General features: G+C 43.5%; 6 protein-coding genes across 6 annotated transcripts; 4 read left to right on the plus strand and 2 right to left on the minus strand.

The window, feature by feature from the left end:
• The first annotated feature begins 5,493 nt into the window (after nucleotides 1-5,493).
• LOC133918473 (protein PLASTID MOVEMENT IMPAIRED 2-like) lies at nucleotides 5,494-8,013 on the plus strand. Its single transcript, XM_062362367.1, has 2 exons — nucleotides 5,494-5,898; nucleotides 6,087-8,013. Exons 1-2 carry the CDS (start codon nucleotides 5,782-5,784, stop codon nucleotides 7,863-7,865), a joined length of 1,896 nt encoding a protein of 631 aa, XP_062218351.1. The 5' UTR covers nucleotides 5,494-5,781; the 3' UTR covers nucleotides 7,866-8,013.
• A 729-nt stretch (nucleotides 8,014-8,742) lies between these two features.
• Nucleotides 8,743-14,975, plus strand: LOC133918481 (uncharacterized). Its single transcript, XM_062362377.1, has 9 exons — nucleotides 8,743-9,184; nucleotides 9,265-9,342; nucleotides 10,446-11,114; nucleotides 11,204-11,306; nucleotides 12,816-12,916; nucleotides 12,990-13,164; nucleotides 13,667-13,837; nucleotides 14,529-14,629; nucleotides 14,701-14,975. Exons 1-9 carry the CDS (start codon nucleotides 8,843-8,845, stop codon nucleotides 14,764-14,766), a joined length of 1,806 nt encoding a protein of 601 aa, XP_062218361.1. The 5' UTR covers nucleotides 8,743-8,842; the 3' UTR covers nucleotides 14,767-14,975.
• A 6,092-nt stretch (nucleotides 14,976-21,067) lies between these two features.
• On the minus strand, nucleotides 21,068-24,526 carry LOC133918489 (E3 ubiquitin-protein ligase MBR2-like). Its single transcript, XM_062362387.1, has 5 exons — nucleotides 23,887-24,526; nucleotides 23,203-23,373; nucleotides 21,714-21,809; nucleotides 21,482-21,631; nucleotides 21,068-21,377 (listed from the first exon to the last, which is right to left on the minus strand). The coding sequence occupies exons 1-5, from the start codon at nucleotides 24,361-24,363 to the stop codon at nucleotides 21,246-21,248; spliced, it is 1,026 nt and encodes a 341-aa protein (XP_062218371.1). The 5' UTR covers nucleotides 24,364-24,526; the 3' UTR covers nucleotides 21,068-21,245.
• A 3,262-nt stretch (nucleotides 24,527-27,788) lies between these two features.
• Nucleotides 27,789-67,083, plus strand: LOC133884736 (uncharacterized). The gene is made up of 3 exons (XM_062324279.1): nucleotides 27,789-27,845; nucleotides 27,915-28,153; nucleotides 66,462-67,083. Exons 1-3 carry the CDS (start codon nucleotides 27,789-27,791, stop codon nucleotides 67,081-67,083), a joined length of 918 nt encoding a protein of 305 aa, XP_062180263.1.
• A 2,202-nt stretch (nucleotides 67,084-69,285) lies between these two features.
• On the plus strand, nucleotides 69,286-74,620 carry LOC133918495 (lipid phosphate phosphatase 2-like). The gene is made up of 9 exons (XM_062362401.1): nucleotides 69,286-69,546; nucleotides 69,633-69,702; nucleotides 70,698-70,937; nucleotides 71,020-71,107; nucleotides 71,188-71,297; nucleotides 71,404-71,497; nucleotides 72,530-72,718; nucleotides 72,803-72,862; nucleotides 74,170-74,620. The coding sequence occupies exons 3-9, from the start codon at nucleotides 70,704-70,706 to the stop codon at nucleotides 74,352-74,354; spliced, it is 960 nt and encodes a 319-aa protein (XP_062218385.1). The 5' UTR covers nucleotides 69,286-69,546; nucleotides 69,633-69,702; nucleotides 70,698-70,703; the 3' UTR covers nucleotides 74,355-74,620.
• Nucleotides 74,621-87,250: 12,630 nt separating this feature from the next.
• LOC133918503 (AP2/ERF and B3 domain-containing protein Os01g0693400-like) lies at nucleotides 87,251-88,939 on the minus strand. Its single transcript, XM_062362409.1, has one exon. It carries the CDS (start codon nucleotides 88,673-88,675, stop codon nucleotides 87,506-87,508), a length of 1,170 nt encoding a protein of 389 aa, XP_062218393.1. The 5' UTR covers nucleotides 88,676-88,939; the 3' UTR covers nucleotides 87,251-87,505.
• Between the last annotated feature and the right edge of the window lie 55,240 nt (nucleotides 88,940-144,179).

The following is a 144,179-nucleotide window of genomic DNA, read 5'->3' on the forward strand; positions in this document are numbered from 1 at the left end:
GAGCATTCGGCCTCCTCCGCAGTGCACTAACGGGCCACCCTATCGTCCTCCTCCTGGGCACGCTTACAGGATGCTGCTTTTTGCTCCTCTATAGCACACAACTGATGGGACATCCTCTCATCCTCCTCCTCTTAGGTGCACTTGACGGGCCACTACTTCTTGCTCCTCCTTCGCATCATCGTTGGAAGGCCATTCTGTCGGAGAGTCGTTCGACGGTACCAACTTTTAAATACACCTTCATTAATATTAATACATAGTAATTAATGTCCTTCATTAAAATAGTGTCATTTGGTGATATATAAGCTGTCTAACCTTCTGGTAGATTTACTCCTTGTTGCATACTCTATACTAGAAGGTACGGTGTAATCTGAAGGTTTGTCTTGGTGATGAAGATAAAAAGCACGAAGGCATGTTTGAAGCCCTATTTCTATGGGAGGAGGTTAGGTTCCTGCTGGGTGAATTGGAGTTGGAGGAGGTCAGGCCGCTGTGAACGGGAGGAGACTGTGGATCGCCAGCATGTGGTGAGAGCGGTTCCATGACCAGGACCCAGTGCGTGAAGTCACATTCGTTGATGACTAAAGGAGGAGGCATTCTCGTAGCCAAGCGCTTTGAGCGGGAGGTGGTCGTAGGAGGAGGGCGGCGTGGACGAGCGGGACAACAGTGGTGACAGGCCGGCATGGGCGGAGGCACTGTATGTGGGCAGCGTGAGGCCGAGCAGTGATGGCGGCAGATCGGCGCGGGAGGAGGAGGAGTAGCAAGCCCATACGGGTGTTGCTTGATCCGTCGTGGTGGTGACTGAGAAGGTTGTGATGGCCCTGCTTTCATGCCCAGTGGCCGCCATCAAAGGTTCACCGGCCCCCACCATGGAATGTGATCGTGGTTGGCGCAGATTGGATTGGAGAGGGATCATGAGGGGAGAAGGAGTGGGATTGGCTGGTCCGTTGCGCCACTGCAAATCCCTCCTAGAGGCAGGAAAACAACTTGACACTGGATTCGTGGGTGGTCCCAGTGCGAGATTCCTCGGTGGAGGATGGGGGGCATGCGCGGGATTTGTGGGTGGAGTTCTCCTTTTTTCGCGGGAGAAGAGTAATGGTTTTTATCCAGTTTTTTATTAGACTGTAGCGGAAAGGGAACGGGGACAGGGAGAACAATGACGTACGAACCAACTCATGCTTTATGTGGTAGAGATTTTATGGCAGTGTCAATAGGATTGTGCAATGTAATTTCCTTCTAAACATTTTTTTGCCAAATACCAATTGCTACTTACATATTTTGCTATCAGCATGCTTTTAGAAGATAGCTCATAGCTGAATGCTTACCTTCCATTTTTTGTGCATTTCAGATGTCTGAGTCTTATGATATAGCTATCGTTCATCCTGGTATAGGGTCACTAAATGATAAAGTTGTTGGACCCGATGAAGCTGAAGCAAGCCATCGGAAAAAATGGCTACCAAATCACAGTGTGGCAGCACTTCACGCGACTAAAAGATGACCCAGAGAAGGCTAAGTGACACTGTTGGCCTTCCATGCTTTGCTACAAATCAACCCAGAATTGTACCTCCTCTTTGAAGTCTCATATGAAAACTTGCAAGAAATATTTTGATAGAAACAACTCGTTGCAAACACAGTTAAGCTTTCCACGTATTGTATATGATAGTTCTTCTCTAGTTACTTGGCAATGGAATTTTGAAGTAGTTAGGAAAGCTTTTATACCCATGATTATTATAGATGAGCTTCCTTTCATATTTCTAGAAAAAGATGGTTGTAAGGACTTCATGTTCGTAGCTTGTCCTCAATTTGAAGCTCCATCTAGAACAAGAATGTATAGAGATGTTCTACATCTTTATGAAGACGAAAAGGCAAAATTGAAGAAATATTTCAAGGATCACCTCAAACAATTAGCTTTACAACGGACAATTGGACTTCTTCCACCAACCAAAGTTACGTGATTCTCACTACACACTACATTGATAAAGGTTGGCAACTCAACAAGAAAATTCTTAACTTCATTTTAGTATACATCCACAAAGGGGAAGATACTGGAAAAACAATAGAGAAATGTTTGATTGAGTGCCGCGTTGAAAATGTGTGCACTATTATGATAAACAATGGTAACAACAATGATGGTGTTGTAGGCTACATGAGGAGTTCTAATCAACATGGCACTTTTTGTGAAAGGTAAATATCTCCACATGAGATGTGTATCCTATATTTTGAATCTTGTGGTCTAAGATGGGTTGAATACAATGGCCCCTTCTATCGAAGAAGAAGAGAAGAAGAGAAGGAGGAGGGGAAGAAGAAGAGACAAGAGGAGGAAGGGGATGAAGAAGAAGAGGGAGAGCCCCCTAGTTTTTGGCTCTAGATTTGCCACTGCTATCAAGTATGTGAAAAGCTCCCCTTCGTCAATGAATAAGTTCAAGTATTATGTGCAAATTAGCAAGGTCCAAGGACAAGGTTTAAGTTCAAGTATTGTGTGCAAATTAGCAAGGTCCAAGGACAAGGTTTGGTGTGTCTTGATGTGTACACTCTATGGAGCTTGACATATCTTATATTAAAAACTACCACAAAGTTTGAGAGGTCATTTGATAGGCTTCTAATCGAGGACCCCTCCTACAAGGAAGAATTGAATACTCTTACAGGCATCCCAACACATGATGATTGGGTGTTTGTGAATGAGTTCAAGGAGTTCGTCAAACATTTTTATGACCTTACAAAAAAAGTTTGGGGCTCTAAATATGTCACTTCCAATACTTCCTTGGTTCAAGTTGAGTGATTGGTGGGGTTCATAAGATTTAAAAAGAATTAGTGCTTTGAAGAGAAATGCACGACTTAGTGTACCAGATGCACAAAATGGGGGTCACGGTCCACCGCACGTACACAACAATGTCTGGTAACTATGAAGGCTCACCTCTTCAGATATATGTTCATCTTCATTTTGGTGATTATCAAATTATTAATTACTTGCAGGAAGAAAAATATGGGAGGCCTTTTAGCCTAATTGAGTCATTTGCGGTTCATATGGGTGCATCCGAGGACGTTGTGGCACAAGGAGAGGGCAATGAGCTTCCTCCTATTCCTAATGAACGTGCCCAACATCATTTGGTAGAAAATATCTCCAATACATTTTTTTTCTTATGTTAAGTGATGAACTACGAATTTCATATTTTCATTAGGACAACTATCGTGATGGAATGACGAACACTTATGGACCCGGTGTCCAGTGGGTGAGAGGCTCGTTTGATGCACAAGTTATGTATAACAACACTGGAAGAAAGCCTCATGGAAAGTTTACAATTGCTGATGGATCCTTTGATATATCTACAGTGTAATTTTCCACTATTTCTCATCCAACTCAGCCTCAAAATTCTATGCCCCACAGTTCTACGCAGAGAGAGATAGAGCAACAACAGGTGATGTAAGAGCTTAAAAGACAAAAATGCAGGAGGATCATACAGCAACACGTCGAGTAGCTCAATACATTCACCAACTATTTCAGGTTGTTATCATTACATGTGCCAATTCCTGTAGTGTACTTCACACATCTCATAAACTTTTTCTCTACCACGATTTGTAACTATGATTTTTCTTTTTGCAGTACTTAAGTCAGGGACAGACAAGCACACCTCTATCACAATACAGTTTGGCTTCATTGTTCCCTACTCATTCATTAGCAAATGCTCAGGTAATAATCTGAAATAAAACTTACTATTTCTTGTAACTAGTACTTAGTATTCTTGTTTGGCTAATAAATAAATACGCAAAACTTATATACTATTTTGTCCTTTTTCTTTTGCTAAGGATTGTACAGAAAACTTTTCAAATGGAGGAATATCACATCAAGTTGAAAGAAACTTTGGACACGCACAACAGGATATTCCAAACTCTAATGAGCATGGAAGCAACAATGATGAGATGAGTGACCGTGAGCGTAATGAGCACCGAACATGGTTCGAACCAAATATATAGGGATCTTGCCAACACCATTTAATTCAGTTTTTCAAAACAGAACTCCAATGTCTCTGTTTGGTCATGTATATCAAACTTGAGTAAGTTACGTTGCTAGGACACTATTATATTTGAGAGTCCATGTTTTGCTTTAGCACTTAATTTTTCTGGAGAGATGTTTAACTTTGTTGCTACTTGGTACTAATCCTCGCATTTATATATGTTTGTATTCAGATTTCTATCCTGACTTCCTTTGTTATAAAATATTGAATGTAAATTTGTTCATATTTGAATTTGAACTTTCAATACAATCATGTTGGTGCATATTTGAATTTGAACTTCCAACACAATCTGATATAAGATCATGTTGGTTCGTATTTTTGACATTGTTGTTAGTTATTAAAGGACTAACTTGTGGGTATGCGTGTCATATATGTGACATGTTGTATGGCATGGCTGTCATTGATCATAAGAGTGATCGCTGACAGGGCTGACACATATACGATTATATTTACACAACGATACTATCATTAATACTTAAATTAAACTCCAACAAGGATGCAAGTGAAATAGGTGAAGATAGCTGACAATCACGCACTGTCGGTAAGCAAGAATGCCAAGAAGGTTGTCAGATGTCAGACTTAATTACTGACACAACAATACCGACAGGGGATATTTGACAGCTGGATATCATAAAAATACAAAGCCGACAATTTTCATACTTTTGCCAACAGTTTTACACTCTCAAATATACTATGAGTTGTTGTACTTGGTGCTAGTTCCGTGGGTAGCACGATCTGGCGTTTGGTTAGATTGATGCTTTTGACCACCTTCGACCTTGGTGGGTGCGGGTGCATCAAGCGAAAGACCTATTCGACTACCTATGTTCCCTCTCTGAAGGTGGCGCTATGGTGTTCCTTTGCCTATTTCGGGTGAAAACCTATTTTTAGTTGTTAGAATAGGCAATGGCGGTGTCTTAGTGTCATGTCCTCCTTGAGGTATCGACTAAGAGTTGTTTTCCTTGTATTACTGGGTAACTGCTGCCTTGGTTCTGACTCTTTTCTGCTCTATGACATTTTGGACCATCTTCAATCTAGTTTAGATTGGTAGTTGGCTAGGTATTTGGTTTTTATGGTGTAATGTAACTAGTTTAGCTAGTAGTTCGTTTACTATGTTTTGTGATATTTACCCAGTTTTTCTTAATAAATCGATCGAGTCAACCCGTGTACCTTTTCTTCTAATTAATATAGCATACTGTTCTACTCCCGTCTCGTTTCGGAACTCGCAAGATGAGGTCTCATCTCTTCCTGGTTACTGTGACGAATTATCTGAACTGAAGACCCACGTGTCCAAATCTGCTCCAGCCTGAACTGATGACACACAAGTGTGGCTTTCAGACTCCAGCTGCTTCATCGACGTACGTAACTCAACACCAACCGCTCGCAAATTCTGTGGCTCAAAAAGACCACGAAGGCCCCCATTTGTGGTACTACCAAAGCTTGCATCCAACGATCGGAATGAGCTGCTGTTAGCAAAACCTGAAGTTAGTAACCGCCAACTGCCCGAGCAGAGGAACAGCGTGGATAGAATGGGATCACGTATGCTGTGTGGTAGTGAACGCCTCCGAGCCCTGCCAAGTAGGGATAGGCTTGGAGCTGCAAGCAGCACTTGTCCTCGCCTACACAGAAACTCTGCTCTGTTCTGCGTCTTCTCCTTTCAAACAAACAAATATGTCCAAGAAATTTTGCAGTAGCTTTTAATCTTGGTCAATTTCTTTCTTTCCTTGGACCCTTCTTCTTGTTAGGTTGCATCTTCTGGCGCTGATTGGAGGCCGCCATGGATGAGGCCTCGGGTCGAAGTGGCTCAGTGAGGGCTACAAGGAGCATCTTTGGCGAAAGCATCGGTGGGAGGAAGCCGGAGAAGAACAGAGCGCCGAATGTTCTAGCACAAGAGGTACTAACTTCTGGCTCCTGTGAATAGTAGTTAAGCACTGTTCGATTGTATTTCGTATCCAAAAAGGTTTCGGCACGTTGATTCTTGTGAATAGTAGTAGTTAATTAAGCACTGTTCGATTGAAATTCGTACCATTCTTCCCAAAACAAAATTGTGTTTCAAAATTCATACCACCTCTGTGTACGCAGAATTTGTCCTCGGAAATCAAGCAACTAGCAAAATCCGGCATGGATAGGCTGAACGAGCGCAAGGCGGCTGTGGACAAGGAGAGAGCCGGCGCCGAGTCCGAGCTGTCTAGGGCGCGCTCCATGGCGAAGGAGCTGGAGCGCCAAATCGAGCAGACCAAGGCCAAAGCCGCGTCCCGGAGATCAGAGCTCCACGCAATGTGGGCAACCAGCGCAAGCAAGAAGGGCACGGATGCGTCGAACTCGCAGGAGGAGCGCGACGCTGCTGAGTACGCGGAGGTGGTGCGGGAGCTGGACCGTGCCAAGCAGGAGCTGCGCAAGCTGCGGCTGGAGGTGAAGTCCGAGGCGGAGGCGAAGGCCAAGGCCGAGAGCGACATCGTGTCGTCGGCGATCAAGATCCAGTCCAACCTGCGCGCCGCCGACGAGATGAAGCGGCGGGTGGACGAGGCGAACGAGGAGCACGTCCTGGTGGAGCTCGCGCGTATCGAGGCCGAGAGGGAGCGCCGCGAGATCGATGCCCAGCGGAGCGCCGAGGCCGAGCGGTTCGCCAGGGACATGGAGGCCACGAGGGCCAAGATCGAGGCGCTGCAGAAGGAAGTGGCACGCACGAGGGACATGGAGGCGAAGCTCGCCGTGACCAACGCCGACGTGGAGGTCTTGCAGGCCGAGATGGAGCTGGTGCGCGCCATGGAGAGGAGCAGTGTCAAGAAGGACGAGTCAGCGGAGTCTGCGGCGAGGCGGAAGAAAGAAGAGGCGCAGGACAAGGCGCTACTGCAGGCTGCGGAGGCCGAGCTGGACGCGGCAACGGAGGAGCTGGAGAGCATCAAGGCGGGAGGCTTCCAGTTCATGAAGTCCATGGACAGCACGCGCACCGATCTCATGAGAGTCACCGAGGAGGTCAACCGGCTCAAGGAGCAGGAGAAGAAGACGGACGCGCAGGTGCAGCAGCTGAACGCCAAGCTGCTGAAGGCGAGGGCCCGGATGGAGGCCGTCACGGCGGCCGGCGAGCGGTCCAATACGATCGTATCCAACCTGACGTCGGCATTGCAGCAGCTCCAAGCAGAGACCGAGGCGGCGAGGAAGGAGGAGGAGCTGACCGAGCTGGAGCAACGGTGCGTGCGAGCAGAGACCAAGAACGTGAACGCCGAGATCGCCTCAACCGAGGAACGCATCAGGCAGTCGGTGAATGAGCTCGAGGCGGCAAAGACGTCGGAGGCCGCGGTGATGAAGAAGCTGAAGACCGCCGTGGAGAGCACAATGAAGGCGAGGGCGTCGCCGGCATCGCAGGGATCGGGGACCATAACCATCTCGCGGTTCGAGTACGAGTACCTGAGCGGGCGCGCGGCGCTGGTCCAGGTGGTGGCGGACAAGAAGGTGGCCGCGGCGCAGGCGTGGGTGCAGGCACTGAAGGCCGGCAAGAAGGAGTTGGCAGCCCGCGCCGAGGCAGCCGAGCGGGAGACCAGTGAGATGCGTGCCAGGGAGGCGGAGGCGGCGGCGGAGGCGGATAAGACCGCGTCCGAGCAGAAGGCGCTGGAGCAGGAGCTGTACGACCTGAACGCGGCGGCGGAGCGGGACGGGCTGCTGTGCGCGTACCCTCAGCGGCGGTCGAACCGGGTGTCGGCGACGATGAGGCGGGCGAGGGCGCGGCGGTCGTCGGTGTCGTCGGCGGCGGGGATCCGGAACCCGCGGTCGCCGTCGTTCACCATCAAGAGGAAGCGCAAGGTGATGCCCAACCTCCTGAAGCTCATCAGGGCGAGGAGAGACGCCAACGGCACAAACTGAGATGAGTCGTGACCGCGAGCCGCACAGAACTGTGTGCATCATCAGCATTCCGCTTTGCCCGCTGCTGCCTGCCGGGCGATGGCTTATATCTGTTCGCTTCTTATACGTGTTGCTGCAATGCGATTCTTGAGAAGGGATCCTTTTCTTAGTTCGAGAGTCTCCGTCTTTTTTCCACTCCATTCGGAAGACTAACTAAGACAAAAAAAAAAAAAAGAACAGTAACTGATCCTATAAATCTATACAGTTGCTCAAAAATTAACTATTCTTCTTAATCTTAATCTTTCAAGAAAACTTGTATTTTCGGAATTATATGAAGCCAGTAAACATAAAAAAAAATCCATGCAACTGTACAAGAACTGGCGCAGCATGGCCCTCCTATACGCTCGTCTGCATGTATGGCATAGCTCTGTTCTTATTGTGTCGATAAGCATACAGCCATTTCTCCTTTGTAGTAACTTGTGTGTTCGAGCTTGGAGTACATAAAAGGCATGCATGTTTGAGTCCTTTCTGGAATGAAAAGACCATGAGGTAGGTATTCGTGATCGCGTGCAGCACGACAGCATCAACGCCGAAAATTCAGATGGCCCATCTCCTTGTTTCCAACGACCTGATGCAAGGATGCTTCGCTCATGTACGTGCGCACAAGTATAAATATATTAAGATTAGCGGTGGGTGATTTATCTTAGCATCACTGTTGGTACATGAATATTTGCTTTTAGATTGTAATTTTGCTGGAAACTAATAAATAAAGCTCCTTGATTAAAAAAAAGTCTCAAGTAAAGAACACGATCTGTCGTCCCGGTTAGAGTGAGACGGCGACTGCTGTAGAAGTTGGCCCACCAGTCAGCCTTACCACCCCAGCAGGTTTCCCTCGTGGCGGGCAGCTCGGCGCACGAAACCAAACGTGGTAAAGCCGTGTGAAACGAACCGGAGAGGAAAGCAAAGGAAAGCCAGGACAGGACGCCGGAAACGAGACCATGCGGCTCCCCCACGCGTCAGACCTCCGCGCCTTCCTCGCCGCGGCCGCCGTCGCGCACCTCTCATCCTCCCCGGCCTCCCGCGCCTCCCCGTGCGTGCCCCCTCCCCCGCCGCCGCGACTCCGCGCTTTCGCCTCCTCCCGCGCCTCGCCGCCCCCAACGTCCTCTTCGCCCTCGCCCTCGCCCTCGGGGCCCCTCGCCTCGGCGGGTGCTTCCGCCGCCGCCGCCTGCGAGCAGGGGGTGACGAAGGCCGCTATCTGCACGGCCGACGAGCTACACTATGCTCCCGTGCCGGGCACTGAGTGGCGGCTCGCGATGTGGCGGTACCGCCCACCGCCTGAGGTGATTACTGATTCTGCGGTGGAGCTTCGTTATGGTTGCTTGGTTGTTGATTTGGTGCTCGTTTGGTTGGTTTTGCGCAGGCGCCGAAGAGGAACCACCCGCTGATGCTGCTGTCCGGCGTGGCCACCAACGCTATTGGGTTCGACCTGTCCCCGGGGGTGAGCTGCTCATCTATAATGACGCTATTGGTGTGGATAAAGTTCCCTGCAAAGAGTACACGTTGTGCTCTGTGAGCAAAATCCATGTCATGCCTCATTAATTGCTGCAAACTTGCACATTGCTCGATGTGCTCATTGCTCAAACAGAAAAGTGTTTTGCATTGTTTGACAAGTAGATTTGTGTAATCCAATGCAATTGACATTTTTTCCCTGAAGGAGTAGGGAAAATTAAATAAGGAAAGGGCTCCTTGTTGATCGTGGAACCTGTTAGTTCTGAACGCGGAAGTAGCGTTGTACGGAACAAACAAAAATGCTAATGTAAACATGTTGGTGCAGAATGCACAGTTTCTTCTTTGAAAAAATTATGTTTTCTTTACCGACATTTTTAACTCAATTTGCTATTTCTAGGATGTTGTAATAATGATTCTACAAAATATAAATATTTGTTCCAGCAATGTGCATGGTAGCACATGCTATGGGCACAGAGCAGACCATATGACTATGGATTAACCGAATTTCAAAATGAAAACTCATATTAGCAACTATGAAATTTAATGAGAACTAGCATTCTTACCTAGCTGTATTGGTGATAGTTATGAAGTAATATGCCGTTTACTAGAATTTTATGAGGAAAAAAATGAGTGTTTCCTTGTGTAACTGATAGTATTTATTATCAAAGTTAGGATGCTGCTGGATTAAATTTCCCTAGTGAAGTATCAACTTTTGTGCCATATGGCAGTGAAGTGCATTACCTTGCATAAATATCAACCTTAAATGAAAAACAGGTTAATTAGTTTTCAGTTCTCTACTATCTTACTGTCCTAGAATCTGCCCGCCTATGTTGTTGTTGCTTCTCTATAGCAGGAGATAAAATTATTTCTAAGATTCTTATGTTTCCTACTTTAAAATAATAATGGTATTACTTTTACAATTTTTGTGGGGGCTCAGGCTTTCCTTGCTGTCTGGTTACATGTAACACTCAAAACTCAAGATCAAAAATTATGAATTGATTGTCTTCTTTGTTATTGTTCCTGATTATAGGCTTTTCTGTATGTCTTCCCTTTGATCCTTGACTGTAACTGATACATATGAAATGCTATCAGGCTTCATTTGCTCGTCATATGTCTATGCAAGGATTCGATACATGGATTGTTGAAGTGCGTGGTGCGGGCCTGAGCATGCGTGGATCAGAACTAGCTGCAGCTAACACCAAGTCTGACATGCCCCCTTATTCTGGTTTGGATAAAAGTTCTACACTGAAAGCAAATGTTATTGTTCCTTCCAAGGATATGTCCACTTCTCAACCTCAAATTTCTGAAGTTCCAGTAATAGCAGATAAGAACATAGTAGGAAAAAGTACATCGGAAGAACCACAGCTGGTGACGAAGTTATCAAATGCTTTGGCACGATTGGGTGAAACATTCTCAAGTTATGTAAAAGATAGCCGGCTGAGAAACATCGCTGATAGTTTTTTTGATAGAGTGTCAGAACTTGTTCCTGATGCCTCATTAGCTAGTCTTGAGGAGGTTTCAGAAACGATTCTAGGTTTGTTGGAATTGCCCCAGACATCAGTGATATCTGATCAGATTGGCAATTTAAGCCAGCGCCTTGTGAAGATTCTTGGGGAAGACCAACAAAATGTCTCCCCTCGGATATTTGGCTGGCAAGAACGCCTATCTGCAACCATAGAAGACCTCCAGAAACAATTGGAGCTTATTATTAGCTACAATTGGGACTTTGATCATTATTTGGAGGAGGATGTACCTACAGCGGTTTGTAGACATACTCTTTTCTTGTATTTCAGTCAGATGATACATTGGAAACCTCTGTAAGAAGTATGTTATCTTTTTTGTTTGTTCAGATGGATTATATAAGAAAGCATAGCGTCACAAAGGATGGGAAATTGCTTGCCATTGGTCATTCCATGGGAGGAATATTACTGTATGCAATGGTGTCAAAATGTGGTATGTTTTATCAACCTGTCTCTTTTTCTCCTTTTACATTTATCATTTTCATGTATGCAATGGTGACATTTTATTGTAGCAGAGAAGGTATGTCTTATCTTCAGCCAATAGTAAGGCTAGGAAGGCTGTAGTGTAACAAATCAAACATTATCTTATCATTGTTAGTTGTTAGCTTGGGATATTTGCTCAAGCATGCATAAATGACTGCAAACTTTATTTATCTATTTGACATCGAGATCTGGAGCCTCTGACAGACTGTCCCTGGTATCATAGCTTTTGGCCTTTGAGTAATGCATATAAACGATAACTCCAAATTCAAAGTCATTCAATCACACTACAGTACTATACTATTATGATATCCTGCCTGGTCTGCTATATACTTCATGGTATATCAATGCTTCTACTACATGACATAATGAATATTTAAGTGGTACCATTTATTTGCCCCTCATCTATTCATCAAAATGGCTGCACAACTCGCTGTGAACGCAACAAAAGCAGCATTGGTGCTAATCTTTATCCTTCTTTTATACTGATTCCTTTTAAGTTGAACTTCCTGGATTTAGTAAAAATGGAGGACTGTCATCATGCATTTTTCTTTTCTTGTTCAGCTTTTCCATCTGATCGTTGACCTTTGCTTCCCAACATCCATGGGATTAGAAATGTTAGTTATTTAATGTTGACTCTCAACTCTCAAGCAATTCTTGAAACTCCCTGTCTCCCTCTCATCCAACTGTACAGAACTTGCTTCCTCCTATAGATTAATGTCATAAAAAGGCTGAGCACTGATTTGGTGCTTTCTTCTCCGAAACTACATAGCAGATATTAACTATTTGTTGGTACGTTCTTTGAAAGTAGCTGAGACATTACTGGTATTTTGTTGAATGTTGGCATGTTGCCTTTCCAAAGTTTGTCAGGAACCATCCTTTGTTCAAATAACTTTCAAAAGACCGATTGGAGTAACTCAGTTCTCTTGAATTCTCATGGGCTATCAAACTCCTGGCTCCAATTAATTTTGAAGAAATTACATAGCTGAAGAATACCATTTGGATTAAAGAACGATGTCACCCTGATCTGATCTAGAGCCAAGAGTTTCCTTGATCAAGCTTAAGATTAACTGTGGAAAGCAGCTTACGATATCGCAACATGCGTTTGTTTACATATCAATCATCTTATCATATATGAAATGGAAAATTTTGCTCACAAGTCAATTTTCACAACTTTTATCCTTGAAAGAAATGTAGTTATTTGTTTTATTTTCATGATTCCATCTCCATTGCCAACCCTGTAATGGGGCACCTTTTCATGATTTAATTCCAGTCCATGCATATTACTCTGACAAGCTATTCAAGAATGTTTACAGAGTGTTTTTCTATATTCTTTTTACATCACATGTCCTTGTGATTTGTAGCTCCTATTTTTAAGATATTTGTTTTGCTTAGTTTGCTTGTGTCAAAAATCGGATTTTATTACTGATGTATGGTACTAATTCTTGTTCTGCTTCATAAGGATTCAAAGGGGCTGAGCCAGAGCTGGCAGCAATTGTTACTTTGGCTTCATCAGTTGACTACACAACATCCAATTCCTCACTCAAGTTGCTATTGCCTTTTGTAAGCTGACCATTGAGCAGTTTGACCTATTTTTGTACATACATAACCTGATCTTCGTTACATTGTCTATTAGGCAGATCCAGCTGAAATGTTGGGTGTTCCAGCTATCCCACTAGGAACATTACTGTCTACAACCTATCCTATATCATCCCGTGCACCATATATTGTGTCACTGCTGCGTTCTCAAATTTCAGCCGAGGACATGATGGACCCTGAACTGCTTTCAAAGCTCATCTTGAATAACTTTTGTAAGTAAAGGATTATCTTGTCTTTTGTTATGAAATCTGTCGAGTACTAGTTTGTATGTAAGATACTAGTCAAATGATACTTAAACTGAATCATAACCATGAATTGTTTCATATGAAAGGTATGCTGACTCATTTGTTATGTTCATAGAACAACTCAACATGCAAGTGTCGTATGAATATACGATATGGTCAAACTAATACTGTTTTTGCTAAGAAGTTGCATAGTTTACCAATATGAGCTAATGAGGTTCGTTTCCAGCAATATAAGTGTACTGCTTGAAAATGTTCACAGATATCAGATGCTATTTATGTAGTTTGTGCTTATGCTTCAAGTTTGAAGTATCTGTGACCATTTGCATATGAAATCATGCACTAGAATAGTGAAATGTCATTATTGTCATCTAAAATGTTATTTTTCAAAAAAAGACAATTGGATCAGTTGTGTGAGTTGTCATCTTTGGTCTTAACATTTTTTGTGATAACTTGGTGGCATGGCATTCAGGCACAGTACCAGCAAAGGTTCTGTTGCAGCTGAGGACCGCATTCTGTGATGGTGGGCTGCGCAACAGGACTGGCACCTTTTTCTTCAAAGAGCATCTTCACAAAATCAAAGTTCCAGTACTTGCCCTTGCTGGAGATGAGGATCTGATTTGCCCCCCAGAAGCTGTATACGGTTTGGCAACAAGCTCCACTTTTCCTTTGTTATTATGCAATAAGGGAACCTTTTGAATAGTACATAGCATGTTAAAGCTTGAGCGGAAGGTTAAAGTGAATTCTACTAGTGTCTGGCCTAATGCCATGATTACAATCATTGGAGTTCACTGCTTAATTGAGCTTAGGGCAGCTCCAGCAGAGTCCTCATACTACTGTGCCAAGATTTGCCGATCGTCTGGACAGCAAACGGTTCCAGCAGAGCCGGTTTTCTACTGCTACAGTGATGGAGTCAGGAGGGAGGATCGCTATTATTGCGGGAGCTCTCCAAATAGTGGGCTCAAAAGTAGAGAGAGTAATAGAAGTAGGAAATAGAGTAGCTGTTGGAGATAAAAAAAAATAGAAGATACTATAATAGTGTTAATGGATGCTGTAATAGTGTTATAAGGATGAATTTTTAGAGTATCTGTCGGAGATGATCTTAGTAGTTAGTCTACAAGCTAGCAGTCTAGGTCTAGAGCTCCACATTGTTAGCTCGCCGTACCACACAGTTGCATTTTGCATCTATGCTGTGCCCGTTACCTGTAACCGCAGTGGGCAGTTGTTAGATAGTGCACATAGATTCTATTTTCTATCCTTGTTTGACTCTTATTTCTGAGTTTCTTTAGGAAAACTGTTGCTTATACGCTGTTGACTTTTCTTTGTGTTTGCAGAAACCGTGAAATTAATTCCTCAGCATTTGGTCACGTACAAGGTTTTCGGGAACCCCGAAGGCCCTCACTATGCACATTATGACTTAGTTGGAGGGCGGAAGGTACGTTTAGGTGGTAATTGAGGGCTAGGAGTCAGCCTTTGATTCCATGTACTAATATGTGTTATGTGCAGGCTGTCCATGAAGTGTACCCGTGTATAATAGAGTTTCTCTCCCGACATGACGAAGTGTCTTCTTAAGTTCTCAAGATCAGAAAAGTTACAGTACAATGGTCAACCCCTCATTGAGACACACGGTCAAATCTGTTAGATAATTGAATACGAGTAATATCCCGTGTTATAAGTGGTTCTTTGCATATTGCTTACATGTACATGTATATATATTGGTCTATAATCTTTATGGAATACAAGTTATTCGTAATATAATATTAGAGCTAGTTTTTTCTGCAGGATGCAGGAACTCATCCTAAAACCCTAGAATTTCTTTTGTCGGTCTCTCTCCCGCCGGCTCCTCTCTGCTCACGATCCACCTCGGCCGATCCGGCTTCCTCAGCACGTCGGGATATAGCCGTACCTCCAACCGGATTTACTTACTCGTCAATCATTCCCGTCGTGCGTGATCATGCTAAGTGTTGCCGGGATCTAAGGCGTGCGTCACTATCTCCTCTCTCGCCACTGTTTGTCGCAATGTGTTCTTCGCCGTTTTTTTGCCATCACGCATCACCGGCCTGATTTGTGGTGCCACTGTTTGGATCGACCTGTTCTACCACGTCCCTGTCCTCCCATGGCCGTGGCCACCACTGTGTACCCCACCGTCCTGTGACTACACTCATGTGGTCGTCACCGTTGCTGTGCAATCGGGCATCGTCCTAACCGATTCGCTTGGTCACGTGTCGATCTAAATTGCCTTTTGCCTTCGAGAGAAAAAAAACTTACAACAACTACCGCTCTTCTTTGTGCTCTTGCTGTTACTCCTTTGCACTCTTGCCATCGTCACTTCTTCAGGATGCCGTCCTCTTATGTTCTATCGTCATGTACCGTTTCAATTTCTCACTGTTCGGTGATTTTTTATAGTGTCAACTACTGGGATTTTACATAACATATACGTAGGCTTTGTCTTTGAGGTGTTCTCTTTGGCATCATTTTTTATTCGTCTTCCTCTATTCTTCAAACAAAGCCTGTGAAATCATCAAAATGGAATGAAAAAAGGTGAGGTAGAAAAAATATAATTCTTGTTTTGTGCCCTCTTTTATAAAAATACAATTCTTGTTTTGTGCCCTCTTTTATAAACCAGGTCTAGCTTATCTGTTCCAAACCGTCTTGTGCATTAACTACAGGATCCGAAGAGGCTGCACTAAATTTTGCTTTCCACCTCACCGTTACTGGATCTTTAACCAGATGGTGAGTAAAAAGTCCCCTCCACCCCTCCTTTCTGAAACAGATGTCTATAAACGGTCCTATAGTGGTAGAAACAAAACGGTCCTATAGTGGTAGAAACGATGGGAGACGGACACAAGGTTGCTGGCATATTGGGAAAAAAATTCAAAAGTAGACAACACACAATCGTATTTGTCGAAATAGATAATATATTATTGTATTTATAATTTTAGCATACATATTCGGCACCTTATTTACCAAAAACCGATTTTCGGTATACCGTACCCCGAAAACTACACCAACCCACTGTGAACCATATTCGGCACATCATGTACCAAAAATCAAGTGTATTCGGCACATGAGGTGCCGAATATGGTCCACAGTGCCATATTTGGCACCTCATATGCCGAATATGGCCAGAACCGACTGCCATCACGTCACCTTGTTATTGCATCACGTCGCGTCGGTGGGTCACTTTGATGCTGTCGGTGCTTTCGGCGCGGCCGGTTTGGGTGGTGCTGGATTTTGTGCTAATTTTGTCGTGTGCTGCCCGGTATAAAGTGAGGAGTGAAGAGGAGCAGTAGAGGCAAAGAGTTGCAGAGGCAAGCAACGGAGCTCAGGCGAGGAGCAGCATCATAAGGAGAGGAGGAGCAACAGCGTGAGGAGAGGAGGAGCAGCAGCGCAAGATTAGTTATAGTAAATATTTAGATTATTTAGGTAATTAGTGCATAGATTAGTAATAGTAATTAGAGTAAGTAGATTATTTAATCCGTTCAATTATATTTGATAAATTATATCAAGTTGATAAATTATAGTACATAGATTATGTATGTAATTAATACTTAGATTAGTAATAGTAACTAGAGTAAGTAGATTGTTTAATTTGTTCAATTATATTTGATAAATTATATTAAATTGATAAATTAGAGTACTTAGATTATGTATGTAATTAATACTTAGAGTAAGTATAGTAATTAGAGTAAGTAATTGCATATCGTCCATACATATAAGTACTTATTTTATTACATGTATGTTTGTTTAGCAAACATGTTATGACTATCTATATTTATTATAGAAAACGTCCTACTGTTTTGCACGGGAGGCTCGTATCAATTCAGAACTATCAGCACATAAAAAGTGCGGTTGAGCTACCTATTAATCTAGATAGTTTGAAATCACATGTTATGAGTCTTTTACGTGTGAACCAACAGCCCTATAATATTGTCCTAGAGGTGTACGGCCATGGTTTGTTCCAAATAGCTTGGTCGTTGTACATACATTGTTCGAGATGAAAAGGAACAATGCATGAGCTTTGTACTCACGTAAGGCATTTGAGGAGAACTTTGAAATGGGGGTGTACGTAAATATAGTATCACGACTGGTGCAATATGATGCAGTAACTAGCGTAGAAGGATCAGGCCAGCATGTGATACATGAAGAGGAGGGAGGGCATGTCGGGGAGGGCAGTTTTGGTATAGAGGGAGCTAGAGTGGACCCTTCTGAGATAGATGCAAGATATATTGATGATGAAGCCGGTGGTAGCGGGGAGGAAGAAGCTGCTGATAACGATAATCCGATGCTGACGATCTAGTACTTTTGCTGTGCTGGGCTGCTGAATTGTGTCATCGTTGAGTATAACGCCCTATCTAACTGGGAATACCAGAATATCGACATCCAAGTCGGATAATGGTTTTGTAACAAGGATGAGGCCATCCACTTTATTAGCAACTATGCTGTAATCATAAGAAATGATCACAAGTACACCCGGTCTAACCCTACGAAGTATGAGGTCAGGTATATCAAACACCCGAATTGTCCTTACTTCGTACGAGCATATAAGCCAAAATATGAGAACTATTTTGTGCTTAGTAGACACGCCCCACATACATGCAGCGAAGAGGCTATTAGGAATGTAGGCCACGCCGTTGATGCGAGGTTCATAGCGCAACTCCTCATCACCCTTGTTGGCACAGACATATGTTTGTCGCCAAAATCCATTATGGAGGAGGTGCAGACTAAGACGGGTATGATGATCAATTACTACACCATGTGGCGAGCGAAGCAAAAGGCATTAAAAATATTGTTTGGAAGCTTTGAATAGTCTTACAACTATGCTCCGATGCTGCTACAGAAGATTGCCATGACGAATCCAGGGACTTAGTGGGCCATGACAGATGAGCCGATCAAACTGGAGGATAGGTCATACAGCACCACTGACCGATACCTCATTAGGTTTTTCTGGTCCTTTGGACAATGCATCGAAGCTTTCAAACATTGCAAGCTGGTTGTATGCGTGGATGCCACATTTCTTAACGGCAAGTACCATGGTAACCTTATGATAGCAATGGCGGCGGATGCAAACTATCAGATCATTCCTCTCTCGTTTGCAATAGTTGAGAGTGAGAACAATGATAACTGACTATGGTTCCTCATCTTGGTGAGAACACGTGTCGTGGGCAATAGGGAATAAGTTTGCATCATCTCATACCGTAACAAGGGCCTTCTGCATGCGTTAGATGTGCTGCATGACAGCACAAATCTCTCCATTGCATGGCCTGATGTGGAGAGAAAGTGGTGCAAACGAACTAGCCTCTTACTCACTGTATTGTTAATGTAATTACTTTTAATTTATTTAATATTTGTCAAATAATTATGGTACATAACTTTATTTATTACTTATTTATTAAGCATTTTTACATACTAATTATGATATTTATTAATTATTTAATGTTTCTTAAATAATGAGGGAATCGTGCTTTGGTGCAGAGCCAGAACATTGCAGTCAAGGAGCAATAAATCTATAACATGATCTTCTAGTACAGGCTTTCCATGGACACCAACAATGATCGATATAGCATTAAATACCTCATTGCAGGTTGTGCGTGGAGGGAAGGATTATCCCTTCAAGGAGAACAACATAGCCCAAGCTGTGTCCAAATTGCATGCAAGACCCTTCTGTTTCGCGTTAACCGCTCCGCTCCAATATGTAACCACCGACGACCTTAGGGCTCTCTTGCACGAGCGACGTCAAATGTATCTCAGAGTGTGCGAACTAGCCGACCATTCTTTTGCGCTAGGTTTCTCTATGGGGTAAAGAAGGATGACGATATTGCCCGACCAGTATGCATCTCACATTCAAGTTCGTCATTTTCTATTTGGTCACCCTGCTTATCTTTTTTTCATTGATTCAAATGCTCCTCTTTTGCGTTAGGCGTTCCCAAAAGATGCTGAGTTGATTAACAAAGAAATCACAAACTTCTTGGTGATGTATATGCTCTTCGGCGGGAGTGTGATACCTGGTTCGCGTAAAAGACGACGAAGATCAGCGAACCTAAGGGGTATAAGGGGCCCTCTACTATTCAACCAGAAAATAACGAGGCCGATGAGGACGATGATTTCATGCCATCAATGTCTCGATGTTCCAGCAGCAATACAGGAGAATATTCAAGGAACACTGCAAGAGGACGTTCACATACCACATTGACATGGCGTACGACCAACAAGGATATATGATATGCTTATACCATGATAGCTCAAGATGATGACGAGGACAACGATTTCATACCATAACGACCTCTCCCTCCAAGGCCTCCATTTCCGGAGGACACTGATGACCCTGAAGATGATGGTGGATTTGCTTCTACCCATCCTCACAACTTCCAATCACCACCTCGGAGACAACAACCATCTTACCCTGATAGCATGGACTGGCACAACTGGCATTCTTCCGATAGTTTACGTCGCCACTTTCCACCGCCATCTTGAGATGATTTAGGTAATCAACAGCTATGCACTATGCATCTTGAGATCAATGATACAAGGGAAAATATTGCCACTACTATATTTTAAATTGTGCATGTCCAAACATGGCTAAGTGTTAAGGCTGCCCACAGCCTTTGAGACTACATGATAAATTAGGAATTTTGAAATGTAGATTTAAATTAGCAAATAATTTCTAATTTTATCGAAAGTTAGCAATTGCTTACATTAGGCTCAAACCATGACATATGTTCATATCTATGTTTTGACTTAGCCTTTAGACAAGAAGTGACAACGTGACAGAGCTTTAAGTATAAATGACAACACATCTATCCTAACTCCATCTTTAGACACGAAGTGACCACATGACAGAGCTTCAAACATGAAATGACAACACGCCTCTTTCTTTCTCTGTCGATGAACGTTACATGACGCAGCCGGTCCCAGCATAAAATGACAAACACGAAGTGTTACATGACGCGGCCGTTCCCAGCATAAAATGACGGCATCAAAGTGACCGTAGCCGGTCCCAACCATATTCGGCACCTCATATGCCGAATACACTTGATTTTCAGCACATGAGGTGCCGAATGGTCCATGGTGCCATATTTGGCACCTCATGTGCCGAATACACTTGATTTTCAGCGCATGAGGTGCCGAATATAGTCCACAGTGCCATATTCGGTATCTCGTGTGCCAAAAATGGTGGGGCCGGCGTAGTTTTTAGGGTATGGTGTATCAAAAATTGGTTTTTGGTAAATGAGGTGCCAAATACGCATGCTAAAATTGTAAATACGATGATATATTGTCTATTTCGGCAAATACGGCCGTGTATATTGTCTACCTTTGGATTTTTACCGGCATATTGAGTCGGATTGGCGAAACCTATAGAACTGGTGCATATTTTTTTAGCTCTCGAAATCATGTGGGCTTTGAATTCTTGGTTCGAAATGTAAATGTAATTTAAGTTACACCGTTGTTGTTTTGAGAAGTGAGTGGTAATCTTTCGCAGTTACAAAATGAACGCTTGAATATGAAGAATGGGAAAATGCAACTCCTTAATATGTTGCGCACATAATACCTATGCCGTCTACCACAGCTTTGAGATTCGGAAATGACCTATACAACTGTTTCTTCCCTTTCTTGCTTTGCTACAAGATCCATGTGATGAAATGTCCAGACGGCCAAGATAAGCATTGTGTACACACCACGTTGTGAAAATTGGAATAATCTTTTGACGACAGATGAACCGATGGGTTCAGAGTATTGCTGCGGAAAGGCACTACCATGATATTGCATCAACTGTCGACGCTTGTGTTGGCAAGATATAAACAGATCCAGGAAACGAATGGTTTATCCTAATTGCTACTGCAAAACATTTTCCATATCACCTTCAGCAAAAGGGTGTCAGAACCAATAGATTTGATGAAAGATGGCCACAATACGGCATTTCTATCTGCAAATGCAAACGAATGGATGATGCGTTTATACAATAGCATATGTAACGGCCTGTACAAGACAACATAGTTTTTCAATTTCACCAGGTTATACAGATAGCCACAATATGGCTTGGAGTTTGGATTTCATGTCTTGTTGACCGCAGTCTTGCAAACTGGGCAAGTGTTCTTCTGAGAGAGCCACTGTTTGATGCAGTAAACATGATAGCTATGGCCACAGTCAAGCCTTCCCATTTCTTCATTTGCTTCAAATTCTTCCTGCAACAAAATGTGCATTGGATGTTTAAGCGTTGGCCACAGGGTGCTCATGTAAAGAGAAGTCATGGAATCATACAACTAAGGAGAAAGAAAGTAAGGCGTACCTGACAAATACTGCATTTCCTTTCCATTTCTTTTGCGAATCGGAAAGAGCCGAAGGCTGGGTGCTTGACCTTCCTAAGGCTGCGAGTAATCTCATCCTCACGCAACCCTGTGTTAACATATCCAATCCTGTCTTCAAGCTCGAGCAGCTCCTGTAAAGCAAATAGGTTGAAGATGGTCATGATAGCAGTGATAATTTGCAGAAGTGATGCATACAGAGGGAGACAGCTGTACCTCGTATGTCATGTTATCGACATCAAGGCGCCAATCCTGGTATCGATCGTACACACTCATTCCTCCCAGCAATACTCTTGTTTGAAATATCATGATCTGCATCATCACAAACAGCTAAATCAAGTTTTTGAAACTGCTAGAAGAATATGTAGGTTATACCATCTTTGTCTAGCATTTCCAGCACCCACTAAAAAAATTAACACAATTTGCTCCTATTTATCTGTTGATAGGCGCCGGTGCCTTGTATGGACCGGACTAACAATGCTCATGGATCTTGAAGTTCAATGATTAAGTAGGAGCCATCACTAGTCAGGTGCCCACATGAAGTGTTGAAGGAATGTCTACAACTCCAGATCTGATTATAACTGAAGCAACAAGCAAATCATAGGAAGCACTGGTCCCCTGAACACTAAATAATAGTTCAATCCAGAGGAGAAGCTTGGCACTAAATCGTAAATGGTTTGCTTCTAGCACCCACCATCAGCCATGATTCCTACACCAGCATGGCCATTCCTACCTAGCACCCACTGCACGATCCACTAGAAGTCTAGAACAGATGCAAAAGAGTGAGCCAGGTGCTCCACCACTCCTGCCCCCATTCTGGAAGAGCACAGTTAACAAGTGACCGTTTCAGCACCATGGCTGCCCTGCCCAGCTCAACGCTAGTATCCAGCATTTATAATTGTACTTGGTGTTGGAATACACAAGACGGAGGCCAGAGCATAACCATGGTTGAGAGGTCTCTTTCCATGACCACATTGATCTCGGTCTCATTCCCTCCTTCCTCTACTGCAATTATCCTAATCCTTAAATTAACAGGACCCTTATCTACATCGTCATCAGCTGGTCCATAAGGCATGCACAATGCAGAATGCTTGTAAAAGGTGCTTAAATAGAGAGTATAGACGCGTCATCAAGCACCTATATGAAATTTATTTCCTTTGATGAAAGCAACTCTTTGTAGGTGCTTAAATGGTAGGCATAATCAAGCACCTATACTATGTCATTTTATTTTGCATAAGAAACTGTTTGGCATCGATGTCTATCTAATCAAATCAAGCTTCCTAGGTATCAAATCTTGCTGAGCACCCTAGTACATGATCAAATTTTGCTTGGCACCTCCATTGTGCATGCCCTGATACAGGTATACTTATATCAGTAGCATTACCCCCACGGTTGTAACCACCGGTGATCATTGTGCGTGTTAAGGAACCGGTTGGTTAGTAATCTCCACGAAGGCCACGATCTCACGTCACGTTTAGCGCACGAAAGAAGCAAGTCAACCACTTCCAACGCCCGCTCAGGGGCGTCACCGAACAAGGTAGTACCAAGCATGCATCACCGCACGAACATGTCAGATCACGAGGTACGGCACGGGAACCTCCATGCGGCGCGATCGAGCACCAACCGCTCTAGCCGGAAAGGTATGGATGCGGTTGATGTGTGCAAGCAAGCGCGGCAGTCAAAGAGCAGACGTTTGTCGAAGTACCTCTTCCTCGAGGCCTCCGGGGGAGTGGCGGTACCCGCGCATCCGGCGGTGGCGGCCGGAGGGGATGAGTTCGGCGCCGAAGAACGGGGAGTCGATGTGCGGCGGCGGCGAGTCCATGAAGGACGAGGATATCTGCTCCTGCACGGTGACCCTCCGGGACAAGCACGGCCTCTGTTCAGGTGAGAGAGCTCATCAGTACAGCAGAACATGGCAAATATTCCATTTGCATATAGGAGTAAAAGAATCCAGTACGCCCAGAATAGATGTAAAGATGACTAGCGAACAAACAACTAATCACATTGACCTTAAACAATATTGACGACCGTCCGTAATCCTAGTTGTCAAGATTAAGTGGGAATAATGGCATAGATTAAATTTTCAAGGGGACAGGAAATGATGTGAACCTGATACAAAGCATAAACCATCCTTGAGAGCTAACAGCAACCATAGGACCCAAAAAATGAAAACAAAAAATTAATCTTTTTTCACAATCCGTTTCTCAGAACAATCAAATGGGAAAAGAAAATCCTCGCGAAGAAGAAATAAGGGAAAAAATAACCGCTCTCCAGCCACCCAAGAACTAGGAATCCTTCGAAGCGAACAAAATTTGAGCACAAACAGATCAAACATTAACCAAATCAACAAGGAGCAGCAAGGATGGCTAGAAAGAAGCCAACCACGCACCTCTCTGTGGGATCTCTCCCCCTCGCCGCCGCGGCCGCCCCTCCCCACCATCTGGTGCCGCGTCACCACGCAGTCCACCGACGACGCCTCCGCGGTGAAGGGTATCCCGGGAGCGCACCACACGTCGGCGCCGATCCCCCCACTCACAAGGCCTCCCCCTCCCCCGCTGCCCCGCTCCTTCCTCCTCTCCTTCCCCCTCCTCCTCCGTCGCCCGTGCCAGTCCGCCGACGACCGCACGACCTCCGCCGCGGCTGCTCCCGCCCCGGTCCCCGGCGCGTACGCCTGCGAGGCCGCCGCCGACGTGCACCCCAGCCCGCGCAGCGCCGCCGAGGCGAACCCTTTCACCCGCCCCTCCTCCGCCGGCAGCGGCGACGGCGGCGGTGGCGGTGAGTAGGAGGACGCCTCACCCCGCGCCAGCAGTAGGCGCCGGATCCCCCGGCGGCGCTCCGCCGTGGGCGAGCCGCCGCGGCGGTCCATGCAGCGCAAGACCCCCTGGCGTGCTCGTCGGGCCCGGTGGGGCAGGTGGGGACGGGCTGGCAGTAATGGCTGGCAGTGTGGAAGCGACGCCCGTAGGCCACAGGGCTCACAGCGTCTGCGTGTGCGCTTGATGTGTAGTGCGTGGGATGGAAGAGGCCAGAGAAGTAGGGCTGCGGCTTCTCTGTCTCTTAACCCTGTGCCGATCGGTGTCCCTGCACATGTGGAGGCAATCCTTTTGCCCCTTTCAGGAGCTGGGCCCTCTGATTCCTCCGTCCACCGTCGAACGCCAGAACAGAACGGAGCCGTCAGCTTGTTCTGTCACACACTATCATAATTACGGAAATCAGGAGATATTGATGGATCAAAAAAAAACCCGCCAAACTAGAGATATTGATGGAGGAAAAAGGCGCCAAATAGTTAATGTGGCGCCAATCACAATAGATAACTTCCATCTAATTTGCGACCGCACGATAATTCAGATTAACATATTCATCACAACAGCATGGCGTCTCAGCCAACTCTCTCCAGGTCTAACAAGGACAACAACATAGAAGTGACAGCGCCATTACTTCCACAAGTACCAGGAATCATCATGTCACCTGCTGCTCCTGCCACATCTTCACCAAATTTCTCTGGGATCAACAATCTTCCTGGTTACACAGGAACAACAGAGTTAGAAATTGTAAGATTTCTTATTGTATTATCATTGCAAATGCTTTATCATTTCAAACACATCTATACAGATGAATTTTACTTTCCCTTGGAATTTTGTTTGATTGCTAACTTATTCCACATGAAACTTACTACAATTTTTCAGGATTCTGGCAAAATTGAATCTATTCAAGTAAAAAATTGTCTGGAAGGCAAGATTCCAAAGGTTGGAATGAAATTCTACACTGAACAAGAGGCGTATGACTTTTACAACGCCTATGCTCGAGATAAGGGTTTCAGTATTCGAAGGAGCAGTTCCCATAATGTGAAAAATACTTCCACAATAAAGAATAGAATATTTTGTTGTTCTCGTGCAGGTACTGAATTCAATTTATATTTGTATTGGTATGGTCATGGTTTGGGGAAACATAATTTTGATCAGTTTATTTATTTATCAATAGGTGCTCGTGGTCATGATAAACGAGCAGAACCATCCACCAACGGACAGTGCTTCAGCAGGCCTGAGACACGTTGTATGTGTCAAGCATGCATGAAGATTGACAAGCCTGGAAAACCAAGAGGCATCAAGGTTAAGCAGAAGACAGTCCGTGGGTCTGCAAAGCCAATTGGTGGTTTTGAGAAGGCAACACTAGAGAGCAAAAAGACGAAGAAGGACCCCAAGGAACCTGATTCTGCAATAGAAGCGGAGATTATAACACATTCACAGCCACAATACACCATATTGGTATAGCAATCCAACAATACTTTACATTATCAAGACTAGTCATATTTTTCACTACTGATGTTATTATTATTTTTCAATTGGGACAGGATCATTTAGGGACTCCTACAGTCCAAAATCACATGCATACACCGGGCTACTATCCAGTTGGGAATGCTTCACTGCCATCCTTTGGTTCTTGGCTTGGAGTCCCTCAACATGGCCAAGATACGCAACAAGGAAATGCCACCCAGTCATTCAATATAAATCCCTACAACGTGTTCAACCATTTTCATTGAAGTTATCATCTATTTAGAAGAATGCATGTATTTTGTGCACTGGGATGCGAATCATATGCATGCGACTATTTACTTTACCAACTAAATCTCTAAATATTGTTTTAATTATTCTGTAAGTTACCTCTTAACCAGACTTCCAATCTTCAATCGAAGATGTGCGAAATAGCACTTTTTGTGTGGTATAAAATTTGTCCAAATTACGTACACATTCTACAAACGAGTAATCCAACTGGTCTGAAAGCATCAAACAAAGGGGTGAGCACATCCTCTTCAAGAAAAACTGGGAACAGCATAAGACAACTAACCAGACCAAATTTGCTGAGGAAGTGCCTGCTGCCACACACGGCCATACCCTTGCCTTCATGTTCACAGCAGCAACAGCCGCCGGCAAACTCCAGCACCATGAACTCAAAGCCGGCGAGCCAAATATGCCTCTGGGTTGACGCCCAAATCGACGCTTCCCAGCTCTAGGACTCGCCACGGTGACCTCGGACTCGACGAAGCTAAAGAGGAAATGCCGGAATCAAACTCCTCACCGCACAAATCAAACTCCCTGCCACAGGAATTGAGGTCCTAGTCACCCAAATCGAGGTCCTTGCCACCGGAATCATGCTCCCGGCGCCCAAATTTAGCTTCACGCCGCCGAACTAGAGCTTCCCACAACCCAAATCAAGCTTCGCGCCATCAAGCTTGAGCTTCTTATGGCTCAACGAGATCCCTGCAGAGGCGCCGCCGGAGTGAGCCCCTCACGCTGAACTGATGGAGTTGGACACAAGTCAGGCGGCCAGGCCAAGAAAGTGAAGCAGGGATCGGAGTGGTCTGCACGCGTAACAAGAAGAAAGAAAAACTTGGAGTGGTTGACACCCTACACACGAGAGAAAAAAAAAGAGAAAAGTAACGGAAGGGTAACGGGCTGACGGCTCCGTTCTGTTTTGGCGTTCGACGGTGGACGGAGGAATTAGAGGGCCCAGGTCCTGAAGGGGGCAAAAGGATTGCCTCCACATGCGCAGGGACACCGATCGGCACAGGGTTAGGAGACAGAGAAGCCGCGGCCGAGAAGTAGAGGGGTGTGAGGCGACCGCCGAGGGACTAGGGAGTGAGAGGGAGCACGAGGAAACGAGATGGGATGAGAGGTTGTAAATTCTTGTCCCGGATTTGGTGCGGCGCTGGATTTGAGGGGATGGATGGATGTTCGTGTCTTTACCGCCACTTGTGAGTTCCAAGCCTAAAAAATGGTAAGAGTAAGACCGTGCTTGGCAGAGTTCACTTCTGATATTTATATATCGAATTTAAAATTAATAGGATAAAATATATTTAAATATTTGTTTTAAGTTTAAAATCAAAAGAAAATGTCTTAACAGAAGACCTTAAAATATTTAAGGCTTTGGCTCTAAAAATTTATAGAGTTAAGATGGAACTAGAGCCCACCAAATAGACCATAAATATGACACGGTGTAGAGTTTCTTATTAAAAAAATATACCTAGTACTAGAACTAATGTGATAATGTATATGGGATATTTTTCCTTATCACGGAGTAGTATAATACCTGTATTTACAATCAGGACTGAAACTTTTTTTAGTAGTACCAAAATGTCACTACGAAGCTGTGAAAGTAGGATTGGGGCGTTTATCATGCAATATTTTGGTACTAGGAAGTCGAGGAACGGCTCCATCGCTCCACTAGGATTTCTGAAGGACCATGTGCGTGTGTCATATATCGGTCCGTGCTTGGTTGGTGAATCTGGACGAGGCAATGGTACAGCAACTTATTCCAAAAGAAGGGCAAAACCAGTACAAGTTATGGTACAAGGTCTTTCCTTAAAAAATTATGAGAACCCTTGTGCCAGGTTCGACCGTTCGAGGTCTGGATCTGTGGCAGTCAAGTGCTGTTTTGGGCGCGGTGTGGCTCCTCGCGTCCGGCGGGGGCATGGTGAGCGGGTCGCCTTTTGCGCAGTTTGTTGCACTCGCGGCTGCCGGCTCGGCCGGGTTCCAGGCGGCGGTCACCGGGTGCCTCGCCGTCGAGCTCCCCATCGCGTGCGCATTCGAGCGCGCCGAGGAGATCTTGCTCCGGCGTTTCGTCGCGCCGCCCGTAGTCTGGTGGCCTAGCGGCTCCTCAAGGTTGGCTACTAGCGCGCACTCGTGGAGACCACTCGCGCCATGCCGGGGTTTCGTCGGGCAGTCCGTCGTTTGCCGGCGCTCTGAGCTTCGCAGGTTTGGGTCCCCTCCGGCCTTGGTTCTGCGTCGGTGGCTTGTGTCCGCAGTGTCGCCTTGTTTCTGCGCGTGGGGTGGGCGGCCGGATCCGGTGCGGTGGTGGCCGGATCAGGGTCGGTTTTGCTATTTTGGTGGTTCAAGATGAGATTAAAAATAGATTTTTATTAAATATAAATTTTAAAAAAAATTTATATATATAGTGGCTCAAAGTAATAGTGTTATATTTTTTTATATCAAATAAATAGCAGTTGCACGTACCATATAAAAAAATAGTATATCCCAGTACACAATAATATAAACAGAGAAATAAGATACAGACAAGACATATGACTATATGAGAGGGTAAAATAAAGATATATTTCTCAGTTAAGTCTATGTAATTGTCAACACCAAGATTAACAATTACGACTCCATCACCCAACTTGAAAACAAAAGCGAGTTTATCATAAATCTAAAACAAATATAAGAATATGATTATACATGTTAGAGAATATGATTATCACAGACGGACTCACCAATCACCACCACGGTCTGCTGACGGTCCACGGTAGTCGCCAGTCGGCACTCGGCAGTGGCCCGGCCCGTGTGTTGAGTCCAAACTGGAGAATACGTTCTAGAGGAATTATAAAGAATTTAAACTACTTCATTCATATCTCATGTCAAATCATGTGAATCTTTGCACGGCTCGATGATGTGCCGCTCTGCCGCTGCGTTCTTGGGTTGTGAGAGTTACCCACATAAATTAATTTTCCGATACAGTTGGCAGTCGGCAGGCCGTAGACGGCAGCACCGCAGCAGCCAGCAGTAGCAGGCCTGGTCGGCTGGGCAGTCGGCAGATGCCAGACGGTAGCACCGCAGTCCGCAACAGGCCTGGTCGGCTGGGCAGGCGGCAGCACCCGCTGACAGCCTGACGCTAGCGCTCGAGCCTCGGCGCTGAGTCGCCGATTAGGTTGGGCACGCGGCCGGTGAATCCCGTGATTGCGTCGGCGTCGAGGCAGTAGAGGCGTAGAGTAGTCAAAGAGTCACGCCGCAATACATCCACTCGCCCAGACCTAATTTTTTCAGTTTGCTTTTGGGCCGGACAGAACACATACACAATATACATATACATATGGGGGGCCCGGGCGGCCGCCCCGCTCGCCCCCCCCCCCCCCCACTAGGGCCGGCCCTAGGCCGAATCTGCGCGTCCGGTCGGTTCGGTGGCCTCTAGATCTGCGGGCACCGACTGCAGCGCCCAGATCCGCGTGATCCCACGTGCTCCCGCTCGTGACAGCCCATTTTTGTATGTCCCCGCGCCTCCCAAGTTGGCGGTAGCTATGCACCTCCTTTGGCGTGGAAACCCGGGGGCCAGCGGCGTTGTGGTGTGGTGTGGCGGCTATGTTGTGGGTGCTCTGGTTAAAGGCCATCTGCAATAGCCGCCGCTAGCGGTACTGGTGGCGGTGTTACGTTTAGCCAGTTCTAGCGGTGGTGTTTCGTGCGTTAGGCAAGTGTTTGACCGGAGTGTGCTCCGCTCTCAGTGCCTCAGTGGTTCCTCCTTTTGTCAGATTTCCTCTTTCTCCCATCCGGCCTATGGGGTGCCTGGTGGCGTGAGGGGTGAGCTTTTCTGGATGCGTGCTGTGCTTGATGTGGTGCTGGCGGCTTGGCTTCGTCCCACTGCGTCTTCAGTTGCCCTCAACCTCTGTGTCATGGCGGCTCCTCTCTTGCAAGATTCTCTTCTTTCTCTAGTCGGGCCTGCAGGGAGCGTCTTGGCATGGGGGGACTTTGGGGCGACACGTGCTCTTGGTGGCGAGGTCTTCGGGCAGGGGTTAGGTGTCTCGGGCGAAAGCCTTGCTTGGCTTTTGGTTGGGCCGATGGTGGTGGTGTCCTCGGGTGTCGCTTCCTCTTTGAAGGTGTTTGTTGTAGGTGCCCTCCTTTTGCCGTGGGATCTCTCAAGTGAAACATTGCCCGTGTCAGGATGGGCAGCAACGACGGCTGGTGCGTCATGACCTCCCTGGAGGCGTCGTTTGGAGGATCTCACATCATGTTCTAGTGACTGACGGTTGGTTGTGGCAGGTGCCTACTTTAGCGACGGTTGTGACTACACTAGCCCTCTAATGGGGCAAGTTGTTCGGTGGGGTCTCTGCTCTGTTGGTGATGCGCCTTTCTGCCCACGGATGACCTTTGGTGGAGTCAGAGCTGCTGCGTTTGGGCATCCGACAAGCTCGGCAACGACGACATGAGGTTGCCATGGACGGGGGAATAGGGTCATCTACACAGAGGTTGTGGTCTACTGTGGGAAGTTGGAGCGGCTTGGGTGTAGTGTGCGGCGAGCTTGGCAACGATGATACAGACTCCGCGTGTGTTGTTTTTGTGAGGAATCGTCCAAATAGTATTCGAACTAATTATTAGGACGATCATTTTCTATAATGATGTCCACAATGATTAACCGAAATAACATTCTGGTAGTTCCGGTATGTATTTACTTTAAGGATCAGAATACACGTCTTTACAATAAGCACATCATCACAAGACATGATAAAGAGCGAGTAATTAAATTGAGTTCAAATCTTTAAGTACAATTAAATTTACATCAAAATGCATAACTCGAATGTTTGCTAGAGTAGCTATGCAATGGAATAAGTTACATAACGATAAAAGATTTGTAGCGCCATTTGCCCTAAGGTGTCACTCTAAAATAACGTGTTCGTTGCCAACATCGACGGACGTAAAGTAGACAAAAACTATTTTTTCTTACCTGAAAAGCAAACAAAGCACGTGAGTACGAAGATACTCGCAAGACTTAATCAATAATATGCACTTATAAATAGCCTGACTTCAAGGAGAATTTATACGGGTAATTAGCAATGGCTCGATCACAAAGGTTAAGTAACTTCATATGCAAAAACAATTTGGACTCAAGTGTAATCACCTACACCTAACCAAAACATCCTTGTATCCGGAGACCATCAACATAATAAAATTGTAAGTTGTACCATATCAATTCTTCATCAACATTACCAAATATGTCCCAATATTCCCTCACACCCAATAACGAAACTCTACGATCGATGTAAATGGACAGAAGCATGCTCATAACTGAGAGCGTGACAATTCAAATTGTTTTTACACCCCACATAGGTTACATCTTTACCCACACAATACGAGAACCATTCGTCTTGCGTCATCCGCTAAAATGCACACAAGGGGATACCCGTGTTAACCTTTTCCAATTGAGCCCCGACCATTTAAACATATACCTATAGGTGTGGAGGTCCACTAGAGCTACTCCTAGATACCTTTACAAGTTTATTATGTCCACAACATCTTTACCTTTACCCTAGTTACGTCTAGAGGTGTGGAGATAGCTAGAACTATTTCTCGAACAAACTAGATACCTTTACAAGTTTATTATGTCCACAACATCTTTACGATGTTGCCTCTACAAGCCTATTATACCTACGCCACCATAGGCCAGCAAGCCAAAAGGTCGCAGTATTCGGATTATCTTACCATTATATCGATATGTGGTAATTACGGAAAGCGCCAAAGCCAACTACAACAACGGTCGGTCCTTAAACGATTCTAACGGGCCTATAGCATCCGAGACTCCTTTCTCGAGCCATCCCTATTGCCCGTCCGAACCTCGCCCCATCCTTACTAACTTACAAATCCCTCCATTATCATTGTCTTTGTGAATAACAGTAAGCCCTAAGCTCGCAAACGATGGTCAAATATGAATGTATGTGATGTCGTCTAGAGGGTGGTGAATAGGTGTTTCCTGAAATTTAAAACTTCACAGCGGATTACAGAGTCCGAATACTCCGGGTCAATTCGGAGATTCCAGGTTGTATAGGATCTAGATACTCCGGGTGAACCCGGATAGTCTGGAAATAACAAGAAATTTAAAACTATGAATATTTAAGTGAATATAGTTGAGTCTATGAGTTACCATAGTTTCTAATTGATGTATGAACTTCTTTTCAACAACCACTTGCGATCACAAACTCACAAACAAGTAGATTGGGGCAAATCGCCCAAAAGATCAACTAGAACAAGAAAGTATGCGTGAAAATAAAGAAGACAAGTATTTATTTCCCGAAGCTAAATGCTCAACAAGGTCATCCGCCTGTATCAAACTAGATGCCCCAACAACACTACATCCCCCATCTTGAAACATTGACCGGGTGATTCCCCTCATACAAACATCAGCAACCACCTCCGTGCAAGAAACTTGATAACCTTTAACTCATTCCTTGTAAAGCTTCCTATCATCCTCTGATGCCAACTCCATCAGCACATAGTAAGCCCTAGCACCATCGCCATCAAACCTTCCACGAATGCTTACTTCGCCTTCCACCACACCCATATTCAACAATGACATAACTCAAACAACAAGGTCATTAAAGCAAGGTTGGTTCACATTTTGTTGCCACTTCTTCCCTCATCTTATCAAACTCTCCATTTTAATTAACCATGTCATCGGAAAATACATGGACAACATGATCCATCTACAAAACACACTAAACAAACTCATAACTATGCTCAAAATAATTTTAATTGACCTAACTACATCATCATTCGATCTGCAAATATGACCACATAGCCAAAACACTACACAACTCGTGACTTGCACTATATTTCAAACTAATTCATGGACTCCCACAAAAATTTCACATGCATTGCAATCTACACAATAGACAATCCTAAAAATTCATCAATTGAGGATATGTGATGTACGATCCTAACCAATCACGATATTTTCCTCCAAAATCTACACTACAAATCACCCTAAGCACCCTAAACTATTTATTTAACAAGTTCGTTAGATCGGCGGTTCACCAATTTTCGACAGTTGGCGCTGTCCATGGGGCCATGAAAAAAACATTGAAGAATCTACATACAAGATGTCATCGATATTGCCCAAAGCTTCGACGAGAATCACTTTTAGATGAAGGGTTCTACGATAATTTTACCCCTCTCCCTGGCAAGCTGATGATTGATTGGGTGAATTTTGATGCCGAGCTTTCTGGCAACGATGCTAGCGACCATGTAAGTCAATTTATGGATCAATGCGCTAAGGATTATGTTATTGATTTCGAACCACTCGACTGCCAAGACAACTGTGAATGTCCAACTCACAATAAGTTGGGATCAACCCCTGTAACTTTTAACAACATGGATTATCAAGATACCAACCTGGAGTAATCCGATGAAACATCCATGATAGATCTGGACACCTCCTATAGCGAAGATTACCCCTAAGAAGTTTTCTCTATCGAAGACAGGGGTGATGATCTGGGTCATCATGACAACGACCCTACAAATGGACAGGGTCCTTCGACCCCGACGGCAGGCAATGGTCAGCCCTAGGCAGGCACACCACCCTCGGTCCTTTATGGAGCCCTAATCTTACCGTCTCCTGAACATAAGTAGGGGGCTGATATGAGGAACTGTCCAAATAGTATTCTAATTAATCATCAGGAGGATCATTATTCATAATCATAACCTCAGTGATTAACTAGAATACCATTTTGGTAGTCCCAGCACGTGTTTTATGTCTAAGATTGGAACACATGCCTTTCCAACATGTATATCACAACATAGCTTAAGAAAGAGAGAGTAATTAAAGTTATATTACAAGTTCTTAAGCATGCAACTATTTGCAACAGATTACACAAGGAGGAACTACGCAGCGGAAAAACAAAACTTAACAACAACAAAAGGAGAGTGGAACCATATGCCCTTAGGCTCCACCCCAAAAGCTACGCCTCAACAGAGTAGGATGCACAACTCTTGCCCACCACCTGCATCGGCGGGCACGAAGTAGCCAAACAACGCATCACCCTCACCAGCAGAACCTGAAAGCGTAGGCATGAGTATGAAGGTACTCGCAAGACTTAATCCATATAGAACACATATACTTAGCTCGACTCCAAGGATTATGCATTGAGCTGTTAGCAAGAGTAGACCACAAGGTTAAGTAAAACATATACGGTAAGCAACCTAGACACATATGTAGGAGTATCTATACTTAACTCCAAAAATAACTACCTTTCTACCCTATAGACCACAACTTGAACGTGTATGCATAGTAACCAAAGTACCTCAACAACAAACCACCAACCAAAACCTTCATACCATAACCTTATCCCACATTCGTAAACTCTACGACCAATACAAATGAAACAATAGCATGCTCATGACCGATAGCGCGGCAATTCGAATTGTTCTTATACCCTGTAGGGGGTACAACTTTACCCACACGACTTGAGGACCATTCGGCTTGTTCTACTCATGAAAGTACACAAGGGGGTACTCGAGTCAATCTTTCTCATACCCGGAACCACCCACTTGCAATGCCCCTATGACACCGGGGTTACCGTGAGCGTGTCTCGGACACCTCCGGCTCCCCGCCACCTTGCTTCTCCTTTTCTTTTTCTCTTACGCATCATAGAGCCGCAAGGCAAGTGTTGGCATGGCATAAGATAATCGGCTTACCTTACCATTAGATCAGCATGTGGTGAGTACGGAAAGTGCTAGAGCCAACTGTACCGACGGACGGCCTTAAATGATGCAAGCGGTCTATAGCATCCGAGCTCCTCTCCCGAAGATACCCCTAATACCGCCCACATCTCGCCTCAATCTCATATCTCAACCATTAATCTCAACATCATCTTTGTATCTGTAACAGTGATTAAGCCCTAAGCTCGTGAACAACAGTAGCACCGTCGCTCGACTTCTACCGAGGACCTAAGAATTGCTAAGAATTTCGAAAAAACCTTGAAACTAGACAACAACTATATCCTTAAGGCTACACGGATAAGGATTCATCAATAAGTCAAGGTAGAGATAATGCATCAATATAGGTTCTACCCATATCCCCGACACTGGACTCAACACATGCAAACATACATAAAGCATGATTTATCAATTTTAGACTCCATTTAATTTGGACAAAGGGTGCAGTATGCTTAGATGCTTGCATTTCTGCTCTGGGGTTTGCCTGATACTTCCTGAACAGAACTCGCAGAAGTGGTGTGCCTCGGCGTCACCTTCGATCACACTCGCGTCACGCTCCGATTCTTCGTTCGCTACTGAAGAACGCATTCAATGATGAGCACGAATGACATGCAATGACATATGCTCCATAACGCATGACAAGGTGGAGATGCCGTGCATAATGACATGAGTTTTAAAGCCTCAAAATTTTCTTAATTTGGATTTATGTTTCAGCATCTACTCATTTTCCTGGATTAATTAAGCTTAACACAAAGCTTAACCCTAAATAGGAATTTAATAATGTCTAACATGAGGGTGATTATTTTTAATGATCAGGGAAACAATTAACAAGATTTACAAAATTGATTTCATCAATTTTGGAGCTACCAATATTTAACTATGGATTAATAAAGCTCAAACCTATTTTTATTAACCCATGCAATTTAAATACACATTTCATAGCTCCCAGTATTTGTAACATGTAGATACTGATCATATAAACCTAACAAAATTGGTTTCATGATTTTTGGAGCTATGTACAATTTTCTATGTATTTTACAAGTTTCAGCCGAATTGTGTGTTGAGCCAAAATTCAATTTCACATTTTCTCGAATATCCGAATTAAAAACAGCCCGGAAATCTTTTTGTACACCCGGCCGGCTAGCCACAGTCACTGACAGTGGGCCCGGCGGATTTTGACTCGGGTCATAATTGAACGAGCGCGGGGCGACACAGTACCGGCGGCACGGCGAACTCGCCGGCGGCGAACGGCAGCACGACGCGGTTAGCGGAGGGCACCGGTGGCACCAGTGTGACACAGGGGACTCGATTGAGGGACGTGTTGTCACCGGCGACAACCGGAGGGCGGCCATCGACAGCAAACAGCAGCAATCAACGGCGGCGGCTCAGCCAAGCACGCCGGTGGCCAAACGGCGACGTAATCGACCCGGCCGAGTACTCCTACAACATCTACGCAGGCACGTTGACTCAACAGTGCGGCCAGTTTCTGACAGGCCCGACGGTGGCCTGGCCAGCAACATGTGCCGAGGTGGCGGCGGCGAGTGGCTCACGCGAAGAAGCGCACCAGCGATAGGCAAAAGGGAAGACTGCGCGTGCAAAGGGTTCAAGAGATCGCGGGGAAGCTCACCACGGTGTTGGTTGGGCCGGAGAGGCGGTGGCTCGATGGCTCGGCAGTGAGGTGCAGAACTCGGTCGTCGGAGACGAAGAAGAAGGCGTGTGCGCGCGAAATCCAGCCGGGAAGGGTGGGGTCTCGGAGGGGAAATAGCTGGGGGTGTTTCGTAGGCCTTCCTCCTTGCTTCACACGGCTCGGGCTCGAGGGAGCTCATCAGTGGCACTGCAGATTTGGCGGCAGTGTGGTGCTGCACTCTGCTCTGCTCTGTGCGCGCGGCTGAGTGAGAGACGGAGCAGAGAGAGGCCGAGGGGAAGGAGATAAGGGCGACACCAGCACCTCGGGGGAGGGAGCACGGCGCCGTGCTCAACTTGCTGGCGACATGGCTGGCCTCCAAAGTCAGCAAAATTGGTGGCCGCCTAGAGCAGTGCTCGGCGAGAGAGGGGATGTGAGAGGCAGAGAGAGGGATGACAGGTGCGGCTGATGAACAGTGACCGACTAAAGAAAAATATCATTACCACTTCTTTTACTCAAAAGAATATCTTCCCATGGTCCAAAAATCATGGGACAAATTTTGTGTGAAACCATAATTCATATGCAACCCATTTTAACTAGTTTGACCCATAATGCCTGAGCCTATTTCAAACTAAAATCCTCCAAATATGCTAGCTTTTCTAAATTGTGGTAATTTTTATGCCTTCAAAATAATTCCCAAAAATTTGGGAAAATTCACTTATATTCTTCATATTATATGGAATAATTTCTAAAATTGTTTCCAACATAATGTTGTATAGCAATATTGTGAGTTGCTTAACAATGTGTCAATTAACATTGGTTTTCACAATTATGTTTAATTGAAAATGCATGTTCATAATTCACCAAAACAATCAAGCATGATGCCAATGATGTTTATGATGCTTAATGACATGCTTAAGCCATTTGGGCTGTTACAGCTGATCGCTTTAAGTTTGCAACTGCTAAGATAATCCTACTTTTATAAGAAGCCCTTAGGCGCCCTCCGACCACATATCGGGCTACCGCAATCTGTAAGGATTGGATGAACTTGACAGTTGACTTAACACCGGAGATCATCATCCAGGTCAAGAATTCTCATTAGGCCCTAGCCGAAAATAGTGCTAATAGGGGCAGACCAGGCAATCTCACATCGCAAGATGCACCGGACTCGGAGAGGCGTAACCTCAGGAACAAAGCTTCCCGAGATGACAATCAGGCAAACAACCGCCACCAGACCTCGACAGTCAAAGATCATCCGATTAATGACTTGTGTGAGGTCATGAACAACCGACAAAGGCACCCAAGGGCTTCTGAAGAGGTTTCACCTACCCCACATCGATCTAATAGGGAACGCCCCAACATCAATCGAATCGGGACCGATCTCCAATCTCTGTGGGAAAGACTCTCAAGGATGCTGGAACCAGGCAAGGTGCCATCAACAGATGTCTGGCCCTCTTCCCAAACTACAGAACATAAGCTAGCCGGCAAGGTTCCACCCCAGGATGATCGATAAATACAATGGAAGTACAAATTTCATTGAGTTTCTCTAGATCTATACCATGGCCATCCAATCGGTTGGTGGGGATAAGAAGGTAATGGCTAATTACCTCCCTACCACCTTTGAAGGGGAAACCAGGACATGCTTGACCAAAATACCGCCAGCAATAATCTACTTTTGAGAGTAACTTTGTGATGTATTCCGAGCCAACTTTCAAGGTACATACGTTCTTCCTAGCATGGAAAACGATCTCTGTCGTTGCATGTAGAGGTGAGTGAAGCCTTGCATGAGTTTGTATGCCGTTTCAGCGATATTTGGAACAACATCCCTAAGGTCAGCGATTGTGGCGTCATACAAGCATTCACCTAGGGGGTTAGGATCCAGAGATGAGTGGAAGATATCGCCATCCAACATCCCGAGATGGTTAAGGAGCTCATGAAGGTCATCGATGAATCTGCTAAGGTTGAAGACACACTTCTCTTCATCAAGGGGAAGACTCAGGGCATCAAGCGCCCTCAACACAGGCTTGAGGGTGACAAGGCAAAGTCCAAGCACAAGAAGAACACCAAGGGAGGTAAGGGCAAGAAAAATAATTCTGAAGAAGTTTTTGCAAATTTGCCTAGCACCTGTCCTGACGAGCGTCCCTGTTCCCCCCCGGGGCAAGAGCTCTACACCAGGCTCTGGTGAATGTTAAGGTAAGCCCTAGTGCGACCTCCACCAGACCAATAACCACAACCTCCACGAGTGCCACCATTGGAAGAAGATGGTCAAAGCGAATGTTGAGAAAATGTCCAAGAGAAAGAAGATCCAGGTTGCAACCCAAGCAGAGACTCCAACTTGGATGGCAGTGAGGACGATACGGACCTGATGTCTTTCCATCCGGATGAACAGATGATCGACCACATCTTTGGTGGTTCCGTATCCTATGAGTCCAAATGGCAATACAAGACGGTGGCCCAAGAAGTCCCAGCAGCCACCCCCCAAGGGTTGCCAGGCTGTTAAGTGCTCAAATGCTTAAATCTTCTTCGACCAAGTAATAACTGCAGGTTACCTGAGTCCTTATTGATGGAGGGAGTTCCCTGAACATCCTCTTCGCTAACGCACTTGAAGGAATGTATATCTCCTGGTCTTCTATTAAGCTGGTTACTCAAGTTTTCCATGGTATAATACACGGATGTTCGGTCACTTCAATAAGCCAGATATCGTACCTATTACCTTCAGAAAGAAGGACAACTTCTGGACAAAAAAATTATATTCGACGTCATCGACTTCAAGTTGGCACAATGTGCCATCTTGGGAAGACATACGCTCCCCAAATTCATGGTAGCCATGCATTACGCTTATCAGTGCATGAAGATCCCAGGACTCGAGGGAGTTATCATCGTCTGGGGCTACACAAAAATAGCATTGCGCTGTGACAAACGGAGTATAGACATGGCCATGCAGCATCAACCCAATAAGGAGACAAAAAACTTGAGGTATAAGGCCATCGTGAAGTCCCATAGTGAAGTTAAAGTAGTTCCTCTAGACCCGACAGAGCCATCCAAGAGCGTTCGATCGGCTCCAATTTGGATCCCAAATAGGAACTCACGCTTATCATCTTCCTCTAGGCAAACATTGACGTGTTCGCCTGGCAACTGTTAGACATGCCCATGATCCCTAGGGAGGTGATTGAGCACAAATTAGCTATCCAACCAAATGTAGAATTGGTCAAGCAGAAACTCCAACAATTCGCACCCGAATACCCGATCAGAAAGGAGCCATTAAAGAGGAAATCAAAAAGCTAACCATGGTAGGGTTTATTCGACAGGTGGATCACCCCGAGTGGTTCGCAAATCCCATCATGTTGAAAAGTCAAATGGCAAATGACGTATATGTCAAATTCATTGATCTCAACCTAAGGACGTTTTTCCTCTACCATGATTAGATCAGTTAGTCGACTCCACCACTGGCTACGACTATCTAAGCCTTCTCGATGCTTACTCTAGCTATCACTAGATTAGCATGCATTCAGAGGATGAGGACAAGACCTCCTTTATTACTTCGTTTGGAGTTTATTGCTATGTTAAAATGCCCTTCAGATTGAAGAAAGCTGGTGACACATACCAATGAGGATTGCAGATAACACTCCATTATTAGATCAGATGGAATGTCAAGGCCTACATCGATGATCTCGTCATCAAAACCAAAAAGAAGCAAGATCTCATCTCTAACCTACAAGAAACATTTGACAACTTGTGCAAGAATCGAGTCATGCTGAACCCACAAAAGTGTGCATTTGGAGTTACCACGGGGAAACTACTCGGCTACCTGGTGTCCTATCAGGAAATAGAAGTCAATCCTGAGAAGATCAAAGCTATTGAAGAAATGCAACCTCCCAAGTTAGTGCAAGAAGTTCAAAGACTAACCGAATGCATGACAGCCCTCAGCCGGTTTATTTCTCGGCTCGAAGATTGAGTACTTCCTTTCTTCAAGTTACTAAGACAACATGATGAGTTTGAATGGTCAAAGGAAGCAGATGAGACATTCAACAATTTGAAGACGTATATTTCTTCCCCCCTGTGTTAATCTCTCTAAACCCTAATGAAGATTTGCTCTTATACATCATGGCCAGACCACGTGCTGTAAGTGGGGTATTGGTGGCGGAAAGAGAAGCGCAAGACAAAAAAGAGAAAAGCCAGCGACTGGTATACTACATCATTGAAGTGTTCCATAGTCCTAAAGAACGCTATCCGCAAGTGCAAAAGCTACTATATGTTGTATTGATGGCCTCTCATAAGTTACGACATTACTTCTAGGCTCACAAGATTACCATACCATCAATATTCTCATTGGGCGAGATCATGCACAATAGAGATGCAATCGGCCGAATCGCCAAGTGGTCTGTTGTACTCAGAGAATTCGACGTCCATTTTGTACCTCGAACAGCAATCAAGTCACAAGCACTTGTTGACTTCGTGGCTGAATGGACAAAACCAGATCAACCCTAGGATGACCATGAGAACTTATCAGATATATGGACTTTATTCTTCGATGGATCACTCACGCTTCAATGTGCGGGGATTGGGATTATACTAATCTCTCCAATAGGAGAAAGCCTGCAATACGCTTTGCAGACTGATTTTTCGGCCATGAATAACATAATCGAATATGAGGGTCTGCTCGCTTTACTATGAGTAGCTTCTGCTCTTGGCATCCGCCACCTGCTTATGAAAGGAGATTCACAGTTTGTGGTAAAGCAAGTTAGCAAGGAGTATCAAACCTAGGATAAGACCATGTCGGACTACCACGCAGAAGTGAGGAAGCTAGAAAAGAAATTTATCAGACTTGAGGTCAAGTATATCCTAAAGAAGGACAAATGTCTCGCCGATAGTTTTGCCCGCATAGCATCCTCATGGTCTCTAGGACAACCCAGGATTTTCATAGAAAAACTCTCCAAGCTATCTGTGAAATCATCAGAGAATGCAGCTGACCGAATGGTGGTCTATGAGACCTATAACCAACTCGGGGCTCACCAAGGATTGACGCCTCAGAAGGAGTCAGAGGGGGAACTCATGGCTCAGCTTGAAAGCAAAGTTCTGTGAATGACCGCAATCCGTAAGTACCTTCAAGATCGAGTTTGTGCCTAAGGATGATGCACTAACTGAGTAAATTTCCTATCGATCCAAGATGTATACTTTGGTGGACGGCGTTCTTTATCGAAAATGCGATCATGGAGTACTCATGAAATGAATCTCTCAGAAGCAATGTAGAGAACTACTCAAAGAGATCCATGGAGGGGTGGGTGGAGCTCACGCTTCCTTTCGAACCCTGGTCAGAAAGGCATTTAGACAAGGTTTTTATTGACCTACGATTCTCCCTGATATGAGTAAGTTAGTAAAAAAGTGCACGAGCTGTCAATTTCATAGCAGAAGAGTATATCAACCCACTCAATCCCTACATAATCCCCTTGCCATAGCGATTCGCAACTTGGAGAGTGGTTTTGGGGCCCTTCTCGATAGCGCCAGGGGGCTTCAAGTTCCTATTCATCGTAATTGATGCCTTCACCAAGTGGATTGAAGCTAAACCAGTAAAAAAAACACATCAGTGGCAGCCAAGAAGTTCATCATGAAAAGCGTCATGACAAGATTCGGTATCTCGAGTAGGATCATCACCGATAATAGCACTTAGCTCTCTATCGTGGCATTCATCGATTACTGTGAGAAACTCGGTACTACAGTCTGCTTTGCCTCTGTAGCACATCCACAAAGCAATGGACAGATCGAGTGGGTGAACGGCCTAGTACTTCAAGGAATCAAAATCCACGTCTTCAACTGCCTAACACCCTATGCTAAAGTCTAGGCTTTCGAGTTGCCTAATGTACTCTGGGCATTTCAAACGATGTCCAGCAGGGCGACGGGTGACACACCTTCCTTCCTAGTCTATGGGGTCGAAGCAATGCTGCTTTGTGAACTAAAAATCAAATCTTTCCAAGTCAAACTATACGCCAATAAGGATGAAATCCCAAGAAGATAGGATGACCTCAATATTCTTGAGGAAAAAAGAATGCAAGTGTTGATAAGATCACCGTGGTACCAACAAGCTCTTTGATGCTACCAGGACCTGAACATCCGTAAATGATCCTTCGAACCCAGAGATCTGATTCTACGACTCGTACAAAGCCACAAAAAAAAAAGAGCAAGAAGCTATCTCCGAAGTGGAAAGGTCCCTACAGGGTGGTCGAATCCAACTGACTAGAGTCGTATATGTTAGCTATGGAGGATGGTCAAGTCCTTAAAAAATCTTAGAATATCAATCAGCTTCGCAAGTTTTATGTGTAAGTATTTAGCATATATTTTGTAAATATTAGTTGCCATATTATCAATATATGTCTTTTACCAGTTTCGAGACAATGCCTTAAAAAATTGAGATAAGCCGCTATTCGGGAACTTACGCCCATACGTGCACTCGGATTTCTAAGACTACCAGTCCGGGAATCCTTCCCTGATAACTAGTCAGGGGCTTCACGTACACTAGGATTACAAAACTTATCATGCATGCCATACTTCTGACAAGAAAGGGAAAACTGTTTTTAGGAATCACATAAAACCTTATCATGTCCCGGAGGTGCCTGACAGCTAAGACATTCTCCACTCGGAGTCTGACCTAAGGTGATCACGATGAACATTCTGAAAGCTCCCTATTCTACTCGGAAGATACAAAGGCCGAACACTTGTTTAAAAATTTCTTTGTATCCACGAGAAGATTCATAGTCACACACGGGCATTGCAATAGAAATAGAAACTTTTTATTTAACAAGATTTTGAGCTCTTTTTTATAGATAAGCTAAGGGAAAGAGGATTACAAGTCCGAAAGGACCTACTCAACAAAGAGGAAGGAGAGTCTTCGACTAACAAAGCTTCATCGACTCGGCAAGAGGAAGGAGAGACTCCCTTGTCTCTCTCCAATCATTGGTGCCAACGAAGGAGACAAGGTCATCAATGTTTTGGCCCCATGTTGAACTCATCGGAGTCGATGACATAGGGTTTGGTAGAGGCATTGTCTCTCCACACTCATCGTTGGTGTCATTGCTTCGGCTACCCCCTCTGGCCTTCCCTGTTGGAATAACACGAGGAAGGAGATGATGAAGAGGGCGGTGTCTTGTCATATTTATTGGAGATGCTACCGGACGTCTCCCTGTTCTCCGCCTCAATCACTGCTTCTTCCTGCTCTATTTCTGCCTCCAAAAGATCCCAGTCCACCTCATCTTGGACTGGTGACACCAGAGGGCTTGCCATCTTTAGCCTAACACTGTGAGTAGCCGCCCTCTCTTCAGCCTCCTTGTTGGAGGAGAAGTCAATAACCTCCACCACCGAACTACATTCGGTTGGAGATGACGACGAAGCAAGGGGTGAGTACTCAGGGAGAATGGGGAATAGTTAGGAGATAAAGGAGTTTATTCAGGCCAAGGAGGAGGTTCCATGATCGAATTCAAGTTTGATGCAGCCAAGACTTCAGCACCTGAGGGTTTATATAGGCCAACAGGTCGAGAGACGCATCGCTTCATCTCCAAATATTAATTTTGAGCGCGGCCACAATATGAGCCACGGGCGCCCAAGCGACGCGCGGTCATCAAGGCTATGTCTTTTCAGCAAGCCCACACAAACAAAGAGGTGGTCATCGGTGCACTGTTTATCTGCTAGATTTTTTTAGTGCATGGGGTATAATTGAAAAGATGAAACAACAACCCTTCTGTGCTCATGGCAGAGAATCTTTTCACCATTATGCAAAAAATCCGCTACAACAGTTCAAATTCCGAGCCTGGCCAATGATGAGTTCTATCTCCCTCATAACTTTGCAAAAACAGGATGATTCATTACAGACCGAATGGAAAATCTACCCGGATGGAATACCATCTTGAAGACTTTCTTGGAGACTCGGAGGCGTTTGGAATTCTGAGTAGAAGTATCAGAAAATCTACTTTGATAGAACACCTCCTCGAGAACTCTCCTGGGGACTCAGAGACGTTTAGAATCCCGATGAAAAGATCGAATAGCCCAAGAGGGGGTGTGAATTGGGGTTTAATTAAAACTACTCTCTATCGAATTATAAAATAAGTAGCAATTTTATCCTAGATGAAAGATAATGCAAATACATAAACAAGCGAAAGGAAGGTAATTAAACAAGCAAGCTAGAACACAAAGTAAATTGCAGAATTGAAGGCTTGCAAGAATGTAAATGCTTAAAGTAAATACGGGAAAGTAAAGAGATGGCCAAAAAGACACTGATTTTTTCTCAAGGAATCGAGAAGTTAGCACTCCCCCTAGTCCTCGTTGGAGCATCCACTAAGGATATAGCTCTCCTTGAGCCACTAATACTCAAGTACTCCCTCATGATTGTCACTTCTCTATTTCTGAATTAGCGGGCATCAAACCATGTACATTACTCTTCTCGAGGCTCCAACAAGAACTTCAAGAGCTCACCAAGACACCTTCATTCACCAAAGACCGGCTACTTGTTGCCAACCACTAAGAGTAACAAGCCAATAGCTTCACTTGACCAAGATCAAGCCTAGACTACAGCTAGATGCACACTTGCTACTCTCTATGCACTAATGATGTATTTAATCTTCACTTAAGAACTTTGCAAATCACGCTAGTGCATTATCTTGCTAGTTGTTAACACATACAGTGTATAAACTCCTCTGGGTTTGCAAGAGTGCTTAATGAGACAAAATGAGGGGGTATTTATAGCCTAGACGTCCAAATCTAGCTATTGCCCAACCACCCATGTTTCCTGTGAACACTGGATGATCCGATATTCACCATCTCACATACACCAGACCATCCGGTGTGCACAATTTTCAAAGGTCACACACTGCCAGCTGTCATTAGCCACTATTGTTGAGAAATGCTCTAGCGCTTTTGTTGTCCAGACACCGAACCATCCGGCAAGTAGCATCTCCACTTTACCGAACGTAATTCTCCTAGAAAATGCTTCAGTGCTTCAACTCATTTAACACTGGACCATCTAGTGTATTTAACTCCATCTTCTAAGAATTCGCACAAGTCCTATAAAATACTTTGGTGTTCTCTTCACTCTAACACCGGACCATCCAGTGTTGACTTGTTCTTTACATAGCCAAAAATGCTTCGGTAAGAGTAACTTGTTGATCGCTAGACCATTCAGTGTACTTATCATCTCTTTGACCTGAGCCAAGAATGCTCTGGTGAGTTTAACTCATTGAACACTAGACCATCCGGTGAAAATAATTTTTTTCGAGATCGTTTAATTCAAACTTTCTTGAGCTCTAACTTCTCGACATCTCAACCATGAGCTTCTCTGAGCTACCTAGTGCTAGAATCACAAGTGTGTATCTAACCATGTCTCGACTCAACTATGTCAAACTACTACTCTTAGCTCCTCTTTATAATACGGTCAGAAGACTAATAAAAGAGACATATAGTATTCTAAGTGTCTTTCGTATCCTTGTGGCACTTAGAACTAAAAGATCCTTAATCCTAATGCTCATATCCTTTGATCGTCCATAGAGTCAACTTAAAGACCAAGAATACCCAATCATCATTGTGAACTAATTTTTTTATACCCTTCAAACCAAATTTGTTAGTCACAATGACACAATTATCATTAATCATTAAAACACTTACCACTTATCTAGGGGCCTAAATGCTACACCCGAGTATAAAATCAAAAACCTGGTTACAAACTTCACACTAACCGAGGACCCAAGTTCCTCAATGACATGGTCAGACAAAAAATTTAATATGTTGAAACCTTATTTCACGTACTGATAGGAGGCTTGACGATAAATAATGGATATGTATCATATCCAGGCACCTTAAGGTTCCTAGCAATTCTCGGAGCATATCTTTATATTTAGGAAGGGAATCGTTGGATTAAAAAATCCACCCATAGATACCTAATGCATCTTGTAACTGAGAATGTTTATCTGCAAGAATAGGAAGGAGGAGTCCAAATGACGTATGACACCCTCATATATATTCGGAACCAAGAGGACCTACGGAAGAGGAGAATACAAGACCATAGAAGTTGAACCAGAGCAACACAAGTCAAGACAAGCCAACAAAAACCGAGCAAGAAAATCACCGACTAAGTTTAGATCCATCTAAACTAGCTACACTTGTAATAAGTTCAGATTAATACAAGGCAAACAACACGTATGATAATTATTTTCAGAGAGGTTTAAACCTGTCTAAAAACTTATATGTTCTCTTATGATTTATCTACTTTAAATATCCTCTATTTTTTAAGAAGGTCGTTAGATCGACGGTTCCAATCGTCGATATGTCCATTTCCTAATCAAAACAAATCTTCAGTCTACACGTGTCAGGTGACTCATCCATAAATCCATTCATTCAAATTTTCTGACGTCGCAAGTGGTGGAGGCCTGAATTTTCAAGCTATACCTACACATTCGAGATCTCTAAAATTTTGGAATTGTTAACGAGCTTCGGTACTCCAACGGGCGTGATTTCTCCAGTTCAAACAGTTCTTTACTATCCCCTGATCTCCCATATGACGGGAGCAGGGGTATCGCATGCCAGTTTGCCAGCTTGTTCTTGTTCTTTTGGTTTTGGCCTTGTCCGGTGAACCAGAAATTCAGAAGGCGTCACGTTAATCTATTCGATGGCATACGAGCATCACTCAATCGATAGTCAAGGGAGCGCTCTTCTCCGGGTGAAATATTCTTTGCTTTTGCTCTAGGGGACGGCTGGACGCGCATCGGCAGGCACATACCATGATACCAACGAGAACAGCACGCAGCCGCTTTTGGCAGGCAGCCATGCAGGGGGAGAGAGAGAGAGAGAGAGAGAGAGAGAGAGAGAGAGAGGGTAGCGAGATGCCCAGGCCAGAGAGAGGGACGGCGGAGCCGCGGAGGTAAAGTATCATTCCTGCTCGTGCCGTAATAACCTTTCTTTATTCCCTGTCTTCGGATGCTTATCAACGTCCGTGCCTCCGTGGTGTAGCAATTTACACTAGTCCTGCAGGGAGCATCTCTGCTGTGCCTTGATACCTAAATAAAGCCACTGAAACAGCCGTCTACGGATGGACCACGTCTTGGCTAAATAAAGCCATTGAAACACTTCCAATGGACAGTCACCAGCAGGACAACACAGAGCACATAGTCTTGCCTTTTAGTGTATGAGTTTAATTATCTGCGCTTTAAAATGGACGGATTGAGCTTTCTCCCTGTTAAGGAGGTTGATGTTTTTCTTACCTTGGCTGTGCTTCTCATGGCTTTATCTAAGGAAACATGGCAGTGTTTCATTCACCCTTTTTTTCCCTCAAAGACGTTCAGCTAGCTGAACCACGCGTCTTTGTGTCAAGAAGTGTTACGGTGGCAAACAAAAGGAAAGAACAGACAAGCTAGGAAGGACGAGTGCATCACACATGTATCATGTATGCAGTGTAACTTTCATGTCTAATCTGGAACATCAGTGCACCAATGAATTGACCAACCATGACTTGGCAAGCTAATGGGTTGACACAGCTTCGCAGACACGTACTGCCGTTTAAGGGCAGGGCACTTTTCAGCACTCACATCATTAGGTGCAACTGCCGAACTGCATTCCTAAACGCTCTGATCATCTGATGGTTGGGAGGTCACATATCATTCCAAACAAGGACGTTCTTTGCCTCTTCCTACAGGCTACAAGCTAGCGCAACGTCTCAAGCAAATCATTCCTAGTAAAACTAAAGCACGAATTCAATAGATAACAAGAAACTGACACATGCATCCGAAAGCTAAACTATATCCTGGATAAAGAGGAAGGATGCGATCAGAATTAGATAGGGAGACCGGTAGGATTGAGCTTTCCATGGCGCATCTCTCATTTTCGACGGGCAACCAACCGAAGGGCACGAGACGTTGGATGTTGCAAGACGGCAAACCCCCATTAAAAATGGTGGCTCGCTCGTTAGCTGCTGCCGTCGCTGATGAGAATCTCATCGTTCCCGCAATTCAAATAATCTCTTGAATTTGAATCATTTGTCATTTGTAACATCGATCGGCAGGTATTTAAAAATGTTTTGCTTGCGTATCATTGTCCACACGGAATTCAAATGATGATGGGGCTGGTGGAAGGCAGCATCACTGATAATTGTCTTAGGGTCTGTTTGGCAGAGCTTCTCCTGATTCAAATTCTCTAAAAAAAATTGATTCTCTGAGGAAGTGATTCTGTGGCTGAAAGTGATTCTTAATGATTCTCTAGGATAAACTCTATGAATCAGGAGAATCAGCGTGGTCAGCTCCTCAGGAGAAGTTACTTTTTTCAGCTCCTCAGCTTCTAGTTCATTTCAGTGAATCAGGAGAAGTGATTTACTCAGGGAGCTAAAGCCAAATTCTGCCGTTTGGCAGAGCTCCTCTAGATTCAGCTCAGAAGCTGAATCTAGAGCTCTGCCAAACGGGCCCTTAGGATCGGGACTGAAGAAATTTTTGCTTCAACGACAAAAACGGTGTGATCACGCACGTTCAAGTATGTGCAGATTATTGGAACACGACGGGGCAGATCGGCGACGGATACAGCCTTTTCTCTCTTATCATAACTTCAAATTTTGCTACACTGCAAGATATTGAATTAATTCTTTTTGCGTCTGTATTTTTGTGAGAACAATGATTCAGAGAAGTGTTATACAGGTTCTAGGCCCAAGCTGAAAAAGGCCTGTCCAACGCAACATGACACAGGCCGCAGGCGTATGGGATTGCTTTTCTCTTTAGGTACTGAGTGAAAAAAAATGGCTTGTCTACTTTTTACTGCACGGGCCTATACATGACTACCAAAGAAGAGGCAAGGCAAGCAAAGCATACGAAAATACGGGATAAAAGCAGGGTCGAAATAGAGAATGATTAAAGACGGTCGAGGGGTATGTGCAATGACTCGAGTTCATCATGCATGGGTGCCCTTGACAAAATGATACGATGGGGCATAATTATGCGTTTGCATGTCCCCGCTCCTTATATCTCACCTTCTCAACACATTTTAAGAGCCTCCAGGACTCTTCACATGGTCGAAGGATTGGGATGGAATTTTTTTTGAAACCATTATTATTATTTTTTAAACCATGGATGGAACATTTTATATCCTCAGAAAAAAATAGCATGCTCTTCTCTTGAACCTGCCATACCAAACTCATAAGGCTCGGCATCTGTTTGTACTAGAACAGAATCATCTCTGTAGGCAACTATTAGACCGGAGAGAATAGCAGGCTAGCACTAAGCGTGTCTGTCCTTTTTGCCCTGATGGAGACCGAACATCCACGAAAGCGGGCTCGAAGCTGCATGATGCAGGAAGCCTATGATCGAGTAGCACAAAAGTACTCCACTAAAACTTGCCACTGTTTGCGCTCTGAAAAGGCCGGCACGGCCTCTCTGTCCGCATCTGCGTGGCCGCGTCCTGCCAAACGGTGCGCGCCGCTGCGTGCCAGCCGTGAATCGGAAGGCAGCCGCCGCGGGCGCACGGCTCGAGGACCGTGCCGCCGCCCCTGTGCCGCGCGGGGCGGCCACGGCTCGCTCGCTTGTTTGCGCGGTTGCGCTCGTCCGCCCGGCGAGTTCGGCACCCGCTGCTGCTGTTGCCCTCCTGCTTCGCGCGTTGGTGCCTCGGCCTTGTTGGTTAGCGCGTGCCACCGGCCCCGGCCATGAAGCGAGGGGGCGCTGATGGGATCCAGCCCGTTTCGAGCGGTGAGTTCAGCATCGAAGGCCTGTTTAGAGCTTGTATGGGCTGTGGAAAGCCCCCCGCGCGCGCCGATTTCGTGTTGGGTTGAGGTGGGAGGACCGAGAATGGGAGCATTTTCCATGGCCGCGCGGCAAAAGGAGCCTCTCGTTAGAAATGTTAGGCCCGAAGTAACCTCAGCGGGCGGGAGAGGTTGGCAATTGCGATTTTTTTTTTTTACATTTTTTAACATAAATATTTTAAAAAATATACTCTAGATAAAAAGATTTACTGGAATATGCATCTATTGCCTTTTCAAAAGATTGCAACCCTTTCAGAAGGCAAAAAACATACAACGATGACACGAGCAGCCCTTACCGCCCTCTCATAGGACGGTTAGACTGTCACCACCCTAACTGCTCCCTGAGAGGGCGGTTAGGCCGACACCACCCTTTCACTTATATGTACCGTGGTATACTTTTCACTCTCTGAGGGAGCGGTTAGCCCAGTTTATTTTTTATAAAAATAACAAAAATTCTACAATTTATTTAAGATAAAAATAATAAAAATTCTAGAAAATATTTAAGTGAAGATAGAATAAATACATGTAAGTGAAATGATAAAATCACATTAAATGTAAGATAGAATATGTATATGAGATGGGTACATGTAATTTAAGCATTACTAATGGCATGTAGGCTACATCTAAGATACATACACGCCTTAGGTAATAGATTAAAAATGAGAAAACCACATTGAAATCAACAAGTACAACAATTAGTAGCATAAATATTACAGACGAAATAGCCTTTGAATTTGTATGTGCCTGTGAGGAACCGTCCAAATAGTATTCTAATTAATCATCAGGAGGATCATTGTTCATAACCACAACCTCGACGATTAACCAGAATACCATTCCGGTAGTCCCGGCACGTGTTTTGTGCCCAGGATCGGAACACATGCCTTCCAACTCAAATATCACAACACAGTTTAATAGAGAGCAAGTAATTAAGCTGTATTACAATACTTAAACATGTAACTGCTTCCACAATTTACAACAAAAGAGGAACAACAACAACTACGCAGCGGAAGATAAACCTATACAACAAAAGAGTATGGAGCCGGATACCCTTAGGCTCCATACCAAAAGCGCTGGAGTTCGGAGTAGAAGGTGCTACTCCTGCCTGCCACCCTGATCGGCAGGCACAAAGTAGCCGAACACTGCATCTTCCTCGCCAACTTGCGAACCTGAAAGCAACTTAAGGGCAGCACCCTTAGTACGAAGGTACTAGCAAGTCTTACACAGTATGAGTATATATATTCTCGACTCCAAGGATCATGCATTTAAAGCTGTAGCAAGGATTAAGACATGTTTAAGTTCATTAAGCGGTAAGCAACCTAGATTCTAGGTGTAAGCAGCTGACTTAACCAACCACCGACTCAAACCCTGCCAACCAACTGATCAGAACAGATATATGAACAACAAGTGTATAAAAGTAAACCATTCCCACCAAACCACCGACCACATACCGACCAAACTACCCCAAACCAACCATGCCACAACCCACATCGAAACTCTACGACCAAAACATGGTCGCTCGGTGGAGATAAGCGATAGCAATGCTCATGACCGAGAGCGCGGCAGTTCGAACTGATTATACACCCTGCAGGGGATACTCCTGGACCCACACGACACAGGGACCATACGGCTTGTGCCACCCGCTAAGATGCACACAAGGGGGTACCCGTGACAACCTTTTTCAACCAGGCCCAACCATGTGGATCAACCATAGCTCGGCGCGGCGATATTAGAACTACTCCCCGAGCAAACTAATACCGCTAAAAGCCCGAACTCAAACCGGACTCACACCGTCTATGACGAGGCCCATATGACCACGTCTGCGAAGGTAATCAGCTCGCCTACCATTATATCAGCATGTGGTGGGTAAGGTAAGTGCTAAAACCGACTACACCGACGGTAGGTGCTTAACCGGTGCAAGAGGTCTACGGTGTCCGGGTTCCCTCCCCGAACTGCCTGAGGACTCCTCGTGAGCAGATGACACCTCTAACACCGCCCACACCTCGTCTCAACTCACCACTCACCAAACCGACTCATCATCAACACAACCACAAGTGTGAACAAGTAATAAGCCCTAGGCTCGCGACAACGGTGGACGCCGTCGTCGACTTCTACCGGAAAGCCTAAGTACCACTAAGCATAGCGAACTAAAATTAGACCGCGACGACACCACTAGGCTCCAATGGAATAACACATGACACGTGACCGAAATGGGAGAATGCATAGGCATAGGTTCTACCCAACTCGGTACCCGACACATGCAATGTATACATAAGCGTAGATAACATATTAAATTTTCAAGTAGACACGGTGCAATATGAACGATGCTTGCCTTGCTGCCCTAGCTGCTGCTCACAGCTACCCGAGTCACGATCACCACTGCGGAAACCTCCGGGGATAGCCTCGTTCGCCTCGTTCGCCGGGTCGAAGTTCCCTAAAAGAATCACGCGTGCAATGCAATGAATATGAATGTTATGAAATGAAGGATGCTCCATAGAATGCGATAACAGTGCAAATCATCGGGGCACGAGTCCTAAAGCATCGAAGCTTTTTTCTTAAATCGGATTACTGCTAAACGTTTGAACACTTCTAGGATTAATTAAGCTTAACCCTACATAGAATTGTAACAGCACCTAACATGTGGGTGATTATTTTTGCTGGACAGGGAGTATTAAAACAAGAATAAGAAAATTGGACTCATCAATTTTGGAAATACCAAACTTTAACTATGAATTATCAAAGCCTAGACACATCTCATTAATTCAATAATTCACAGCACACATTTCATGGTCACTGGTATTTTTAATGGATAGATCATTTCATAACAAAACCAACAAAATTGGTTTCATGAATTTTGGAGCTCTACACAATTTCCTATGCATTTTTCAGGGTTTTAGCCGATTTATCAACTCAACAGATATTCATTTCACAATTTCCGATTTTCTCTAATATTAAAATGGGCCCACGCCTTTTTCTACCGGCACCGACCTAGCCCAAGCCACTGACCGTGGGCCTAGCTCCCTTGACCGAAGTCAAAATCAGCCCACAGCCGCTGCGCGCGCGCAACTGGCGGACGACCGGCGGCCCTGGTGGTGGCTGCCGGCGGCGAGCGGCAGCCTGAACGGCTCGGCCGAGGGCGGAAACAGCACTAGCGCGAGCACACGGTTACGATGGGGGCACACGTCGACGCCGGCGACGGTCGGAGCACGGCGAGCGGCGGCGCACAGCGGAACGGGCACGGCGACGGCTCGGTTAAGATCGCCGGCGGCTAGACGGCGGCGTAATAAGCCTGGCCGAGCACACCTACGCGTTCTACGTGAGCACGTGGAACTAACGGCGTGCTTCCCGGCCGACAAGCTCGGCGGCGGCACGGCTGGCGGCATGCGCGGGGAGGCGGCGGCGGTTCAACCATTGCGGACGCACACGCCGGCGACGGGACGGAGGGAAAACGACGCACGCATAAGGTGTACAGGAGCATGGGGACGCTCACCGTGCAGCGGGTTGGGCCAGAGAAGTGAGGACGCGGCGGACCGACGGAGGACTGCGGAGCTCGGTTGCCGCCGTTGGGGAAGAACGCGCGGACGGCTCCAATCCGTGCGGAAAACGGCCGGGGAACGAGGAGAAACGGCGGAGGAGCTTGGGGCACTCCTCCCTGCGGCTCCACTGGGATCGGGCTCGACGGAAACCGTCAGTGGCGCGGCGATTCTTGCCGACGGCTGGTGCTGTGCAGTTTGTTCTGCTCGTGCGCCTCCCGCGTGAGAGAGCGAGCAGAGGGAGAGGAAGGGAGAGAGACAGGCGAGAGGGCAGGGGGGAAAGATAAGGCGCCTGGGCTGGGATCTTTTGGCCGGCAATTGCGGCTTGGCCACCGACGTCAACAAAGGCAGCGCCGCTGGCTCTGTGAGAGGAGACGGCAGAGAGAGTAGAGAAACCGGAGGGGGGGATGACATGCGGGCCCGATGAACAGTAACCGGCCAGCAAAATATCCCCACTACTTTAGCCATCTATTTGAATGCCTTCCCAAGGTCCAAAATTGGTAAAACAAATTTTGTTTGAAACTAAAATTCATAAAGAACCTATTTGAACTTGTTTGATCCAGAATGCTTGAACAAAATTTGAATAAAAATTGTTCAAAGATGCTATCTTTTCCAACTTGTGATAATTTTTATGCCTTCTAAACATTTCCCAAAAATTTGGGAAAATTCATTTATATTCTCCTCCTTGCATCTACTAATTTCTAAAATTGTCACCAGCTCTATGTTCCATGGAAGTTTGGGAGATGATTTACAATGCATCAATTAAACCTGGTTTAACCAAATTCGGTTTAATCCACATTGCAAGTCTATACTGCTCAAAACAAAACAATTGATGCTAATGATGCTCATTAGCACTTAATTATATGTTTAGAAACTCTGGGCCGTGACAGTGCCTTATCTCCCGATCCATCCAATGGTAATCGTATTATAGGGATTTTGGTCTACGTGGTACCGGTGTATACGTAAAATAATCAAAGTTAGAATCCCAGTTATCTACCCCGTCGTTAGAGAATTCGCAATGTTGTGGAGTTCTCTGAGGAGTAAGCATGAAGTCATCATCATTGGAACTAACCCATTCAGTTGTGGCGGAAGTGGTAAAAGCACGTCCTCTTGTGATGGTTGTCGAATGACCACCTCTTTCACGGCGGCTTGAACCACCATCTCTTTCACAACGGCGTGGAAGTCTCAAATGACCACCTCTGCATCTCCAGTTATGTCCGGGTAGGCAGCAGTCGTTGAAGACCAGATGCAGCCCTAAAAAGTTCTCAATAGGTTTGTTTAGCACTTTGTTCATTTTCTCCTCCTTGAACACATCGACACCTTTTGTCTGTGTCTCTTTCATAGTCTGTAGGGCTATCATTGAGAATTTAGATGTTCGCGAGAAATATCTACTTGAGAAGCCAACCATGGTGTGGTATTAGGTATCAGATGCTAGTGGTGTTTCGAAAAACTGCGATGTCATGACCTTCTCGTTGCCTCGGTCTCCCATTTTATAAGTAGGGACCGATAGTTTACATACCAAGTGTAGGTATGTAATTTAGAGATAGTGCATGCATTGGATGCCTTCCTGCAGCGAGCGATCACTAGACTCTGAGTAGTTGGCAGCGAGCGGTTTCGTCAATCTGAAAAGCTGATAGCGAGGGGTTGCGTCTCCCTAAAAAGGTGGCAGCAAGAGGTGACGTCATTCTAAGAAGCTGGTAGCATGCGGTCACATAGGATTAAGAAATGCACATGGTAAGTAGTAACGTCTGAACATGTAACACATAGAAAGTAGACATGTACGAATATGTAAGACTATATGTGTCTTATATGCTCTTCATCACGTAGCTGACGAAGGCAGATGATCGAAGGGAGATAGGAAAATAGAGCAGATGACTAGTTTGTGAATCGAAGATGCATCATGAAACAAACATCAAAGTTAAAAGGAAAAGATAAAATCCTACTGCTATCTCTCCCACTTCCGTCTATTGTTCTCACCATCATGGTCTCGTCGCCGCTACCGCTGGTTCGCCCTCACGTGACCCCTAGAGTAGGTCAGGTTGTTTGGTGGAACAACCTTCCTGGTAGGTCTCATAGCGATCATAGGTGTCATTGCTACATCGATAGTGGAGCACTGAGCAACTGGGACCACATGATGATGTCGTAGTTCGGTGTGCCCTTGAAGAAGTCCCTCACGATGTCAAACACGGGGTCTGACCCAGGGTCATCCTCTTGACTCAGGTATGACGACTACGATCTTGCCGCCGTCATCCATGCATAACCACTCGAGGTGTCTACGAACGGATGAATTTATTAGATACGGTAAATGTGAAAACAAATATATTAGTAAAAATGCAATGTTGTACCTGTATGGTACGTAGGGGCAGCTGTAGACGATCATGCCTGATTGCCGAAGTAAGGTGCGAATGGTGGAGGTGCAGATGCAGACGTCCCGGCTTCATCACCGTAGTAACCTGCGAATGGATGATTATATTAGATTAGAACTCAGGCACGTAGGTGGGTGCGTCGTCCTTCTGCTGAACAGCGCCGAACCATGCGAGCATGACGTTGATCCAGTCTGTATCCACATCGACGACTCTAACGGCAGCTCTGGCACAAGGCAATCCTAACAGGTAGGCTACGTCCTACAACGTCAGAGCCATCTCACCGCAGGGGAGGTGGAAAGTGTGAGTCTCAGGCCTCCACCGGTCGCATTTGCCTCAGAGTTCTCTATCGCTCGGGCCTCCACCAAACGACACAGCAGTAAGGGTCCAATTGCTACCAACCTATATCATTTGGAATATTATGTGAATGTAGAACATGCAACAAATAAATGATCAGAACTATACGCAGGTAACTCGCAACATCCCGGTGCTTCCAACGATCGTTGATCGTAAGTAGCTCCCCGGGGCCACGTGGTTGAAAAACTCCTAACTCGGTCTGTCAAACGGCAGACAAGAAGCTGCGTTGCTTCTTATCCATTGCAGGGTTAAGAAGCTCAGGGGTCGATGAGTGTGACATATCTGCATTGAAAACAAATATAAATAGTTTGTACCATATATATACACTTAGTTACATGAACAAGGTATACCATGCAGGTACCCACAGTTACATGAATAGATTACATATGCACATAGTTACGTGAATAGCATATACCATACAAGTACACATGGTTACATTAATAGATTACAACATATAGATACACAATCATATACAAATGTAAGGTCCAAATACAATGTACATAGGTTAGGCTAAAATCTCACAAATATAGCATCCAGATATGATAAACACATTCACAATTGACCGTTGTCATGATCCCATCTACACACCAGGTGCATTTCTCAGACAGTTCTTGTATGTGTGACTAGTTTCATTGCACTTGCTGCATCGCTTCACCCTTGGACCTGCCTCGGATTCATCTATATCATTTCGAATCCATCGAGTTTGTCGACGTCCCGGTGTGTACTTCATCTTCTCAAAGTCTGGCCCATAGGTTCGTGAGGGACCTAGATCACTTATGAACGTAACAACAATTCTGTAGCCATAAAGCTCCTGGTTCCATGTGTTCAATATCTGATCTTCTATAAATTAGCGGCAAACATATTGTTGGGGTAGCATATTGGACTCCCCACATGCAGCTGTGACATGTGTGCATGGACTGTATAGCAATTGTGGCTTCTGGCACGAATAGATACATATTCTATTCCTAAGCACACACTCTTGCACATGGTGCTCACGCCTGCCACCCCTACGACCATTATCCCAGCATAAGACATTGAACCTGTGCTCTGCAGTTCCCTCCTGATTTGCGCGGTGCATATGTGCCTTCTTTGTGGCCTTCTCCATGTACTCACATAGCATTGATCATGCAACATACGGTTATCTGCCATTGCCTTAGAAGCAGCTGTGTAGCGATCAATGAAATATCTACAGGTTCCATGTAGAATACCTTTAACAATTCCAACAAGAGGGAGGGACCTCATACCCCGCATAACCCAGTTGTAGACCTCAGCAAGATTAGTTGTCATTATCCCATACCTTGGCCCTCTAGTGTCATACATCAAGGCCCATTTCTCTCTTGGCTCATTTCGTATCCACTGCGATAAGTTCCTAACAAATAACCCTGACCTCCTTACTATCTGGGTAGTATCTGTTGGGATAGGTCCAAGAGCAATCGACTCATCACTGGTGTCTGCTACCTCAACTGACTGCTTCGTGGTTAGTTTGTCTAGCCTTACCCATAGTGCGTTGAACTTTCTCTGGTAGTTTTAGCTGCATAATTTCTTAAAAAGATTCATCAAAGGCTTATTTTTTAATTGTCTATAAAAGTTTGCACCCATATTCCTCATGCACCACCTGGTCTTCAAGTCGGGCCACTTTGTTGTTACACATCGTCAAACACTGCCATATTGCATATCCAGCAAAGCCTGCAACAGCCCTGCATGTCTATCATGAATCAAGCATACATCAGTCCAGTCCAGAACAATAACATACTTCACTCGCTCAAGGAACCAATACCAGCTATCTCCGTTCTCGCTCTCCACAAAGGCAAACCCCGGTGGCATGACTTGGGTGTTCCCGGCTACCCTAATTGCAGATAATATATGTTCTTTATACTTCCCAGTGTGGAGCATCCCGTCCAAGCAAATGATGGGTCGACAGTGCCTAAATGCCTATATGGTTGCCACAAATGCAAAAAAAGAACGTTGCAATACTCACATTCCAGACACTTCACTCGAGAGGTAATGCATAATGTCAAAGTAACTTCTAAGGTTTCTCGCATATATTGTGGCTAGTTGACATGGTAAGTTGTCATATGGTGCTTCGTATGACCCAAACATCATCTCAATAGCCTTATGTCTCCCTTCATGCCTTGGCGTAGCTTATTGTGTACTAGAAAATTTCCTCAATAGCACAGATTATTGATCATGGCTCATACTTTAGGTTGCTCACAATCTCTCCGTGCATAGCATTGGTAACAAAAGCAGATGACAGGTTATAGTGGAAGAACTCTATTTCCTCAATGTTACAGTTATACTCCCTAACTATTGAGCCCGCCACGGACAATCAGGCACCAAACACTTGACGTCGTACTCCCTTTTGCTTGACTTCACAACCTTGAGTTGCCTCCGAAGAGATAGCGACCAATATTTCACTGCATCAATAACATCCTCCTTATTAGGATACATAGCACCCTGGGACACCTCATTCTCATGATATTCCCACGGTATCCGATGACCCTCATTGACCACTAGCTTTGAAAAGTCCTGATTCCTCCACTCTGTAGGAACAGGAGCACTTTCCTCCTCGTCGGATGAATCCTCATCGACAATGGCTTCCTCGAGCTCCTTATCCTCCCTCTCCATCTTTTCAATTATGTTAAAGATGTGCTCCCCCTTATCGGATACAACCCTCGGTTGCATCTCCTACACATCCCCAACGTCCTGCTCGTCTCCCAAAGTTATTGAGTTTGCTTCATCCACCAATACCTAACTTGTTCCTGCTACTGCTTCCCCACATTTATCTCTGTTGGATCCTTCTGATGTGCCTCAACTAGTAGCATAAGAGGGAGACCATGTTCACATGTTATATCTACGTACTGCCTCCAAGTAGCTGTCGCATTAATTGGGACGAGCTCCCCGACATACCCCTAAGTAGCACGACTTAGCACAGCTCTCAGCTTAAGCTTATGGTGCTTGAGATCCAGTTGAAAATTGCGCATCAGACACTTGCACGCGCCCACTGTGGTCCTCTCATTGGCTCTACTAAGTCCATTCATGACATTATAAAATCCCGAGAGATTTACACCGCTAGGACCATAACCAATCGGACCTTCATCATAATATATCTGAAAACATAGCTTATCAAACATACCTGGAATCCAAAAATATGTCCAACATTAATACCGGAACCCTATATTTCTAATTATCGAAGCTCTGGCAAAATTACCGGAACTGATGATCATCTAATAATACGTTTAGTTCACTACAATCAATATTGCTCCTAAGCAAACTAACCAATTTAAACTAATTAAACCCATCTACTTAATAATTTATAATTATCTATAATTATTACCTACGTCACTATTTTGTAAAGTCTAGATAATCAAAATTATCGTACTCTAAATACAATTATGCATCTGATGGTTATCCTACTATGTTAAAATAGATCTTTACAATATACTACAAAAGACAGAAAAACCTTATTTTAATGTAACTACTGTTATATCGCTAAACCCTAAATCTAGTAATATTTTAATTACTAATAAAAATGAAAGTCTAGAAAAACTACCGAAAACCGAGATCTAAAACGTCATCGAGCTCCTAATCCTTCCTCTCCTCTCCTCCCCCTCTCTTTCTTTTTTTTCTGGATTAAAATGATCATTTTAATTGAATTTCAATCTTTTTATAGAGGCTAACCGGGGGGCGAGCGCGCGGGCTAACCACACCCTGAGAGAGCGGCAGTGCCTAACTGCCCTCTCATGGGGCAGTAAGGGGCGGTGACACTAGAGGTGGGGTCTAACCGCCCTCTCAGGGGCGGTAAGGGTGGCGTGGGCCTAACCACCCTATGAGAGTGCGGTAAACATGCTTACCGTCCTTTAAAAAAGTTGTAACTCTTTAAGATATATTTTTGTAAATATTTATATTAAAAATACAGACTTTTAAGAGTGTTAGACGTCTATTCCCATAAATATTTCCATTCAAGATATATTTATTTATATTGAAAAATGTAAAAAAAAAAAATCAGCAATTGCTTTGGTAGTGGCACTGGGCGGCCTGTGTTGGATGGCAAGCTCGCCGTTTGGGGTGCTGGACTGTTGGTGTTGGCTGGCACATACGAGTATGACCTTTTGGGAAAAGATGAGCCCAGTGGGAAAACAATGAGCCCAAAAGTGTGCGGATGCATAGATGCGTAGGGATGAAAAACGGACGGCGTTTGATCCGTTTTCTACAATTTTTTTTTGACTATTTTTGAATTTTTCAGGATTTACGTGGAAATGGGATGAAAACGATTTTGCTATTTTTGCAATCGTATTTTTTAATCAGTAATTTTCTGTTTTTCAATTGAGATCAAACTTCACAAATCACAATATACCCTTGATTCCAAGTCCAGCCGACCAGCCCAAATACCACTCATATCTCAAACTTCATCCAGACCCTAGTGGTACAGTCTCTGTTGGTTGCCGACCTGTCGATGTCGTAAAAGCTCCTGTGCCTGTGCCGCCTCCAACCTTAGTATTTGTGTGGTTGTGTGTTGCGTTGAGTACTTGAGTTACGACATGATGGCTGTTACTACGTGGTCTATCTATGTATAGTATAAATTAATTATGTGCTGTGTAACCTACTCTTGAAGGAAACTTGGAATTTCCAATGCCATAGCTGCAACAGAAGGGCAGGACTACATTTGCTGGTCTTATCACAAGCAGGCCTGCATGCAAGGTTCGACACAACGGCGGTGATATCTATGACGAACCCTAGAGAGGATTCAATCATGAAGGAGAAGAAGAGATAGATGATCACGGGAAAAAGAGGGATTCCACAGGAAACATTCCCGGTTTTCGGTCTTTCTGCATTCAGTTCATCGTCAGAGTTCTCAGTTCATCCATGACTCCTATTTAACAGCAAAGCATTCCTGTGTAACATTCCCGCGCACGCGACGGCCCAGCCCACTGGACAACGCACACACCCGACCCTCATACTGTCCAGGCCCAGCAAGATCTTGACAATCTCCCCCACTTAAGGAGCGGCTTGACCTCAAGCCGACAATGAAGCAGACCTCTACGGCGAGCTCCCTTGATCCACCCATATCGTCATGTTGCCCAGTAATCCGCGCCATTTGACTAGCACCTGAGGAATAGTAAGCTTCCCTCGTTTGATGACTTTACGATCCAAAACAGCTTCTGGAACATGAGTAGCTTGCAAAATAGCAATGGCTAGAGGTGGAGCTGAACTTACAGTGATGTTAGAGCTGACAACACGTTTGAGGAGAGATACATGAACAACTGGATGGATTTGAGTGCCTGGTGGTAACTGGAGTTTGTATGCCACAGCTGCAACTTTAGAGATAACCTTGTAAGGACCATAGCATCGAAATGCCAACTTCTGATTGGAGCGGTTGGCCACAGAGGTTTGGATATATGGTTGAAGTTTCAGGTAAACCATGTCACCCTCTTCAAATGAACGTTCAGTTCTACGGTGATTAGCTTGTTGTTTCATCCTATGTTGAGCCCGAGACAGTTGTTGTTGAAGGAGCTGTTGCATGACTTCTCTTTCCTTGAGCCAGGAAGACAGATCAGGCACATTGCAATCAAAGATTTGCAACAGTCCAAAATCTCTGGGTTTCCTGCCATATATGACCTCAAAAGGTGTGGAAGCCAAAGCAGAATGATAAGAAGTGTTATACCAATATTCGGCAAGATGAAGCCAATGAGACCAATTCTTAGGACAATCATGTATTGAACACCTTAAGTAAGCTTCAAGACATTGATTAACCCTCTCGGTTTGGCCATCCGTTTGAGGGTGATAAGAGGAACTCATTTGGAGTTGTATATTGGCTAACCTGAATAGTTCTTGCCAAAGTGTGCTTGTGAAGATTCTATCTCGGTCATGTCTTTGGTGAATGGATCAGTGGCATAGCTTTGAACAATAGTGTCTAGCCAGGAAGGTTTGCACATAGACAATGCTACCACTTCAAAATCTGCAGTGAGAGGTTTTCTTGAAAGAGCATCAGCAACTTTGTTGTATTGGCCTTGCTTGTACTGACTATGATAATGCAGACCCATCAGTTTTGTTAGAGCTCTTTGTTGGATAGGAGTGTAGACTCATTTTTCTGATAAATGAATGAGGCTTTTATGATCAGTTCTTATGAGGAATTTAGCATGTTGTAAGTAAGCCCTCCAATGATCAATTGCTAAAAGTATTGCCAAACATTCTTTCTCACAAGCTGCTAAACCTTGTTTTTTTTGCACTGAGAGATTTGCTCAAATAAGCTATGGGGTGACCATCTTGCATCAAAACAGCCCCAATCCCCTTATCACTAGCATCTGTTTCCATCACAAACTGTTTAGTGAAATTAGGCAAAGCCAAAACTGGGGTTGTGGTCAGTCTACTCTTGAGTTCAGAAAATGCTTGAGCAGGAACTGGAGTCCACACAAATATAGAATTATTTTTAAGGAGATCAGTTTAAGGGTTTGCTAATCAAGCCATAATCCTTGACAAACTTCCTATAGTAGACATTCTGCCCAAGAAAACTTCTTAATTCCTTAATTGATTTTGGTGTAGGCCAAGACTGACTCTCTGCTATCTTATCTCCTGGAGAAACCCCTTGAGCTGAGATGATGTGACCCAGGTAAGAAACTTGCTGTTTTGCAAACATACACTTCTCCAGTTTTACCTTGAGACAATGAGCATCAAGAAGTTCAAATACTTGTCTAACATCTTGAACATGGGCTGATATGGTAGGTTTGTAAATGAGTATATCATCAATGAAAACCAAAGCACGTTTTCTGAGGAGGGGTCCTAAGATTTCATTCATAGCACATTGAAATGTTGCTGGAGCATTACACAAGCCAAAAGGTATCACTCTAAACTCAAAATGACCATGGTGAGTTTGAAAAGCTGTTTTCATTTCATCATTCTCTTGCAGCCGAAATTGATGATATCCTGCCCTAAGGTCCAACTTAGTGAACCACTTCGCACTAGCTAACTCATCCAAGAGTTCATCTACTATGGGAAGAGGAAATTGGTTTTTGATTGTAATGGCATTCAAATGCCTGTAATCAACACATAATCTCCATCCTTCATCTTTCTTCTTTACTAACAACACAGGAGAGGAGAAAGGACTAGTACTTGGTTTGGTAAGTCTTGCTTGGAGCATTTCTTTTACTTGATGTTCAATCTCAGTATTCTGTGTTGGATTGTGTCTATAGGATCTGATGTACATCGGTTGAGTACCTGGGATCAAGGGGATATGATGGTCCCATGATCTGTGTGGTGGTAAGGTCTGAGGATCCTCAAATAGACTGGAATACTGCTGAATCAATTGGTGGATTGGCTCTGGAATAGGGTCTTCAAATTGGGCACATGTGGAACATAATTGGACCACATGGTGAACTACATTCGTGTGTAATAATTTCTGTAAATCTGAAGAAGAGAGAAGAGAGCAGCTGTCCAACTTTGGTATCACACCATGCAAAGAGGTCAGAGCACCCTTATATTGGAAGGATACACGTTTCTTGTCCCATTCATGGACCATGGGACTATGAGTCTCCAACCAATCCATTCCCAAAACTATGTCATACCCTCCCAACTGTAAAATTCTGAAATTGGTCTGAAAGGAATGGCCCTGCACTCACCAATCACAATCTAGAATCAGTTGAGTGCAAGAGAGAGTCTCACCATTGGCCACTCTGATAGAAATTGGAGAGATCGGGATTTTGAGTCTTTGCAGTTGGTTGGCAATCTTGTCACTGATGAAACTATGTGTGCTACATGAGTCCAGAAGTAATAAGACTTCCTTATCATCAATAAATCCCCAAAGTCGAATGGAACGAGGACCTTCTATTCCATTTAGAGCTACCACCGAAATAACCATTAGAGATTCATCCAAGTCAGCTTCTAACTGATGATCGGTGGAGAGTGCTTCAGTGCCTTGCAATAGCTCCCAAAGCTCCTCTACAACATGTAACTGAACATTAGCCGCACATCGATGGCCTGGAATCCATTTCTCTCCACATTTGAAACATAACCCTCTCACCTTTCTGTATGCACGAAGGGTGGACAGCTTGTCATCAGGTGAGCGGTGATCTGTCGTTCGAACTCCCTCAACTCCTCTTTTATCTGACGCTGGTCCTTCAGAAGATGAGCATCCAGAAGCCAGAGAAGGAGAAAAACCCATATGCTTAACACTAGGTCTACTGTTGAAAGAGTGTTCAGAGTGACTGCGAGTAGTGACAAGGGCACCCTCCTGAATCGTTGCCAAAGAATAGGCAGTATCCAAGTCACGGGGACGATGCAAGATGATCATAGTGCGGATATCCTCTCTCAAACCATCAACAAAATGTGTTGTAAAGAAAATAGGGTCATATGATGGATTGTGAGAAAGAATCTGATGCATGAGCGGTTCAAATTGAGACATGTATTCAGCCACTGAGTTCACTTGCTTCAAATCAAAGAGAAGGCGAAGAAGCTCTTGATACTGATTGCAAACAAAGCGATCAATCAACCGTGTGCAGAAATCATTCCAAGATGAGAATTCTGACTGAGCTTGTAACCACAACACAGCTGGTCCTGTGAAATGGTACGTCGCCAACTTCACCCAGAAATCCACATGAATTGCATATACTGCATAATAATCTTCGCACTTCCGCTTCCAAAATTGGGGTGCCTCACCATCAAAACATGGGAAATCCAATTTCAGCATGTGATTACCGAATTGAGAGGAAGTACTAGAAATGGTAAGAGCAGGTGTTTGTGCAGACATCGGAATCCAGTGGGATTGGACGAATTTGAGATGCGTCGGCGTACCTGTGACCGGGGTTGGCAAGAGAGTCATGACCGATCTGTATGCCTGTCCCCGGTGCTCATGATCATGGCGGTGGCCATTAGGCCCGAGATGCAAGTGTGGTGTATGCATCCCTGAGAGCGATGTCATCGTTGAGTCAACGCTGGTGCCAACACCTCTGGTGGTGATGGAACCGTGGTGACCGGCGGTGGAGCGGTGGGGTGTTGTAGCTGGTGGACCTATTGTTGAAGATCAACGATGACATGTTTCAGATCCTCCACCTTGTTCTCCAACGGCTTCCACACCTCGACCAGCCGCTGGATGGCCTCCAACGATTGCTGGTGTTCGAGTCAATCAGCTTCCGCCTTATTCCTATCCTCGTTGTAATGCTTGAGGAAGTTCGCAAACTAATTCTCTTGCGCCATGATCTGCTGCTGATATCGTGATGTGTAGCGAGGCTTTGTGTATGGATTCTCGTCGGATGGCTTGGAGGTCGCTAGAACGCCCGATTCGACTCGAGCAATATGTCGAATGACTGGTGGTGAGAGGGGTGGTGGTGTGAATTGAGGATAAACCTGACTCTGATACCAGATGTGACGAACCCTAAAGAGGATTCGATCATGAAGGAGAAGAAGAGATAGCTGATCATGGGAAAAGAGGGATTTCACGGGAAACATTCCTGGTTTTCGATCTTTCTGCATTCAGTTCATCGTCAGAGGTCTCAGTTTGTTCACGACTCCTATTTAACAGCAAAGCATTCTGGCGATAATATCCCGCGCACGCGATGGCCCAGCCCACTAGACAACGCACACACCAGGCCCTCATACTGTCCAGGCCCAGCAAGGTCTTGACAATATCTTATCTAAATGTTGAGAAACAGACGCATGGGGCCGGATCTCGTAGGCGCCGGTTTGCCGTGGCGCCATGGACACCCATAGCTTAGATCACGCCATGGTAAGAGAGATGGCATTCAAGGTGAGAGATAGACATGGCCGGAAAAACAAATCATGTCCTAAAAAAAGATTCTCCTTGTCGTCTTTTACGGAGATTCGCCTCGTTAGTCGTTGGTTGTTAGAAGTTAGAACCACCTCGCGAGGTCAGATCGGACGCTCCGGCTCGATTTTGCCTATCGAAATCAGCGCCCAGGATAAACTCGCGATCATCATGGCAACAACCCGCTCCGTCGCTCCGACATCCGCTCCTTAAAACCCTAAACCAGCCGTCATTCTAGGGCAGCATGCAAGCCAGCAACAAACAATCGGAGCAAGCAAACGTCCGTAGGCCGGTGGGAAATGGACGGGCAAGCAGCGAGGAGACACGACGGTGAGCACGACACCCTCGCTCTGACCCTCGGATCCATCTACGCCGCCGCCTCAACAACGACTCGGCCCCCGGCCGAGCCGTCCGCCCCGGCAGCAAGCCACGGGACGCCGAGGACGGACGCCCGGCGCCGTTTCCGTGGGCGACGGAGCGGCCCGCGCAGCACGACACGCAGGAGAGCCTGCTGCGCCGGCCGCCGGGGCGTCACGTCCGTCGAGGGCGGGCGCGGTGCAAGCGCTGCGGCGCCAGGAAGGCCATCGCGTACGACCTGGAGTCCAAGTTCCGGGAGGTGCGCGACTTCGTCTCCGCGAACCGGCACGCCATGCACGACCGCGCGCTGGACGCGTGGATGTTCCCCGCGCTGCCGCACTGCGACGCGTGCGGGCACAAGGGCGTCGTGTCGCCGGAGATCGCCACCGAGAAGCGCGAGATCAACTGGCTGTTCCTGCTCCTGAGACAGATGCTCGGCTGCTGCACGCTGGAGCAGCTCAGGTACTTCTGCATGAACACCGGCAGAAACCGCAGTGGCGCCAAGAACAGGGTGCTCTACTACGCGTACATTGTGCTGTGCAGCCAGCGTGAGCCGTTCGATGGAACGGTGCGGGAACGGGAACCCGTCGTCCTGCAGGTCTAGATCGATCTATCAGTAGCGCCAGATAGATTTTGAGGGCGTCTGTCGTTTTTGTTGATCCTTGATCCTGTAGTTTCGATTGAAAAAGACGGATTCTGAGTAATCAAAGAATAATAGTGTTTGCTTCGTGAATGTTAGATGGTTAATGGTTATTCGTTGGTTTTACCAAAGACCGATTAAATTTCATGTTCTTCTAATGAGCATGTACTGTCTGATTATTTGTGTCACCAGTATTACCTACCGACATGTCTCTGTTCCTCTATTAGTCTTTGATATTACATATTTATTTATTTTTAGAATTTCATAGCCTCAGAGAGTTATTTAATATTTTGTAGCCTCGTAGAACTTGGATAGGTGAAGTTGTTCCCCGGTGACTCAACCACAATTACCGCCCTTCTAAGGGTTGGTTTCCAACTATTTTTCATATACGGCAACGTGATATCATGTGATGCAGAAGCTATAATTTTTATTCCAAAAGCTAGAATAATTGTATTATTCTGTAGTCTGAAAAGGATCTTTTCTATATGCCATTCGCTTGTGGCTTCCCAGCAGCTTGCTCACATCAGAGCAGGTCCGAGTTCCGACACATCTCGGGGAGAAAATGAATCCTCTACTTCCAATACTCAGTAACTGCACACGTAGAATCAATCTAATCTATAATAATTAAAAAAATCTAAAACACAAATAATAGAAGATTAGGTGTATTTTTAGTATATATGAAAAACAAATATTAAATTTTATGTATGAAAGGAAAATAATAGGAGATTAAATGTATTTTTTGAAAGAATAAACGAGATCTAATTTTACACGGTGGTTATTTGATCAGTTCGAGTGGACAGTGAAGATCGTCCAAATACGTCACAACTGGTGTATTATGATCTTGTTTGGCAGAGTTCAGTTCCGGGCTCCACATCAGATCTTGTGTTTATATATTAAGATAAAGTGATTCAAGTCTATATTTTTAAACTAAAATAAAAATATAATAACTTACTCAAATATTCTCAATATATCTACCATTTCAGCTCTGCAAATTTTTAGAGATACAAATATCTAGCTCTAAACAAACAGGACCTATATACGAGTATAGATTCCAAAACACTTAAGCTGTAGAGACGTGTAGATCGGGCCCGCGCCAAGTCGCGGCTTCTACCGGGCGGGTCGATCCCATGATCAACTGGTCTAGCCTCAAGACGATGGGCCAGCCAGCAAAAAAGTACACAAAGCCTATGACCCACCTAATCGGCCCAACTAGTATTTTGGGCCTTGGCCTATGCCAGCCAACCCGAATCAAGGAGTTTTTTTATTTTTATATTTCCTAATATAAAAATTTATTTAAATATATCTCGAACGAAAAGATTTACGAAAATAATCGACTAAGCCGAACAGTAACCCGTGGTAAATAGTACTCTAAAGTTCAATTTCCTACGGTACCTTTTGTGTTCAAAACAGTGATGTTCTATTACTCTAAAAATTCTAAAACTTTTTATGCATGTTTCATAATTCATGTGCAAATAAAATTCACCAAAAATCATGTGTATAATTTAAACTAAAATTCTAAAAAAAAATACTACTTTTATAATTTCTAGCAACTGTTAGGGCCTCAAATAAATTTGTAAAAATCTGGTAAAATTCACTAATATTCTTCTTATGTGATATGATAATTTTTAAAATAATTTTCAGCCCTAAATTATATGGTAAAAAAGAGGATTCTTTTGTAATGCACTATTTATATGTATTTTTATAATTTCATGTGACATTCTTGTTTTAACTTAATTTGAATTCAAACATATATAAACCTAGTGCTAAAAATAATTTTAAAAATTATCACAACATATAAGAAGAATATTAGTGAATTTTAACAGTTTTTAAGAAATTTATTTGATGCCCTAACAATTGCTACAGTTATAAACGTAGTTTTTTTAGAATTTTAGTATAAATTTTACGTAGAATTTTTGAGTGAATTCAATTAAAATATGTTGCACATAGATTATGGAATATAAAAAAGTTTTAAGATTTTGGAGCAATGTAATATCACTGTTTTTAATAGAGAAGGAATTGATTGTTCACGGCGGGGCACTGTTCATGCACTGCCCATGCCAGCCAGACGTCTCATTCACAGATACGCGGCCCCAAGCTGCCTCCTTCCCCAGATCGCCGCGAAATTGTTCCGCCAGGAACGACCGGACCGGTCAAATTCGAACTGCCGTCCGTCGCGCCGCCCAGTGTTGGCCACCCACTCTTCTTGAACCGGCGGCGGCGGGTGAGGGTTTCTCCGCCATTTGCCGTGTCCTCCTCGCCCTCGTCGATTTTTCTTTGGAAAAAGGGTGCCCCGCATGTAGACAGCGAAACCTCTGCTACTTTTTAGAGCCCGCGCGCGTGGGCGGTTTCTTCCATTCTGTCGCATGGTATCGGAGGACATTGCAGAAGGGAAAGGAGGGAAACGAGAGAGAGAGACGCCATACGTTGGTATGTTCCCCATATGAGTCTGTTCCTGCATGTGCCTACTGTGGTATTGGCGATTGCTCATGCCTCATGGTCGTGTTCTCTTGCAGCCGTGCCGGGGGAGGAGAGCGCGGGCAGGAGCCCAAAGCGGGGGTTCTGTTGCGGATAGCTTCGTGGAAGGTTTGAATTTGATGTCTCGTCTCTTCCGTATCTCCTGTGGAGTTGAGGTGGTTAACTCCCGCGCGTAATGTCTAGAACCGGGGGTGGCAAAGCATCGAGCGCCTGGCGTGCGTCTCGGTGCCACCGGTAGATGACTCATGTCCTTTTCGTGGTGGGAGGGGTTGCCAAGAACCAGTTCCTTGCTGCCCCTCCTTGCTTCTTGCAACGGCCGCTTAGTATGTCATTTGCAGCAATTGTACCGTCTAGGCATACTTGCGTGCATGATGGCGAGGAATTGATCCCAGTTGTCCCTTCTGCCCATGTTTTTCTTCAGTTAGCCCAAGGTTTCAATATGTCATCACATTTGCTGTTTAGATTGGAAAATAAATTAATGGAATTACTAGTCATGGTAATCTGTCGCATATTAGATGTTGCATGGTTTCACTTGCAAGGTTGATAGACTCTCGCATAAATCATACCATGATATTTACTTTGATTACATCAATGCCCTCATCCAGTCATCCTTGTTTATAAAACTACAGCGTTGCTATGTTTTTCTGCTTCTGTCTCACCATCTTAATTGGTCATGATGCCGCTGAATGTGCCTCAGGGAGCATTTGAGGAGTTGTGACATTAGTTACCAAGCTTTTGGTGAAATAAAGTTGATTTCAGGTCGGCCTAGTGCCTACTGTACTTCCCTCTGTAAATTGTGAGATTAGCAAGATAATAACTATTCGATACGTACTTCAGCTAACAAGATTTGAGTCAAACTGTGCAACTATTTTCCTACAGAATAAAATGTCATACCTTTGCAGATGCTAGTGAAGCCTTAGACAAAGCGACGATTAGACAAGTGCAATGGTAGTCCTTAATACCTCTTAGATATTCGAAAAACCTAGGTCCTTATAATTGACAATATAAATTTATAGTTGGTTTGACAAATAGGCACATAATTCCTCTAATTTATTTAGTGGATTTCTAAAATTTATTCAGCTGATTCACAATTCATGGTTCAGGAGGAAATGCCTGCGCCATCCGCACCCATTCGTCTGGGAGTTCCAACTCCCTATATAACATCTCATGGATTCAAAGTTGCACGGCTACACATGTATGACTGGATTGTGCTAGTTCTTCTAGCTGTATTAGATGGAGTTTTAAATATAATAGAACCATTCCATCGATTTGTCGGATCAAATATGATGACAGATCTCAGATACCCCATGAAGGACAACACAGTGCCATTTTGGGCTGTGCCGGTATATACTGTTCCCTTTTAGTTCTACCCTGTTGATTTCTGTGAACCTTTTAGTACCTTTTCTTGAAATAATGCTTGTGCAGATAATTGGTATCATTGGACCTATGATTATCATAACTGGGATATACTTTAAGAGGAGGAATGTATATGATCTCCATCATGCCATACTCGGTACTTCTGTTTTCTAGCCTGATTTTCTCTGCTACTTTATCCATTTATAATTTGTTCTGAAATCTAGCATGTCCTAGCAGGACTCCTATTTTCAGTACTTATCACTGCCGTCTTAACTGATGCGATTAAGGATGGTGTTGGTCGGCCACGTCCAGATTTCTTCTGGCGCTGCTTCCCTGATGGAGTACCTGTAAAGTTCTAACTTTCAGTCAAACCAATAACTCACTTGCAGCCCTTGTGCAATTACATTGCAACTGAATTGTATATGAAAGGTTACGGCTTTAATTGGCTTTTAGGCGTATGACAACTTCACTACAGGCGTAATATGCCATGGCAAGGCGAGTGTTATCAAAGAAGGTCATAAGAGCTTCCCAAGTGGTCATACTTCATGTAAGTGACATTATTCTTTACAAATAGAGGTATTAACCACATGTTCCAAGAAGTAAGGTTTGGAACATGTCCTCCATTTTACAGCATGCAAACTCCGTTATGGGCCGTTTTATGTATACGCTTCTTACCTCTTTCTAAGCTCCAGTTTTTTTAGCTACTTTTGGATTTTTCTTTATAAGCTAATAGTATGGAACAAGACATTTCATAAGTTCGTTTAAATCTTTTTGATTCATCAAGTTGTCAAGATACAAATGTATTGACGTTCTTTCCATTTCTATCTGTCCACATGATCCGTTTAGCTCTTTAGGCCAAATATTTCATGCTTCTTTCACTACTGTTTATCTTCTACTCCATCCGTTCATAAATAGTAGGCGTATTTCTTTTTGAAAAAAATCAAACTTTGTGTACTTTGACTAATATTTAATCAAATTATAAGAATGTTTAGTGTATAAAAATTATAAAACTAGGTTCACAATTTTTGTAGCTATAAATGATATATTTTGTGAGAAAACCTTAGTTAAAATCCAACTTCAAAGATCAAGCTCAAAAGAAATACGTCTACTATTTCTGAACAGAGGGAGTATTGAAGATATGAATTGTGTGTTGCGTTGATTTATGTTTACCTCTGCATAACACAAAAGATTTCTCCTGCCGATGAAAGTGTGAATTATCTAATCATAGTGCTGCTAATTTGTTGTATGAGTATATTCTATATATTTTAACAAATTTGTAGTTTTTATTTGTTACTACTTGACTATTCTGTCTAATTATAATGTACTTAACAAGTTTCTTCTCCACCTTCTGAAAAGAATATGGCATGTAGTTTCCGTTGGTGGTAATAATAATGCTCCATTTGGTTCCCTCGAGCCATATGGCCTCGGTCTGTTTCTTAGTTCATATTTACCTCCTGGACCGTCACAAAATCTCCTGGAGGTTCAGTTAGCATTTCCTAGAACAAATTAGTGCTCACTCTAAAACATATGACTTTTTTCATTCCACTGGTGGATTACTCACAGATTTATGTTTCTCTAGGGTCTTTTGCTGGGCTTGGTTTCCTTTCATGGTATCTGGCTGGTAAAATCAAAATTTTTGATCGAAGAGGGCATGTTGCAAAACTCTGCATTGTCCTTTCCCCTCTGCTTCTTGCAGCCTTAGTGGCAGTTTCTCGAGTTGATGACTATTGGCATCATTGGCAAGATGTATGTACCGGTGGATTGCTTGGTAGGTCCTTACTCCTTTAAAAATTGGAAATGTTATGTCCGTTTGATTCTTATAAAATATTAACTTACTGTTACAACTGTGCAGGATTTTCGGTTGCTTCCATTTGCTACATGCAGTTTTTTCCACTACCATCTGACGAAAATGGTATGCTTCAAACTTTGTCCCGAGTAAATTGTAATTCCAATATTCCGTCCATCCTTGCTGATCTTAGATCATAGTAAGTACTTGGTGGGCGGTAGCTATCCTGATCTCACTTCAGGGAAATTAATGAAAAAAATTGAATCATGGTTGAACTTAATAGGATAAAGACATGTAGGGTTTATGTGCGATTTCGAGGCTGCGCATAGTTGGTAAGTGGCAACAATTATGTTCTTTGGTGAGCTTAACATTTACGGAGGAGTTCCATTTTTATCGAAATGATATAATCCCCTCTAAGATAATGCTGTAAATGCTTGGGGTTGCTGTTAGCTAGATATATTCCAAGGAGGGTAATAACAACGTCCTAAGGTATTCTGATAGCTGTGTCAAAATGCTCTGGGTCAGAAATTTGCAATTTAAAAACGAAAAACTTGCAGTTATAGCTTTCATATAATTAGTCTACCAGCGGAAAACTTGCACTTAGTGCCTTTTTCCCCTTCCTGTTCTTATCTCTTACCTGCCTTGGGCACTTGGGTGTAGCATGTCAGAGCCTACTTTGGCAGTGTTATGCATATAGAGGACTGCCGAAGGTGCTATCTACTGTAGTACTGATGTTAGTTATTAAGAGGACTGGCAACTGTGCACGAAGAGGACCAGTACCAACACATGGATATATTGGCAGCAATCCTGCGTGGAAATAGGACATGGTGCAGTGCCATGTGTGGCCATGATGTTGACGTCTGCATGGAAATAGGACACCGCGGCGTCGTGCAGGTGTGGACCTGATGTAGCCGCCATCAGTCCTCTCTCGATGAGGGCTGGGACCTTTTGTTTTTGACAGTTGTCTTGGTGTAAACCCCGCCATTGCTAGCCCTCTGCTCGACTGCACATGGTACACTGATGAGTTCCGTGTGCATGTCAGGAGAGAAGAAAGGTTGGGAAAACGATTAAGAATGAAAATGATCTCAGGATGCTAGGTTAGCAGTTAGCAGCCTCGCACTGTGCAGTCAGCTTCCTATTCTCAGTCTGAAAGAGGCATGCCAGCCACTGAAAGGAACAGAAGGCTCAAGCCAGCTTTCAGGCCTCTGTTGAGACGATCGACCAAGGGTTCCCTTTCCACACTTGGCAGGAAATTTGTACCCATCATGGCTCTTATTCTTATCATGAGTGGGTACTCTGAGCCTCCTTGAATTAAGATAACATGTTCTCTTTCCGAGTAAACATGTTTTCTGCAGTAAGAAGCTGCATGTAGTCATCTTTATATTTTTGTCAAGATTGATAGATTGTAATTGTTTTACCTTGTTCAATGTCAGGATTATGGCCTCACGCATATTTCCGGCACATTCTTGAACCGGAGTGTGAGAACCATGTACAACACACGTCCACAGATGGCCGGAACTCACTTCCAAACGTCTCATTTCAAGGTCCCGATGCAGTGGAAATGAGGACCACGAGCCAAGCATTAGATTCCATGGAAGCTGGCCGGAGAGAGCAATGATGGAATCTAACATTAGCTGGAACCTTTGTTTATAATAATAGCAGTGCTTGATTACATAATTAGTATAGCATGATTTTGGTCAATATTCATCATGTAAGTTCCATACCAGAGTATACAAAGCACATGTCTCTCGTGAGGATTAGAGACGGTATATGCTTCTGTTGAGTCAATACAAAGTCACGTCGGAACAGATATGTGCTGCGATGCCGGTGTGCCATGGGGCACAAAGAAGCACGAGCTTAACATGTATTGCTTGAATTCTAAAATGAGGTTGCATTAGCTTTAGCATCAGCATCAGCCAGAAGTGGGTGATTGATTACTCTGTTGTTGTTGTGGCTCTGCCATGTGATTCAGGCGATGAACACTAACATGGAATTTAAGGCAATCGAGTTAGTTGGAACTTGAACCTAGTGTCGCAGTATCACGTTGCTCTACGGTGGTCAGATCTGAATGGATCCATTCAGGCAGACAGGCACCTGCACAACATGACCAAATTGGTCCTGTCCTAGTTAACTGAGAAAGGACAAAAACCTGCAACCTGAACCTGACGCACCGACATCTGACTTTCCATTTTCTTAGACCAAATGATACCGAATCAATGTTGAACCTGACAAAACCGACATGTGACCCAACCTGATATTGCTTTGCTTATACTGTATAGTGGTATAAATGTTACTTTCTGGTGCCATCATATTTGTCTTTGACTAGTGATAAAGCCATGCTGCAGCTGCCCAAACCTTTCAGCGAAGGATGCAGGGGTTAATCATGAAGACAGCAGAAGATGGTCCAGTGTTTGGCTTTTCAACTCAATCAAGTTAAATGATGGGCGACTTATTTGACAATGAGAATTTTCAGCACATTTGAATTGTTTGTGGCCATGAAAATAAGCATAGAGCATAACTCTCTGGCATCCATGGCATCAAATATTTCAATGATGTGCAGACCAAATTAGACAGACCTAAAATAATATCTCCACGACCCAATGCAATATCCAGATGTATTGACGAATAATTCAGGACCGTTGTACTGTCAATTCTCAGATTTCTTGGCTAGCTTTTCTGGAAACATGGAAGGAGAAGTACATAAATTTTCTGATTAGCTGATGACGGTCCTTTCCTACCCCTTTTTCGACAGGTGTATGGACATGTGGTTAGTCTTTGGGGGGCAACAAGATGCATAGGCTTGCATTGGATTCCTGGGTTTATGCACTCTGCTGTACAACTAGTACTGCCAACTTGCAAAAAGCCAACGGCTGGCAGCAGGATCAACGGCCACAAGGGAGAAATGAAATATAATGGGTTAATGAAAGATGCACAGAGAAGAAGAGAATCTGCGAGTTGCTGATTAGGAAGGACCCTTTGATTTCTTGCCTGGCAGCTGTTAGCTGCAAGTTTCGTCAAGGCGCGCAGAACCCAGAGAAAGGCAAAGTAGCTCGGTAGCAACATGCACATGCAAAAGAGAGTGGCAATTAGTTTGACTCTTGACATGTTCATGCGCATCGAACCAAGTATATACTCTACTTAGCAGAAGTGCTGTGGAGCTGTATAGGACTGACCGAAGAATCATGGCACGGAGACCTCGAGATTAGGCCACCGATTACGCTTATCAATCGGATAGTCTTATATTTGCATGTGCTGCAAATTTGATCGATGCGTAGACTCCGAAGCGGATTGTACGATCACGGATTCAGTTTACTTTGGCTCGGTGGTGCATTGTTGGCGTCAAACTAATGGAGTAACTCGTTAGGAAACGTCATTCCGAGAACTCAATCTTCCATCAACAGCACATGCGAGGAGCTGACACTGAGGTTTTTCGGTGTCATTTTTGTCACTGTTTCTCTGATCCATGGTCATTGATCAAAGAAGTCGCACGCAGATATATGTATTCATGGGTTAGAGCGAAAAGATATGTGTAAGACGATGAGGATATGCATGCATGTGAAAATATCATTTCGAGTTCTGTCTGCGGGCCTTTCATGCATTACAGCGGTAAAAATGGAAAATAGATAACATATGCTACCGTATTTACTAAAAAAATAATATATCGGTGTATTTACAAATCTAGCACTCGTATTCGGTATCTCAAATTCCAAAAAAACTTAAAACGGTGGGCTCGGACTATATTCGGCACTTGAGGTACCGAATATGAGCAACAGTACCGTATTCGGCACCTCAGGTGCCGAAAATTGCCTGTATTTGGTACTGAGGTGCCGAATACGATGCACATTATCGTATTCGGCATCTCAGCCCGGCCTGCTGCGTGGTCACATCGTGTCTCTGCTTTCGGTGCATAGTCATGTCGAGTTATCTCGTCGTCACTTCGTGTCTCTGCTGTCTCCGGTAATTAGTGATCCTCGCGCTGCCGTTTTTCGCTATAAAATGAGAACGCGCTTGTGAGGAGTAGCATCAGCGCATGCACGGGCCGCAGAGCGAGAAAAGAGCATAAGCGCAAGTAAAGGAGGAGAGGAGAGAAGAAGAAGCAACGCAGCACGTGGAGAGGAGAGGAGAAGCAGCGCAAGGTGATGAGTAGCAGCAGCGCGAGGAGAGGAGAATTAGCCCAAGGCGAGGAGGAGCAGCAACGCGATATACAATAAGTACTTAAATTATGTTGTTAATTAGCACTTGCAGCAATAATAGTAATTAGAGTAAGTAGAGTGTTTAATCTATTTAATTACATTTGTTTAATTATTTGCTTAGTTTGATTATATGAATATGATTATTTGCTTAGTTAGTGTAATAGTAATTAGCGTGAATTTGTATAATAGTAATTAGCATGATGTTGTATAATATTAATTTGCTTAGGTTAGTAGATTGTATAATAGTAATTAGCACGAATTTGATTAGTCAAAAAAACTTGGATTGGACAGAAAGATTCGATTTAAATCACAATGTACCGATAAATTATCAAATTGATTTTTGTAATTAATAGTGGTGTGCGTCAGTTTAATTAGTTTTTTTAATACAATCCATTAAAATAGTGATGCACACATGAACTTCTAGCCTTAGTTAAATTAAAGAAGCAGCTATGAAGTAAAATAGAGGAATATTTTTAGTGTTTGTACTCACCGTAGACTCTATTACTCCCCTCAGCTCACTCAGCATAAAGAAATCTATTAATAGGTTAATAATGCAATATCAATTTATAATGAGATTGAATATTTGCTCAATATAACTTTCATGTTAGGTCAAATAATATTTTAATTTAATATTTAATATTAATTATTTCATTTTTTATTCAATAATGATGATTTAATTAGCATTGTTAATTACTTAAATATTTTGCATGTGTATCGTGCAAATATCTAAGTAGTAATTTTATTAGATATACCTTTGTTTAGCAGATACGATATGACTTTCCATATTTATTATAGAGAACGTCCCGCGGTTTTGCACGGAAGGCTCGTAACAATTCAGAACTGCCAGCACATAGAAAGTTCGGTTGAGTTACCTAATAACCTAGATGATATGAAATCACATGATATGAGCCTTTTGTGTGTAAACTAGCAATCTCATACTGAGAGGCATCATGTTCTACAACATGGCAGGCGATTATGTCGTTCATCATATTGTATGGTTAGCGAGTCAGCTCGCTTCACATCCTTACAGTTGGGGATCTGTTGTGCTGGCTTCCACCTACAGAGGATTGTGTGATGCAACCCAACGATCAAAGAAGAAAGGATCTGTAACAGGCTGCTTACACCCTCTTACAGCTATGGAGTTGGGAGTACCTCCCGGTTTGTCAGCCTTGGGTGCTCAAGAGCTACTATACAGTCTCTATCTTCGATGGCATTGCAGATGACATGAGGTCTACGATGGGTATCGATGTATGCATGCTAGGCTGAGATGGAGTCAGCAACAAGATCATAATAGCTACTCCGAGTGATTAGTGATTTGGACGTTCTTAATGCATATCTCGTGGAGTGGAATCCATGACGTATGGCACGAGTGACCGAAATTGCGTCTGGTGGGCTCATCGTATCATATTGTTGGCGTGACTCAGGCTTGTGGATGACAAGATGCTTCTTGTTTATACATAAACAACGTGAAAGTATATTTACATGAGCGTGTACAGAGCCAGTTTGAGTACCGACATGTGGTGCCAGTACCTCCCCCACAGGACGCCGTTCGGGCGCACGAGTAAGTGTGTTATTGTAGGTAGCATTAGTATATTAGGTGATCAGTGTTAATAAATTATAACTGTGTATGTCACGTACAGGAGGAGCGCACAGGGGGCTGGAGGCATGCGGGACTGGGCATCCGTGAATGCTGAGTACATACAAAGGTGGATGGAATCAACTGCGGTGGATGTCATCGTTCCTACTAGACAATACGACGATGGCATCTACTGGGAGTACCTTTCATGGTATTGTTTGCGCACGCATGCCACCTAACTCAACAGACTTATATAGCCGACCACCAGACCGTTCCCCAAGAATCATGCCCACCTTCTTCATGTTGTGGTTGGTGATGCGGTACTTATAACGATTTCCATTAGTTAAACCTCCGTCTTACTAGCATGAACCTCATCTTATACAGACTGAAGAGTCATACGCGATGCATACGCAGGCGGAGAAAGCTTGTGGGGAACCAAGCGGGTCATCAACGCGGAGGGATCGGAACCCTCTCCGGGAGTACATGAGGATGAGAGGGTCCCGCTTCCTGTTCGCTATATGTGGTCTAGGTGGTTGTGACCTGCGTTAGAGGGAGTATGACGTACCAGCAATGGACCCGTCTCGTGCCTTCCACAGCAGGCGCTCGTCCAGTGCCCATGACGAACCCATTCGCGCATAGTCGCGAGAGGAACCTTCGGCTTCGGAGTATCATATGTCACGTTCTGGTGCCAAGACCAAGGAGTGAACGCAGACGTCTGAGCTCGCAATGTACACTGGGTTCACAAGCCCCCAGTGGACACAACCTCCTCATACTACAATGACACCTCTGCCTGTAGCTTTGATGCATTATGAGGACGTTATTGACTGTACGCAGTAGACGCCTAACTGGAGTGGTACACATAATTTTAACTGGACTGTTGCAATGCAGGACGCAAGTTTCACCGATCTCCTCAGCGGACAGTACCTTCAATATCCCAATGCACCTGGGGGTTCACATTGGTACCAGCAGGACGAGCCTTTGGGACACCGGACTCCATCAGAGCACTTTCTAGGGGCGTCGACACCTCCTTATGAGGATCCGTCATCATGGTACATGCAGGACCAAGTTAGTGGTTGTGTGGCCCACATCCCAGCTGCCTGCGTTGGCCCCTGCCTCGTGTCCCCTTGCCCGTCGTCATCATCGTCTTGCCCTGTGTGACCCGCACCAAACATGCATGCTTACACTCTTGGGACTATGTGCGTCGTCATCGTCATCATTGAGGAGGCAGTGTTGTTGTTCGGTGTACTTGTAATTCGTTATGATACATGTACTATTCACTATAATATAGTAGTCAGCCATATTATGTCTTATTCATTGTATTGTTGTTGTAATTACTATACATTTATCTAATGTTTTAAAATAATTTTGGCACATAACTTTATTTAGTAGTTATTTCTTAAGCACGGTTACATTTCAATTCTGATATTTAATACTAGTTTAATGTTTCTTAAATAATCAGGGATTTGTGCTTTTGTGCGAAGCCAGTACTTTGCAGTCAAGGATCCATAAATCTATGACGGGATCTTCTACTACAGGCTTTTCATGGATATCTACAATGATCGATATAGCACTTAATGCCTCATTGCAGGTTGTGTGTGGAGGGAAGGATGATCCCTTCAAGGAGAACAACCTAATTCAAGTCGTGTCCAAATAGCATGCAAGACCACTCTGCTCTGTGTTAACCGTCCTGCTCCAACATGTAACCACCGACGATCTTAGGGCCCTCTTGCACGAGCGCCGTCAAAGGTACCTAAAGGTATGCGAACTAGCCAACCATCCTTCTGCGCTAGGTTTCTCTAAGGATATTGCCCGACCAGTATACATCCCATATTCAGGTTCATCATTTTCTATTTGATCTCTTTACTTACCTTTTTTTATTGATTCGAATGCTCCTATTTTGCGTTAGGCGTTCCCGGAAGACGCAGAGTTGATCGACCAAGAAATCCCAAACTTCTTCGCGATATATATGCTCTTCGGCGGTGTTGTGATGCCTGGTTTGCGTAGAAGACGACGAAGATCAGCGAACCTAAGGGGTACAGGGCCGCCCTCTACTATTCACGTAGAAAATGATGAGGACGATGCTGATGATGATTTTATGCCACCAATGCCTCGATGTTCAAGTAGAAATATAGAAGAATGTTCAAGGAACAGTACAAGAGGACGTCCACGCACCTCATCGAGATGGCATAAGACCAACATCGAAATAGGACGTGCTCGTACGGTGATCGCTCAAGATGATGATGACGACAACAATTTCATGCCACAACGATGCCTCTCTCTGAGGCCTATAACTCTGGGGGACATTGATGACCCTGAAGATGATGGTGGATTTGCTTGTACCCATCCTTACAACTAACCATCACCACATCAGAGACGATAACCATCTTACCCTGACAGCATTGACTGGCACAATGAGCATTCTTCCACTATTTTTTGTAGGTACTTTCCTCCGCCATCTTAAGATAATCTAGGTATTTGACATTTATGCACTATGCACTATGAATTATGCAAATGCTTATAAAAAGTCAACACTCAGTATATATCATTTCCCCTCTATGTAAATGGACATGTACGAAACAATTATTGCTGCTGAGACCCGTGACCTTATCCTTTCTTCTATAGTACCACACATCATTCCATCTCTACTGTAACATTGTTCAAAGTATCAAATACAAACACAAACTGCTGCAATCACACCCTGCTGCAACTACAACAAATTCTCAACCTTCAGGGACGAACATTAGTGATAAGAGGACACCAGCACAACATCTTTGTCTCGAATCAGGCTTTAAACATGAAGTGACCACACGACAGAGCTTTAAGCATTGAATGACAACACCTCTATCGTGAGACACCCTTTAGACAAGAAGTGACAACACAATTCAGTGTTAACCATGAAATAACCACACCTCTATCGTGAGTCAATCTTTAGACAAGAAGTGACTATATGATGTAGCTTTAACTATTAAATGACAATACCTCTGTCATGAGTCATGCAATAGACACGAAGTGACTACACGACTCAGCTTTCATAGAAATCCATGCCTCCATTTAGAGGCAACAATAACTCATGCTGAACTTTTGCAGCATGAAATGACTATACCAAGCAATAACTTTCGCAGAGAATCTCTGCAAAGCATCAGTGCCATAACTTTTTCACCTTTCACAGGGAATCCTATGCTCCAACCCCCAGTTAAGCCCATATACTTAGTCCATGTACCAGCCCCCAGCCACCATAAATAACCCCACCTTCATCCATGGATAGGCCAGTCCTTCCTCAGCTCTCTCAACTGCAATGTCTTCCTCAGCTCTACCAAGACCACCCAAGAAATATTGGAGGATTTTCATCCCCTAGGGGGTCGAACCGTCGATGTGCTTTTGTGACGACCCTTGTAGGCTTCGCGAGTCCCAGGACATCTCCTACACCTATAGTTTACGTTTTTTCAAATGTGCCAACTACCGGTATGACAAGCCTCGACATAGATCGTACGAGTACCTACCGGTATAGCGACATAGATCACTCATGTGACACTTTCCATATAATTTCATGCACTGTCTTACTTATCTTTCATTTTCTTTCATTTGTCTAGTCTCCTCCACCTCTTTGTGACTTCATAGAATGGTTGGATATGGAGCAAAGTGACAACCAAAAGCAGTAGATCCAAATGAGCATGCGGTGGAGGAGGGAAGCGTATGAACGCTGGGAGTACGAGCAACATCAGGAGGAACCACGACTTAAGCGTCAGGAGGAGGAGCACATGAGGAAGGCAGCGGAGGAACATGCCGCGGCTGAAGCTCGCGAGTATGAGAGGGAAAGGAAGCGGAAGAGGGCCCGTCGCGCTAAGGCTCGGGCCCCGATCCTCTGAGAAAGGGCAAATATCCTAGGTGCATTAAGTAGAGAGCATCTTTTGTAACCCGGTCTATTCCAGAGTTTTTTTTTTTTCGGAATTTGAGGTATCGAATACGAGTGCTAAATTTGTAAATGCACGGTATATTATCTATTTTAGTAAATACACCGGCGTATGTTGTCTATTTTTTCCATCTTTGCCTCTCAAATGATGGCCTTGTGCTAAAAAACAAACATGTGAAGACAAAGCATTTTTATCATTTCATGTTGAATTTTTTTTATTCAAATTAAATTAAAAAGAGAATATCTCATGAAATGATAAAAATGCATATAAATAGAGCATTACAAATGAACTCACTTTTTCACCGAATAACATAGGGTTGGAAACATTTTTATAAATTAGTACATCACATGAGAAGAATATTAGTGAATTTTTTATAGTTTTTTGAGAATTTATTTGAGGCATTAAATATTGCTAGAATTTATAAAGTTTGCTTATTTGGAGAATTTTAATTACGTATTGGCTTAGGCCTTTTGGATTAAACCAATTAAAATGAGTTGCCAATGATCTCTAGTTTGCTCATAAAAATGTTTAGAATTTTTGGACCATTTTTTAACTAAAAAATCGTGAGTTAAATAAAAAAAACTTGCATTTTTTGACTTCTTAGCTTCTATTGTAGCTTCCTAATTTCTGGCGAGCCCAGCGCACGGCAGATGCCGCATTGTTCACAGTTTACAGCAGCTCAGGTGCTGAATACAGTGGAGCCGTCCTTTTTTCGATGTTTGAAATTTGGGTTTTCATATTTTAAGTGCCTAATACATATGTTAGATTTACAAATACGTCGATCTGTTATCTATTTTAATAAATACATCGACGTATATTGTCTATTTTTTCCCATTACAAATAGTTAAATATCATTCTGGGTTCTGACTGCTAGGTTTTGATACCTTGTCTACAAGTAGTACAAATGTTAAAAAAAATACATAGTGGAATAGTGCGCTACAGCTCGTATATGATCAAATAAAGAAACCAGAGCCAGGTTTGATTTTATTTGGTTTCCCCCCTTAGCTAGCTAGTCAAATACCTCGCTCGTGGAGTGAGGGCCAACCTTTTTTTTCTGGAGGGGTTTCGTTTTCAGAAAGACAGAACCATCTTTCAAACGGCACTGAAGTGAGAGTGCAACCATCCGATACTTAAAAAAGTATGCCTGAGTGGCACATGCTTGCTTTTGATGCGCTCGATCCTGGCTACTCCACTTGATTAGTCGGTAATCAGGCAGTGGCAGCTAGGTAACATGTGAGAGGTTTGACCAGTGTCCAGCCCGCCAATGGCGTCTTGGCCGCTGCATATCTTGTCCGCGTTGAGCTGCTGCTTGATCCGGAAAGGCCAGCTGCCTGTCGAATTCACAGTAGTAGGATTGCTTCGGTGGTAAGCCATCGCGAATCATGCGGTTCAGCCCTGGAGATCCAACGTTATCGCATATACGCCTGCCCTGCACGACTGCAGCACGCGCCGCTGCCAATTTCTTAAAATCCACAGGAATTCGGCAAGCACGCGTTGATTGATCCCAAATCCAAAGCAGCGTTCCTAGGTGCTAGATGAAATCGTCACAATCCGATCAAGTGGTAGACTTGCTGGCTTTGGCTAAGACCAGTTTGTCCTGGCCCCGGAAGCAATGTGTCTGAGCTGTACATCGCCAAGGAAACCAGGTTCTAGACTAGAGTAGTAGTAGCTAGCGCACCACTTGGTGACTTGGACATGCGGCTAGGCACTCAATAAACATCAGGTAAAATGCGTACGAAATTTCTGTGTGTGTGTATTCAGGGTCCTTGCTTTTGTCTTCGCAGCAGCGGGTCATATGGCCACAGGATGCGTCGGTTGTCCTGTCACCCATCATCCCTCTCGCAGAAAACAATAGCAATTCAAAGCAATTGACACGATGACCATGCCGGCATTAGCGAATTCCAAAACCCCAACGTCTTACGTGCAAAACATCAAACTTAAGGAAGAACGGCCAGGTTTAGTCCCGTAACATAAACATATGCATAAAACGCAGCGTTGACTTGCTATAAAAGACGCACCATGGGAGACGGAGACCTACTCCACATGCAGCAGGGATTAGTATAACCCCGATTTGGTACTCTCACACCTGAATAATCAAGTCCAAATAGAAGGGACCCACTCGCTGCATGTTTCTTGCATTCTCATTTCATCACTGACCAACGCCAAGGAGGGCGGGCGGGCGAGCGACACGCCGCAGCCTGCATGTGGCCACTCGGCAGCCACAGCGGCCGGCATACGATCGCTGCAGTGCAGCTTTGCTACCTGCAAGGCTAGAAGAGACAGTAAAAGCAAAGCGTTGCCACACGCGGGCAGCGGCGGGCTCTCCCTCTGTCCCCGCGCCAGCGGTTCTGCCGCCGGGGACCCGATCGCCGGTCTGCGAAGTCGCGCTGCCCTTCTGTCTGTTTTGTTCCCGTGTGTCGTGTCCCGTTTCCGCGTCGCGTGCCCCCCAACCTGGGCCAGCCCGGTCTGAGCCCCTGCTACACGTTGCCATGGCCATAAACCGCGGCTCTCATGGGACGAGGGGGGCTCCCCTCCTTTCCGATCCATTCATGCTACGCCGCAGTGGGAAAGTTCCAGGAAGGGGGTGGTGGGGCGAGGGGGGGGGGGGGGCTTGACTCTGCGGTGGGAGAGAGAGGCGCTGGGTCATCTCAAAAGGCTGCCTGATTCAGGTTTCCATGGCGTGCCATGCAACAAAAGCTGCGCGAGCTACCTAGACCTGTGGAAGTAATATCTAGAACCGAAGTAGTACTACTTAATTACTCTAGTTGTTAGTACAACTTAACTGAACGGGATACGTTTGGGGGTGGGTGTACTGTGGTCCACAGAAATATGCAGCACATGTTAGGATGTGATTCGCGTCGCATGCCTCTTGTTGCAACTTGCAAGGTGAGTAGCTAGGTAACCAAACCATTCATGAGGATTGAGGACTAGACCGTGATACACGCATCTTGTGGACTAGTAGTATTCTAGAACTAGTCTACGAGGTTTCTTTAACCCGGCAGGGTAATTCAACTCCAGTGCCACTCACTCACTCACCTAACCTAAGGTGCCTTACAAGTTCGGTGCAGTGCAATGTGAGGTACTCTAGCCACATCCGTGTACCTGTATTCCATGCAATACAATTGTGCAAGTGGGCGTCGGTTGCTGCCTAGCTCATCCGTCCACGCTCACTCCCATTGGATCACTCTGCTCTGCTGCTACGAGCGCCAGCAGTATTTTGGGAAGGCAAAGCCAAAGCCAAAGTCACGCAAGGAGGAAAGAAAATTTTATAAAACCTCGCACGATCTTGATCCACACTGTCATTTTTCAAATCCAACAGCTAGTATGTGTGTAGAAGAGAGAACAGAGGATACATATCACGCGAGAGGAACAAATCTTTCAAAAGATCAGGTTTTATAAATTTTCCTTCCTGGAGCTGTAGCGGCTTCGTGCAACTTGGTGCAGATTATCGTTGTTGCTGAGGCGCCCCTGATCCCCTCAAGAGCCGTGCATAGCATAGCATATCATTGTTGTTGTTGCTGAGAGCACTATCTTGTCTCGCCAAAGGCATGGCACAGCATATCATTGCCTCGATCCGTTCTGCTGAGAAACCGGCAAACTTTCCCCAAGGTTATCCCGCCGTCTTGGCCGGCCGGCCGGATCATAACCGAGAAACCGGTGAGCAACATCCCCTTGGATTTTGAAGCCTCGTGACCTGACGACGACCGGTTGATTTCCATATGATGCTCGCGCGCGCCGAACAGAGAGATGCCGATGGCTTGTTTATTTTACTTGAGGATGTTAAAAATAGTTTATAGATTATGAATTGTACAAAACTGTAATGTCCTCAGTTAGTTTAGGAGCCTGTTTATTTCCTGTGACACATTTTACATTCGATCGAACTCATAAATATTTATAAAAAAACAAAAATACATAAATAAATAGTAAAAGATATATTATCCATACAATCTAAAATTTTTGGTCCATACACATATCCTCTCACAAGTGTTGGGGGTGGGATGTAAGGCCAGTGCCAAGGCGAATAATTTTCACGAAAGTTCGATGGGTATTTTGATCTTTTTCACACGTCATAATATGTGGTAATCGGGTGGGAGATGAATAGTTGAATTGATAAAATTTAGAGACAAGATTGCTATCATCTAATTTCATAAGCTACCTATTTGTGTAAGCTAGAGATGGTAAAATATATGGTCTCTAAATCAAACAAAGATAGCCTTAGGCCCCGTGCTGAGGTGGAGGCAGATGGGCTCGCAAAGCAAGCGTTTGTTCGATCGACGCCAATATGTTGCAAATGCCGAAACTTCGCGCCCTTGCAAGCTAGCAGACGATTAAACAAACAGGGCCGAACAGAAGAGGACAGTGTATCTGTCTACAACATGTATGTCTTATGTCAGGATGCAGCTACTTGCTGATGTGGCGCGGAAAGAAGAGAAACATGCATGCTGCGCCCAAAGACAACAGTGTGCATCGCTTCGTTTCCAGATCTGTTTCATCTTTTTCTCCATTGGCGAGCATATCCCTGCGAAAGGCACTGCTCCTCTTTCCCTATTGCTGATTAGTTTAGGATATCTCGTCTACAGAAGATAATGTCGGCGTGCATGCATGCTCCCATGGGCGCCTCTCTCTGCCATAAGATTCAGACAGATAGCCAGCTACCCCAGAGCCTTTTGCAACCTAGGGGTACATGCATGCATCTGGGGTGTAGCCGCTGCACAATAGTACATCACATCTCAGAAGCTATATGCATGTCTGAATGCTAATGAATGTGCAGGGACTAGGGACTAATTGAAATGTATCTCCAATTGATGCACAATAAAGGACACGCCATGCAGGCTGTTTGGAATGTTGCTGCCTTTTCCGTGTCAGTTGATCATCTAGCCTTCTAGGGCTTTCATTAGTATACAATTGAGGAGAGGATTTACATCAAAAGCAAAGCAAGAGCATAACGAAATGGAAATCAACTAACAAACGAACTAAGTGAGATGTCGAGATTGAGCTAATCAAGCTAGCTGCTACCATCTGAATTTGGGGAGCAAAACAGACTATGCTAGCTAGAGAAAGATCGATCGAGCTATTAGTAGCCATTAATCTACAATAGTGCCAGCTCTACCCTTCGCTTCTTGAACGCTGCCTGCGGGGGCATCGCAAAGTCGCTAGCTCTCTTGCACCGGGCAAGGTTCTCCAGGGCCGCCGCGGGCGCCGGCGCCGGCGCCGTGAGTAGGTCGACGCCGAAGAGCCTCACGGCCTTTGGCACCGGCGCTGATGATGACTCCACGGGGCTTGTGAACGCAGCGGTGCTGTTCGGCCGCAGCATGCAGTCGATGAAAAGCTTGCTGTCAGCGCCGGCGCCCGCGGCGGAGCGGTAGAACCCGACGACGTCGCCGGCGTGGAGGCCCTTCTCCTTGACGAAGCGGCTCCAGCCCTTGGTGAGCACGTAGCTCTGGCTGCTGTTCCAGTACGAGTACCGGAACCGCCACACCTTGCCGCCGGCGTCCTCGAAGTTGAGGAGCACGCCCTTGCCCTCGCCGCCGGCGGACGAGAGCTGGAGCGGGAAGTGCTTCTCGGCGTGCTGCTTCGGTATCACCAGCCTGTTGAGCTTACCCACGTCGCTGGGGGTGACCGTCTTGTCGAAGAGGTGCTCCCGCGCGGCGGCGGTGGCTGGGGAGGGAGGCGAGGAGTGGTTCTTGGCGAGCGATGAGGCCGTGGGCACGGACGAGGCGGCGGCAAAGGCGCGCTTGTTCTGGGCGAGCTCGTCGAAGTAGGTGTGCTTGCGGAGCATGTCGACGACCTCGGCCTTGGAGCGGGACGCGAGGAACCGGAGCTCGGCGGCGGCGTCCGGGTCGGCGTCCGCGAGCGAGCAGAAGTTGGTGACCGCGTCGCGCCCGCGGAACCGCTGCGCGGCGACGTCGTAGGCGCGCGCGGCGTCGGCCTCCCCCGCGTAGGTGCCGAGCCACACGCGCTGGTGCCGCTCGTAGATCTGCGCGCCCCACCGCCCGTTGGGCTGCGGCACCACGCCCTTGTACCTGGACGACGGCAGCTTCCCGCCCGCGCCCACGCCCACGCCCACGCCCACGCCTGAGCCGGAACCCGAGTCCGCCTCGGCGCCCGGTTCGGCCGCGTCCACGACCGCACTAGCACCGCTGCCCATGCGCTCCAGCGGCGCCCCCGCGGCTGCTGCGGCGGCCAGCGCCCTGAGCTTGTCCGTGGACGCGCCGCCGCCGCCGCCGGTGTCGTCCACGAGGCAGCTAGTGCTGTCCATTTCAGTTACACTGCTAGCTCTGCACGGAGCTGTGCGCGTATCGGCGTATGCTTCTGTTGCGGGAGATGTTCGTAGTGCAGGATAGGTTGAGGGTTAGGAAGAGGGAGGGGAGATATATAGCATCGGCGGTGGGTGGGTTGCTAGCCGCTAGCGTTGGGGACGCCATGTTCGCGTGGGCAAAAGGAGGCAAATGGTTTGGTTTGCGGCCAGGTTCTTTTGGTGATATTTTTTGGTGCTTGGAGATGTGGCTGCGTTGGATGGATCATGGATGCAAGTACAAGTATTACACTACCGTGGAGTGTAGAAGTACGACGACGTCACCGGTTCCGCCCCACGGGCTGCTAGTTTTGGTGAGTGGTGGCTTGGTGTGGTCACTCAGTCAACTCATGGGGTGGCTTCACCTCGATACAATTAGGGTATGTTTATTTGTGTTTTTGGTTTTGGTTTTTAGCTGAAAAATAACTTTTAGTTTTTTTTAAAAAAATTGCTTTTGATTTCAGATGTTAGTTTTTATAATAAATTTTAACTTCTTGATACATCAAAATCAAAAAGTTGCTCTTGTCCAGCTTCTCAGTTTCTAATTTATTCTCTTAAAAACAAAAATTTGACTTTTTTAAAAATTATTTTTCAACTATCCGTTTGTTTGGGACAGACATGCTCTTAGCCTATCTGAAAAGATCTTCTTGTTATTGTTGCTGCTGCTGATGCGAGCAGGGCTGGCAGCCCATAGGTGTTTGAGTGTTGTTTGGCATGTCACCTTTGGAACCCTTTCTATCTTGGGTTTTGGACTTTTGCGCTCAAGATGTGGTGTCTTTCTATCTTAGACGTTTTTTTTTCTTTCCAGATGAGTTGTGGGTGTTGCTGACTTGTATGATATTGTTGGTTGTCTAGGACTGGTAGACCTTTCTCTAGAAGCTTGTGGAGGGAGATCAGACAGGAGGGGTCTAACATGAACACACAAAAAAAAAAATCTTTGATGGGAATGGGATAGAGTTGCAAACTAGAATAGAAACACCTTGGTAATTGTCCGTAAATGACAGATACGTGGATATCTGATGAACCTGAGAGAATAGTCCAACAAAACAGAGCTCCTGCATAGGAACACCACTGTTGCTTCTTTCAATTGAATTTTAGCCTAGATGGTGACACTTTAGACTCATATATTCTTCTTAACCATTTCCCAATTGAGGCTATTTGTGGGGTCTGATTCAAATCTTAACTCTTCTAGACCAATCCCCCTCGTCCAGGCACTCCCTTAGGTTTTTGAAGTTTATCTCTAAGGTTCAAACTATTGGTCCATAAAAACCACCATATATGCAATAATTAACAAGGTATGTATAGTAAAAGGTCTTCTCCTGTAGTTTCAAACCTAGTAATTCATAAGAAGAAAGGGGAGGTTAGAATTGGTCCCGCAAACTTGGCCCCCAACGCCTTGAATCAATTAAAAGAAATTAAACAAAATCGAATGTACTTGTGAAGTACAGGTAGGGGTATCACTACCTCCGTGCCCTCAACACTGAAGTCACCTCTGCAACAATGACGAAGAAGTACCGAGCTGGGGAACCGGGATATGCAACCATAGAAATCGATGATGGAAGTGAGATAGCCAGGGAAATTATCATCCGTATAATCCTATCCGCTTAAGGTAAGAACTTTTGTACCGGTGAGCATGCGAATTTGGGAGAATTCCCATGTTCTGCAGTAATCTAGCTGATGAGGTTTGATAATTAATAATTAAAGATTTACTATAAATACAATACATCTGGACGCTTTTGCTCGAGGCAAGCTTGAATCTTTTTGGATTTGCTCTATAAAAGAAGATCACTCAAGTCATAAAAGTTTCTTCACACAATGAGGGTGAACTTTGAAGGTGAGAGATTCAAAATTGAGGATTTACGTACAGTATATCTGGATGCTTCTGCTCGAGGCAAGCTTGAATCTTTTTGGATTTGCTCTATAAAAGAAGATCACCCAAGTCATAAAAGTTTCTTCACACAATGAGGGTGAGCTTTGAAGGCACGAGATTGAAAATTGAGGATTACCTCAGGCATAATTCCCCTACGTGTGGTAGGGAGGACGTGGGCAGTAACATCGTCTGACTCTATAGTCGTCCTCCACGATCTGTGCCTTCTTCCGGGCTTGGGTCAGAGTCAGGTTACCTTGGGTTGGAGGAGACATAGTAGTCTTTTCCCCCGATCAATAGGCCCCTGGCTAGAAGCCCTTATGAAGCCATCCATAGAGGTTGAAGCAATATGGGGGAAGGATATTGAAGGACTAACAATAAATTATGACCCGGAAGATAATGTGGAAAATACGAGAAGGTAACACAATAATTACTTGAATTTTCACTGCTCTTGTATTGAGTGACAGGCCGTGTAAAGCTTTTGAGACTTCATCGTGGTCGTTTGCTGGGGGCTTGTTGTGGAGATACCACACTCTCTTATTGGCGGCACTAGAGGATAGTTGTGCGAGAAGACAAGAAGTTTACCTTTGTCATTGTCCCATATTGGGTCTTAGCATGGCAAGTAAAGCAACGTTGGGTGCTCTCAGAACTTTAATGTATTGAGTATTGTTAAAATCTGCATATGTACAAATAGAGACAGTAAGAAGACAAGAAGCTTACCTTTGTCACTATCCCTTGTCGAGTCTTAGCACCATGAGTAAAGCCACGGTGGGTGCTCCATGAAATCCAACACCATGTCTCATCAGATCGTATGCCTTGAGGCCCTTGATGCGGTCAACGAGTACATGAAGTTGTTGGCTCACCTCAAAAGGCTCTCGCTAGTTTGCACTTGGTTTTGCTTGGATACCCTTGTACTCGAGAGTTCCCAGGACATGGCACTCATTGTAGAACCACTTTTTATGCTATCCCGACCATGACAATTTTGTCTTCATGTCGACATACTCACCAGCAAGGCCCTCACAAAGGTGAAAGACCACGGAACCCGCTAGTCCTGTAGCTAAAATTCGCTTTAGTTGATTAAATGTAGCAGAAGAGAAGTACGAGCAGCTTTATCTCCACGAAGGATTCACATATGTAAACGAAGATGCTTAGGGTGTGATTGGTTGCTCGCATGCCATATTGCCCATATGGACCATATACATAGGCTGAGGGGAAGCAGGCTGAGCGGATGCAAGTTGGGTGAAAAGAAGAGTGTTTGGTTGCTTGTACCTATTTGGATAGGCTAAGCTGAGTTTCTATTTGGTTGACTGAATTTGAGGATATATGAGCGGATGCAAGAGCTGAGATTCTGATTGGTTGCTCATATAAAGGTGATTTTGTGACACTGACAAGTGGGCTAACTTGCATGAGCGAATGCAGGAGCCTGCATCCATCGGGCTAGGCTACGAAGGGGAGCTTGAATCTCGAGTCACGTTGGGGGCGTACATTTGCATCCCTCAGACTAGGCTGGAACAGTGCATGCAGGCAATCAAACACGCTTCTCTCTGAGATTATACGCATCCGCTGAGCCGGGATCCCTGGACGTGGGTAACCAATCACCCCCTTAGTATTGTAATGTAGTTAGGGTTGAGGTTGAAGATCTCAATGTTGTAGAAAGAAAGCCTAAGATTTATCCTAGGTAGGAAACAAAAGTTATAGTGGAAGAAAGACTTGAACACTACAATCTCTCTGGTGTTTAGAGCTGGAAATTCTTCTCCCTCTACTTGCCTCCAAATAATTAGACTCTTGGGGGTGATCGTTCCTTCTTTTTCTAGCTTTTGGATGCGAGCATCTAAGGTCTCCGAGGTGGTCCACACATTACTAGAAGATTTCATTGGATGATTTGGGGGCTTGAGGTAGAAGAAAGGGGAATGATTTGCTCAGAGACGGAAAGTGCAAGAATGCAAACGTAGGAATGCAGACAACATCAAGATCATCTCCAATTTATAAGGGATAATAGAATAGCTACTAATGTAACAGATGCCATGAACATCGCCTCAATTAATGGCATCCTAGGCATTTCAAATTCCGAAGTTATCTTTTATAGACAATATGATTGCTTCAAATTTCCTCAGAAGTCATGCGTATTTAATGCAATCTTATTTTAGGACACATAAAAAGAGAAGTAAACCTTTGGACTTTTGTGGTCAGATGTGATTCTCGACTATGTAGGCCTTTATGAGTAGAATTCTATTCGGTCAGAGGAAGTTTTTGACTAGAAAACATGCTATTCAATCGGAGATAAGTTCTGACTAGGAAGAATTTTTTTTTTGCCAAGAATTATATTTGACTAGGTGAGTTCTAGTATGATTGAATCCTTGAATATGTATAATCCAGTGACCCTCTTCTGAGTAGGGTTGAGTGCTAGCTGATGATGATTTGATAATTAGTAATTAAGTAATTACTAGAAATACAGTATATTCTGAGGATGGAGTACCATCATACATACATCCATCCCCTTATATTGTAGTTTAATAACCTTCATGAGGTGAATAAGGTATGGGCGAATATTCCAAGCAGTTCATCATGTTTTACACAAAAACTATCCCCGGACTATGAAAGAATCATCCAGATAACACAACCGAAGAATGTTATGCTTGAGATTCCGAGTAGGGTACACCTATTCGACCAGACTATATAAGGAGAAGAGATGTTACATTGAAGAAAAGGCCAAAACAAGTGAGAAGGAGGCTGGGAGGACAAGAAAAAAAGATAGCAAAACAGGAGCAAAACAAAGGTCGGATAGAAAGCAGAAATAACCTATTGAGATTCACAGTAGATTTAAGCCATAATTAAATTCATCCGACAAGAGCTTCATGATCTAGAATACGAAAAAACTCGCTGAGATTCATAGGAGTAGATCTAGACACCCCATTGTAATTATCTTCTTCTGATATTAATAAAAATAGCACGAGACACAGGGCAATAAACCTAAGGGAGGTTCGAACCTCTATAAAATCTTATATCTTCCTCTTTGATACGCATAGTTGATGAAAATGTATCCCTACTTTAAATAAGTATTTGCAAGATTGATTTTACAAATTGTCAACACTAGCTATAGAAACTAGGGCAACTGCTTCGGAGGCAAGAGAGAACAACCATAAAAGAGAGTTTCTTCTTTTATATTTAGTCCAATGGCAAAAACCAGGGGCAGATTTAGGGGAGAAGCATGAAAGGGATGGCTCTATACAATATATCTTATAGATGTAGAATTGTATCTATTGCATTATTATTTGATGGAAAAAATGAACCACCACGTTCACTCTCAGGTCACAAAATTATCACGTTAATCAAAAAAAGAAAATGATCTATACCACTCATTGTTCTGAACATCTAATGGTCTAGATTAAACCAAAGAGGTCATATCAAATATGATTAATAAATCACTAAATTCGGAAACAAAGAGTCCATATAAATATGATTAATAAATACCTAAATTCGGAATTAAAAATTATAGAAAATTAGCAGCTCTATTTTCCATACTTTTTGAGAAGCAAAATATCTAAATAAAGAGTCCAAATAAAATAAAATTAGTAATGATTAAAATTGGGGTTAGAATACAAAAATAAGGATCCATATCAAATATAGTCTTATAAAAAATAAATTAGTATAAAAATCAAATACCTAAATAAAGAGTACATGTAAAATAAAATTAATCAATAGCTAAAATTCATAATAAAAATAATAAAAAATTTCAAAATTGTTACTAAGATAATAGATTAATAAGCACCGTGTAGCTTAAGGTCATCACATCAAGAAGCCAGCAGGCAAGGCAGAACATGCAGTCAAACCTATTCTAATTTTAGTTAGGCTGCTTGCACCTGATGCATGATTTTGATAATTGATCAAAACATATACAAATCGAACTAATACATATATACGATTCAAATACAAATTTTGAGTATAAATAATTTTTAGGACCGAGAATGGCGACTAGAGGGGGTAAATAGACGCCTTACTAATTTCTTGGATGGCCTTTTCCTAATCTTTTACCCAACGCACCTCAAAACAATATGCGAAAACAAAAACTTAAGAAAAACATGTTGCATCAAAAGATCCTCTAGGAAATCATGTCTTTCATGGATGAAATCGAACACTAGGTTCCGTTGAAAATCAATCCATGCGTCATCGCTCACCAAAGCTTGCAATTTGAGAAACAAACACTTAAATCCAAGGAGATAGTCACAGGGTGAAGAAACTCTTCAAATTGATGATTTATAGGCAAGAGAATTCAAGACCAATTCTGAATATGAATTTTATGCTTCTAGTAACAAGAAGAATCACATTAACATGGTGGAAAATTTCAGCCCTCAAGCAAAAATGAAAATTGTAACGATAACCGAAAAACTCGCAACCAAGCAAGGGAGCCTATAGAGGGTAACTAGAAAGAGATGAACATAAACATAGAAAGAAAAATAAACTTCATAACTTCCAAAAGCCCTATTTTCGATGGATTACAAAGGTTTTTGCATACAAAAGCTCTCACTTAATACATAGGCTAAGCACTCCTCGCTCCATCTCCTAGAACTCTACCTGAGAAACCAAGTTGAAATATGCCTTAGTTTATATGTGATGAGTGATTGACAGTGATGTTATTTTGGTTTGTTGATTTTTGGGATTGCATGAATATGTATATGTGTTGCAATTGTGACCTTGGCTAACCAAAGTTGCAAAGAATATGGAGTTGGTGTATTTGTCTCTAAGTCTAGAAAATTTTTACATGTCGGATCATCCGACGCTGGAGTTTTTGTACACCAGAAGGTTTTGGCATCCAGATGTGTTTCACGCTAGAGTATTTCATCCCAGAGGACAAAGTTGAAGTGTATACACCGGATGTTCCCGTGCGCTGATGGGACACACACCAGAGCATTCCAGGAGGAGGAGCTCTAGACTTCATTGCGCCGGATGGTCCAGCGCCGGGTAATAATACACGCTGGACTAATTTGTCCAGAGAGCTTGCAGAATGTGTCTAGGGTGAATACTACATGATGGATGGTCCGATGATGAGATTATAGGTATGCTGGACTAATATTTCCAAAGAGGATGCAAAATAGCCAAACTGAGGAGTTGAACACGTCGGATGATCCGACACTCAGGAGGAGTGAACACCAGATCATTCAGCCTTCATGATTTTTTGTGGGATGTCTCTTTCAATAGAGACTTTGATTTATTCTAATTGGATATGGAATTAGATATGTGTTTGCTTATCTTATTTTGTGCAGGTGACAGATGTAACTTGGTGGCTGACAGCGGGATGATCGGGGCCAAGCGGGGTGCTTAGTGCTGGACGATTGGGGAGGATGGGTGGAGTCAAGGGTGGTCCTAAGCTGTGCATATGGAGATCAAGAAATGAGTGAGAAGGAGGATGAAGACGGCATGTTGACAAAGTCAAGCGAAGGGGATGCTGGTGCAAGTGTCAAGGCAGTTCGAGGGATCGGGAGCAGGAGAGACTTGCCGATGGTCAAGATCGCATACTGGTGGTTTATTTTGATGATATCTAGATTTACAGAAAGTCACATGAACTACACTTTGATCACTAACGTGTTATTTTTAATGCTTTTATAGATACACGTTTGTTCGATAACCTCAAAAAATGCACTTTTTGCACGAATCGAGTATCTTTGCTTGGCTATATTGTTACTCCACAGGGAATAGAGGTGGATGAAATAAAAATCATAGCCATAAAAAGCTAGCTGACCCCTGAGACTATCACGCAGATGAAAAGCTTTTATGGTCTTGCAGGTTTCTATCAGCGATTTGTGCGGGATTTCAGCATAATTGTTGCTCCATTTAATGAGTTGATAAATAAATGAGTGGTTTTTAAATGGGTCTTGCATACGAAAAAGCATTCAAGTTGTTGAAAGACAAGCTCGCCCATGCTCCATTGCTCCAACTCCCAAATTTTGGTAAGATTCTTGAACTAGAGTGTGATGCTAGTGGGATTGGAATTGGAGGTGTGCTAATTTAAGAAGGTAAACTTGTTGCTTATTTCAGTGAGAAATTAAGTCAGTAAAATCTAAATTATTTGACCTATGATAAAGAATTGTATGATTTATTTCGTGTGCTTGAAACTTTACAACATTATCTATGGCCCAAAGAATTTGTTTTACATTCTGATCATGAATTGCTGAAACATATTAGAAGTCAGGCTAAATTGAATGAACAGCATGCTAAATGGGTAGAATTTATCGAGTCTTTTTCATATGTCATAAAGTGTCGAGGGTTAATTCCTGACAATGGTTCCAAGGTGTACCAGTCGATGGACGCATGAACGACGCTTGCGGTGTGTGTATATTTGTGATGAACTAAAGAACATAGGGATTATCCAGGTTTAGGACTCTCTAAGGATAACAGCCCTACGTCCTGTATTTTGTTGTCAATGTTTGTGAACTGGTTACATATGAGTCCTTTTGACTCCTGCCTCCTCCTCTCTTTATATACTAGAAAGAAGGAGAACTTACAAGTAAGCCCTGTTTAGTAGACCCATGTCTAGCTAGATATTCTACTCTTAGATCATTATCTTGGAGAACCGGGTGAACCTAACTTGTCCTGAGAGCTCTTCCTGTCCGTCCCATTCATGGAATGCCACCGCACCTGCCTCCCTCGGTCGCCTGGCCAATCCCATCACCATGCACTGCAAGTTCTTCTGCCAAGTTGTCCCGTCTCGGCGCTCTGTGAGTCTACCTGCAAAATCATTCACTTGCCTTGTCGTTCTGTAGATCCTGTCACATCTATCGCGTGGTGCAAGTCAGTCCGCAACACCCCACTCTGTAGCAATTAATGCTACGGGATAGGGCGTTGCCCATCTGTGCCAGCCACGACTTTGTTCGCTGGAGGAGATGTTTCAGGAAGGAAAACACTTGAGTAGACACCAATAAATACGATTAGACATGTTAGGTATGGACGTCCCATGACCAGCCCTTATATTGTGAGGATGCTGGCCGTGCAAGCCTTGCGTTGGTCGTACGAGCAAATGGCTGGTCTCTCGATGAGCTAGGGTTCAGGAAAAATCCCCCGCCAGTTACCATATTCCTCGTGGGGCCTATTATCTAGAATGTCCCTTTACTCAATACATCAACAGTAGCCCCTAAGCTTTCCCGTGGCAGTGGTCAGGTCTGGTCGCACCTACTTGGGCTCCGTGGGTACATAGTCCATCAAGATAGTGGTCACCGATGCCGTTTAGCTTTCAGATTTTTGACTCTGAACTTCACGTTACATGGGGAGGTTAAGCGTCCTGAAAAAGGAAGAGAGAGAGAGAGAGAGAGAGAGAGAGAGAGAAACATTGATTGTCATTGGGCTCGAGAGACTTTTTGTTCCCCATATGCGCCCCCTTGGATTTCGAGCAGTTCGGATGTCGCGCCAGTTGAGGTTCCTTAGTACTTCTGAGAGTGAGGTGTTTAAGATGAGATAGATATAAGAAGTTGAGGTGTTGGTGTCCAGACGCAGCCATGCATGCACAGTTTTTTGATTAGGAAGCATTCGTAATCCCCCTGAGTAGTAAATGATAGCATCGGGGGTATTCCCTGTGATAGTTCCACCCTTCGCCCCAGGCTTGAATCAATGGATGGCCGAACTATAAAAGCATGAATTCACCCGGCCGATCACCCATCGAAGTTTTTGCAAGGTGATAAGGCAACTCTTGTTGTGGATCATTGGGTCCTCCTCCCATTTCTCACCGGGAAGGTTGATGATCTTGGAGGATTTGGCAAGGGCCGAGTCACCTCTAACACCGGCTTCGCTCGCTGTGGTGCCCCCGGGGGCAGACAATCTCAAAGTCCTTCTTACGGAGTTGGAATTGGCCACCGTCATGCTTCCCTTGCTACAGAGAGGGTCTCCTTCTGTCACTCTCGCTTGATCTTCGGCCCATGCGGTTGCCTCGATCGAGATTATCAACATCTTCAACGACGAGGGGGAGATCGACTGAGACCTTCTGGAGGAGGAGACCGATGGAGAGGAGAAGGCGAAGGAGGTGTAGAGGGAGGGTCAATCAGGTTTGCTGGTGCCAGTCAGCAACTCCGGTAGGGTCTTCATGCCAGGCACCCTCCCTGGCCCCTACGCAGGTCGTCGTTCGATTCCCGAGGTGACCAGTTGCCGCCCCAAGGAAGAGTATAAGAGGTTCCTTGACTTGTTCAAGGGTAAGGAGGGGTCTGTTTACTTCAGAATTCTTGGAGGTGGTGGATCTTCACGACATGCTAGAGTTAGGAGGAACCTTTCTATCAACCTAGCTCTAGCCACCTGAGTCGAGAGGGAAAGAACACGCATGTCATGGCCTCATAGTCGAGCTGTCGAGCATGACCTATCAACTAGGAGGGCGACATCACGCAATCATGGCGCAATTGGCTAACCCTCCGATACTGCTACCGGTGGGTGGCTACATTCGCACGGTCTGCAGATTCTGTGTAGGCGTCATGGCCTCATAGTCGAGCTATCGAGCATGAGGTGGTGACATATCACGAGGGGGGAGCCCCCGACATTCGGTGTGACAACCTCGGTGATGACATCGCCAAGGACCGATCCTCTATGGTAGCTCCTCTGAGGGACGCTATGGTGGTTGGGGCAGTGTCGGAGCATCCCCATGTCCGGCGTCAGTCTAGTTCCACTCTGGGCGCGTGGGCTGGGGATCATCACCGACAACCAGAAAATGGGAGCTTCCGCTGCCCCTTATTGCATGAACTGTAATGCAAACTTTCCATTGAGCCTTGGAGCATTTAGACTCCGATTCGGTGCCCCATTTCTGGAGCACACCAAGCTCATCTAGGTCGTATCCTATGATGAACACCTCACGGTGACCGGGATCCTCGGAATGGGACTCAGCGGTTACTGCGGATCCGGCCAAGGTAGCCCAATCTAATCTTCAACACATACTGAAGCGCAAAAACATGCCCCTCTACCTGGCACGCCAACTGTAAAGGGTAAATCCTGGCAATGATTCTTGGGTATAGCGAACGATGGGCGCATGAACGACGCTTGCGATGTGCATTTTTGTGATGAACTAAACAACATGGGGATTATCCAGGTTCAGGCCTCTCTAAGGATAACAACGCTACGTCCTGTGTATTTTGTTATCAATGTTTATGTACAAGTTATAGATGAGTCATTTTGACTCCTGCCTCCTCCTCTCTTTATATATTAGAAAGAATGAGAACTTACAAGTGGACCGGTTTAGCAGGCCCATGTCTAGCTAGATATTCTACTCTTAGATCGTTATCATGGAGAATCGGGTGAACCCAACTTGCCCTGAGAGCTTTGCAGTTCTGTCCCATCCGTAGGATGCTGCCACACCTGCCTTCCCCGGTCGCCCAGCCTATCCCATCGCCGTGCGCTGCAAGTTCGTCTACCAAGCTGTCTCGTCCCTACGTTCCGTGAGTCTACCTATAAAATCATCCACTTGCCCGGTCGTTCTGCAGATCCTATCCCATCCATCGCATGGCGCAAGTCAGTTTGCAACATCCTCACTTCGTAGCAATTAATGCTATGAGACAGGGCATTGCTCATTCGCGCCGACCACGACTTTGTTCACTGGAGGAGGTGCTTCGGGAAGGAAATACTTTAGTAGGCACCAATAAATGCAATTAGATAGGTTAGGTATAGGCGTCCTACGACCAGTAAGGATTGGTCGCAGGAACATATTATATTGTGAGGAGGCTTGTCGCGCAAGCCTTATGATGGTCATGCGAGCTAAGGGCTTATCGCTCGATGGGCCAGGGTTCAGGAAAAATCCCCCGTAGGTCGCCGTATTTCTCATGGGGCCCTTTAGCCAAAATGCCCCCTTACTCAATACTCTAACATAAAGCATAAGAAAGGGAAGGACAATGTGATTGCTGAAGAAGGGAAAACATAGAATAAATATGTGTTGATTGAAGGTTTGCTATATCGTGCTAACAAGCTATGCATTTTAGCTAGCTCCGTTCGTCTTTTGTTGTTGCAATAGGCGCATGGAGGAGGATTGATGACATATTTTGGAGCAAAGAAGATTGAAGATATGCTGACCACTCATTTCTTCTGGCCAAAGATGAGACATGATGTCGAATGCTACTTGTCGTGCTGTACTATTTGCAATAAAGTTAAGTCTTGTTTAAATCCACATGTTCTTTACATGCCTCATCTCGTTCCTAGTGTACCATGAAAGGATATTTCTATGGATTTTCTGTTAGTTTGCCTAGGATATTTGTAGTTCTGGATCAATTTTCTAAAATGGCACATTTTATACCTTGTCATTAGAGCGATGATACTACAAACATAGCTGATTTGTTTTTCAAGGAAATCATTTGACTACATAGAGTGCCTATTACTATCATCTCTGATCGTGACACTAAGTTTTTGAGCCACTTTTGGAGATCACTTTGGAACAAATTAGGGATAAACTTGTTGTTCTCTACTACATGTCATCCTCAAATTGATGGATAAACAATGGTCGTCAACCGCACATTATCGACCATGCTGTAGGATATCATAAAGAAGAATTTGAAGATATGAGAAGAGTGTTTACCGCATATTGAATTACTTGCAATAGGTCGGTACACTCCACCACCAAGGTAAGTCCGTTTCCAGTAGTGTATGGACTTAATCCCCGTGCTCCTATTGATTTACTACCTTTGCCTATTTTTGAAGAACTTAATATAGATGCTAAGAAGTGTGCTAAATTTATTCCTAAGTTGCATGAAATAACTAAAGAGAATATATAGCACATGACTGAAAAATATAGGATTGCTGGAAGTAAATGTAGGAAAGAAGTAAAATTTGAACTAGATGATTTAGTTTGGTTGCATTTGAGAAATGATAGGTTTCTAGAATTAAGAAAATCAAAGTTGATGCCTAAAGTTAATGGTCAGTTTAAGATAATTAAGAAAATAAATGATAATGCATACAAATTGGACCTACCTGCCAAGTTTAGGGTTAATCCCATGTTTAACATTTCAAATTTGAGGTCATACTTGGAAGAAGAAGTTGAGCTCGAGTCGAGGACGACTCCAATTCAAGAGGGGGAGGATGATGAGGACATGGCTCCTTCAAATACAAACAACACTGCTAATAATCCTCAAATTGTACAAGGACCAATTACAAGAGCACGTGTGCGACAATTAAACCACCAAATGAACCCATTCCTCATTGTTCATACTTTTTTGGATGGATTACTACTAAATTCTTGTGATATTTTATTGCTTAAGAATATGGGAGAGGCGTCACAAGCTCACCTGGATGTAATCACTCGATTGCCAACTCTACTCGAACAACGCGTCGAGCTCAGGTTGGACCCTAAATTCGGCTCGGAATCTTAGGATAGCACGTTAGTAAAATGGGACATAACTCTCACGTATGGAGTCTAATTGAGGTGATCTTGGTCTTGCTGGAAAGCTTATGAAGAGTCCTTTCAAATGGATCTGTGTTCGACCAAATATTCATTATAGTTTAGTCATAGTCAAAGGAATAAGGTATTGCATCACTGTTTTGGACCTTGTTGGATCATGTAATCAGGTCGGGGTTAGAGTCCAGGTTGTGTATGCCTCTTCTCAGGTCCACACATCCCTAGGGTGACCTCTTCACATCCCTCTATATATACATAAGTAGTTGTCATAGTTTAGGCTTAGATTTTGCTTATATTATTCTATTTTAGATACTTTCACCATTTATCGGTTTGTAGAACCCCAAACTCGAGCACTTCATTGGTAATCAGCAATATTCAGATTGCATCTACCTATTCTTGTTTGTGTTCTCAATTTTCTTATAGGAAAAACCTTCTTGGCTAGTTGAAATGTGTCTTGGCACGGTTGATAACCATAGAGTAGTGGTGTAGTGGTTGCAAGGGTTCTCGATATGTTCTAATTGGAGCATTTGGATCATCAACGTCGAAACTTCATCAAATTGACTTATCATATTACCTTTGGAAGATCATTCAAACTATGAGAGGACGATCAAGATTCTCTATACTCTTGACCATAGCATATGGAAAGTGAATATCTCCAGCATCGAGAAGTCATCCAGTTATAACATATTAACTTGTGATGAACTCTTCAGCAAACTCAAATCCACCGAGATATCCATGAAGGCTAGAATAGACCTAGGAAATCCCCAGTCTCAGAACACGGTGTTGGTTTCATGACCTAGTGGTGGTAGTTCAGTTGGAGTTGGCTTTTCTTGTGCTAACTCTTCACCGAGTGGTTTTGCTCTATCTTCTTTGGTCTCCTCACAAAGGAGTAGGTGGATTCTCTTGATGATGATGATGATTTGGCTATTATTGTGAATAAGTTCACCCGCTTCTACAACAACAGAAGAGACCGAAGGAGTGGTGTCTCTAGTGTTTGTTATGAGTATGGTGATACTACTCATTTCAAGGCAGATTGCCCAAAGCTTGAGAAGATGGAAGATCATGGCCATGGCCACGACAAGCATAAGAAGACCAAGAAGCCCTCTTTCAAGAACCATGACAAGTTGGCCACGAAGATGACCAAGGCGGCATATCGATCTTTTGTGGTGGTGCTCAGTGATGTCGACACATCGTCAAGTGAGGAGGAGAGCTTGAAGGAGGAGCAGCCCGTGAAGCACAAGAGGAAGAACAAGGACTTCACCGGCTTTTGTTTCATGGCTAACGATAACGACATTGACCCCGAGCTTGATCCTTCTGATGCATCCCCTTCCTACGACCAGCTTTCTATTAAAGTTGATACCTTAAATGATGCTCTTGTTAGTCAGGATAGGTTAATTAAAAAAGCGGTTTGTGAGTTGAAAGAGCCCAAGTATAGATATGAGTGTGTGACAACTAAGTTTGCCTTGTTTAAGTCTAGAGCAAAAGATAAAGAGTGTGAGAGTTTCCTTGTGGTCATGAGTGAGCTTGCCGAGCATCAGACTCTGCATGCTCAAGTCGTCAATCGGCTTGAGACTGCTAAGAAGAAACTCCTTGAGGAGGAGTCTAGGTCTACTCTCTTGGGTGCTTGCAAGAATTGCACTTAACTTTCAAAGGATGTTGTCGGTGTATCAGGAACCGGGGGTCCCTGAGTCCCGAGGCCAGGCCAGCCATCCGCAACGTGTCACCGCCCCGCGAGATCCCTCCTGTGAGGTGAGAAAAATCTAAGTTCCGGGAGAAGGTGCTCGAGGCCACAGTCTCTGGTCCCCGAGCACCCTAGTTCCCCGATGACCCGTAGAGTCCAAGTACCGGGAAGAAAGTGCTCGGGGAGGTGCCCGGTCATCCCCGAGCATCCTAGTCCCTCGACGATCAGAAGAGATAAGTTCTGGGAGAGAGTGCTCGGGGACCGCACGTAGCAGTCCCCGAGCGCACGGTTCCCCGAGGGCCAGCGTGAGAATGCTCGGGAGAGAGTGCTCGGGGGCTGCGCGTGGCAGCCCCCGGGCTCTCGGTTCCCCGAAGGATCTGTGCAAAAGTGCTCGGGGTTGCTCGTGGCGGCCCCCGAGCACTCGGTTCCCTGAAGGATCGTGCGCGAGTGCTCGGGAGAGAATCCTCGGGGAGGTAACCAGTACCCCCGAGCACACGGTACCCCGAAGACAAAGATAGGCATTCCCGGGAGAGAGTGCTCAGGGAGGTGAACGGTACCCCCGAGCACTCGGTTCCCCGACGACCCAGAGAGGCCCCCAAGGGGCCCACTGATGAGGTGTCCGCCCGTCAGAGGTCCAAGGCCGCATTAAATGAGCACGCGTGGCCTGACATATTCAACTGCTCCCGCCGCAGCATCAGTTCCTGCCATGCTTTGGCAGAGGGGCGTGGGGCTATTAATTGCATGGGTCCCATCCCGTATCATCCGGTGTATCTCGGGATAATGTTACCAGGATCAGGGCGTTCCGCCTGCTGCCCTGCCATGGCAGAGGAACAAGACAGGGCGGGCACCCCGGGTGGCTCTATGGCTGCCCGATGGGCCCTCTCAACGGCGCCTGTTGCTAGGGCGTCCACAGTGACAAGTGACCGGACGCGCGCCGCGTTTTTCCACCGCCTCAGTCACTTTGCCCATAGGAAATGATGACGCCTCTCTCAGTCGTGGCGTCTTGGAACTTGTGCCCCTTCCTTCCCGTTCGGGGTATGTCGCGGCCGATGAGTGCATAAAAGGGTCGGCACACAGAGAGAAATGGAGGGATGAACAAGCCCAAGCAGTCAACCGTGCCGCAACCAACAAGGAAAAGACCGTAAGCATCGAGCACAGAAGCACCGAGAACAAAAACCATAGTCCCTGCCCAAGAGCAAGGGGCTTCAAGCTCTTAGTTAGACACAATATTCTTGTAACCAGCTACATCCTTGAGGGATCTCCCTCAGGATAGTTATTGTATCCATACAGGAGTAGGGTATTACGCCCCCGTGCGGCCCGAACCTGTCTAAACTCCGGTGCATTTACTCCCCTTCGCACTAGGTCGATCATCCCCCCCCCCACCGGCCGTTGCATTTACTTCCACTTCCATTTATTTCTCCGATGAACTTATTCAGGATCATCCCCCCGGCCGAATCTCAAAAAAGGGGTCTCTCGGGATCCCTGCGACATGAGTTAATCCTCCGACAGATGTTGAGACAAAAGACAAGTGCATGAAGGAACTAAAATATAGATTGGAGAGTACCGAGAGTTCTAAAGATGTGTAGCCAAACTATTCTACCTGCATTATCTCTAAGGAGAAACTCAACTAGGTTAGAGGGCAAGTGGAAAAACTCATGGCCGAGAATGAGTATCTCCCTTCTCTTGTGGAGAAATGCTCAGAAGGCAAAGGCAAGATGAACTTGATTTTGGCAAAGACCAAAATATACGCAGATAAGGTGGGTTTAACTTTGAGGTTGGGTTTTGAGAGGGTGGCTTACAATAGGGATGGTAAGACTATTTTTACCACACCTACTACCCTTGAGGCTGAGAAGTCCAAGGACAATACCCCACCTCAACCCACAAAGAAGAAACCTACACCACAACCTAAGAAAGTTTCATAGCCAAAGATGAAAGCCTTTGTGAGAGAGCTCAAAGTGACCAGTAGTCCAGTTCTTGAGAGATGCTACAACTGCACCTACTTTTAGAGAGAGGGTCACCTAGTTGGTTTTTCTTTCGCCGTAGGAGCAATGAGCGACGTGAGTAGGAGTGGTGTACTTAGGAAATGTACCACCCCTCTTTTTTGTACAAGAGTTTTTTCTCGCTCTTACTCATGAGGTTCCTATGCTTCTCAATTTCCTCCTAGAGGTGTTACCCAGTGTGGCTTTTCACATGATTCATATAGTTTTGGTTCACATGTAGAGGCTTTAAGTTGCAGCGCTTTGGCAGAGCACGTTTTCCCTATCGTGGCACTCGCCCTCAGCTTACTATTGTTGATTTGCATGCATCTGCTTTTACTGCTTCAAGGTGGAAGACCTAGTACTGGATTCATAAGTAGTTTTTGTCTAACCTTAGTACAGTCATCCACCTATTATTCTTCTCATATGTAGGTGGCAGACGAAACCTAGAGAACAAGTGGCTCATCGACTCCAGTTGTTTGCACCATATGACCAGAGATGCATCATGGTTCTCCAGGCTCACACGGACAAAGCGACACAAGTACGTCACATTCGAGGATGACAGAAAAGGTAGAGTGCAGGCCAAAGGTATGGTAAGAGTGAGTGAGAGTTTTACTCTTAATGATGTGGCATTGGTGGAGCATATAGGATACAACTTCCTTTCTGTATCTCTGTTGCTGGATGAGGACTTGATAGTGTGATTCAAGAGCGATACTTCTAGAGTTTTTGATTCCTTGAGCGCTTTGATTTGTCAGATTTCTCAAGTAGGGAGAGTCTTTAGAGCTGATTTTTCTGAGTCTTTTGGTTCTTCTAAATGCTTAATTGCTCAACCCTCTTATGAGCTTTGGATGTGGCATAGCAGACTAGGGCACATGAGTTTTTATTTGCTTTCTTATTTGAGTTCCCTAGGTTTGATCCGAGAATCGCCCAAGCTCAAGTTTAAGAAGAACCTTGTTTGTACTCCTTGTCGGTATGGTAAGATGGTTGTCGCTTATCACCCAACAATCAATCTGGTGATGACTGAATGATCGGAAAAACTTCTCCATAAGGACATTTTTGGTCCTTCCCAGGTTCATTGGGTGGGTGGCAAGTGTTATATACTTGTCATTGTTGATAACTTTTCTCACTACTCATGGGTGTTCTTTCTTGTGAGCAAGGATAAAGTATTCACAGTGAAAGCAATTCTCAGTGATAATGGCACCGAGTTTAAATACTATCTCTTTGATGCCTTCTATCTCGAACATGGCATTGAGCATCAATTTTCTGGCCTACACGTTCCTTAGCAGAATGTGGTTGAAAGGAAGAATCAGATATTGATGGAGATGGCTAGGACGATGCTCGAAGAGCATAGGACTCCTATAAAGTTTTGGGCTGAGACAATTATAACCATTTGATACATCTCCAATAAGATTTTCTTGAGCTCGATCTTGAATTTGACTTCATATGACTTGCATTTTGGGAGGAAGTAAATGGTTTCTCATTTAAAAGTTTTTTATGTCGTTGCTTCACCCTAAAGAGTTGTAATCTTGACAAGTTCGAGTCGTGTTCTTCCGATGGGATTCTCTTCATGGTCCTTAATCTTGATACTAACACCATCATGAAATCTTGTGATGTCACTTTTGATGAATCAATTCCTTGTTCTAGCCCCATTCATGAGTGCGCATGTGATTAAGAGATGAGCGAAAGCATCTTTGGAGGTAGTAACCTTTCAGCTCTCGGTGATGATGATAATGATACACTACTTCTAGGTATCACACCTGCTTCTGAGCTGGCTCCTCCTTCTTCTACACCAGCAAAGGGTCTTGCAGCTTCCACTTTCACTTTAGCTATTTTCGAGTTTGCACCAGCTACATTTGAGGGGGAGATGGTCTTGCAACACGAGCCTCCTTGTCACATTCAGCGCATTCATCCCCCTCAATAGTTGATCGACTACCTTGGTGAGAGGGTTGTAAGATTAAAATCTGCTCATCATTCTCATTTTACTAATTTTGCACTTGTTGCTTCTTTTGAGCCCCATGATGTTGGACACACACTTTCTTCTTCAACTTGGGTCAATGCCATGCATGAAGAATTAGAAAATTTTCAGAAAAACCAAGTTTGAGTCCTTGTAGAGCCACCCCCAAATGTTCACACCATAGGCACCAAATGGGTTTTAAAAAACAAACAACGGGAAGATGGGTCTATAGTAAGAAACAATGCCTAGACTTGTGGCTCAAGATTTCACTCAAATAGAAATGATAGACTTTGGAGAGACCTTTGCACTAGTAGTTAGACTAGAAGCCATTAGAATCCTCCTAGTATTTGTGGCATCCTAAGATTTCAAGTTGTACTAAATGGATATGAAGAGTGCTTTCCGGAATGGTTTTATAAAGGAAGATGTCTATGTCAAGCAACCCCTAGATTTCAAGCACCCCAAATACTCACATAGAGTATACAAGCTTCAGAAAACTTTGTATAGGCTTAAACAGGCACCTAAGGCCTGGTATGATAGACTTAAGTCCTTCTTGTTAGAGCACGTGCATGTGATGGGATCGGTTGATAAAACTTTGTTCACCTTTAGGCATGATAATAATTTCCTATTTGTTCAGATATATGTGGATGATATTATTTTTTGTGGCTCTTCTCATGCATTTGTAGCCAAGTTTGCAGATACTATGAGCAGAGAATTTGAGATGTCGTTGATGGGTGAGCTCAACTTCTTTCTTGGGTTGCAAATCAAGCAATGCAAGCAAAGTACCTTCGTTCATCAGACAAAGTACAATAAGGATTTGCTGAAGAAGTTCGACATGGGCGATACAAAGCCCCTGGTGACACCGATGGTTACTTTGACCGTACTTGATCTAGCTGAAGATAGCGAGGAGGTAGACCAGTGGGAGTATAGAAGCATGATTAACTCCCTCCTATACCTAGCGGCAACATGACCCGACATCCACTTCGTTATCTGCTTATGTGCCCGCTTTCAAGCATCACCGAGGACATCACACCGCCAAGTGGTGAAGCACATGTTGAGGTATCTCAACACACCTATGAGTATGGTCTTTGATATTCTGCATCTTGAGTATGGTCTTTGGTATTCTGCATCTTTTTATCTCTCTCTTCGTGGTTTTTCATATGCGGATTTTACTGGTTGTAGAATTGATAGGAAGAGTACCTCTGGTACTTGTCATTTCTTGGGTACTTATCTAATGCGTTGGTCTTCTCGCAAATAGTCTAGTATTACACAGTCAACTACTGAAGGTGAATATGTTGCCACCGCTAGCTGTTGTTCTCATATTTTGTGGATGGTTGCTACTTTGAGGGATTTTGGGCTAGACTTCAAGAGTGTGCCACTTTTGTGTGACAACACTAGTGCAATCAACTTAACCAATAACCTAGTCTAACAATCGATAACCAAGCATATAGATGTGAGATTCCGCTTCTTACAAGACCACAATGAGAAGGAATACATTGACTGAGGTACATAGATACCCAAACCCAGCCTGTCGATATCTTCACCAATCTCTAGATGCAACAAGGTTTACCTATTTGAGTTGAGAGCTTGGAGAATGCCATCTATATGGCATTGTGTGAAGGGGAGTTACAGTTGTGCATATTCTATTTTACTTTTGTTGCATTTGCATTGCATCTCATCTTGTAAGATAACCATAATAGTTGAGCTTTGACTTGTATGTCTTTAGTATTTTTAGTTGCTAGACTTGAATTTGGACTAAGTTGAGTAGTTGTACAGAGCAATGCTTTAAACATAGGCTCTTCTTGATGCTTTGACATGAATCATTTCAAACAAGCTAGCTTTTCTAAAGATGCAATTTGACAATATTATGAATAATGTACACTATAAAATAATATATTTTTTTATCACCATATTCGTAATTGCTTTGGCTTAGCCAATGCTTGCGTTAAGACTAGTTTGATGAATATCTTGCTCTAGGCTTTTTAGTTCAGAACAGCAGATTATGGAATATTGCACTATATTTTCTTTGTTAAATATTTAGCTCATGATAGAATCTTGAGAGAACATGTGTTTCTTATATCGCAAAGATACTACTTGACTTGATCTAAGTGAAAACTTGATAATATGTGCTATTTGAATTTGTAGGATTGAATATGCACGAAATACCCAATCAGAGGGGGGTGAATGATTGCAAAAACCAAATTCATCAAACTCTGTATTCCACTCGAAACAGAATGCATAAGCTCTAGTAAAAATGATGTCGAGAAAGATCTACTGGTCGGATTACTCTCAAATTTGGTCAGCTAAAATTAGATTAAATTACAAAACTAACCCAATAAGTATCAAGTAAATCGGATATGTGGATCAAAAGTTATTCCTAGTAGAAATAAACTGTATCAACCAGTATCGAGTAGATCAAAATTTAGTCGAGTTGACAAAAAGCTACTCGAGAACAAGCCAATCCACTCAAAATTTTCTCAGATCAAACACTAGATATTCTAGCAAGGTTTTGGATGGATTAAATCATGATGAAACTTCATAGACACATGAAATTAACTGAAAACCAAAATTGAGCATGCAGAATATAAAACAGAGAGAAAATTCCGAATCAACAACTCATCAACTTACGAAACTTGATTTTCATTTTATAGATGAGTTTACAAGATGCCTCTCCAAAGCATCCAACAAGGATTTCAATGAAATCCCAAAACAACTCTCGCTCGAGTTTCTCTATCTCTCTACTGCGTTGTTCTGCATGCTTACTACCCAATACAACAGACCTCTATATTTATAGGGTAGCCACATGCACAAAAGTGATCGAATCGAACTATAAATCCCTGTCATATTCAATCTGGTCTCTATCCTGATCTAATCACAAGAGGAAAAAACAACTTCCACTAATTAAGCTAATTAGCCAACTACTCTTACGTAATCATGCATGCACATCTCCCATGCACAGAGGCATGTATGTAACCAACTTAGAGTCCGTCTTCGACACTAATTCTTGTCTCAAGTCCAGCCACCACACGACTCCCTCGTGCATGCTCCAACTTGAACATGAATTAGTCTTCATGTCCTCTCACAATCAGATCGCCTCCTTTGTCCATCGCAAAGCCTTGTCTCCATATGCATTGTTTTCTGAGCTCGAACATCCCGCATGACATCTTTGATCACTACAACCTCAGTGCCTCCTAAACCTAGTCGCCGAACCTTAGTTCCTCCCTGAACTTAGTTCGTCCATCCATCATCGACCACGTTCGCCTTCGAGCAACACCTGCATATGAATCAAACAACAATCGAGTACGAGCACAAGTCCTTCCCAACTTGACTCAAGATCAGTTCACACAACTCCACGCAAACTCCAAGCAAAATCAACATGCTAACATAAGCGTACCCAACTAATGATAACGCATCAAACCAACTATCCTATCCACGCATATCTTAGCAACTCATGAACATCAACCAAATGTCATTACGCTAAATCACTTTGCTCTGCCAATTTCATCAATTAAACCAATTTTTCATCACATGATCTCACATAATTCTATTAATCAATCAAGTTTCTGGTGCTATAATATGATCCAATACAGTTGTCTTGATGATTCATGTGGTTTGCCAAAGAAATAAACCTATGGTTGCTAAAGTCAGCTTGAGGATAACACGAATTATAAAGAAATGTGGCTAAATGATCAATTTAGCTTTAATCACTTGATCTAACTAAGTATTGGTTTCATATGTGAGTGTTTGCAAAGTCTACTGTCATGAATGCTTATTTGTCTAGTTTGAGATTGATGTTTGCTAGTTTTTAATGCTTGTATTGCCTCGGCTCAAGTGGATACTTACATGGTAATCACTTTTAACATGATCCGGCTATGTGAACTTAAATGCATCAATAATTCTTCAGGATTAGCTTATAAAGCTTCATGCTCTTATGTCACTAGCTCAAGCTTCATGCTCTTATGTCACTGGCTCAAGCTCCATAGCTCTTTGATGTTTCTAGCTTGTGCAAATGCTTTATGACATACTCGAGAAAACTCATTAGGTTTGCACATTCATCCATTTCATGGAGTTTTTGTCCTTGATATTTGCACTAACAAAGGGGCAGAACATATGCACTAAATCACAAAGAAGAAGAATCCTGAAATCTGCGCATTCATCAACAGGGAGCAATTGCATTTGGCTTGTCTTTGCCTCTCTCTTCGAGCTTTTGTGATCCTTCTTATGCCAAGTGACATCTTTTCTCTTTCTTGAGTTTTTTGTTCACTTGAATGAGCTTTTGTTGTTGAAAGTTTTGAAACCAAAATCTTTGAGCTTTGAGGGTTGTTAATGCACTCATCAAGGAGGAGATTGAGAAACCAAGTTAATGTGTCTTAATTTATGTGTGATGAGTGATTGAAAATGTTGTTATTTTGGTTTGTTGATTTGTGGGATTGCATTAGTATGTATATGTCTTGCAATTGTGACCTTGGCTAACCAAAGTTGCAAAGAATATGAAGTTGACGTGTTTGTTGCTGAGTTTAGAAAAATTATACACATGAATGCTCCAGCGCTGGTGTGTTTTTACACACCAGAAGGTTCGACGTTCAGATATGTTTCACGACGGAGTATTTCATCCCAGTGGCAAAAAATGAAGGATACACACCGGATGTTCTGGCACTCTGATGGGTCACACATCGAAGCATTCTAGGAGGAGGAGCTCTGGACTTCAACACGCCGGATGGTCCGACGCTAGGCAGCATAATGTGTCTGGGGTGAATATTACACGCTGGGTGGTCTGGTGATGAGACAATAAGCATGTCAGACTAATATTTCTAGAGAGGATGCAAAATGGCCAAACTGAGGAGTTGAACACACTGGATGGTCTGACGCTTAGGAGGAGTGAACATCGGATTATCCGGCGTTCACAATTTTCTATGGGATGTCTCTGTTCAAAGAGACATTGATTTATTCTAACTGGAGATGGAATTAGAGATGTATGATTGCTTGTCTCATGCTGTACAGGTGATGGATGTAACTTGGCGGTTGACGACGGGGTGATCGCAGCCAAATGGGGTGCTTGGTGTCGGACAATCGAGCAGGCCATGCAGAGTCAAGGGTGGTCCTAATCTATGGATATGGAGATCAAGAAAAGGTGAGAAGGAGGATGAAGATGGTGTGTTAACAAAGTCAAGTGAACGGGATGCCGGTGCAAGTGATAAGGCAACCCGAGAGATTGGAAGCGGGAGAGACTTACAGGTGGTCAAGATTACAAGACGGAGTACACACGTCGACATCGGGAGGCTTGCTTAAGGCATAAGCAAGTGCGGTGAGTCACGCCTTGAGAAGAATGCAAAGTAGTTTCACAATTTGGCCTCAAAACTATGGACTGATGGAGTGCACGTAGCATTATCATGAAGGTTGCATTGAGGCTAAGCTAAGTCATGAAGAAGACATGACTGTTCGATGGATGGGGCAAAAAATAGACTAAAATACCCCGGTGGTAGGTAGGAGGCCATTAGAAGAGAGAGGTATTTTGGCAACAAGGAGACTTAAGAGCAAAGTTACCTCCCTACGCTTATAAATAGAGGGGTAGAGCTGTGTGGTAGATGAGAGCCAACCATTTGAGTCTTGAGTGCTAGGTTTTAGAGAAGAGGAAAGGAGAGCTATCAAGGAAATTTGTGAGGTGTCCATTCACCCCCGTCTAGTTGTCAAACTCGATCCCACACTATCACATAGCTCTCAAATGGCTGGATCAAAGGGTTGAACCAGCCATTCCTCTCTATTTGCAGCCTAGGTTTCTTGACCCCTAAGTTTTCTAGATTGTTCCCAAAACACCCATCTCTTCCAATACATTCCTACCTACCATTGAGTGTATTTTTGTCTATCTTTTTTCTTGTCCATCGGGTGGCCTTGGCACCTTCATGACTTAGCTTCGCCTCGATGCAAATTTCGCGATGAGGCCACGTGCACTCCATCCTTCCACGATTTTGAAGCCAAACCATGAAACCGACTTGCACGTTGCTCAAAGTGTGACTCACCGTCACTTGCTTACATCTTAAGCAAACATCCCGATGTTGATACGCCAGCAAGTCTTACACGTGTACTGTGTCTTGCGATCTTAACCGCTAGCAAGTCTCTTCCACTCCCGATCCCTCGGGACGCCTTGTCACATGCACCGACATCCTTTTCGCTTGACTTTGTCAATACGCCATTTTCATCCGTCTTCACACGCTTTGCTTCATCTCTACGGGTACAGCTTGGATCACCCTTGACTTTGCCCTACCTCCTTGATTGTTCGGCACCAAGCACCCCGCTTAGCCCCGATCATCCTGTTGTTGACCGCCAACTTTCATCTGTCACCTACACATCGTAAGACAAACAAACACGTATCTCAAACTCCATAGTTAAGCACAAAGTCTAGTTAGCCATCATCAAAATCCATGTTGAAACACATCACATAGAAAACGTGAACATCGGATGATCTGGTGCCGCCCTTTTTACGAGCACCGGACCATCTGGTATGTACATCTTTTCATGCTATGTAAACTTCCTGGAAAATACTCCAGTGAAGCCTCCGGTGCTCACCCTACTAATCACTGGATCATCCGGTGAGTACAATATCACCAGAAGTCATTTTGCAACCTCTCTGGAACAAATACTTTGGTGAATTCTCTGGTGTTCATAGATCCAATCGCTAGACCATCCGGTATGTATATCCCTACCAGACATGCTTTGCAACCTCTCTGAAAAAATTAGTCTAGTGTGCCCAGCTTTACATCGCCGGTCCATCCGGTGTACACTTCAAATCTTGCTTCTGCACTAAAATACTACAGCATGAAGCCTTCTAAGCACTGAACCATCCGATTAGTTCACTTTTCTGAACACTGTATCATCCGATGAGGCAAATTTTTCTAGACTCAGAGACAAAAATGCTAACTCCAATTTCTCTGAAACTTTTGTTAGTCATGATCATAATTGCAATACATAAATATGCTCATACAATCCCGAAATCATCAAACCAAATTATCAACATTATCAATCACTCATTACATATATACCAAGACACATTTCAACTTGGTTTCTCATAATTTTCTTTTTCACTAGCATTGTTTTTATTTCATCTTCTTCTAATTTTATGTGTTTTGTAACTAAATGACTCTAACCTCATAAAAAACTAAAGAGGGTATTTTTTTTTAATCAAAGATTATTGTGACAAAATATTGTAGCGAGGATAGCCACGCTATTAGTGTGGACCACCTTGCTAGTTATGTAAATATTTTAATAATTATATATAATCTCTTCATCAATTGTCTAATAGTATCTGGCCCCACTTCATTAGTTTTTGGCTCCACCTAAGTTGGAACCCACCTTACTTGTTTGGAAGGAGCAAAACATACAGGGAAAAGGCATTTTAGATACCCTATTCTACTTGAAAGGATGGGGAAGGGCTAAATATTTTAGATACCCTTCGCACTAGGTTGGTTTCAACCTAAGCAAAGCTATTCCAAAGATAATATAATTTCCTTGAGTTGAAAGAGTACTTGATAAGTCAACGCATGCATCATACATGCCAATAATCCTAAGGAATAAATTTACTTCACTCCCACCTATTTAGGTTCGTCTACTTCATCCCTCCAGCTATGAAACCATCTAAATAACCCCCAAACTATCCAAAACCGTCTAAATAACCTCCTGAGGCAGTTTTAGAGGTGGTTTTGCCCATGTGAACAGTGACCGACACCCTTAAAAGATCTCCCTCTTTTCTCTGATCCAATGGGAGACCTTCCCAAGCTCCAAACAATACTACATAATCATTTTAGTGAGATACCCCTGTACAAACAGATCAACGGAACCGTCTGTACAAAGGGTACCACAGATGGCTCCAAACTAGTACCATTTGAGAAAATGGCAACGAGCAGTTTAACAAAGTGGGACGCTATATTACAGACGTTTCCAGTTTTGAACCGTCAGTACTATATGTAGTAATAGTACATATAGTTCTAGTTTGGAATTGTCTATATAAATGGAATAGTACAGATGGTTCCAAACTGAAAACCGCTTGTACTAATAGTGTCTCACTTGTTTGGACCGTATATGTTATATAGATTATTGTCAAACAATGATCAGTAATCAATAATAGGTGAGATGGTAAGGAAGCTTCGCGTGAGGTTACAGGTTGCAGGTTCGACTCCCAGAAAACACACGCATGGTATTTCACGTTAAAAATCACGTGATTTGCGACCACACCTATATAATAATATAGGGGTGGTGTGGGTAAGAAAAATCTAGTGTTTGAGCTGAGAAAATTTCAAGTGATTTTGGATTGATCTCGAGTAGCTTTTTGTCAACTTGACTAGGTTTTCATCTACTCGATTCTTGTTGATACAGTCTGCTTTGACTAAGCATAATTATTGATCCACATATCCGATTGACTCGATTCTTATTGAGTTAGTTTTTTATTTGAATCTAGTTTATGCCATTCAAACTTGAGGGAAATCAAACTAGTGGATCTTTCTCTACATTATTTTTTAATAGAGCTTGTACAATCTATTTTGAGTGGAACACTGAGTCTAAATTGATTTTTAATTTGGGTGAATTAATCTTTGAATTTGGATTCTGCAATTATTCACCCCCCCCCCTCTAATTGCCTTATTAGAGTATAATCAATCCCACACAAAATCAATGAAATGCGCATGTTGAGCAGATTGTGACCTCGTTACCCTCTGATCAAGTTCGCCAATCATCTGTTGCGAGGGGTGTCTCCACTAAATGTATTGAGGAGCCTCGCGATGTGAGAATATCTCCCTTTTAAACAATGCTAGTGCAGGCTCAAAAACAGCTAAAGTAGAAGTATAGGATGCAGGACCCTCTGCTGGAGCCGAAGAAGCAAGAGCCAGCTCAAAAGCGAGTGTGATAGCAGGAAGTAGTGGATCATCCTTATTATCACCAAACGCAGGAAGGTCGCCATCTACAAAGATACTTTCGCTCATATCTTGATCACCTGCACACTCAAAAACATAACTTGCATAAGGGGTTGATTCATCAAAGGTCTCATCACAGGATTCAATGATGGTGTTAGTGTCAAGATTATAAACCCTATAAAAATGAGCATGAAGAGAATAACCCAAGAAGATCCCATCGAAATAATGTAACTCAAAAACTTGTCAAGATTCCACACTTTAGGATTAAGCAATGACATCCAAAAACTCTCAAGTAAAAAACCTTCGGCTTCATCCTAAAGTGCAATTCATAAGAAGTCACATTCAAGATCGAGCGCAAGAAAAATCTGATTGGATATATAGCAAGATGTGCTAATAGCCTCTGCCCAAAACTTCCAATGAGTCCTATACTCATTGAGCATCATCTTAGCCATCTCCACCAAAGTTTCATTCTTCCTTTTAGCCACGCTATTCTACTAAGGAACACGAGGGGCCGAAAATTGATACTCAATACCATGTTTAAGACATAAAGTATTAAAGAGATAGTTCTTGAACTCGGTGTTATTATCACTATAAATTATTTTTAATGCACCAGAGAGTTCCTTTAACAATCTCAAAGCTAAGCTCCGAAAGTGTGAGAACACTTCATACTTGCTCACAAGAAAGAACACTCAAGAGTAGCGAGAGTAGTCATCAACAATAATTGTACATACAACTTCTCACCCACCGAACGAACTCGAGAATGACCAACAATGTCCATATTGAGAAGTTCTTCCGGTCATTCAGTCATCACCAGATTAACTAGTGGGTAAGAGGCAACAACCATCATGCTATGTTGACAAGGAGCACAAACAAGGTTCTTCTCAAACTTGAGCTTGGGCAATCCTCGGATCAAACCTAAGGCACTCAAACTGTAGCAAATCAAAACTCATGTATCCTAGCCTCATATGCCACATCAAAAGCTCAGAAGGAAGTTGAGTAATCAAACAATAATAAGACCCAAAAGATTCAGAAAAATTGACTCCAAGTACTCTCCCTACTTGAGAAATCTGACAAATAAAAACGCTTGAGGAATCAAGAACTTGGGAAGCATCATGCTTGAAGCGCACTTTCAATTTCTCATCCAATAACAGAGATACAGAAAGCAAATTGTATCCTAGATGCTCCACCAAAATCACATCCTAGAGAGTAAAACTCTCACTCACTCTGACCATACCTTTGGTCTTCACTCTTTCCTTTCTATCATCCTCGAATGTGATGTACTCATGCCGCTTCATCGGGATGAGGCTAGAGAATCATGATGCATCTCTGATCGCATGGCGCGAACAACCAAAGTCGATGAGCCACTTGTTCTTCATGCCTCTATCTGCCACCTACATATGAGATGAATAGTAGGTAGATGGCTCGGTAATAGGTTAGACAAAAACCTCTTCGGAGTATAATACTGAGTCATTCGCCCTAAAGCAATAAAAGTAGGTGCATGTAAATCAACACTAGTGCACTGAGTGCGAGTACCATGATGAGGAAAATGTGGTCCGCCAAAGCATTGTGACTCAAAGCCTCTAACACGTGAACCACAACTATATGAATCATGATCATATCCACATTGGGCACCACCTATATGTGGAAAGTGAAGAGCACTGGAACCTCATGAGTAGGAGCAAAAAAAAGGCTCATGTACGCCAAAAGAGAGGTGGTATATGTCCCGAATACTCCACTCACACTCTCGTTGTTCGTCCCTCTTATAGAGAAAGCAAAACCCAACTAGATAACCCTCTCTCTGGCAGTAGGTGCAGTGGTAGCGTCTCTCAGGTACTTGATTGCCGATCACTCTAGACTCTCTCACAAGGCATTCATCTTAGGCCGCGGAGCTCTCTTTGGTTATGGTGTGGGTTTCTTCTTGATGGGTTGTGGTGTAGCATTGATCTTTGATTTCTCGGCCTCAAGGGTAGTAGGTGTGATGAAAATAGTTTTACCATCCCCATTGTAAGCCGCCCTCTCAAAACTCAGTCCTATAGCTAAACCTACCTTATCTACGCATATTTTGGTCTTTGCCAAAATCATATTCATTTTGCCCTTGCCTTCTGAGCATTTCTCCACATGAGAAAGGAAATACTCATTCTTGGCCATAAGCTTTTGAACGTTCTCTCTAACCCAACTGAGTTTGTCCTTAAAGACGATGTAGATGTATAAGTTTGGCTACACATCTTAGAACACAAAACACTCTCCAATCTAGACTCTAACTCTTTAATGTGCTTGACTTCCCCTTCAACATCCTTTGTGAGCAAATGACAATTCTTATAAGCGCCTAAGAAAGTAGATCTATACTCCTCTTCAAAGAGCTTCTTTTCAGCAGTCTCAAGCCGACTAGCGACTTGAGCATGCAAAGTCTGTAGCCCAGCAAACTCACTCATGACCATAAGACAACTATCACACTCCTCATCTTTGGTCCAAGACCTAAGCAACTCAAGCTCAGATAAAGAATACTCTAGCCTAGTTTCAAATTCCTTAACCTCATGAACCGCTTACTTAAGCAGTCTATCATGACTAAGAGCATCATTCAAGGTATCAATATAAATATAAAGCTAGTCATAGGAAGGCAATACCTCAAAGAGATCAAGCTCAGGTTCGCTGTCGATGTTGTCCACCATGAAGCAAAGTCCAGTGAAGTTCTTGTTCTTCATGGGCTGATCCTCCTCCTCTGAGCTCTCATCCTCGCTTGAGGAAGTGTCGACATTGCTGAGCACTGATACAAAAGCTTACGAAGTTGTCTTGGTTGCTTTCTTAGCCATCTTGTCATGGTTCTTGAAAAATGGCTTCTTGTTCTTCTTGTGCTGGTTACGGTCGTAGTTGCTATCTTCCTTGTTCTTGAGTATGGAGCAGTCTGCCTTGAAATAAGTGGTGTCATCACACTCATAACAAGCATGAGAACCACCTCTCCTCCAGTCTCGTCAATTGTTGTAGAAGCCGGTGAACTTCTTTACAATCCAGGCAAGATCCTCATCATCAAGTGCATCCACCTGCTCTTCAGTGATAGAGACCAAGGAAGACAAAGCAATCCGCTAGGTAAAGGGTTAGCACAAGAAAAAACCAACTCCAGCCTGACTACCACCACTATGTCCTGAAACCAACATCATGTTCTGAGACACGGTGTTTCCTAGACCTATCCTAGCCACTTTGGCTGTTTTTGTGGATTTTATTTTGCTGAAAAATTCATCACATGTCAATATGTCATAACTAGATGATTCCTCAGTGATAGAAATCTTTACTTCCCATACATTACAATCAAGAGCATAGAAAAGTTTGATCACCCTCTCAAGATCAGAGTAAGGCAAAACCTAGTGGATCTAATATTGCTAACAATTTTATTAAATCAAGCAAACATGGCATACAAAGACTCTCTAGGACTTTGCACGAACATCTAATATTCCTGATTGTACGTGCTCTGGTACCAAGCCTTGGTCTGATTGGTACCCTCATGAAACACACTAAGAGTAGACCAAATCTATCTAGCAATACGGAGGTGCTCAACTCTATCAAACTCAATATGACTTAGATTGGTGAATAATATATTTCTAGCCTTGTTGTTGACTTCATATTGTTCAATCTGAGCTTGAGAAGTGTGAGTGATAGGAATTTCATAGTTGTAGTCTACAATCTTCCATATAACACTTCCTTGACTTACGAGATAAGCCTACATGCGCATCTTCCAGTACGAAAAAATCACGACGATCAAAGGAAGGGAACTTTCAATGTCTCTTCATTGTGGCCTATGAATCACAAAGCCGATTAAGGTCAACAAGTGATCAAACCGGCTCTGATAACAATTTTAGGACCGAGAATGATGACTAGAAGGGGAGTGAATATGTGACTTACCAATTTTTTGGATGGCCTTTTCCTAATCTTTGACCCAACACGCCTCAACACAATATGTAGAAGCAAAAACTCAAGAGAAATATGTTGCATCAAAATATCCTATAGGAAAACATGGCTCTCATGTATGGAATTGAACACTAGCTTTCATTAAAAACCAATCCATACATCATCGCACAACAAAGCTTTCAATTTGAGAAAAAAAACACTTAAATCTAAGGAGATAGTCACCAGATGAAGAAACTCTTCAAGTTGATGATTTAAAGATAAGGTAATTCAAGACCAATTTTGAATATAAACTTTATCTTCAACATGGTGAAAAATTTCAGCCCTCAAGCAAAAACAAAAATCGCAATGATAACTGAAAAACTCAAAACCAAACAAGGGAGCCAGTATAGGGAAACTAGAAGGCGATGAACACAATCATATGAAGAAAAATAAACTTCATAACTTCCAAAGATCAACCCTATTTTCGGTGGATTACAAAGGTTTTTGCATACAAAAGCTCTCACTTCATATATAGGCTAAGCACTCATTTCTCCCTATCCTAAAACCATACCACACAACTCTCAAATAGTTGGCTCAAAGGGCTCAATCAGCTCTTTCTATCTATTATAGTCTAGGTTTCTTGACTCCTAAGTTACTTAAATTGTTCCCAAAATACCCCTCTGTTCTAATATATTCTTACCTACCACCGATGGTATTTTCATCCATCTTTTTTGATGTCCATCGGACAACCGTGGTGCCTTCATGACTTAGCTTCGTCTCAACGTAAGCTTCACGATGATACCACTTGCACTCCATCCTTCCACAGTTTTGAGGCTAAACCACGAAACCACCTTGGACGCTTCTTAAAGCATGACTCACCACCACTTGCTTACACCTTAAGCAAGCATCCTGATATTGACACGTGTACTTCGTTTTACAATCTTGATCATCGGCAAGTCTCTCCCTCTCCTAATCCCTCGGGGCACCTTGTCACTTACACGGCATCCCTTTCACTTGCCTTTGTCAACACGTCATCTTCATTCACCTTCTCACGCTTTGCTTAATCTCCACATATACAGCTAGGATCACCCTTGACTCCGTCCGGCCTCCTTGATCGTTCGGCATCAAGCACTCCGCTTAACCCCGATCACCCACCCTCGACCATCAAGTTGCATCCGTCACCTATACATCATAAGACAAGCAAACACGTATCTCAAACTCCATAGTTAAGAACAAAATCCAACTAGCCATCATCAAAATCCCTGTTGAAAACACATCACATAGAAAATGTGAACACTAGATGATCCGGTGTCACCCTCAGTACAAACACCGGACCATCCGGTGTGTACACCTCTTCTTGCTCTATAAACCTCCTGAAAAATGCTCTGGTGAAACCTTTAGTGCCCACTTTGCTCATCATTGAACCATCCGATGAGTACAATCTCACCAGAAGTCGTTTTGCAACCTCTCTGGAATAAATGATCCAATGAATTCTCTGGCATTCACAGATCCAATCGTCGGATCATCCGGTGTGTACATCCCTACCAAACACACTTTGCAATCACTCTAAAAAAATTAGTCTGGAATGTCCATCTTCCCATCGCCGGACCATCCAGTAAATCTTGCTTCCGCACTAAAATACTCCGACATGCAACCTTCTAAGCATCGGACCATCCAGCGAGTTCATTTTTCTGAACGTCGCATCATCCAGTGAGGTAAATTTTCTTGAACTCCAAGACAAAAATGCCAACTTCGATTTCTTTATAACTTTTGTTAGTCATGATCGTAATTACAATACATAAACATGCTCATGCAATCATAAAATCATCAAACCAAATTATCAACCTTATCAATCACTCATTACATATAAACCAAGACACATTTCAATTTAGTTTCTCATAATTTTCTTTTCCACTAACATAGTTTTTATTTCTTCTTCTTCTAAGTTTATGCATTTTGTAACTAAATGACACTAACCTTATAAAAAACTAAAGAGAGTATTTTTTTAATCAAAGATTATTGTGACAAATATTGCAGCGAGGATAGCCACGCTATTAGCGTGGGCCACCTTGCTAGTTATGTAAATATTTTAATAATTATATATTAATATATTTATCAATTGTCTAATGTTATCTAGCCCCACTTCATTAGTTTTTAGCTGCATCTGAGTTGGAACCCACCTTACTTGTTTGGAAGGAGCAAAACATACACGGAAAAAGCATTTCAAATACCCTATTCTACTTGAAAGGATGGGGAAGGGCTAAATATTTCAGATACCCTTCGCACTAGGTTGGTTTCAACCTAAACAAAGCTATTCCAAAGATAATATAATTTCCTTGAGTTGAAAGAGTACCTGATAAGTCAGAGCATGCATCATACATGCAAATAATCCTAAGGAATAAATCTACTTCACTTCCACCTATTGAGGTTCATCTACTTCACCCCTCCTGCTATAAAACCGTCTAAATAACTCATGAACTATTCAAAACCATCTAAATAACATCTAGGGCAGTTTTAGAGGTGGTTTTGCTCATTAAAAGATCTTCCTTCTTTCTCTGATTCAATGGGTGATCTTTCTAAGCTCTAAAAATTGTAGGATGATTTTTGTAGTATACTATAATTCATATGCAACCCATTTTGATTGGTTTGGTCCAAAAATTCTGAGCCAAATTCAAATTAAAATTCTTCAAAGTTGCAATATTTTCTAACTTGCTCTAATTTTAGTGCTTTAAAAATAATTCCTAAAATCTGAGAAAATTCAATAATATTCTTCAAAAGTCATGGACTAATTTCTAAAATTATTTTAAGCATGTGATGCCTTGTGAAGGAACTCACAAAATTTCTACGTAACCTAGGGCTTAAAATAATTTATTTCATGACTAAAAAAATGTCTAAACATGAGTATTTTATTTCATGACCTTTTTTGCATCTGGACTTGCAACAATTATCTATGACCCACTTCATTGTATGGCAAAAAAACAAATAAATTATTGATAAAAAATTCATCTGTTCATCTGCTCTTAAATACATTTATGTAAGTAACTTTATGAAAAATCGTAAGCAAATTAAAATGTATCTACAATCAATTTAAGAAATAGGTTAATACAATTCAGATCGGATGCTCAATAAATTTTATAAACAAATTACAATAATTCAATGATAATATTTGATCTAGCTGATACATATTTTTAATAAAATAATAAGAACAATTTGTGAATAATTTTATTGCAAGCAAATTTTAAAAAATAAATTGGTTCAAATTCGTAACTAATTTTGTATACTTTTAGAAGTAAAATAGGTATATATACTATAAGACTAAAACACGCTCGTGTAGTTTTTAAATATACCTTATTAATATTCTATGATAGACTTACAACTATGTACTATTGGCACGCGTATGCCTCAGGATATGCACGCAATATCCTATAAGTTTCCACGCTTATAATAAAATATCGGAAATATCTCGGCCCCATCGTTCATGAAGCAAAGAAATGTGACACTACACCACAGCTATGCACTCCTTTATCTAGTATCTACTGTTTTTCCTTTCCTCTTTTGAAAAAACAATAAGATGGTTGTAATAAAGTGTCAAATTTGACCCATCGAGACAATTTGCATGAGAGCATGAGATCAGAATCCTCTATAGTACTACAGAGTCGTTAATATGTGGGTTAGAAATTTATATATCAAAAACTTTAAATATATTATGCAGCACTACATAGGATTCGTGCCTATTTGCATGTAGCTTATTAGCCAGATACTCCTATCAAGGAACATACCCTCTCCTGGTCGAAGATTCCGAACCAATCATCTGATCTTTCCATGACCTCTACTCCAAGTCATGTCAGTCATCTCCACTCCACATGCAGGCAAGGCTAAATTACTTCCTTAAAGCTACCACTACTTCGAGAAAAATAACCTGAAACACATGACACAGAAAATATCCTAACCATTTTCTATGGATGAAAAACAAAATGACTTTTTTGAGAGAGAAAGAGAGAGAGAGAGAGTTTTCAGATAGCTTCCATCTCGCACCTAGTCACCATGGTGCTGGGAAGGATCAAGGATGAGGAAAAGGCCATGGCAGAGGGGCAGCCTCCGGTATGGGGATTGCTTGAGGGCGGGCCCAGCCGAGCGGCAGGTGGATGAGGGAGGAGCGTGGCATTCACATGAAGCGTGGACCCATGCCCAAATGCAGTCCCCCTGAAACAATTTGCAGCTGTTGGACGGGCGCTGACGCTGATATTGCCATTGCCGAGCTATTGGCCGCTCTCTCTCTCTCTCTCCCATACTACTACTGTTTCTATCTCTTTATCTATCCATCCATTTATTGTCTTTCCTTTGAATAATTCAGAGAGAGAGAGAGAGAGAGAGAGAGAGAGAGAGAGAGATTCTGGAAGGCGATATTATATCTGTGATTTGGCTGTTGGTTTCTAGCGATTGTGTTGCATTGCAGATAAGGTCGACGAGGATAGAAGAAGACAACTTATACATGTCCGTTCCACGGCCACTTGGTTATCTCCGATCGGCGAGAGGGCATCGGCCTTTGCTTAGCTCACAAGGTGCTGCCCAGCTGGTGGTTACTTGTTTCTCGACTTCTCTTGTTCGATCGCATGAAGTACTACTAAACTAAGCGCTCACACTTGCATGCTTAAATATTATTTGTTGAAGACAAAATATATGTCCAGCATAACTAACTAAAGATTTCTCTAGCTTTGCTGATGGTTTACAGTTTACTAATTTAAGCAGGGCGAGAAGCATGAGGAAGTATCCGAACAGAAAAGCCAAAGGGTGCACTTTTTTTTTGCTTCCTGATCTGGAAGTTCACGTGAAAACATCTGTGTTGAGAATTTGTGCCTATTATAATTGCCCATCGGTTGAGAGAGAGAGAGAGAGAGAGAGAATGCATGGAGTAGTTTGGTGGAATAATATGGCGGAGGTGCATGAAACTTGGGGCTAGCTAGCTGTCCAGTTGCAAGATTTGGACAGTAGCGAAAGGGATCGTTGGCCATAGCGCGTCGGTTTCGTCCTCCCCCCTGTTGCTGCTGATGGATTCATTCCTTCCATGGAAAGGGACGGTGGCAGCGACGACAATACAAGTGCTAAAACTGCCTCTTCACTCTTCGGGTGGCATATTGGCCTTCATTCAGAATTCAGATAGAGATACTTTTATATTTCCCTGGTGAAATTTTAGGTCAATTTTGTTCAAATATTTATGAAGATATTGGTGGTTAAAGATGAAAAAAGCAAAGCATGAACATGAGTAACTACATGATTATCTATTTTGGACTAGAGGTATCAATATATTACACCTTCCCGTCCGAAATAAGTTATTTTGTATATCGATACGGTCTCTAAAATACAACTTTAACTATTATTATTTTATAATATATTAATAAATATAGTAAAAATATACTATTACAAATGTATTTTTGAGATAAATCTACTCGTATTATTTCTACGTATCCAAACTCAATATATAAAAATAATTTATAGCTAAAATTTAAAACAGTTAACTATACGTAACTTAAAACGATATTTATTTTGGACTGGATGCAGTACATGCACCACATAGTACTTTTTTTGGTGGAGTACTTTAGTTTAAAGAAAGCATGGTATCATAGAAAACCCTTATTGTTTAGTTATTATCTGTTTGAAAATAACCATTCTTAGAGCCGCAAACCAAACAGAAAGTGGTAATGAGTATTAAAATTTTGCCGTTATTTGGTTTGCTAGGAATATTTGATAACGCTCACAAAATAATGGGAATGCAAACGGAATCTAGGGTCACACGTGGACAACTCAAGGGCGAGGAAGAATTGCTCCGCCAAAGTTGTGGTTTAATTTTTACCAACTTTTAATCTTGTCTACGTTGGTCATATCAGGATTCGTAGGTCAAGTTTTAGAATGCTGGAATATCCCCTATATGATAATTGGACTGATTCCTAGAAAAATCTGTTTTGAAATTCCTGCATTCAAATAGGCCCATCAGGCATGAACCTATTCAATTCAGACGTCGCCGTTAGTGCCCTGACCTCATTAGCCAAATTCTTTGACATGAAATGGGAGAGTCCAACAGGAAAAGAAAGAAAAAGAATACTTGAGCAAGGTACAGAACAGAGAGAACAGATATTGATCGAAAGCTTAAAGATTGAGAAAAAAATATAGCCTTTGCACCTGGACCAGCCTTCACGAATCACACTTCACGTGTTCCAACTTGCCGGCTGCTGCATTGTACTATATAGATAGGCTAGACCAACCGTGTTCCTGTGACATGAAAGAGAGAGCTCACCGGTGTACAGTGTCCGTCATTTTAGCTCCTCCTCATTCGATTCGGAGGGGACAGTCCAGATCATCTAGTACAGTAAATAATAATTTCATAAATAGTACAGTAATATATAGTATTCCTGTTACAGTATTTCACCACACATTGATTTATTGCAAATTACTATCCATCAAGCCACAAAATAATGTTCTTGTTACAGTTTTCCAGTGATTTTCGTCCTCCATATTAGAGGTTCTGTTCTGATGGCCACTTCTCAGCTCCTAGCCGAAGCTAGCTAAGAGCATCTATAAGAGTCTTTCTAAAACTCATTTCATGTATCTCTATAAAGAGTCTTTCTAATACTATTTATTTTCTAAATCATCTTCCTCTCTAACAGACTCTCAATACATTATTTCCTATATTTCTTTCTACCTGTCACGAACAGTGGATCCATCATCTCTACATTTTGCACCATATCCCGCCGCGCCACTGAAATAGAACATGGGACCAGAACCCGCCACTGTGCATGTCGGCGTGCACGAGAAACTCCTCCATCATGAGTCGCCTCTCCTCCCTTTCACCACCACCAGTAAGGAATTGGGATCCCACACAAGCTACAACACCAGACCGTCGCTCGGCCATGCTCAGTAGTCGGCCAGCCCTATCGCGACCCTGGTTCCTAGTCTGGATCCGGCCTCCCGCTGCCTTCGCCTCCTTCTACACTACCGAGCTAAGCCCCAACTCAGTCCCGAGCATCCGTTGGTGAGCCACGTCAGAGCTTGAGCTCGATGCCAAGTTGGGCAAGAGGGAAATCCGGCGGAGCTTGAGCTCATGTCGTGTGGGGGAGAAGGTTGGGAGGCTCAGCCTCACCATAGAGCTCAGATTTCGCTGGTGGACGATGGTTGGTTCAGCGGAGGCGAGCTTCGACGAGGGGAAGAAAGGAAAGAGATGAGGGAGGAGGCTATGACCAGGCAGGGGAGAAGCCAGAGGAGGGCTGCTGCTGGGCGGGCGACCGGGTGTGGGAGGGTGGGAGGCCGGGCACGGGCACGAGACGACAGATGGCAGAGGCAGCGGATGAACAGGTGGGGCCTGGGGGCGCTCAAGCATTTTAGGAGTGAATGGACGCTCCCTAGAAATAGATAGCAGGAGGGTGATTTTAGGGCTTGGTAAATATTGAAAGTGGTATTGGGAAGCTGTTGGAGATGTATTTTATGGTTATTTAGCTATAGGGAGTCATTGGGGGGATCTCTTAGAGATGCTCTAATCCAGTGAACTAACTATAAAAAAACAGAGCTCGATAGTAACCAACCCCACCCACGCATATATCAATCCTTATCTAGATCGCAGCATGCGAGCCCATGTTATTATCTTTGTCATCATGTCGTGTGATTCCTCCACAGCGAACAAGAATAGTGTCGGTGTAAAGAATAATAGGGTCCCCTGGCAGGGGACCAACGGCAATCAAATATCAACCTTTACTACATGTTATGATTGGACAGGAGCATGGTCTCCCGGTGCGTCCAGCCAGTGACCACGAGACCAGTTTCTCCGACCAGTCTTCAGGTCTCAGAGGGAAACCTCGCGACCAGTTTTCTCTGATCATAGGGTAGGTATATGTCTAATCAGTCTAATTTCATTACACATTTTTTTAACTCAAGTGTTATCTCTTACCTAGGTCGTCCTTCCAGGCAGACCTAGGAAGGGCGGGCACAGGCTTGTCGTGTCCCATCCTGTGGTATTAAACACTATAGGATGACTTGACAAAGTGTGGCAGTAAATTTTGTAGGAGCGCAGACGGCGTGTGGGGACGAGACATGGTAGACCAGGCGATAAGGATGGCACGAGCGTGGGACCGATGGCACATACCCTGTAGACCGACAGGGCAAGTGGAATGTGACCATTTGCCGTAATGACGGGCATAGGTTAGAAGGATTAGTTAGCCCTGGGTCTAGCTTAGGTCCCTATGTAAGTCCTCTCTCCCTCGGATATATAAAGGGAGGGGGACACGGAGAAGAAGGTAAGGTGTATCCAGTTCATCCAGACTTATATAAAAAAATACACAGGATGTAAGGCTATTATCCTCAAGGAGGTCCGAACTTGGATAACTCCCGGTGTTCTTAAATTCATCACACGCACGCAACTATAACATATGGCCCCAGGTCACGGATCATGCGCTCGTCATCAGGCATATCCCGATATCATTGTCAGGGATTAACCCCTGACATTTTGCGCGCTAGGTAGGGGGCGTGTTTTTCGCATCTTGGGAAATTTTTGTAGTGTGTTTGTGCTACCCATGGCTGGATCCACCATAACTGACGAGCCTGGCTCCAAGGACTAGATGAGCCCAGGGGCTGCAAAGACCTTCACGTTGCTAGGTCCTGACGATAGACTCCAGGCCGTGTGTCTTGGGGAAAAACCACCCCGACAACTACAGGGTTGTCTGGAGAGTCTCTCTCCGTGTCGGGATGGTTCGCCAACCATCCCGTACGTTCCCCTCATTTTACGAAATGATCTAGAGCCACCGACAAGGTAAGATCCCTAATCAAGTAAAGGAACACCTTGAAGCTAACTGGATATGAGTCCTCTTTGAGCGGGTTCATCCAGAGGACAAAAAAAAGGGTATTTCGCTTTTCAATTTTTCTGAAAGAAAGAACAATCGCTTTTTTGTGAATAGCAGGAAAAGAAACAACTTGTTCAGAACATCAGAAGACCATAGGTTGCGAACATGGTACGAGTCGTCTGGCAAGAAGGGCGTCTGAAACCGGGGATGGACGAGCACAGGATTATAAAAACCAATAGGTCATTCATGATAAGGGGAGCGGGGACTAGAATGAGCTCGACCCCACCAACTAGCGATTTCCTTAGGTATATAGTTCGGTTATATTTTTTTCCAATTATTAGACAATATTGCAGAGTATAAGGGCCTGTTAACTGCAATATGAGCAATGCGTGTACAAGAGGCGATAAGGGACTTGCTACTGGGCGCAACCTAAATACATATGGGGCGTGAGTGCTCGGGCCGGCCAACGGCGATGCTCCGAAGTAAGAAAGCTAGAGCGACGCTTCATCGGCTTTGAAGTCTAGCACTGTCCCTCGCAAAGATAACTTCTTAGACTGGTGAGCTGGCCCGTTTGGCCTCTTCTTGTGCACCTAACCTAGTCAGAGTCTTTAAAAAAAAAGAGATTCACACGATCACCCACTGTGGTCTCGGACCGACATGGAAGGGATGCTCTGCATGGAAACAGAACACTACAGGCAACACCTTTGGAGGCAACGCCTTTTTTGGTGTCGTCAACCTCGGGTTGCCATCATGTGGTCGCCGTGCTTGATTCGGGTATGGTCTAGATGGATCAGATCTCAGACTACCTTTAGAATCAAGCAATCCCTGACGATGACATGTCAGCAGAAAAAGGTCATGCGGCAAGCTCGTAAAAATACTCCTTAGTAGAGGGACGCCTTTACCACCGAATGAGCAATGACTTTTTACTAAAATATGTCACTCAGGAAGGGGGAGCATAGTGTTTCCCAATATCCTAGGAGGCATCAGTGGTGGCCGCGCTTCATATCGCTCTCTGGCCGGAAAGCGTTATGGTAAGGATTCTCTCGGCCCATGGTCCTCCAAAATGCTTGCGAGCTGATGAAATTATGCGTTCTATGATTGTACCATGGCTGATATATAAACCAACCAGCCCAAGCATTGAATAACTACAAACCACGAAACTCGATTCGCCAGTTGGAGATCGACTGTCAACCACCTTTGATGGCCAACTACTTGGGTAGTGACCAGGTGGAGCAGTGAGAGCGTGATATAGACCCGAGCAAAGAGTTTCGCGAATGTGATCTAAATACGAGCAACCCAATGCTAATGAAACCCTAGGTGTTTCCAAGACCACAAGGTTCGGAATGGACACTGGTCACAGGCAACCCTGATGCAGTCTATAGTTCCCAACCTAGCATGGTCAAGTTCGCCACAGAGGTCGGCCACAAATCACACAGCTCGTGGAACATCAGTTCTATATGTAAGGCTGCTCGAAAATGAGCCTGTTTTCCTATTTTGCAGGACCTTCTGGACGAGCATGGAAATATGACTTGTAAGTCTTTTAAAGTTCTAGAAATTAGGATATCTCTTTTGCAGGATTTCACGAACAGAAATGATTTCCCACCAAATTGTAAGTTTTTCCATTTCAAAGGCTTGACCGCCTGGTTGGAGTTTTTCTTCTTCTGGCCAGATGGTCAAGGGCTAGAACTATTAGAATCTGTGTTTGGTTCCCTGGTAGCCAAGCTTTTTTCCACCCGATCACTCACCTTGATAGGGGGAGAACCAAATGTGGTCACTCGCACAAAGTCAAATGTATAGACACTTGTGGGATCACGACCATAAGGCCATGAATCCCAATTCAGGTCAAGTGCTAGTCGCCACCGATGGGCTATCCAGCTCATTCAGACCCATATCAAAAAATACATAGGATGTAGGGCTATTATCCCTAGAGAGATCCGAACCGGGATAAACCTCGGTATTCTTGAGTTTATCACACTCACACAGCTAGCACATATGGCCCTAGGTCGCAGATCATATGCCCATCGTCAGGTATACCTGAAATCATTGTTAGGGATTAACCCCTGACAAACAGGATGCAATTTTATATAAAGAGAAGTATATTTTTCGTCCCTCAACTGTATCTATGATTTAATTTTCATTCTTCAACTTTAATACTAGAAATCTTTCATCCCCCAATATTTAAAACCGTCTAGAACTCTTCCCTCGACCTGTTTTAGAGTGGTTTTGCACACGTGATGCTCCTGACTTGCATCTCGCGTGGCCTAATCATGCTGATGTAGCATCTCCCACATTGGGGACCACCTTTCAGCCTCTTCTTCTACTCTCCCTCTCTTTGGTGTAAGCCCCGCGTTGTTGAGTCAATGCTACTGGGTCGCCGTCTCATTGCTTTGAGCTACTTGAGCACCACTACGGCCACCACATATGCTCTATCGACCTACTGTGCACACCACCTCTCTGTGCTCTCATCCCTCACCTATAAATTCCCACCCGCCTAGGATCTTCATTTCTCCCTGCACCAAGATCAGAGAACAGAAACCGTCGCTACCTCTTCCTTTCTTCTACGACACAGGAAACTGCCGCCCTACCTCTCCGGTGCCCCATTACTCAAACCAAGCACACCAACGTGCTCCCCGCATCGCCATGGTTTTGCTTTTGCCTTTCCCCGAGCTTGATTCCGATCAAGGCAAAAACGCCCAATCCAGGTCGTCATCGCCTCCGCCGATTCCTCCTCGTTAGTGAGACCTCATTCAAATTCCCCTCTCCCTCACCATCGTATAGCCCCTAGCTCGCCTCCTATTGCCCTAGTTCGAGCTCTCATGCACTGAGGATTGCCCGCATCGCACTACCTCTGTCACTGCCGTCGCGCGTCATCGCCAGCCCAGTAGCCCGGTCCTTGCTCCTATACATCCCTTGACATAGCCCGGCCTTAGCTTGGAGATGCTCTAGCCAAGGCCAATCATCCCGCGAGGCCTCTACTTTCTCTCCCGGATCTTGCAATCGAAGGTCATGCCGCCATCGTTCATCGTGAATTGTGCTATCATTCACTGATCTGAGCCGATCGTTTCCTCCTCTCCTCCTCCTCTATCTCCCTGCCAATTCCTAGAGCATGAGGTGCCCTAGATTTCCCGGCCAAGAATGAGCATCGCCGGCCATCCATTCTTTTGCCCTGTTCATCTTCTTCCTCCCACCGAGTCCGATACCTCACCCTCAGTACCCTCTCTCCAATTACTCTCTCTCTCTCTCTCTCTCTCTCACCCTCTACTAGAATCTAGCTTGCCTTCCATAGCTTCAATTTGAACCCTTCTGCCTCGAGCTGCGTCGACACGACACCATGTCCCTGCCACCGCTCGTAGCCACCAACGCCATTGAAGAGACCACAACTCCTCCTAGCCCTCGGCATAGCTTTGTCTTGGCTTCTATGTGCCACTACTAGGAGTACCACGCCGAATCCTTGGCCTGTTGACCATGCTGTGCATGCCACCCACGTTGCTCCTACTGGCTATGTTGTGCATGCCATCCGCGTTGCTCCTACTAGCTATGTTGTGCATGCCACCTGCGTTGCTCCTGCTGGCCATGCTGCTCATGGGCCTCGACGCGCTACCGCACAGGCAGGAATGGGACACCCAGAACGGGGGCACATGCGTGGGAGAGCTCAAGTGGTCGGCATCAGAGCGCGTGCCTCGGTACCCATCACACTTCTGGTTTGTGGAACCATCCTTCTGTGAGAGGTTGGTGACACCGCTGCCACAGCAGAGGCTGCCGGCGACGTCCCCGGCCACGAAGGCAGCAATGTGGGAGAGGCTAAGTCAGTATGGTCATGCCACGCAGGATATAAGTCAGCAGCGCCACGTGTGCAAAATCACTCTGAAACAGGTCGAGGAACGAGTTCCAGATGACTTTAAAGGTTAGAGGATGAAAGATTTCTAGTATTACAGTTGAATAACAAAAATTAAACCGCAATGATAGTTGAGGAACAAAAAATAGACTTTTTCCTTTGATATATACTCATGGCCTGATATATACGGATCAATCCTCTTACTTTACGAAGTCACGGCGTAACTTCACTCTAAGAGCTGTCCAATCTATGATTGAAGTTCAAGATTAAATCTCAGTTTCACTAAAATTCAACGTTTTTCGGTTTCATAATTAGTTCAATGTTTTTCGATTAGTTATACAATATTTTCGTATTTAATATGAAGTCACGGTGACTTTAAGGTAGTGTTTGGTTGCCTGTACATGGTGGTACATGTATAGGATGATACGGATATGTTGACATGCCTGTGTTTGGTTGGATGAATGGAACTAACCCGTCCAGAGCAGAGTGATATAGATGCTTAACTATCTCGTATAGGAAAATTAGTCAAACAACCTTGTATAGGCTCTGTTAGCTATTACATATACTTAGTGATGATCAGTGAGTATTAGTGAGAATTAAGAATAATTTACTATATATTAGTTACAATTAGATATTATTAATCATAATTAAATATTAATATAGGTAATTAGTGATTAATAGTACCCTATTAAGTTATAATTAATTATAATTAGTAAGCATTAGTATTAATTAGAATAAATTATTGATAATTATAATTATTATTATTTTATTATTATTATAAAGAAAATAATTATAAATAAATATAATATCTATCTTTTTAATAACTAAATATATTTATATATACATCTCATATATTCAACTAAACACTCCTATATACCGTTCTATAAATCAAACCGGATGAAACAAGAGGATCCTGATCCGATATAGTATTTGCGACGATGATCACGCATAGATAGATAGACGACAGATAGTTGCAGGAATCGAAAGGCTTGGACTCATCTGCACGCACGCCCATGCCCATGTGGCCATGTGTCTCGTATCACCAAAAAGGGCAGTTTTTTGTCAAACTAATCTGCTCGTATATTTCATCCGGTGCTCGCCTACTCCTACATGTCAAGCGTTACGTAAGTGGTTAGTGACACTGTCACATGCACGGGCGCAAGCGAATGTGCACTTTCTGGATTATGATCTCAATTTTTATTGGACCATATAAGGATGTCTTTGACTCATATTTTGTAACGGTCTTTATTAGAATCAAGTTATATGTATTTATTTTTATAAATATTTTTTAAAATTATTATTTGTATTATACACATTATTGATACAGTCAAGAACGTCGATTAACATCTATAATTTTATTTCACAAGAATTTTTCATATAAAAATTATATCTCATGATCATATCGTACTTTGATTGTATTAGAACCGGATTGATACGCAACAAGCACGAGAAAAAAATAGATCGATTTTAGTTTTGGCCGAATCGATTTCGCCATCGTCAAAATCTTCGTCGTTGGCTGCTGTGCGCCGCCGCGTGACTCCGTCGCCGCCCAGTTCCGTCCGTTGAGCACCGCTCCGCCTCGTGCACCGCCCCGGGCCGCGTGCTCCCGCCGCCTCAGATCCATCCACCGAGCGAACGTGCCTTCGGCACGGTGGTAAGGCTCCGGTGATGAGCTGAGCCCACCTGGGCTCGAAGCCTGGGTGACGCACGGGGTTCCGATTTATTTCGGTTTTCCCAGTTTCTCCAGCGTGACGCTACAGAAAGGATTACGACGTGCTCGTCGTCTACGGGATTCTCGATGGGTCCTGGTGATCTTTGGATGGACGCTTTCTTCAAGCTGCGTGTAGTTGTAGGGCTAGCATGTGCATGTATTAGGTGTGTGTGGAGTGGGTTCGTGTGTGTGGGGTGAGTACGCGCGCTCATATTCAGATACTACAGCTGTATTCAGTGGTGAAGAGTCAAAAAAAAATCCATCCACCGAGGCCTACTGAGATCAAGTCACGCGCTGCTCCCTCGTTTTTTTTTCGCTCGCCACGTCACCGGCAGCTTCCGTCCCGTGCTGTACAGCAAATCAGCACCCGAGTTCAGATCGAAAAGAAAAGTTGCCGATTCCCTGTTGGTTTGGTGCGATACCAAGAGGAAATTGATTGTTTTGGCTAAGCGCACACAAGGAGATTGTTTCTGGTTTTTATTGCTGGAAGTACAATAAGTGTACAGAGATTGCTCCAGTTTATTGTTTCGTGTATATTGGACTGTACCAAAAGCGTTGTAGTTTATTTTTGTTGCTGATTATTCTTTGTCATGGCTTTATCAAGTATGATATTCCACTGCTATACTGTGACATAAGATTTTCTCTATAATAAGTTAAGATACGAGTTGTTCTTATGTATACTAATTTGAATGATGCGCTTTTTAATTTTAGAAACAATGATCAAAAGTTTTAGTTCCATGAAGAAAAGAGAAAATATTGTAAGGTTTTGTCATAAATTCATCTTTATTTATTAAATAATATTTTGTATGAGGTTTTGCAGGAAAAAACCGTTGATGTTTTATGGCTAAAGCTGAAATTGATCTGCTGATCAGCAAAATGCATCAAGTTGTTCGCGCACAAATTACAAAAGGGTGGTTCTGTGTTAATCATCTTTTGATCTTTAAGGAGATCATTGCTGACCTACAATCTATAGAGGTAAAATATGATGATGAAGACTTAAGTCTTATTTTTTATGCTCATTGTTCAGTTCTTTTGCAAACTTCAGAGATATCATATTATACAGTCATGACACACTAACTTTGAAAGAAGTTTATGAGGTCTTGCATGCCAAGGAAAAGATGAAATAGATGTTGTCTACTGATAACTTGACTTCTAATAGAGAAGATTTGATTGTGCGTAGCAGATCAAAGGAAAAGAATCCGTATCATGGCCAAAGAGATAAAAGTTTGAACGATTACAGGGGTTGTTTGAAATCCAGAAGCAAAAAAAAAAATTCTACATGTATTACAAGAAAGATAATCATGACATATATGAATGTTACAAGTTAAATAAAAAATAAAAGAGGAAAGGTAAATCTAATGAAGAAGGTAAAGCTTATATTGTTGCTTCCGATAATAGTTCTGATAGAGAGACTCTCGTTGCTTTTGCTGGATGTGCAAATAATAGTGAGGAATGGATATTGACTCTGCTGCGTCTTTTCATATATGCATATATAGAGATTGGTTCATCACTTCTAATTCTATTTAAGATACCGGTTCTGTTAGGATGAGTGATGACAACCCATGTCTAATTATTGGAATTGGATCAATTATGATAAAGATGCATGATGGCATTGTTAGAACCTTGGCACATGTGAGGCACGTTCCACGTATGAAAGAAACCTTATTTCTTTGAGTATTCTTGATAATAAAGGGTATGATTGTCAGGTGGAGATGGTATTTTGAAGATGAAAAAAGGTTCCTTTATTGTAATGAAAGGTGTTTCAAGGTCTGCCAATTTATATCGTCTCTGATGCACTATAATCATAGGTTATGCAACTGTAAGTTCACATTCATTTTCAGATTATGATGCTACTTATATTTGGCATATGTGTTTTGGACATATGAGTGAACTTGGTTTCGTATAATTGAGTAAGAGAGGTCTTATTGTTAGACATAACATCGGTAAGCTAAAATTTTGTGAGCATTGTATTTTTGGCAAGTATAAGAGGGTGAAATTTAACATTTCAGTTCATACAACAGAAGATATTATTGATTATGTGTATTCTGATTTATGGGGACCATCTCGTAGTCCTTCACTAGGTGGTTCTTGTTATATGTTAACTATTATTGATAATTACTCTGATAGAGTTTGGCCTTATTTCGTGAAGCATAAATCAGAAGCATTTAAAGAGGGGAATATTATGGTTGAAAGGCAAACCGAAAAGAAGAAGGTATAGAAACTTCGAGTGATAATGGGATTGAATTCTGTTCTAATAAATTTGATTCATATTGTAAGTCTAAAGGTATTATGAGACACTAAATTGTTCCTAGTACTCCATAACAAAATAGATTAGCTAAGTATATGAACAGAACTATCATCTCAAGGGCTTGTTGCATGTTGTCTAATGCTAATATGCATAGACGTTTTTGGGCTAAAGCCGCTTCCACTTCTTGATATCTTATTAATCGACCACCCAACATTGTCATTTATAAAGAAAACTCCAATTGAGGTATGATCTGGTTCTCCAACTGATATTCAGAATTGAGAGATTTTGGTTGTCCTGCTTATGCTCACGTTGATAATGGTACACTGGAGTTTAGAGCTATTAAGTGCATCTTTCTTGATTATAAATCTGGTGATAAATGTTATAAATTGTGAAATTCTATAACATAAAAGGTGGTGGTTAACAAGAATGTTATCTTTAATAAATCCGCTATGTTACATAATGCTTCAGTTCAGAGTCAGTAGAGTTCTAACGTGCAAGTGGAGCATTTTATTAATGCAGAAAGTACACCAGATGTTATTGTTCAAGAAGTACCTATTGCTGAAAATTTATTTATTGATCATGATTCATCTAATGTTCCACATTCTTCTTCCGCTGTGCAGCCTACACAATATTCTATTGCAGTTGACAGATCTAGAAGACAAATTAATCCACCCAAGAGGTTAATTGAGGAGTGTAATATTGTTATTTTTTCTTTGAATTGTGCAAAAGAAGTTGAAGGTAATGTAGAACCTTCTAATTATAATGAGACTATTACTTCTACTTATTGGAATAATTGGATGACTGCAATGCAAGATGAGATGGAGTCATTTGAAAAGAATGGTACTTGGGATTTAGACAAATTACCAAAACAGAATAAGCATGTTCGTTGCAAGTGGAGTTTCAAAAGAAATGAGGGTATTTCTCCTAATGAAGCAACAAAATATAAAAGCAATGTTAGTTGCTAAAGACTATAGTCAGATTCCAGGTATTGATTATAATGATGTCTTCTCCACTATTGTAAAGTATGGTTCTATTCGCACTTTACTCGGTATTATTGCTATGCGTGATTATGAACTTGAGCAATTAGATGTTAAAACTACATTCTTACATGGGGAGTAGGATGAACATATTTATATGGATCGACCTGAAAGTTTTGTTATTCCTAGAAAATAAGATCTTATCTGTAAATTAAGAAATCTCTTTATGGTTTGAAGCAATCCCCTATACAGTGGTACAAGAGGTTTGACTCCTTCATGCTCTCTAATGGTTTTAAGCATTCTGATTACCATAGTGGTGTCTATTTGAAAATCTAGCAAAGAAAATTCTTGGTATGGAGATCATTAGAGATAGAAAATCTAGCAAGTTTATCTTAGTCAACAAAGCTATATTGAGAAGGTACTTCGTCATTTTAATATGCATGATGCAAAACCAGTGAGTACTTCATTGATTGCGCATTTCAAATTATCTTCAGCTTTAAATCCTGAGTCAGATTATGATGATGAGTTCATGTCTAGAGTTCCATATTCGAGTGTAATTGGTTCACTTATGTATGTCTTGGTCTGCTCTTATCCTGATTTATCGCATGCAGTAAGTGTTGTTAGTAGATTCATTGCTAACCCTGGCAAAGAGCAATGGAATGATGTTCATTAGATTTTTGTACATCTATGTGGTACTTCTAATGCTTGTTTACAGTTTGGAAAATCTGAAGGTAGACTTGTTGGTTATGTTAACTCAGATTATACTGGTGATTTTGATAAGAGGAGATTTCTCATAGGTTATGTTTTCATCATTGATGGTTGTGTTGTTAGTTGGAAAGTGTAAGAGAATATCCAAATAGTATTCTAATTAATTATTAAATCAATTATTTACTTAATTATGACCTTAATGATTAATCAGAATACCACTTCGGTAGTCTCAACACATGTTTTGTGCCCAAGATCAGAACATATACCTTTCTAACATATCACATTACAACAAAGCTTAACAAAGAGAGAGTACTTAAATTATATTACAAGTTCTTAAGCATATATAATTTCTTACTGAAAGTGCCTAGAGGGGGGGTGAATAGGCTTTTCTGAAAATTAAAACTAAAAACAGCGGATTAAAACTGCCGGATATTCCGGTGAAGGCCGGATACTCCGGATACCGGAGTATCCGGTCTAGTCCGGAGTCTCCGGCCTAAAAGGGATTTTCAGAATAAATGTGAACTAAAGATAACAGCTAGAGTCTAAGGATTACACTAGGTCTACTAGATATCACAAAGCTAGAATAACACTTAATACTAGCAAGATTGTCACTAGAGCAATTTAAATGACAAGTTACCAAATTCACACGATAAAATAAATTGCGCAAATAAGAACACGTGAATTTATCCCGGAGTTCGGCCACCTCACAAAGAAGTGCCTACGTCTCCGTTGAGGAGCTCACAAAGAGCCAGATCTTTTCCAACCCTATCCTCTTCTAGCGACCACCGAGATCAAGCTAGAAATTCTTACTCAATACGAACATGTTTACAAACTTTCCGAGGCACACCACAAGCTTTGGGTGCTCTTCGGGCGACTCCTTTCCTTATAGATGTCCAAAGCTTCAAGAGAGATGATTGCAGTAGATGCTCGATGAAGAACTCAATGCTCAAGTGGCTTGAACCCTCTCTAAACACAAACTCTCAAATTTTTGCAAACTTTGCTCTAAAGGTGGTTGGAGGGGCTTTGAATGCTCTTAAAGTGCTCAAGAGGTCTCAAGTTTACCAGCCACAGCAAGCTCTAAATGCTATGGAGAGAGGGGACATTTATAGCACTCTCTCACAGACTAGCCGTTACTGTTTTTGTCAGAGCTTACCGGAGTATCCGGTGTACACCGGAGTCTCCGGTCCTAAATCCAAAAACGGTGTCAGAACGGTCACCGAACGTGTCAGAACTAGCCGTTACAGTTCTGTTGAATTACCGGAGTCTCCGGTGAATACCGGAGTCTCCGGTCCTGACAGTCTTTCCAAAAAGATTAAGTCCGGAGACTAGCCAGACCCTCCGGCCTCTCTAGGTACCGGAGTATCCGGTGAACACCGGAGACTCCGGTCTTTCTTTTCTTTTATCAAAAAGATTAAATGCTAACCAAAAGTCTCTGCCGGAGTCTACCTCGGAGATTCCGGCTGAACACTGAACATTTTACCGGAGTATCCGGTGAACACCGGAGACTCCGGTCCCCTTTTTAATTAAAAAACAAATACTTAACCGAGACTCTCTGGCGGAGTCTAACTCGAAGACTCCGGTCTGTTAACCCCTAAATTACCGGAGTATCCGGTGTACACCGGAGACTCCAGCCTTTTTTCCAAAAAGAATAAACCGTAACCGAGACTCTCTGCCGGAGGCTACCTCAGAGACTCCGGCTGAACACTGAGTACCGGCGTATCTGGTGAACACCGGAGACTCCGGACTCAGTGAAGATTTTCAGAAAGAATTTTGTGTCCGTGAGTGAATGTGTCTCTCAACTGGGTGGTTCTAAAGGATCTCTTGAGCCTTAAGACACTAACCAAGCAATCAAATCCATCCTTCTAAAAAGGCGTCTATCCTAGATTCAATTTCAAAAATAAAAGAATGTAAACCCTATCTAGTACCCTTCGTTGATTCTTCATTTGTTTCGGCGGGCGTCAAACGTCATTTATCTTCACAACTAATGCTTAAACCTGTTCATCACTCGAAAAGTATGTTAGTTCTTTAATCGTTTTGTCATCAATAAGCCAAAACCCACTTAGGGGGCCTAGATGCACTTTCACTTACAATTTATAGCAAAAAAGAGTTAGAAGGAGACTGAAACTAATCAACCCCTAGATAAAAGATAACTATGTAGCGGAAGCTAAAACTATAAATAACAAAATGAGGATGAAGCCTTATACCCTTAGGCTCCATCACAAAAGCATGACCTCTAAATAGTTATCTACTCATGCCTATCACCATCCTCAGCGGGCGTGAAGTAGCCAAAGATCAGCTCCTTCTGGCCGGTAGCCCCTAAAAGAGCAGCGTGAGTACAAAAGTACTAGCGAGACTTAATCCATATTAGGTACTCAGAGATAGCCCAACTCCAATGATTATGAATTAGGATGTTAGCAAGAATACATCCACATGGTTAAGTAAATTTATATGCGAAAGCATAATTTCACAAAAACATGTGTGAGCATCTGGACTTAACCAACACAACTATTTAACCCATAAACATCAACTGAACATATATGTAAAAGGAACCATAGAATTAACATCTGCAAAGAACCATCTCAACCCAACAACCACCTCAAATCAAACTCGAAACTCTACGGCTGCTGCAAATGGACAAAAGCATGCTAATGACCGAAAGCACGACATTTCAAAATGTTTTTACACCTTACAGGGAGGTACAACTTTACCCACAAGACTCGAGCACCATATGGCTTAAGTGACCACACAGATCCACCCAAGTGGGTACTCGTGTCAACCATTTACAATAAGCTCCAACCGTTTGAATCAGACATCGTTCAGTGCGGAGCCCACTTAGGTTAACTCCCGGAGCAATATCAAGTGTCCCTTACAAGCCTGTCTGCTCACACCGCTGATGTGCAAGCTCAAATAATCAAAGCTACAGAGGTATTCGGCTTATATTACCATTATATTGACATGTGGTAAGTACAATAAGTGCTAGAGCCAACTGCAACAATGATCGATGCTTAAACGACGCAAGCGGTCTACGATGTTTGGGTTTTTCTCCAAACCTACCCTGTGGAATTCCATATCGGGGTAGGAGAAACACCTCTAACACCACTTACATCTCGCCTCATTCTCACTACTCAACCAACTAATACCATCAACCCAACATTGTTATCAATGTGATAGAAATTAAAGTCTATAGCTTGCAAACGGGTTGAACCACCGCTCGACTTCTACCAAAGAATCTATACGTGGCTAAGCATTTCGGTTAATTTTTAAACTAGACCATCATCAAGTTAAACCTCAGTTATAAGGAGATGGATCACTAATAACTCAAGATGAGATATAATACATCAACATAGGTTCTACCCATACAAGACCTGACATCTACTTAACAACATGCATAACGTACATAAACCATATTTTATCACATTAGACACGTATGATCCAAATTAATGGGACAAATATGCTTAGATGCTTGTCTTAGTGCTCAGGCAACTGTCTGATGCTATACACATAGAATTCATAGAACCCGTGTGGCTCGGTGTCACCTTCAACCACACCCACGTCACGCTCCGCATCCTCGTTCACTAAAGAAGAACATATGCAATGATGAGTATGAATGAGATGCAACAATATATGCTACAATATGCATAACAATAAGCTAAAAGTGCAAGATGTGCGAAATAATAGCAAACTTTATGATCTAAATGACTTTAGAAATCTAACAGGAGGTCGGAGACTCCGTGTTGAACTCGGAACCTCCGGGTTCTGGAACCTTCGTGTTGTACTTCAGATGGGGTTCTCTGCTAAATCTAAATCAAATTAACTGGACCCTCCGGATTTAACCCGGACTATTTGGGTTGGGAGGATTATCTGGGTGAGGCTCTGAGCGAGGGTGCTTGGCTAAATCTAAATCGAATTAACCTGGACCCTCCGGGTTTAACCCAGACTATCCATGTTAGGTAGACTTGTACTTCTCGATGATCTCCCTCAGTCGATTCGACTCGCATGCTAAATCTATCCTTCATAAACATACATATACATTATATAAATGGTTCTAGACTCAATTTGCACCCTAAACCCTAATGATTTTTTAGCACAATTCACTGGGGTTTTCATTAGACTACCCAGACTATCTGGGTTGTCCAGAGAGGTTGCTTCGAGGGGGAAGACTCGGCCAATTTGATTGCGAGCCTCTCCAAACTAAAGGGAAATATGTTTGAGATAGTTCATAAAGTTTAAAACTCACTCACCAACCTAGCAACATGATTCCTAACACAAAACTCATTCGAATCATCTCTTTTTTACTTCAAAGCTTAAGAACTCGAGAACTTCACAAACTTAGCTCCAAACTCGAAATCGACCCACTAATTCACACATTCTTGCCGAGGAAAACCTAAGGGACTTACCCATGGTGCTTGTGAAGGTTGGTGACCACCAGATGATGAAGAAAATAAAGAAATCACCCGGGAGGAGGAGTCCAACCGCGGTTCCTCGTGCTTCAAGGAAAAACACCAAGAACAGCTCAAATCCTTCGGGAAAATAAAAATGAATTGGATGGTTGAGGAGCTTAGAAGCTAGTGATCGCGTGAATATCACATGCGTACCTCGATTCAGCTTCTAGAGGAAGAAATCGAGGGAGAAAGAGAGAGAGCTTGAGAGAGGGGGGCTGCTCGGGCTGCACGGTGGGAGGGAGAGAGAGCTAGGAGAGTGAGGGAGAGAAAGAGGGAGTTGGTGGGGGTTGCTGCCCCAAGAAGAGATGGGGTGGTTGGCCATTCTTGTGGGCCCCATATGCTAGAGAAAAAAGTTCGTTTCAACTGCGAATTCATTTTCTCTCTTGAATTTCTTTCTCCCATCCAATTGACTTAAAACCAAGTGCTCTAATGTTCCGAAAACAAAATTACTCAAAATTAAACTTAATGCTTATGAAGCATGATTAGGCTTAATTATGTAATTATAGCTTTGGGATGTGACAGAAAACATGTTTGCATGCTACTATTATTTTATCAACTACTAAAGCTGAATATATGGCTATTTCTGAAACATGCAAAGAAGTTATTTGGCTGAGAGGTTTGTATACTGAGCTTTATAGAGATAATTCTTGTGTTAATTTTTTTATAATCAGAGTGTTATTTGCCTCACAAATGATCAAATGTTTTAAGAAAGAACAAAGTATATTGATGTGAGGTATTATTATATTTGAGATATTCTTTCTCAAGATGGTATTAAAATATATAAGATAAGCACTCATGATAATCCTGCTGATATGATGATAAAGTGAGTTCTTGTTACTAAATTTGACCTATACTCAAGTTTAATTGGTGTTACAATTTGAGTCTTAGAGACTTTTTTTTCGTCAGTGATATTTATTATTGTATGGAGATTATTGATAATTCTTCATCTGCTACAAGATATAATTCGTCTTAAGGTGGAGTTTGTTGAATTGTGATCCGAATTCTTATTAGAATATACAAGAGACATCTTCTGCCCACGTCCTGGAACAGTCCGTATTAAACTCGAATCGTATGTGTCTACTATTATAAATATATCTTATAAGGTATAAGGAGAGTTAAGACAT

This window comes from Phragmites australis, chromosome 1 (assembly GCF_958298935.1).
Source record: "Phragmites australis chromosome 1, lpPhrAust1.1, whole genome shotgun sequence".
NCBI lineage: Eukaryota > Viridiplantae > Streptophyta > Magnoliopsida > Poales > Poaceae > Phragmites > Phragmites australis.

Bases quoted from the DNA above. Each gene is read 5' to 3' on its own strand.
- LOC133918473 (XM_062362367.1), top strand. From the start codon at position 5,782: ATGGATGAGGCCTCGGGTCGAAGTGGCTCAGTGAGGGCTACAAGGAGC. The intron at 5,899-6,086 runs GTACTAACTTCT...CTGTGTACGCAG, and splicing joins CGAATGTTCTAGCACAAGAG to AATTTGTCCTCGGAAATCAA.
- LOC133918489 (XM_062362387.1), bottom strand. From the start codon at position 24,363: ATGGACCGCCGCGGCGGCTCGCCCACGGCGGAGCGCCGCCGGGGGATC. The intron at 23,374-23,886 runs GTGCGTGGTTGG...TCACCTGAACAG, and splicing joins GGGAGAGATCCCACAGAGAG to AGGCCGTGCTTGTCCCGGAG. The intron at 21,810-23,202 runs GTACTTCGACAA...GTGATGATGCAG, and splicing joins CCGGAGGCCTCGAGGAAGAG to ATCATGATATTTCAAACAAG.
- LOC133918495 (XM_062362401.1), top strand. From the start codon at position 70,704: ATGCCTGCGCCATCCGCACCCATTCGTCTGGGAGTTCCAACTCCCTAT. The intron at 70,938-71,019 runs GTATATACTGTT...ATGCTTGTGCAG, and splicing joins TGCCATTTTGGGCTGTGCCG to ATAATTGGTATCATTGGACC. The intron at 71,298-71,403 runs GTAAAGTTCTAA...ATTGGCTTTTAG, and splicing joins GCTTCCCTGATGGAGTACCT to GCGTATGACAACTTCACTAC.
- LOC133884736 (XM_062324279.1), top strand. From the start codon at position 27,789: ATGGTACAGCAACTTATTCCAAAAGAAGGGCAAAACCAGTACAAGTTA. The intron at 27,846-27,914 runs GTCTTTCCTTAA...GATCTGTGGCAG, and splicing joins AGTACAAGTTATGGTACAAG to TCAAGTGCTGTTTTGGGCGC. The intron at 28,154-66,461 runs GTTGGCTACTAG...ACGGTGAGCACG, and splicing joins TGGCCTAGCGGCTCCTCAAG to ACACCCTCGCTCTGACCCTC.
- LOC133918481 (XM_062362377.1), top strand. From the start codon at position 8,843: ATGCGGCTCCCCCACGCGTCAGACCTCCGCGCCTTCCTCGCCGCGGCC. The intron at 9,343-10,445 runs GTGAGCTGCTCA...AAATGCTATCAG, and splicing joins GGTTCGACCTGTCCCCGGGG to GCTTCATTTGCTCGTCATAT. The intron at 13,165-13,666 runs GTAAGTAAAGGA...CATGGCATTCAG, and splicing joins GCTCATCTTGAATAACTTTT to GCACAGTACCAGCAAAGGTT.
- LOC133918503 (XM_062362409.1), bottom strand. From the start codon at position 88,675: ATGGACAGCACTAGCTGCCTCGTGGACGACACCGGCGGCGGCGGCGGC.